Source organism: Atheta coriaria, unplaced genomic scaffold, assembly GCF_025399875.1.
Source record: "Atheta coriaria isolate IRGN ID8LTWV9N9 unplaced genomic scaffold, Caltech_Dcor_3.1 hic_scaffold_4_pilon, whole genome shotgun sequence".
Lineage (NCBI taxonomy): Eukaryota > Metazoa > Arthropoda > Insecta > Coleoptera > Staphylinidae > Dalotia > Dalotia coriaria.
Window position 1 is genome coordinate 6,550,052 of NW_027045446.1, and position 113,801 is coordinate 6,663,852.

Genomic DNA, 113,801 nt, shown 5'->3' on the forward strand with positions numbered 1-113,801 from the left:
TACCGTCCGATGGGACACCTTTTCATATACCTGCGGACCATATACGTATTTATGCTGGGGCAGATGCGTTCCTTCTATTAATACTTTTATCCCTAGCTGGAGGACAATATGACAAAATAAAAAATTCAACGCTAAAGCAAAAAATTTATTATACCTTTTAAAAGTTGATTATCATTACATTTACTATAAAGCAAAATAATTGAAAAATATTGTTACTGAGATCGAGAAGTTTGGTTTTGTCAAACCACAACTTTGCAATAAGCGCACTTCAGACATTGGTAATTGGGCAACTTGTTCGTTTGTTGTTCTTGTCGCATGGCAGGCAATGTTCGTCTTCTGCAGCGCTTGGCGACATTGTTGCGTTTCGCGCGCCCTCCACCCGCTACAGATGTATGTTAATCATGTTGATGCTGCCGCTTCGAGACAAACTTAAACTCACGCTCGCACCTCGCAGCGCAGCTCGTTTAGTCTCACGCTCGGAAAGTGTTTGCAAGCGAAAACTTCATAAATTAACCCTATAGCGGCGCAGTAGGGATGCTGCCGGTAAGGTTGGCACTCTCTTAGCGCATTACTAAAGATATATTATCGCAAACACGTATTATTATTTGTGTGAAACTTTTGGCTAGCGCGACGTAACAACTCCATGACGGCGGCGTCACGCCAGCCGCCACCCGCCGTCGTCCAACATGGCGGCTGAAACTTGCTTTATGTTTAATTGAATCAGCGCCAAATGCTGCCGTTACATTTAACAAGACGCTCAACGCGAACGCGCGTAAACCGAAAACTCAACATTCAAACTTGATTCCATCTTTATTAAAACGTATCCATCATTTCCAGCAGCAAATTATTGCATTATTAATTTTCAAAGATTTAACAATTCAAAATTAAATTAAATCTCATAAAGACAATGCTTTTACAGCCATAATAAACCCGTATTTATACATTTTACAACCAGTAAATCGGAGCAAATTTTAAAATACTTTAAAATTGAATAACGATGCCAGATGATTGATGTTTATGCTTGAAAAAAGCCAAATTTATGTAAACGCACGAATGAAAACGTCAACGCACTCAATATAAACATACGAGTATGCCGTACGCGTGCCACGTCTTTGTTTTGCTCAGTATTTCAACGAAAATAAATCGTAATAAAAGCAAATAAAAACTCAAACTTGACATAATTGTATACGCGTGACTTTCTCGCCCTCGCTTCACTAAAAGAAACGAACGTCAGCCAAGTTTCGCGGGCAGGCGTGCCGTCGCATTTCCATATAGACACATGGCTTTCATTCTTCAACCCTCCACAATTTCACTCGGCGGGTGCGCATACGAAGGACTCGCCGAGACATCAATCATGACAGTTAGAACGTGAAATATATCTGTATGTAAACCAGACTACAGAAAACTGCCAATTCGGCAATTTTAAGAGTCTTCCAAGAAGAATGTTTTTCAAGATAAATCAGACACTTATATATTTTTCTTTATTTCCTCTAATTAATATTGTATTAGCATAAAAATGTAGTTTTTAAATATTTTGCTCTAAGAATTTAACACTTTGTATATTTCCTGTATGACGGACTACCGGTATAAATACGAACATACCATCCGTGTATACATTGTAGGATGTCGACATCGGTGCGACATTCAATGATTGATAGTCGCGCATTTTTCTCAGCGGATAGAAACGTCCATATCGCTTCCTCCGAGAGTCGTTTTTATCTTTTTTAGCCCTATTCGAACGCTTTGAGTTATTTGGAACGCAAGAGGAACGCGCTGACGAGGTCGACTGTTTTCACGTTTCTCATTATTATAATGAAGACTTAAGGCTTAAGATGCTTGTAAAATACATAAGTAAATATTTATACCAATAAAAAAATGTACGCCCACAAATTGATCGTGAATATATTATTTTAAATTTATGAATATAAAATTTTTCTTCACACGTTGCTGTTTTTTATGTCCTAAATGTTTTAGTCGGTTTTGTATAAATTTCTGAGGAAAAATAATGTCACCATAACTCAGGCACGTAGTTCATAATGTGCTAAACTATGTACGCGACGTTGTCACCCCTGCAACGCAATTTCACAAGCCGGTAATAAGTTGACGCGTCAATTTCGCATCGTATTGACACACGCAATGCAAGATGTTCATTAAAAATTCCACAAAAACATTTTTCTTTATATTTTTTTATTAAATTTTTGAGATCACAGCTATAAAAAGTTTTTCTGTAATATTTTAAAGATAAATTATATTATTGTTGATTGCTTTACATATCACATGTTGATTTAATGGAACAAGATCAACAGATCGTGTCTCAATTTCAAAAAAGAGGGTTGTGCTGTACATCTCATTTGTTTTATTGATTTCTTGTATTTAAAATATACTCAGTGTTGTAATTATTAAAATAATATTTTAAATATTGTATAATTCAACAAGTAAATGTTATTACTAAATTTTATTAAAATTATATTCAAGGATATTTCTTGGTACAGTTATACTTTGAATCAATATTACGAGTGGTTGTTGACCGCTTGATGTTTGGTTACTTTGCGCAGTTGACTGTGTGCACCGCGCGAATTTTGTAGACGCAAACGCAATTAATGATGTAATACTGAAAATAACGACCTCGAGCGTCGAAGAAATTGCTCACCGGAGCACATTTTCCTTCAATTAGACGCTGGCCTGTAGCTGACAAAACAAATAATTGCGCCCGACGGCCCATCCCCTTAGACCGTTTGGATTGCACAACGGCACAAATACAAGAAAGCTTTGTATTCGAACAATCATTCACCTCAAACATTGAGTCATCAATTGAAGATACTACTAGTATAATATCAATCGCATTGAAAACAAATAACTGAAAACATCAAAAGCAAAATTTTGGTGGATAAGAGTTTTATAAGTGCTTCATTATTATAATTCCTTGTCATTATTTTATTTTATATGTTGATGTGTAGATGTGAATAACATTTTTTACCAACTTCAATGTATTTTGCCCCATTTTGCACTAATGTGTTGTTGGAGTTTGTTTTTGCCTCATTTTTTATACATTTTTTTTCTTCACACGTGCGTGAACGCGTAAACTTTTTTCTCCCGGTTATTTACTTTGATGTGTATTGATATGAAAAACGGTTGATAGTGGCTGTTGGCGGTGGCGGTTGAGGGTCGTGTGTCGGTACCACAACCGTGCACCTTCGCTCGTCATGCTGGAACGGCTGTGGTGGCGCTGTGTTTTAAACGCGTTCAGCAAAACGCTAATGGATTTTTAATGTGAGATTTCAACCGCTTGCGCGCCTGGCGCCTTCGCCAAGGAAAACTGTGCCACGTTACACATTCTACGATTGGAGCGGGAGGCACGGATGAACCCTCAGGGGTAGAACTTTTTTACACCACAAAATAAATATACAAAAATCACATTACAACAATTTAAAATAAAAAAATCTACGGATGGTTTGTATTTAAATAGGTGGAAAAATATAATCACATTAATAAAAGAATAATTGTAGTTCTTGAAAAAATATTCAACAGACTATGAAAAGCATTAACGGAAAAATTATATTTAAGGAAATCAAGTATATTTAAAGCACAGAATTGTGTTCTACGATATAAAAATTTTCTTATTTATTTTCTTAAATCCAATTGAATCGTACATTGCTCATTTTGCTCGGCATAGATTTATTCTTTTGTTGTGCGCTATCAGTTACAATGTTGCATTATTTTTTCCCGTCCAAAGTTGTTTTGGTTTTCGTTTGTTCTCCATTTCAGTATTTCCAGACGCAAAACGAGCAAGAAACACAAAACTCTGGCGCATAAATAAATCGAGCGCTTCGATCAATCAATAATTCATTCCGACAATTTTTCAGGATTTTTTTGAGGATGCTCAAAACGTCGCAATTTATAAATAATTACTCTGCGCTTATACCCAACAACAGCGAAGGATACTCAATTGGACGCATTGCAGCAAAACAAATATATAAAAAAAGTCAACAAAGATTTTTTTAAAAGTACACAAAACGAACTTCTACTTTTTGTATTTTATTTTATCTATCCATTATCATGCCATCGCAGTATTATTTACCTTCCTGAGTTTTCACGCATGAATTTCAATACATATTTTTATTTCTTCTCATTTTGCCCTGCTATTTCCAAAAGTTTATTTAAAAAAACAGATGAGACAATTGCACAAAACTAAAAAAAATCACAATTTCTGTTTGTGACATTCTTATCTATTTATCAAAATTGATAAAATATTTATTTACTTCACATATCATAAAATATATGTTTGTTGGTCTGGCTATAAAACTAAAATAAATATTTTGATTGATTATAAATTTCCGTAAATACAATAAATATATTACGTTTTATCTAGTGCAAAATAAATAATTAATTATGCAAACAATAAAGAATGTACAGTTTTGCGTATGCTCCACTGTATAACACCAGATATAAACGTGCTTTGTTAATATATATCGTCATTAAACTTTGAACTTTGGTTATTAATTAAAAACCTTATTTGCCACGTTCGCCCAACCACCGATTACACACAGTACCGGCTTAGTCTACACAAAAATTAAAATATTATAACGTTTTCAAAATATACATTGCGAATATTGCACTAAACTAAAATTTTGAGCACAGTGTGCAAATCCATTTCTGTAAATAATTTTAGCAGTTATCCGCATGTAGTGCACATTATTATCCTAGTATCTCTTATTTCAGCCTAACATTTGCAAACATTAACCAGCGGTTTCGTTAGAGCGCGCGCTGCTTTACCCCTTCGAACCTTGTTTTTATTCATATTACCCACAATCCAATAGGGCGGCGGTCGGGAATGGTGTGCAGAAGCTTGAGTTTTAACCGTTGGCGTGGCCAGTCTCAGCACTTAAAAGCATGTGCACGCTCAACCTCGCTCCTCACCCTGAATATTTTATGACTTATTTATAAAATATATGGCGGTGAGACGCGTTTTGTGTTCGGGCAATTTCGGCCGAGATTTAAAATGTAAAAGGGACCGCGATGATGAGGAGAGCTTGCGGATCGGGATGTGTGAGACATCAACTTTGAATATTTTTAATGTTACTCCTGGCAAATTGATTACTAAGGACAAGTAGACGACATGTGTCATAATAAATAATTTTGGAAAGTTTATCATTTCAAATACAGAATATTCACTTATTATTCTGCGGTTTATCGTCTTGGCGACAAGAATATCTCCAAAGATAATTCTCTATTATTTCCAAGGTCACATTCGCAATTAATGACAATATATTTATACTTAATTAATATTACAAACACGATGTCGAGATAGAACTAGAGAATTAAATTTAAACAATAACTATACTAACAAACCAACAAATCAATCATATCTGCTATAACAAACGTGACAAGCAGAATATTGTTTTAGTCGAGCGCCAAGATTGTCAGGTCTTGATTACATTGATTAATATAGCTTGTAATGAATTTTGATTGAGATTGAAATCAGCGGCTTTCTCCGAGCTTAACTCGTGTTTCTCTTTTTACGTTTAAAGCTTACATCCCTGCCTTCACACTGAAGATTCCATTGTTTCCTAGTTTATACCCCGCGAATCTTTGTGATAATAGATCTTCCATGTGGTTGTAAATTGTCTATACTCGTTCATTGTTGCTTGTACGTTAATATCTATATCAGGCATTAGCACTTACTGCAACTACAATGATGTATATCAACAGCGTCTGGAACGTTCGCTGTAATCATTTAAGCTGTACTCGTGACAACCAAACACAATAGCTAATTAGGTGAACAGCGTCTTGGTTGCTGCTGAAGATGCAACAAGCTGGAAGCAAGAACTAAGTGTCCATGACTAGCCAAGTTATAATTTAATAAACTCTAATTTCCAAATGGCAATTTGTAAATATATGTGCGGTGTAAAGACGAAACCCAAGGCCCCAACAGACTTGGTTTAAGGCCCCAGCAACACATTAGTTTGTTGTTGTATAGCTTTATAGTGCTAACTACACGTAGTTACTAGCAAGACGACCGGAGCACCCTTTCACAAAAGGATAGGCTTCGAGTGTAAGGTGTAAGTTTCGGTAATGTTGTCGTTCGTTTGGTGCTCGGGGGTTGGGCAGCGACGACCTCGGCAGAGTTTAATCGAATTATCAAGGCATTATTAACAGACATTACACTATCACTGAATATATACTATATAATTTGGGCGAGGATCTTATATCATCACTTATCCCAAAACTACCTGACTTTAAACAAAAGAAAACATGATATAAACAAGTTATAAATTTTTAGACTATTGAAATTCGACTGAAGGTATATCAGTTGTCTATATTATTATCGTTTATTTCAAGTTTGCTGCAATGATATTTGATATTATTTGTATTTGAGTTTTGGTTTCAGTTTACAAACATACCATTAAAAACTGGCAAACCACAATGAATAATCTGAATGTTTGATCTTAACGCATTAAAATTTCACAATATTTATGTTTTTAATTTAATATAAATAAAACATTTAAATATGCACACGGTTTCATGTAATTTTCATTAACGAATCGATGAGATTAACTCGTTGCTTTTTTATGTTTAATTACACGCTCCGTCCGCACTTCATTCATCCGCTCGAAGTGTTTATAAAGGAAATGTACCGGATGATTAATTGAAGGAAAAAAGAAAAGCGCTCCGGCATACACCTATACATTTGTATGCGTGAAAGTAAACGCAAATAGAAGAAGCATCAGCGGATACTCGCGCTCCGAATATTTTTTGACTGAGTGACAGTATATATCTGGGGCCGAGGGGCGGCTGTCGCAATTTTTTCGCCGTTTTTGCGCGCGCTCAAAAAGAATGCCGGCTAGATGGGAAATCTGAATTTTTCAAGCGTACAAAATGAATCCATTAATTTACATAGCGTGGCAGTTATTTCCACAACGACGATATATGGACGCCAGGGAGTGAGAAACCGACGAAAAGCGCATTCACAACCGCTTTTACTGCAGTGCATGCAAAAAGTGTTTTATTTCAGTTTCGAGTAAGCAAATATTGAGGCAATTGTTTGATTACTTGTTAATCCACTGAAAATCCAATATAGACCATTTCCGAAACAAAACTAGTTTTGAGAAACTTTTTATTGCAATTTTAAAATGCATTTGTAGTTATTTTAAAGTTAATAATTGTTTATGTGTCTAATTAATACCTACCCTGTTGGTTAGAATAAATATTAAACAAGCGGTTTTTATTAAAAAGTCCCAATTCCGGTCGCTCTGTGGAGGCGCCGGGCATCAATGGAACAAACGCGAACGCAAACGCAAACAGAAAATGTAATTATGCGATGGTTGGCTTTCGATGCGTGCGCCGTGTTTACCATGGGATTTCTGTAATTCAATGTCCAGTCACGCCAAGCGGCGGGCGAAAAACCGAGCTAAATTTCCCCTCGGAAAAGATCGAACTGCGTTTTATGTCGTCGACGCGCCGGCCGCAAAAAGCCCACTCTCTAAAGGCCATACATATTCGTTTAAATAGCCGCCGACGACGCCGGCTGCAAAATGCAAAATGGAAAATGCCGTTGTCTCAATTGGTTTTATAAACAAATTATTGCCATGGGACCGCTGGTGTGGACCACTTTTTAATTGTATCAAATGGCTAGCTCTAACGCTAATTTTTTTTATAAAAATATACAAACTATATTATGGTGGATTAAAAAAATATGCAACATTATTTTAAGTTATTTTGTAAACCAAACTACATATGCAATGTTCATTCTCATATATAATGAAAGCATAGAACCTTTTTTTAGGTTTATCGCCACCAAATTAATTTGTTCATCTTTCTTGTTAGTGCTAGTCACTTTCTGGCATTTCTTGTCTTCAGGTAGAAATTGTCCCATGAGCGCCTTGTAATTCTCGGATTCCAGCGCGAAAATGAAGCAATGAAGCTCTCATCCTGGCATTATGACCATCCGAGCGTCCGCCAAGACGGTAATATACGTCTTGCGCCGGTGCCGCAATAAAATCCCGAACGACGACGTTCAGAAGCGAAAGATTAAGTCGCGATAAACTACGTCAAGAATTTTCTGCGCGCCGCTTCGCCTCAACGCTGACAGTCATGTCCTGGGTGAGGGTGGCTATCGTTGCCCTATCGTTTTTGCTTCGTGTTTGAAGACCAACATGACTGGCAGGATGCGAACGGCGCCGAGAGCACTGGCATGTCGTTTAAATTGTCGGCGGCGCTCTGCAGCTCGTCGTCGTTTTGTAAATTACGTTTATTACATTAAAGTGCGTGCTCTGAGCGCTTGATAAGACCGGCTCCTTATCACCCACAGCAACCAACAACCGCCGCCTGGCGCGAAGCGGCTTGCAGTAATTACATTGTTTCAGATAAAATTAACTTAGCCTTAAGGATGCTTACAACGTCGGTGTCGGGATGAAAATATCAGACGTCTTACATCGCATGAGTGCGTGTTTATCTATACAACATTCAAAAAATCGATAAATGTTGTTGATTGCCTGTGAAATTTATGAAATTCAACTCGTTTGTACTCAAATTTCTAATATCTTTAATGGAACGCAGAATATTTGCGATAACAAAGCATGTTCCAGTCGAGATGACCGGGACAACGCAAAACATTTATACACTTGAACTTTTGCCATGCCGTCAACTATTCTCGGCTTTCACGGAAATTAATTAAAAGCCTCGCGGATATCTTATTACTTACAGTGCAAATACCAGCAGCCGGACGTTGAATTTTCAAGTAAATGAATAAACGTGCCGTGTGTAATTACATTACAGTTCATCCACACACTCGTCCCAAAAACGAACACGTCCACGAACGTCTCATATTCGGGTTGTGTTAGTCTTGGCACTCGAGTCATTCGAATTTTTCGTCCTGTTCGCCCGTAGCGAGTTCAACGCGTTAACTCAATAAGCGCCTTTGGATAAATATTTTAAGAACCATTTCGCACTTAAGCGATGAATGGTCTTCGAGAGAGTTGGCACACTCGGTACTACCCTTTTGCTGTTTTGGTATTTTAGTGTTTCTTTAGTGTTTCGTAGTCGCTGAGTGTTTTTTGGAACGAACTTCAGTTTTACAATACGCAGTAAGGGCATTGGGTATGTATAAAAACTGAAGGGTTATGAAGAATGGAAGTCCGAAAAGTCTTTGTTTCATTAGTCCTCGACGATAAGAGAGCCACTCATGTCGAAATGATAAATGTATGTGCCATTTTTCAATAATTATAATTCAATGCAAAGCCAAATCATTTTTCGCAAAAATTAAAATGGCGCATTATAAAAATTGTAGTAATAATTTATAAAAATTTAACTTCTTAACAAAACTTGACATAAAATAAAATTAATCTCAAGAGTGGCGTCTCCTTAGTTAACATCAAGTTGGGCGTCGCGACACGCCAGCTCAAAATTATCCAAGTTCTCAATTCAGATCCTCGAGCGACGCAGTTTTGTGCCTAGTACTAGAACCTCACGAGAGTAATAAATATTTAGCATTTTAAGTGATTGCAAGTCGACTAATTCGTTATATTAAAAACTACGAGCTACGTTTCAAAGCAGGCGAAACTGATGCAGAAATTTCATATTTAACAAAGTAACTGTAAGGCAAAGATGTGAAGCGAATATATTTCATATTTGCATTTTCTCATTGTCTGTAAACGTAACTGTAACGTATTTAAAATTGAAATATTTTAAAAGTTAGACGTTGTGCAAAGTAAGCAGTGTAAATTTTATTTATTCGAAATGCTAAAACTATTTCATAATATGTTGCTGTTGTCTGCAATTCTCTGGACGGTTCGTAGAAATAAACTGGTGGCACAGGAAAGTATTAATTTTAATTACTTTGCTTGTTTAGATTAGTTTCCCGACGACCGCGTTTTATTCGCATGAAATTTGTATTTATAAAATTGCCGGCGTCATTGTCGGCGCGGGAGAGGCAGCAGAAAAAAGCACAAAAAACTTGCGGATAACGGGCACTCATCGGAATACAAGTCGACGCGGAACGCAAGCGTAGCGTACGCAAATGCGGAAATAAAAAGTAGTTAATATGCAAATTATGCAACAACGCCCAACAACAAGCAGCAACGGTAGCGTATAGACTTGTGCACAATGCGCAAACGGACAATGCAGAACTCATATAAAATTTGCTATGATGTGATTCATTAAAAACGAACTAAACAATGGTTTTACATATTTAAGTAGTCCCGATTATTAACTATCTTCCACTCGATCTTATTGTGGACAAGGCAGAAGGCAATACTAGGGATTCCTAGTTTCATTATTGCTGGTAGTTTGGGGCTACATAGGGCAGCGTGCATGATGGTTTCATTCCATAGTTTTCATGTTTTTTTTTATTAACGTAAAGAGTGTATTTGGGAATATCTCACCTTGAGAATAATAAACACAACAATAGCATTGTCAATGTCGATTGATATCGCACATCTTACGGCCAATTTAACACTTTGACATATCTCGTGTTTGACATCAAGTAAGAAAATTGATTCATGCAACAGTTTCGTGGTTGTAACGTATGCATACTCGTATTGTGATAAATCATTATGTTTTGGTGTTGTGACTTGCATCAATGTTCATTGAACGAGAAAGCAGACTGTCGGCAAGCAGTAAGTTTTCTTTTTACGATAATTTGGGGCATGTTTTATGTTACTAAAATAAGTAACCTGTATCATGATACATGAATAGTTTCATGTTGAAGTACTTTTGGTCTCCATCCTTCAGTTGAATATTTATGACCATCGTAAATCAGTGGCGTAGTCAATAACATGCCAAACCTACCCAAACAATTAATATCTAAGCCGTGAAGCTTGAAATGCCCGGACATGAATCAGCAATGAACCGTGCTAGTACTAATATTCTAATGATATGTTGCCCATCACAATAAATAAACGGCCGTCCATAAAACGGTGACGCGCGTTAACGGCGACGTGAAATCGATTATGCATTTGGAGATTTTAGCTTGTTGATACCGACTTGATTCTGGTTCGCAAGCGCAAAAGTTATTACGCAATGTTGCCCGCTGCTCTTCCAATTTGAGATGCTATTTGCCAGCGCGGCGCCTCGTTGCGTTTTGATGTCCGTAATTATACGTTGATAGATTAATGTCGATAGCTTTGCTTTGGTACGACGCGTTTAAATTTGAAGCTTTTGATAGGAAATGCGTTATAATGATGGAGATTAGTGCATTGCATAATTATGTGAAATGTGAGTCATTAATATTAAACCCAGAATTGTAGCACAAAATTCGCAAGTTTTGACTGCTATCCAGCTGGCATTAATTTATTTTCATTCATTAGTGCAAATTCTTCAACAATTTTCATTTATTTCTCTGTATACCTTTATTTGAGTAAAATGAATGAATGTATGTTTAGTAATACATTAATGCAATATACTTTAGTATAAAACTGTTGAAACAGTCAATGAACACAAAATCAAAAACTATATCATCATGTCTATAGCATCGGTTCATCAGTCAATATCTAGCTCTAAATTTAGAACTAGTTGAAAAAGTAAAAGACAAAATATATGTTTTAATAGTCTAAATTAATTCATCGTGGTAATTTCTTCTTCTCATGCAACTTAGCAGCTTTTTTCTTCATGTTCTGAAGCCTTTTATCAGCACTTACAATAGAGCTACTTGTAGTAACTGGTGTGTGCTTTGAAGAACTACTTTTACTTGATGATGAAGATGATTTGCTTCCACTGCTACTACTTGATCCACTCTTAGAACCAGATTTAGATGAGCTTGATGAACTTGATTTGTATCCACTACTTGAACTCCTATCACCTCTTTCACTTCTATCACCCTTGTCACTCGAATGCCTTGGTGAGTTAGAACTGCTTTTAGGTTTAGAAGAAATATGTGTAGATGATGAAGAGGAAGAGTGTGTGGGACTCTTCTTTGCTTTTCTAACTTCCTTACAACTTGCACAAACCCATGCATTATCTGCCTCCTGTTGTGTTACAGAAGGCTGATGGCATTCTTGATGGTAAAGTGCATGACAGTCAGAGCATTCAAGTAATCGATTACGAGCTCCAACATCCATACCTTGGCAAATTACACAAGCCAGGTCTTCTTTCAGTAACAAATCCAATTCCAGTTCATTATCTGAAGTGGAAGTTGCCTTGACATCATCCATTGCCGTATTTAACATCTCTACACCTGATTGTTTCATCAAAGTTTGCACCATAGCTGTAAGGTTGCAGTCTTTGCCTGTTTTGCTTTTAATTGCTTCTTCAAGATACGTTTGCAGCGATGGTTTACTATTGAGTAGGTGGTCTTTGGAGTGTAGTGCATTTATTGATTTTAAATATGAAGCGTCTAGTTCAGAGAGTGTACTCATTTTCGTTATTTTGTAGAAATTTTCACAGATGATGCGCGTTCACTTTGAGAGGTTAGAGATGTTTTGGTTAGCAACTACACACAGCTGTACGAGTATACTGAGGGAATCTTAATACCTACAACTGCAGTAAATAAACACCACATACCCCGTTTCCTTATAAACCTCTGAAACGAATTAAGTACAGGGATAACTGTAAATATAGATATAGTTCTCATGTAATAGTAAAGATATGTTTTCGAATTATACCCAAACTTTTAAGCGTTAAAGATGTTTAAAAGACAGTGATATCCTTATATACCGCAAATATAAAACCAAAACATTTCCCAGTAGTATGCGAGCGAATTTGGAAGATTTAAAATACAAATATTCAAATACTTATACTATTATGTATGTAAAATATATATACACACAAATGTAAAGTTGAGACTACACTGGCTCATTATTGTGCTTAGTAAATCTTAATTATTGAAGAATTCAATGAATGAAGCAACACTTTCACATAAAATTCATGTCCGTAAATATGGAGCTTATGCTGTTAAATAAAAATAATAAATTTCCAATTATTTTTCAGATTGCTGCTTTGATACTAAACAAATTCCTGTAAATTACACCACAAGATTTATGTTTGTTTTTTGTGTTTTGTTACTTTACAACAGTAAATTCGCTTGTATTCCATTTCTTTGGAAATACCAATAATCTTCGACCCTGGGGAGCGCGTGAAATCCGCGTATACATTCCTAACGTTCTTTAACCACCCACCCAACGTCGTTTTCCCAGGGAAGAGCGCATCGCGCAAACAATCGTATTATTATTTATGTCAATAACCGCGCAACGCACATCCAGCAAGACCTAAATAACACCAGCAAAATACAAAAAAAAAAACGCGCTTTTTCATTTTCAACCGCAGCTATAGTGGATCACGTGCGAAAGTAGCATAGATTTCAAGCACTATGGACATTTCAAGAAACAACAAACCCACACAGTAACTTGGAAATAATAGTAGATAGTAAAATACATAAAAGAGAGAAAATAATAGGCGAGAGCTTATTAGTTCTTCACATGATAGAAACATTCGTATATTTCCGTTAATAATTTTCTTATTTCCTGATTTTCTATAACTCCTTGGAGGCTTTTAGATTCTTACATAGGATTTGCTCAAAGCTCAATGTTTGATACTCGAGTCTCAACTTCAGTCAGATCTGAGATACCAGAATGTCACAGTCACAAGACACGAGTCTGAACATCATTAGTATGTAATAAGTGTGACCACATTCGGTCGTCTCTTATGCCAGGGGCTGTGATCGTTGCCGTCATATATGATGATGCCCGGGGACATTATGAGAAAACTTTTTAAAATAATATCACAACGTTCAGAAGCCGCCGCGCGGGTCATAAACATGGTATCAATAAGTCTTGCGGGATTACGCTCGGGCATAATAGATGATCTGAAACGAGATACGTGATCGGTGTAAATAAAATCGGCGCCGGCGGCGTTGCGTGGGATTTCAGACCTCGGAATGCACGCGGCTCGTTTTGTCGGTTAGTTTTAGATTAGCAAAACTTTTCTATCTTGTTAGCGGCGAGTTTTGCGTTGCGCTGGATGTTGGATGTGATTTAACGAGATTTCCTAACCGGCCATAACGGAGAATATTTTTCTCTTAGTTAATCTCGCTGACTATGCTGATGGCCCAAACTAAATTTGACTACAAATTACTTACTAAAATGTGCACGTTTATCACCATATGTAATACTGGGTAGGTCTTAAAAAATTAAATATTCCTGTACATACTCCTCCATCTATATAAAGATGAATAATTATATTAATTTTCATCCATTCAATACAAGTGTTAACGAATCGCGTATCTTGATCGTGTGACGTTTGATGTTTTTAAACGCTCGTTAATGTTCTGCAGGCACGTCCGGCGCACGGAACTCGCAAAGTGTTTAAACTTGCATTATCACATCACGCGCGTGCAGTTGTTGGCTGAGAGGCATATCCTGGTTGCGAATGATTCCCACAAAGTGTAGCGTCAAACATTCTTGATTAAATGAGCTAAATTATCACGAGGCAATGAAAGACATAATACTCAGAAGTGCTCGTAAATATTCTCGTGAGCACTCAGTATAATCTAATCAAGAAGTTATAATCACAATCACCTTTCATTGAATATCCGAACCACGTATTGGAAATTGTTCTCGAAGTGAGCAACATTTATTTCACCCCGAAAACTAATTAGTTAGCAATCATTTAATTAAAATTCACTATTTTGTGAGTATTTTCAGATTTTTTAAAATACAATGGTTTTTTAATTATACATAAAGATGATTAATCGATTAGTATGCAGGAGTACGAAATGATGCAAGTTGTAATTGCAGTAATTACAAACGAGCGCGAGCGCATCACGTATTTCACGTTGCTTGTAAACGTCCGAAATGTCAACGTTCACGTGAGCTTTAGTTTGCAAAATGTGTAATATAGTAATAACAACAACAAACAGAGCGTTTGCATACGCAAATTGTTTCAAACACCCATCATGCATACAATGTGTTTATGTAACAAACCTTGATATTACTAATTGTAATAAAGATAATCAAGAGAAAAGTAATTCAACGTAATTAATATAGGTACAAGAAACAACATATAATATTAGTTATGTTAATATTATGGGTGTAATTAGTGTATTTGGTAATAATTTCGCCAATATTAAAATGGGTACCCTCTAACTCTCTTCGCGTGATATATGCCCGGCATGCAAGCAACGCGTTCATGCAGTCGAATTTCGTAATGCGCATTAATTCAAGCACGCATCTATAATCTCTCTAAACGTCTATGCGTGCCTGCCACCCGCCACCCACTGCCCGTGTGTTTAGCATGCACGTCGGCGAATGGCGGAGGTGCCGGGCGTCGGGCGTTAGACATTTGAACGTTCGACATTGTGTGCCGACGCACACCTGACGGCGAAATATGGCACACATAGCGCGAATTATTGCTTGCCACGGCTGCCAACCACGCATGTTATCAATACTATACAGGGTCATAATTATCAAACAGGTAATTAGTAAACAATTAAATTCATTTTATATCGTTTTGTTTTATGTTGCACAAAATGACTTCATTAATATTATAACTTGTGTTATACCTAACTAATCTAATAGGTGTGTAATTAGGTCATGCTTGTTGATTTGTTTGAACTGTATGGTAATACATGTGTAATCAGCAAATAAGTCAGAAACGCGTCTCGAAATGTTTGCTATTTGATGCTTCGATATTGACCAATCACTATTTTGATTAAATTTGGCAATATGTTATAGCTATGTACATAAATTAAAGGCTTGTCGCTTTTTTTTTTAACTTTTTTACGGTATTAATATCTCGGTATAATTCGGATTTTTAACGCAAACTTTTTTGCCAACTTTTTTGTAAGCGCGTTCGTTTGCAAGTTTGTATAGTTCATCACCGGATGAACGGAAGGCGTTAAAAGTCATTTGCAAAATATGAATAATTCAAAGCGCTGCCGGCATTCGCGTGCAAAAAAAACCGCACGCCCGTACACAAAGCGCACCGCAAACTTTCATCAATTGCGCGTTTGCTGTCCGCTCGCCCGACGTGCGTAATGTTTGAAACAATTTTTCCCTAATGAGCAAGGGACGTCCACCGTTCACTTTCCGCACGTCGCGCAATCCCCATCGCAAGTCCACCTTGCTAAATACCTACCGCCGCAAAGTGTAATTTGAAAGCGGAAAAATTCTAGACGTGCAGATGCGCGACGTCTCCAATTAGACCTCCTTGCCGCCCGCACACACATAAGACTGCCAACCCCTAATTAGAGTCCGTTCCAGCCCTTATCTAATTAATTTAAATTAATCCACTTGTATGCTGAGTTTAGTGCGTGCGCGCTGGCGAACCAACCGCGGGCTCTTTTATTTATCACCCCGCCGGTGGTGGAAGGACGCGAGGACCTTAAAGCTTGAAGGATTAGACCCGAGGTGAATTTATTCACCGCTTCGAGTGTATCGCGTTTATATTGTAATTTTAAACGAAGCCATAGCTCTTTCGCAGCTAGGAAGTGCCCGAGTTCCTGCTTTATTCTCGCCGAATACGCTACCCCATCGGGTGTGTGTCCAATCTTGCCTTTTATTTGCACGCACGCTAACCACATACGTTGGCAAAGACAAAACCCTTTTGAGTTTGAACGTTATAGTGAAGTATTCATTGCTTTGGTGGCACTTTAAAGTCGCGAAAGTACCGTGGATATTCGCACACGCAAATCGTCAAACATTATTTTATAGTTGCCGTTTATATTGTTATTACTTTGTTTTACACGCATCGCGGAGAGATAAATCTATGAACGCGTGTCTTGTTGCACTCGGGAGACCGAGGGATGAGAGAGAATGAAAACCCGAGCCGAGTTATTGCGTTTATATTACTCCAAAGGCGTAGATTTATACAAATTGGCAGGCGGGACATTTCGAACCGGGGAGGTTTTAATGGTTGTTCTATTACATTGCAATTTACATTTTATAGTGAATATAATTTGAAACCACAGACTTCAATATATCAAAGCTATTGGAGTTCCAATAAAAATTGTAGTTTTTATTGCAGAAGTATTTCTCATTGTAATCTGTATAATGTCAAAATGAATCCTTGCTTTATTCTGATATTTGTGCGAATCTAATCTTATCAGTATTTGTCATTGTTTATCGCACTTGATGTCCTCATATTTTAAGACCTCTGTGATTACTTATTCTACCCCTGCGCTAGCGATGATGTATAGGATTAATTTGTAAATGAAGTCCGCGTGCGGAAAATGTCGCCGCAATAAGTCAAGCCGTCGGAGCGGCTTCCGCGAAAATTTAATTAATAACCGCCTAATTTACAAAACGCCAAGCCTATCTTGATCTAAATCTGGCTCTCTGGCTGCACAGTAAAGCTGGACGAAACAATATCGAAAATTTCAACTACGCTCAAACTTTTAACTGAGTTATCATTTAGACTTTTTTTCCAAAATAATTTATTCTTTATCTTTGTTTTGGATTCTTTTTGATTCTACATCGGCACAAAGTGCTCCATCATTTGTTATTCGTTTGGGTAGATTTTAAACTCACAATGCAAATATTTTCGGTTCGACCACGATTTATGAAGACATATCAAGGTAGCAAAAAATATGTCGGTCGTATGTCGTCGGACGGAAAAAAAGAAACGAACAGGAATTGCGCGCATAGCGATTGTAATAGATCGTTTGATGTTCTGATTTCGAATGCCAAGCTTGTTTCTTGCAGACGACAGTTATGGTCATAAGCCGGAGACCACCCGCCTGCAGGAAGCCGGAAAAGTTTGTTTATATCAAGATAAACTTGTCATGCCAACTTTCGTTTGAAATATTCACTACGCGAACGCGCGGTGATTTTATTTTTCGCATTTTTTTATGTAGGGCGCCCCGCTTTTATTTTACTTTTTGAGATTTTTACATCTTGCTGGGTGCAGGGATTTTTATGTCCGCTGCGTTTTGAGCTTGAGTTCGGATGTCGGCGACTGCCGTGAGGACGAAGACGAAGACGATGATGAAAAAATGTAGAAAGAGGAAACTGAAGCTAGGCGGCGTTGTCGGGGCGTCGTCGTCACGACGATTTGTCAGTGTCACGAGAAGAACCCGTAATACTAACATAAAAAATAGTTACAAGAATAAATTCTGTCCAGTTTAACAACAAACAATTATAATTAAATTTAAATATAAAAATAGAAAATACTCCAATTTATAAACAAGTCTTTTAATAAAGTTCTATATGCCTTACTTTTACTTTACACTAAAATGAGTAACACTCTGTATGAAAGGTAGGTTCCTGCGTCTGATGTATAACAAAAAGGAAAAATCAAAAGACGTAAAGCCATTACGTTGTGGAATTTGAGCGTTCGCGCGATCGTTGTTCGTTCTTTGCTCGACGTCGCTCCCACCCCCGCTGTCGGCGGCACGTTTTGCGCCCTCCCAATTCGAGCCGCGGCCGCTAATCTTATTTGCATGTAAATTATGCCACCTGACCTGTGTTTCGATCTGACGTCTCGTGGCGCGTCCGTAAATCTCCGTTTAACGCCGGCAATCAACAAACCCGCGATCGCACTTAAATGTATTGTTTTCCTGAAGATTTAATTCCAATCAAATCCAAAGCTAAACCACAATTCTCGGATTTGGGCCGAGGCCTAGCGCATGACCTAGCAATTCACCTCTGCAACAATTCACCCTAACGCTGTCGCAGAAAACCCGTGGAGGCAAAATTTGCATATTACTTTTCCTTTTGTCTTCTTCCATTGGTTTCTTTCCTAGCTTTTGTTTTTGGAGTTTAGTTAAGTTAGTATTGGAAGGAAAAAGCACTGTTGAGTGCTTGAAAGCACGTCATCTAAGTAAACATGCACTTTCTGAGGACATGTCGAAGGAATTTACTTTTATGCAATATTTTTGGATAAAATAGGAAACGATTTTTGTAAAAATAAAGGTCGAGTTTTTTTTTTGATTTTGCATTCCTGTTTATGTTGAAAGTTAAAGATTTTTATGTTAAAACCGTCTTAATATTAAATTATTTTCTTAATAATAATGAATTTATTACCTACCAACCTTCATTTCATGCTTAATAAGATATATTTCACGGTTCATAATTTTGTATGCCTAATTTGATGTAATAAGACCTAATATAACGTTAATAACTTGTATATTACATCCATCTTCCTATCCTTTTTTTGCAAAGCGCCTGGATATTGAAAATGACAAAAATCCAAATGAAAATTACTTTGCAAGAAAATTACAAAATGCTTACATAGGCAGCACCTTCCCAACGTAGTAATAAACCTTTGATTATCCAGGCGTGACGCATTCTTTCCAAAAATGCTTGTAAGGTCGCGCGCAAAGACAGGGGTAAGGAGGCATAATGAATTCCATCGGCTTTTTGGTCGTTTCGTTTTTCTCATTTCTTGTTTTCTCGTTTGTTTGGATCGTTGGAGGCCATAAGTCGTGCCTTACTGATTTGTATTTTATACATTTGCTTGTTTTTTATATGCACGGGATAAGGTTCTAATTCAGATTTTTTTCTCAATGAGTGTATTTGTATTTGATTTTTGACAAAAGCAAAAACTGAAAAAGCAACATTCGTCGCTAGTAGAGTAAAATTTAAAGTTTTCATAAAACAAATTATATTTATAGTTAGATCTTCAGTGTTGCTTCTTACTAAAGTTTGAATGTAACGGAATCTTAAGAGCATTTCAACTTGTCCTAAAGCTTGTCTGCGCAAATACTTGAAAGATCAAGACAAATGCGCGCTTAAACGATGTCGTCGACGAAAGGTCGCCGCCGCCCGCTCGCCTAAAGACCGTGAGAGTGCACTCGTTGCGGCGCTTGTAATCGATAATGTTATTGTAAGATAATCCGTTTGGCGTTGTCTTTCTTCTCTGCGCCCCTGCCCGCGCCCTTTAAACGACCAGTTGCCGGGGTGCGGATTAAAGGCGCCCCCAGCAAACGTCGAACAAACATGATACCGGCACGGACGCGGCTTCAACCACACCACAAGACTTGAGACGCGCTCAGATTAACCGCTCGGCCAGCCCGCGAAAGGGCGCAGCTCCATCTGAAAACAAACCGCAAGGGTGGTTTCGTCCCTGAGCTCAGATTATATCAGATTGCGACCTGTCGCAACGTCCCTATGACCCGGATAATTTTCCACATACTTGCTCCCACCACACAACAAAACATTATATTTTAAACATCCATTACCATTTCGCCACATCATCTTCAATCAAATTATTAAAAAGTTTTAACTAATTTTAACTGTCAAAAGAGAAAAACGGGATGTTTGTAGATACTTTCATTAGGATTTACTATGTTTCTTAACATACGGTATGAAGAAGATAGTAGAATGACAGAGGCTCGACTGGAAAATTAACTTTGGTACATTGCACCTGATCAGATTTTATATATCCCTTAAGAATAGAGGGACAACAGGGTATTTATAGCATTTATGTGCTTTCCGATCTCTTCAATCATTGTTTCTTCTTGGTTCTCACATGCGTCTTGAAGGGTTGCGCATTGAACCGGATATCAATGAGCTTACATTTATAAAATAGCAACTTTCAGTTTATTCACATTTAATTTTTATTTTTGTTTCGTAAAATAATAATAATTTTGATTTATTTTATATCTTTAATGTGCATGATAAAGATTTATCTAAAATTTTACTTTTTTGACAAATAAAAACCATTTGGATGCTCGATAGCAATTTAAATCAAGAATTCAAGTTTTGCTTTTAAGCATATACTTTAATCATTTACAGTATTTACAGTATTACAGTACAGTATATCTACGAGTACAGTATTTAGATGTTTGGATGTTTTAGTTGTTGGATTCTGGTCACTCGTTTTTTTAACTAGAAACTGTCCTCATAATAGTTTAGTCTTTGCACTTGAGGTTAATAACACACTACGAGTGAATTGAAATTAACTTTCTCACGCAGGTGCCACAAAGATAATAATTATCCCTATAAACGATCCTAGAACGTTTGCTTTCCCAACGAACATTTTTGTTTCGTAAAATAACATTAATTTTGATTTATTTTATATCATTAATGTGCATGATAAAGATTCATCCAAACTTTTTACTTTTTTGACAAATAAAAACCATTTGGATGCTCGATAGCAATTTAAATCAAGAGTTCAAGAATTCAAGTTTTGCTTTTAAGCATATATATTACTTTAATCATCTATTTAAATGTTTAGATGTTTTAGATGTTTGATTCTGGTTACTCGTTTTTTTAACTAGAAACTGTCCTCATAATAGTTTAGTCTTTGCACTTGAGGTTAATAACACACTACGAGTGAACTGAAATTAACTTTCTCACGCAGGTGCCACAAAGATAATAATTATCCCTATAAACGATCCTAGAACGTTTGCTTTCCCAACGGTTGAAATGAACGAAACCGTCGTCGAAATAATGCAGGAGAGCATGCAAACAAGGGTGGTTCCGGTGGCGTTTGGCGGCTTTCATCTAGTCGTCAAAAGCTTAACGGCTCGTTAGACTATTTCGTCGCTTCACCCCATTCACCCCTTTCGCCACGCGGCGTTTGCCACTTGCCGGCGTTTTCCTTCGTTTACGGCCGGCGGCGGCTTGCACAACGCCTTCCCGCCGCGCATCGGCCGTCACCTCCTCCGCCACCAACCTCTCACCGTTTTGTGTTGTGCAAAGCGCCGCCGTTACGTATGATTGTGCACGGCGCGGTGGCGAAACGTCAAACCGCACACGCCGTCATCCATAACTACTGGATTGACTGCGGGGCTGGTGGGTTCTTTGCTGACAGAACGAGCTTAATTAACTTTTGAGTTTATGCTTGAACTGTTCCATGCTTCATTGCACACCGCACGCTCGTAAATCAAACAATTACCTTAAATTTTAGAAAAAAAATCCACAGTTCCTGTGGTTGGTTGTTTATTACCTGTTTTTGAGGGGACAGCACCCAAAAATTGTCTATTATTATAGGCTAGGATGTTAAGGACGCAATTCAAGTCCCTTGAATTAACACTGCACGCAACGAAATGGGCAATTTCACCCCGTGAGTTTCTAATTAAATAGGCATCACTCGAAAACAACCCCTGGCGAGTCAAGCGTCATCATCAACTCACACATAACAATTTATGCTATACTAGGCTTTTGGTTATTATTAATTTACAATATCCACATTTATTTTATACTAAATATCACATCAACTCTTGCATAACGTAAAAATCAACAAATTTGCAAGCATTGATAAGAACTAGTTTTTGTTTTATCATTTCTAACAAAATATATTAAAATTACATTTCATAAATATCAGTGATCTTAATTTCTACTTGAATAGTGATACATGAGTTGGCACACGATCATGTCATTATGATCTTATTGCCCACTTATAATTTAAACATCCGCTCCGTGATTTTTCTCACAAAAATACTTGTGATTATGATCAGATGACAACGAGATTAAATTAAATTGCGAGCATTTCATAATCTCTTATCACTTCACATCAAATACTTTCATTTTCTGTGAACGTTTCAGTGAATAACTTAGTATGAATTCATAACAAAACTATTTAAATTAATGCGATTGAATTAATGATGTCTACTATTATTTCTGTATTTCTATTGTATATACTGGCTTTTCGTCTTTTTCCGTCAGTATTTCTGTACTGCCTGACTTTTTTTGAGGACCCCAATCCCTTGTTGGACGCAACCATTCCATTCCTGACTAAATAAATTTCAAATTTAGTAAATTTTAGTATTTTAATGTGTAATTCTTACGTATTTTCGTTGAAAGAGAGATATTCCGGCCATAATGGGCATAGGTGCAAGAGTGGCTAATCCTACTAACACTCCTAAAATATCAGCCCAATCGGGAAATGCATAACCCTCATATTCTGCAAACTCAAATGTGGACATTTGAAATGCAAACACTCCCTACAATCAAAAATTGTTAAAGATAATTCGTAAAATTTATAAAATATTTCTTACAATTAATGAGGCTGGTGTTAAAATAACCCAACATCCCCACCACCACCACCTCGCTGGTAAAGATAACTTCATTTGCATATCCTCCATGTTATCCAAAAATCTGTTGCATCCATAAGCCCATGATGCAATTACGACCTCTGCTAAACCAATAAGTAAAATTGCCCACGATGCGGTATTCCATTCCAAAATAGTGAATAAGTAGATCCCACCATCAGCACACATTGGCAAAGCCAACAGAAAGCATAATATGCAAATTGTTAACGTGACGTATACTTGGTGCTTCCTTAACTTGGGCCATTTATCCAACAAAGTGGTGTTGATTGCTTCAACACCAGCAAATTGACTTCCTAGGCCAAGCACAAACAACATGAAGAAAAAGATCAATGCCCAGAGGGTAGGCACCGGTAACTGAAGCAAAGCTTCCGGGTATGCCACAAAAGCTAAACCAGGCCCTTGTTCTGCAACTTCTTCAACTGGCAAACCAGTTTTTAAAGCCAGAAAACCCAACATGGCAAAAATTGCAAATCCGGCGTAGATTGATGTGAAGGCATTGGCTGCTGTTACAATCAGTGCATCTTTCAGACAGTTGTTACTGAAGTCACTATAGGATGACAATGTAATCAATGACCCACATCCAATTCCAAAAGAGTAAAACGTTTGAGACGCTGCATTTCCCCAAACTTTAGCTTCCAATAGTTTCTCCCAATTTGGTTTGAGGTATACCAAAATTCCATCTCCTGAACCTTCTAGAGTGAGACCAAACACTACTAAGATTGTAAGAACTACATAAGGAAAGAGTGCTGTAAAATATACGGCTTTTCCTGAGGTTTTAACTCCGCGAACCACACAAAGGTATCCAATGATCCAAGCCAGTAGAAGGCAGAGTACCAGTTGCCACCTTAATCCACCAAATTCTTCCCAAGTAGCATCATGTCTACCCAGAACGTAGTTATTAAAATACTCAGATGTAGCAAGTACTCTATCCGTCAATACTTTTTTTAAGTGAATTTTGCCATCTTCAGTTTTGCAATGGAACTTGTCTTCGTACCCTGTAAAATTTGCCTCTTTGCAGATTTTATCAATTGAACTACAAGTGCGGTTATAAAATGTTTCGCTTGTCTTGCATTTCTCGTCTTGGGCAACACTGTAGCAACCTTAAAAATGAGATTAATATATTGGTACCTTTAAATTCATATTAATTTATTATCGTTACCTTGGGTATTAAATGAATTTGAGCATGACCCAAACGGTAATTCAGACGTGAAAGAGGCAAAGAAGTAGAATAGAGCCCAGGCAATGATGACCATGTAATATATAGTCACGATAGTTATGACCACCAAGGTGCAGTAGCCTAGACCTCGGAAAATTGGAGCCATTCGGGTGAAAGCCTCATCAGGGCCTAATCCGGAATACTGACCAATGACCAATTCCAGAAGAAAAATTGGCATTCCCATAATGATTAACATAATAAAGTATGTTATTAAGAAAGCACCTGGAAACGAAAACATACTTGTTTATATCTAGTTCCTACCCAACTTAAGAATTTATAGTATTACCCAAAGTCTACTGCATTTAATCTTTTCATTTTGCTGGTCTATGTCACCAGTAAAAGCAATAAACTTATCACATATAAAAACTTATCGTTTTATGATCTGTTGTTAAGCCGACCAGGCATTCTACAGCGCCATATATGAGGCTCTCGATTGTATTATTCCACCTCTAGCGTTGTTTATCGTCGCTTGGCGCATCGTCGTAAAGCGCGCTCGCGAGATCTTAATTTCGTTTCGCGCTTTCTGGACTGCATCCAAAGCGACGCTTTTCTGCACGGCGCGAACGTCGTAAATAAGTACGTCTCGCACGTCGCGTCGTCACGCGCGTAATTATTTTATTAAAGAATTTCTAATGCGACCTGATGCCTGCGATAAATCATCCGGCAAACTGGCGAAAATTCAATTTGACGCGAGCACTAACGCCGTTTCGCTTTTGCAATTTAGAAATTAAGAAAACGAGGAATAAGTACAACACAACACAGCACAAAATGTAACAAATCAAAAATGGTTTGTTTCGCAAGCTTTGTAGATCCTCATTCCAGTTTTTCTTTTATGTTTCAACTCATGTAATAAGTTGTTAGCTTTTTGGCTTGTGGGATGTTGAAAAATTTGCGTTATTATTAAAATCATAAATTACAAAGAAAAATAAATCAAGGCATTGCGCAACGTAACAAATTAAATTAAAAGTAAAAATAACTTGCAACATAAATTTCCATTTAGATGTTTTTTTTTTAATTTAGCAAAACGTTTTACGTTTTTTGTCTGCAAAATGATTGCCAAGTGGCCACGTGTTAGCTACTGTGGTGGGTGCACCGGTGTGTTAATTAATTTAATCGCCATATTAATTGAACTTATCGAGCGTATTTATGGTATTATTAATTACCTTAGTTAAATGATAAGCTTCGACGATGTGGCGCGCGCTCGGCGCTTGCGATAGAGACGGCTCGATTAAATCGTAAATCATTGCGGCACCCAAAACGCCAGATTGATTTATTATATTCTAGCTCTTGGCTATACTAATTTACAAAGATATTTGATTTGATATATTTATTTCTTAATTTTTTGTTTAAACTTGAATGCAATATAACATGTTGTTGTATTTTTTTAACTAATTTGTTTATTATTGATTTCTGCTAGGGTAGTTTCTTGAGTGCTCTATTTTTGGTCTTGATTAATTTATCCCGGAAGGAATTTGGCAATTTCTCTACCTGTCGAAAACACCCTCTGACTTTTCCTTGTTGGTTCTCCTCAATTTTCGCCTCGTTTGCGTTGATATACAAAAAGTAATTAATTAAAAACCGCGTGGATCATTTATTCTTGCAGCAACCAACTGTTTCTGACTATATTTTCCTAACTTTAACCGCGTTTTCCATAATTGAAAAAAATATTACTTTTGAAACCAACATTGATATGTGAACCAATTTATAAATTGATGAGCATTTAACTATTCTGACACGGGACGGACATTAAGTTAGTTTTAGGTATTAGTTAATTCACTAAAAAGTATTTGAGGTCTGTTCAACTACCGAGTAGAAAATAAATTGCGTAACAACAAAAATATTGGAAATATCCAAATCTCTATAGAACCTGAATAGAAATTGAAATTATATATTATTACTAACATGGTCATATACTTATGATACCTACGACTCAATTTTCATTGCTTAGTAGTCATTTTAATGGATTCAAATGTTTTTGACTCATTCTTTACTCACATCCTGGCATCTACATTCATATATTGTAGGCTTTTGAATGTATAGTGTCCAGCACACGATCGAAAGTTCCCAAAGTTTTGTACAAATTGGGACCGTGATTAATATTCATGTGCGCGATTTGACACACAGCACGCACCTGTGTTTCAGTTTGCCTATTGCTAATTAGACCTTCAGAACTACCTATATGCTTCTATATTAAAATTTAATTCCTAAGCTTCTCTCTCTATAATATTTTTTTAACAAAATGTATACTTGTATTTTTAAGAAGTAGGCAGCAAAGGTTAAAAGTTGCTTTTGTGTGTATGTGTACAAAAAATAAATAAAACATGCAATCCTACCTCCGCCATTCTGATAGCACAAATAAGGAAACCGCCACACGTTGCCCAAACCTACGGCGTACCCAATGCATGACAGGACAAACTCTAACGGCTTGCTCCAGGCGGCACGTTCGGGTATAATGTTATCCTCCTGCACAGAAAAAAATCACGCACTTACAGAATTTGTTTTAGAAAAGTTTTGCTAAATATGCACACAGTAAAAAAGGTTACATATATTGCATTATATTTATGTTCATAAGAGTAAACATATATTCGCCCCATATGGCAAAAGTTTTTATTTTCAGTACAAGTTTTAATTGATAAATTAAGCCATTGTCATATTTCACGCAAATAATTTTTATTTATGTTGGTATGAAATATAATAAACATTTGAAGCTGCTTATAACAAACTTTGGTTATATTGACAATTATATAAGATGAGGTGATTAAAAGTACCAAAGTGCACTATTTCATTAACAATTATTTCTAGTTAAACATGTTGTAATATAGATAAGATTTATCATATTAAAGGTGTTGTCGATTGGGTTTTACATGGCAATTTAGTGATAACAAAACATTCATTTGTGATTATAAAATAATCGGATAACATGTTAATAAATTGATATAAATAATGTTTACGAACAAAGCATTTTATGCATCAAATCAAAGTAAAATAAATTTGGTTAAATTATTCAACATCGAAGAAAATAAATTATATAACGCTTACTTTTCCAGGATTCCCCATATCAACCACTAATTTTTTATATATTAATTCACTAAATTTATTTAATACGCTTGAAATATACACCAAGCGTTACTTTCACTTGTTTATTGCTTTTAATTAGCTGCTAATAATTCTTGGACACGTTGAATCAAATTGTATGTCACCGCACCGAGCGATGCGGTTAAAGACTGATAAAATCATAGGTGGAATAATTATATATTGCTAGATGTTTGCTATTATCTTATAACCATTTGTTACATGCTTCCATTGTTTGATAACAACGCACTTCTAGTTATCGCATACCGGTCCTAGCAGCCTGCCAAATGCTGATTAATTAAACAACTCACAAAGGAAAATGTTTGAGATAGGCGTTTTTTGTCACCTCACTTTGTTAACGAAAATATTTTAAGAATTTTGCTTGAATTAAAAGGGAAATCAAAAACATTCTAATATTATATTTTTTCTAATTTGTTGTATGCCAAAAAATTATAATTTAAGAACTTTTATTTTGAGAATGCATTGAAATATAGTTCAATTATTTAAATTATGAAAATTTATGTAATCATTATTACCTAAACTTATGAATATTTTCTTGATGACTCAAAAAAAAATCTTATCACGGTTAAGTGGTATAAAATTCCCACAATTTTATATTATTTCGCAATTCTACAAATAATTGCATTTGTCATATAACAATTTGTTTCTACTACCACCTTTAAAACACCAGTTTTTCTACGGTTTTGAGACACAAAAAGTGGTACTTCAAACACAAGGTCGTGACTAACGTACTTTGGTCACGGGGTAGATTCTAGTGATATGATAGATTGGAAAATATTTGCCCGCGACTCTCTCTTTTCACAGTTTGGAAAGATTACTTAACTCTGCCATTGTGAATAAAAATAATAATTTGATATATTTATGATATTATATAATTCATTATAGATATTGGTTGGATCTAAATTATTATATTTCCGAAATTTCTGAAAGTCTTCATTTGCTATTTGTGCCACATCCATTATTATAACTTTACTTAGTTACTCTTTCAATATTGACAAATTCATTTTTATAATTATTGTCACCAAGTGACAATCTGTCAATTTATTATAGGCTTTTTTTAACTTTTGGAAAACACTGGAACTGGAACATTTTCCTGTAAACCGAATTCTGGAATACACACAAAAAAAGTTATCAAAATCGGTCCAGCCGTTTAGAAGGAGTTCAGTGACATTCACACGGAGAGAAGAATTATATTAAGATTTACCCTTAATAATATTAAAGTTACATTGTTTTACGATAATTTTGATTTTGCACTTGATAAAACGTGTGGAGTAGTTCCTAATAGATTGCCATCTTATCAATTTTAAATAATAATACTAATCTATATTATAATACATATCAACGAAGTGGATTTTCCAGTTGAACATTAGTCAAATATTTTTAAATTTTTGATAGGAATTAGTTTGGATAACACCAGCGCAATCTCACGGTGAATTGTATAAATGTTACAGCAATAACAGTTCGTCATTTACTCACAACAGGATTCTTCTATTCCTGCGACATCTAGAAGCAATGAATATAAGTATAGGTATCGTGTAAGTTACATTAAACTGCACGGATTTTTTCCAGTTACGAGTAAATAAATAAGTTGCCTAACAACATTTGAAAATTACTTTAAAGTATCACGAAAATAACTAATGTTAATAGTTATTTACATTTTCCCATTAATTTTTTTTATTTAATAACCGCAGTCATTAAAAAGGCATTAATATAATCATAAATCTAATAAATTTACCACAAAATTAGCAATTGCTTGTTGAAGCATTCGGCAATGAGAATGAAAACCGCAAAGTGTAAAAATCTCTGACGTCTCTAATTTATTAAAAACCCAGTCAATTGTTTTTCGCACGAATTTCGTGACATTCGTAATTTAACACATATCCTTTATTCGACTTTTAGTTTTAAATTTAATACAAAAGATAGACCACTATTCCTACTATTCTATTTTTTTATATTATGTACATTGTACAAAAAAACAAGTGTCAGACATTTTACAGTCTGCTAATTTTGTAATATATAACGACGAATAAGATATGTCCGGGAGGAAAAAATTGCACCGACGTCTGCAACTAATTACACGAATTAGATTTTGTTTACACTTGTGCACAATATAAATTAACATAATGACAACAGTATAACATATAATTATGGGTTGTTTTAGACTAGACTTTGCAACAATGATGTACGTTTCATCAGCGCACCTTAATCAAAATGCAAAAGATTAATAAATAATCCTCTTTCGCAATAATTTTGTTTTTCGAATAAATCGAAAAAAAATTAAATTTTTGCTTGCCCCATGCAAAAAATATTTCCTTTTCTTTGTCTGTGCAATTATCATTTATTACACACATTAACGTTCATATTCTAACAAATTTAGAAACAAACACCTGCGAAAAATTCCACCTATTCAATATCTTCCAATTATACTCTACCTAATTAAGTTTGCAAATAAAATTTTCAGAATTGTTGCATAATTTCATCAAGCTCACCAACTGAACTTAGCAACTGAGTCAGAACTTTATTATTAAACCGCAAAGTTAATTACTTTGCGTAGTTAGTTCGAAACTAATTGGTAATGTTGCTAAAAGTTGCATTTTTCTGTTAATCTCAATAAAAAAACACAAATAAATAAATACAAGGTAATGTAAAGATTTAAAAGAATGTCGAAATATTGACATTGCTTAATAAAATTTTATGAAAAGTTACAAATTTATTGAATGGTATCTTATGTGCATTATCTTTGCATTATTTTTTATTTACTTTTTTGTTTAATTATTACATTTAGCACAATAAATAAACTACCAAAAGTAACCATGATTTAACAGTGATTTACACAAGTAGCCATGATATAAATTTGATATATTAAGTATATTTGTTTTTAATCAATTCATAAACCTGCCAGTGTTTTGCATAACGATCGTGCTAATAAGAAAGCCCCACTTGGAGGTACGAACATGTGTTCAATATGTGCAACATTGAAAATCACTTTGGAATGTGATTTTTAAATTGATGAAATTTTCAGAAGTAGTAAACCTTTATCGTCTCATCGGTTTAGATAAACTTTAAGATTAATAACTATAAAATGGATTTATATTAAATTTAAACTATTTTGGTATATCATCGGCCTGAAAAATTATATATTATATATAATAATCACTTCTACCTCAAAATTTATTACAAAATTGACTTATGTTTATGGTATTTCTTGTTCCTATGATTAAAGATAGCTTAAAATTTAATTTTTGCTACTCTTTTTATACAATATATCAATTGGCAGTTAAATTCTCGATTCCTGCAATTAAATATTAAAAATATCCTACAAAAAGTTTTTTTTATGTAAATTATGCAAATATCTGATTTGATTAGAGTAAAAATTGACATGCACGTAATACATCAATGATGTATCACATAAATTGTAGCAATCGACGTTAACATAAACGATTTGTTTGGCAATTAATCAACAACTTTACTTAACATTTATCAATATATTTCCAAGTACCAAAATGTGAAATGAAAGATCGATACAAGCAAAAATGACTCTCACTAATGCGTGTCCGAATGTCCACGTTTACCTATTTGTCGAGGTTTGTTCGGTTGATATTATTTATTTCTTAAAAATGTTAAAAAGTTGCAAACACTCGGATTGCGCAACGCTACAACGGCCAGAGTGCTGATTTATCATAGAGATAAATCTACATCACATCTACATCATACACAATCATACAAGCAGCCACATATTAATATGCACATGGCTTATATTTAAACCACAGTGTGTGTATGTGGTAAAGTTAAATAATATATTATGCGATATGTGTAAAAGTACGGTTTGTCACACTGAGTGACATATTCGTTGCCCATCCCTTGTTGTGGCTTAGTCATGCACGACCTTACGATGTTATTCTTTCACTTTCTTTAAAATTTAAGAATACTTATATCGGTTGACATAAAATTTAAGATTTATACATTTATAGTTGGGTTAACAGATATTTTATATCTAGGCAATTTGGTATTTATAAATATGCGTTTGTTAGTCAGTTATTTCAGGTTCAGATTAGACTTTAATATTAAAGGTTTATAATCATTTATTATTATGCGTTTTTTAATTAGATTAGTTCAAAATCTTTTTTTTTACTTTTCATAGATGCAGTTTATTGGCTTAAAATGGTTTAATTTATATTAGGACTATATAATTTCTATATTTATTAGTATATTCTATTATAAAATATTTATTAGACAAAGTTTTCTTAATATTCTTGCAAATTTATATCTATCCAGTCCACGATTCTACAATTACGCAATTAAATTTGTTGTTTTTTGTATTTTTTGCATTGAAATGTTGAAACAACAATTACATTATTTTTCACCTATAATTAACATGTACTTCTGGGATTGTTCAAAACAAATTTAGCATGATATCACTACTTACCTATTTATTGCTATACTATTGTTTTATACGATTTAAAACAAACCGCAAACAGCAAATTATTTACGCCAAACAACAATACAGCAATTTTGTCGAATAGTTTTTTTTTATTTAATTCACATTTTATAAGTGCGACGCAAATTCAGTAGGTTGTCTGACATCTGCAGCGGTCAACACATTGACATTGTTTGTCGAACGAATTTCCAGGTAGATTGCCACCGGCGAGATGTGTTCTGATGTCCTTGAAACCAATGCACAATCTGTATCTGAAACAATACGCAGAACTAAATTATGTTTTCGATCATTAATGTGTACATGGGTATTATAAAATTCCAGGACATGAAATTATTCGTGATTAATCACTATCAATCGATTTGTGACTGGAATTGGTTATGCGGAAAATAATTTGCATTAAGTGGAAATAAATCTGAATATAATTATCAATTTTTGTATTTATCACATTCTTAATCTCATTGAATTAATGCTTGAGCTTTGGTTTCATCTTGTGAATTATTATCTTGTTGTGCTGAATATTCATAGGATGAAATTTTACCCGATTTTTTTTTTGTGATTTATGTTGAGCAGTTTTTAAAAACTTGATTATTCTAGGTTATAAATATTACCGTTTTACTGCTAATAATTTTATCTTTTATATTAATTGTGAAATTTGTACGTACATCAAATGTAATAAGTTTAATAGCAATTATAGTTATATTCCTTCATGGCATTCCGCAATAATTTATTGTATATTGAATTTTTTGTCGACAAAACAGTGCAATGTATTCGCATTGAATTCGCCATGGCATCTGAGTCATCTCGAGTATCAATCTAGTCGTGAAACTTTATTGGAATTACTTTTAGAATTTATAGGTGCAATTGTTATTAGCGAACAATAATGTTTTTACATCATTCATTTTTGCGCGCCTTGCTATTACGTTATACGATATTGACTGCGCGCTCATGTCAAGATATCTTCTTTTAAAGAGCGTAATTACTATTATTAGTCAACGAAACAAACACACATAATACCCTGTGAGCATAAGTATTTACGGGCCACGTTTCGAGGATTGTTTGCAGATGTCAGACATTAGACTAATTGAACGTTTAGTTATGTTCAAAAATTATGAATAAAAAATTGCACGACTAAAGCATCATGCATACATCAGCAGTGTACATGTATGGATAAAGTCAACAATATTTCGTGTGGTTTAGTTAAGATGTGTGTAAATGTGTGTATGTGCAAATAGTACATTTAGGTCAGAATAATTAGAAACTTTTTTTGTTTCACTCCAACTGATTTTTTGCGCATGAGTTTAGTTGTGGTTAAATTGGCGCTCTCCTTTTATACTCTTGATTTTTTCAACTCTTGACGTCTTGCTTTTTGCAAGAGCATATAAAAATAAGTCGAGAGGCTTGCGCTTCGGATGCGCGTTGTTTAGCGATCAGTTTTGCAATAATTAAACAAATTTATGAATTTATTTTTTTATTATATTTGAGTCTTACGTATTGTGCTAATGGAACAAGTTGATAGCTAATGGCGATTTAAGTGAAAGAACATACACAAATCAACAAAATATTAATCACGATTTAGTGGTTTTATAAAATTTTATGCTTGTAATATGCTAAATTTTATATTTAAGTCCACAATATTAATGAGTGTTTTATTGAGCAGTAGTGGAAAAATAATTCCATAAATTTTTGTTTTAATTTTCTACCTGCTAACCTCTCCGGCTGCATTAAATATTCTCGGCGCTTGTAATTTGCAATTTTCGATGAGACATTTTCCAGTTCCCATACTGGTGCATGATTACACCTAAACGATTAAATTAATGAATATGCATAGCGCGTTCTGATGTTCCAGTCGCATAAAGAAAACGAGACTGATCGAAACTTTTATGACAACCGCGTTGGCGTTGTCACTTAAATCAGATTGTAAAGCGCCAAATTTATACAAAACGTCAGACAAAACAGTTTGTAAAACTACAAAAACGTGTCATCCAAACGTGCAAAACGTGCTGTTCAATATTGTGGGATAAAAAATTTCCATCGGGCTTCCCTGGATTATTTTTAAAAATAATAGAAGATGATTAATAAAAGTGTACGAAAAAACAAAAAAGGTATGTTTTTATGTATGGAGTAATAAATTATTATGTTTTGAATTGAATAAGTGCAATTTTAAAATGTACTAATTACACCTTGGGAGTTGGAGCTCTAACGAATCGCACTGCTAATCAAAGATGAAAAAGTTCCGCTCGGATTTGCGCTAAAAAGCGAAACGATTTTATAGCGAAAGAGTTAGCACCGAATTAGGCAATTTCGCACGATATCGAAGATTGCGCTCGTGGTGTTCGCTCGCTTTTCAATTAATGCATCAAGCCTATAAAAGTCAATTAAGTACAAGGAAAACTGTTTGGAGCAACTAAACAAACTCAATCTTAAACATAAAATAAAATATCTAACTTTATTTTACGTTTAAGCGTAATTGAAGTTATGAATAAGAATTTACAAAGTGAGTTTACCAAAATCTTCGGTAATTACAACTTAAAAAATGATGGAATTATTTGTTGTTGTGTGTTTGAAAGTGAGTTTGTAATTGCAGTTAAGTCGTTAGCGGAAGATTAATTTATTCATACTTGAAAGCGAAAATCATAGTAATTGGAACGTAAAGACTCTAAAACGACAATAATCCGAAGTTAAATTATTCTTTTTAATGAAAACTACATGTATCTAAGTAAAATACACATTGTTATTGGAATTTATTACTGTTTTTATCAATATAGAAAATTTTTAATCTGTGTTATTCTATGATTAATTAAATTTAACAGCTGTTCACCGCACATTAATCATGTCCTAGTCACCGCATTTTCACACATTTGCAACATTAATGAAAACGAAAGAAAATTTATTAAGAGCATCATTATTTCACGCTTAGAGACTGTCAGTAGAGAGCTGCGAAGTTCATTAACGACATGTGATAAATACACCACTGAGATTTGTTTTATTCCAGTTGTATTTCAACTTTTGTAGAATTTCTTTGCGCTTTGTGCGTTTTCATTTTTTCTGCTTATTACATTAAACTCTGCGCTTAACTCACGATGAGTCTACGAATGTTATGAGTCTTTACGCGCGATACAATTATGCTTTCTAAACATGAAAAGGAAATCTAAATCTCGCCTGCTTGCACGTCGGACGTTCTACATTAAAGAGTAGTCAGTGGTCGGCGTGCAGAGTACTTTTATTGCAATTACAATCTACAATTTCTCCAGCTCATAAAGAGCATCAAGTCTTGAATGCAGAGTGGACGAAGGCGCACTCGAGTTGGAAACTAATTCATTAGAGGCTACCGAGTCATTACGGCTCGTATTGTTGGTGAAAGATTGCTGAGATTAGTCGCAATTAACTGCTGAGATTGTTATTAAAATGTTGGCAAAAATTACCGCTTCTAGCACAACGCAGTGGAGCTTTATGCAGACTGTAATTGTTGTTGTGTAGCTTGCGATTTAACGTACGAGTGAATTGGTAGCGAGAAAACGTGGAAAGTTTTTTTTAAAGTGTAATATTAAATTAGGTAGGAGGAAAAAAATTTAAATACTCTGGTTAGGTCTTTGATATTGTCTTGGCTTTACTTGTGGCAAATACAGGAAATTCGGTTTTAAACGTAATAAAATGTTGGTAAAAAAGCGTGTTTATCTCGCGGTATTGTGTGTTTTAATTTACCACAACTGCTCAGATCACAAACCGCGAAACAAAAATCGATTTTCCTAGAATTGACGTAGTCACTGTTAAAACTGTTGATAATAAGGTACTAAATTGTTCTACATTATGCAAAAACTATTTTTACATTTACATGGATTATAGAATACATATTTATTCAAACCTGTACAGTTGTGATTGCATTATTTCAACTAGATTTGTAAAATTGCACTAAAAAGAAACATTACCGTATTATAGTCTATAACAAGAATCGCAAAATTGCTGTTATTGTTCTCACTGATTCACAATTTGCAATAAATCAGTATTTGCTTGATACTTCTTTATGAAAGGTGTAAACGATGACTACACATGTGCGCACTCGTTTAAATTCTTAAACTATCAGAGAAGCGAAAATATTTGTTTTGATTGTGTCGCGCATCTTATCTACATAATTAATTATTGCATTGCACAGGTATTTATCTATGTTTGTCTTGAGTTCGTAATTTTACTGTGTTTACATTGTGTACACTCTTGTTTATAGAAGACCGAGAATGTATGTTGTGCAAATATGCTTTCGTTGCTGCTACTGCTTCTGCTACTCTTGTTTTGCTGATTATCCAACTTTGTTTCTGCGCGTGTTTATTTTTAATTTGATGTAACTATTAGTAGAAAATATAGATTTTATTGAAATTTTTTTATTATGCTGGCTAAAAAGTGTTATCTCCGAAAAAAATCAAATGTTTTGATGATTTTCAATGTTTTGCTGAACATTGTTTCATTCAATGTTGTTGTCACTTGATAAGAAATATATTTAAAGTATGCGAATTTACATTTTCTAGTTGGTTTCTATATATGAATAATTTTAACAATTAATCATACTAATTGTCATAGCTACAATTTGTCACTTGTTAAAAAGTGATAAAGAAATCATTTTTCGTGTAAAGTCGTTGATTGCACCATATCGGCAACACTTGAAAACATTAACAAATGAACTGTTACTTAACTGTTTCGGTGCCTAACTGAATCGTACATGATTATGGTTATCACGAAAATATTTGCAATTTTTTAAACACATTTTTAGCTAATACTTTAAAAACTTTATTGTATAAGTGTAGAGTTACAGGATGTTTACTCATTTTTAAATTTTAATTATAATGAAAATGTCAATAAATGTATTAAATAATTCGATAAACGCATAAATTTTGATGGAGTTATAGGATATAGTTTCGGCTTTGGCCTTAATCCTTCCACAGGCGCGTGTAATTCGAATGACAAATTGTAACATTCGCAATCGCATTCGAACAAGTGTAATAAATATGTAAATAATGCGCCAACAGACAATCTGCTCTGTTCACCATGTTGACTAATTGATCAATTTTTGTCTAATTTATGATCTTATTAAGACAATCTACTGAACCAAGTCCAATTTAATGCTCTTATATTTTTTGTCAATTAAATTTTCGAAATTGTGCAATAACAAAGTGCAAATCAATTAAAGTAAACCAACTTTAAGGTCAGAAATGAATTTATTATAGACTGCATAATATTTTTTTAAATAAATTACTTTTTATTGCCGAATTGAAAATTAATTTCCTTTCGTATATGCAAAAAAAGAAAGTTTATGCATAGTAAAATTAATTTTAAATTTCCACATACAGATCAATATTTCATTCGAGTTTTTTTATTATGATTTTCTCTGTGTTTATTTTTTATGTTTGTGTAGAATGCAAAATAACCGTTCGTTTGACTCGCGAGTCGCGAGTTTATGAATGAATCGCATCTACTCGTTATGCTCCATACCTGAACCTCAACATTGATTGCTCCGAGTCTACCTTGCATTTACGGTTTGCGATAGCTGCTTCTCCTGCCGCTGACCGACATTCGGACGCGGCTCGACAAAACGCTGAGCGTTGTCGTCGTTGGCCCCAGCCCGTTCGGATTTATTTGACAACACGAACGCGGCAGGGTAACAAGGCCCGAACAAAACGACGCACAACGTACCGACCGCAAGCAGTCATCGGTAGGAGTGCATCCTGGCAGGAACACCAGCGAATATTTTACATCCTAATTAAAACAAATTGTGTGCATTGACGAACATTACTGTGAAATACAAGACAAGTTTACAAGTGATTTTTTGTGGGGAAATATTTTATCATGGCTAAAGAACTCAAAGGTAAATATTTTAGAAAATTAATAAATTTTAAAATCAATCAAAACGTTTTTTTATTACATGAGGATCATCGATAAAAAATCTGACATGTTGTATAACGCTACTAGTTTAAGTGATAACATACATAAAACAATCCACTTAAGTACCTGTCTTGCTACAGTATGATTAAAGTATTATGATAGCCTAGATTACTTTTTACCGAGAGCACTTGATAAAGTAATCGTCAGTAATCTTTTATTGCTCGTCATTACCAAGAAAGATTCATATTTTTTAAACATAAAACTACTTGAAATATTACTGATAATACAATGTGCGAAAATTATTTTAATATAACTACAAATTGACTTATCTAAAACTAGCATTTTATTTTTAGATAATCATTTACTAAATGGAATTAATGATCTAATGATGTTCGATACTTCGAATTATAAAAGATATTTAAAAGGATTAACCATTGACGCTGATAATGATACTCTTGCCTTTTAGCGTCGATTTTATTTGTCTGCATTTTTCACTAATTAAAACGCCAATTAAACTATATTAAATTCTATGCGTACTTATATTCGTTCCACAGGTGTAGTAAATGACTTACGCCTGCTCAAACATTTGTTTTAACTGGGATTCATTTCAATATACTGCCTTTAAATGTTTGTCATTTTTGAGGTGAACATGCAAAGCCGCTTCGATAGTCTATTAAAGGTCTATTAATGGTGCATTATAGCAACGGTGCATTCACCAGTTGCGGCAAGTTGCAATGTCATTACAAGACGAACGCAGTATAAGTCGATCGAGTCGTATCGAACTAACGCTAATAAACAAGTAAATAGTAAAAAAATCAATGAAATAACTCTCAATGGTTTAGTCTCTGCGATGTTGAGTAATCATGCTATTCGCGTTATAGCAGCAATTGATGGCTTTGAGTTGTTTGTTTGGTTGATTTTTCTTTATAAATTTAGTGGAAATTACCGGGTTTTTTTCTTGGCAAATACGATTATAATTGCAGGCAACATTATTAAAATAAATTGTAAACTTTCTATGAATGCAAGTAATTAAATGATTCATTTGTTTCAAATTAAACGCATTTTTTTATGATTACCATCTTAAATCTTATTTTAACCATGTTTAATATATTTTTGAGCAAAACAAATGCTTGTAAAAATAGAGAGGTTTAAGTCATTAAATAAAGCACTTTTCTTTTATTTGTTGGTTCATCAACATAATGGAAATTTCTGTTGTACACTCGATTCTACTTATTCCACTGGGTAATATTTCTAATTGAAAATTTGTCAATTAGTGCAAAGTGTTTGGTATCTTAAAGCTAATATTGGTATAATTGGTTCAACCATAATGTGATAGTGGAAAAATAGTCAAGATTATTATTTACATATAAATTATTTTAATAGAGGTATATTATTTAAACAATTATTTATATAATTTCTAGATGTTATCTAAATGTCAGTCAATTGAAAATTAGATATGCTCGCAGGAGGTAATAAATAAATGAATAAATAACGTAAACAAATCCTTTTAAAAGTAAACATTTGCTAATGAAAGAAATTAATTTTACTGAGATGCTAATAGCGCACTTGGTGTTTTATTATGGTTTCGGATGGCATTCGCACATTAATTATTAAAAGTATTTTTCATCTGTTTAATTGCAATGACCCACAAAGCAAAATTTTACACTTTATTCATCGCTAAACGTAAACATGAATTATTACTTTTTGTGCTGTCCACCAATCACGGTATCAAATTAATCATAATTGTATTCGTCACTCACCATTAGAATATTAACATTTAGTTATTATCACTAAATAAAGAAGATTTAATATTCACACTATGGAATTTATTTTTGAATTTTTAATTTTTATTTTGCTGCACTATTTGTAAATAAATTATTTTTTTATTAATTGTTTTGTTGTTTGTTGCAACCAACAGGAATTAAAAGTTGATTACAATTTTCTAATTAAGAAAAAAAAATTAATTAATAATTTTAATAGTGCAAACACGCGTTTCTACATAATGTTTCATTTTACAACTCATTAACTCATTAACTATATTCAACGAGAAAAAATATTTAAATAATATCCTCTGCATGTAAATGATCGCTTTTTACCACTTTGTGGAATTCAACGCCTCACTGATTAGAAATCAACATACCTCATAATCACCGGAAAATTCTTCATGTGCAATAAACTCAACTTGAACTCTCTTAAAGTTCATGCGTAAAGGATTTTATCTTTGTTGTTTTATTTATTTCCACCATAAACTTAATGTTTGACTTTATGTTAGGTGAATTGAAGCAAATCGGAATTTTAACGTTGATAGGTACATTTTCCAACGGTTCTTTGAGTTGTTCTTGCGAATGTGATGATATTACAAGAACGCATTTCTTTCTGTGCACAGGTGCCGACAGTATGCTTGGTCTCTCCGAGATAACGGAGAACAAGAAGGTATGGCGGATGATCGTCGCGGAGTTTGTTGGAACGCTCCTGCTTGTCTTTCTGGGATGTGCCGCAGTGATTGAGAACGAGTCCCGGACGCAGATATCCCTTGCCTTTGGTTTGATCGTGGCCACTTTGGCTCAGGTGAGTCAAGTCAAGTGCAAAGTGCAAATATTTATTACATACGATATTATTAAACGTGAGAATACTTGTAGAATGCCATTTTTAGTAAATTTGTAGGCGAAGCTAGCGAAAAGTTACATTGCATAAAATAAGATTATTTCCACATTTTCCACATGTCTTTATGAAACAGTAAGCAAATGTGTAGGAATGTAATGTACTAGTCGAATGTTTTAATGCAATAATTCCTAACCGTGAACTTCAAGCACCAGTGATTTTAGAGTTACGACGACTTTGATGCTTTCAAGATCGTGTCAAAGTTCAAGAAGCAACATTCTCCTATTTCCTAATTCTTTTTTGTCTAACTTCTATTCTTGCCTTGTCTTTGTACATATATTTTATTGTTGTGTTAATTTATTATAATAAAATTAGCATATTAACGAAATTTGACACGTTTTTTGTTGAAATATTAATAGTCTGATGATTTAAGAACAAATGATAAGTTGAAGGTTCTTATCGCAATATAGTTTTAATATTATAATAATAACAATATAAAGAAATTGATATGATGTATTAACAATGAATGTCACGTCAAAAAACTTCAAAAATCAACTGTTTAATTATTCAATGTTAGAGTAATGAATCGTCAATAGTAAAATTCACCAAAAAAAGGTTTAGTAATCAATCAATAGACGAATCGATCAGTTTTACATATTGATCGATTAATTACCAGCAAGGAATGGTGTTTTAAATTTAGAAATATTAATCATATGCTTTTTTATATAAAGCTTAATTGTTTAAAATACAACTACGATTGATTTTGAATTAACTGGATTTTATGCAATACTACATTTCTTACACTATTGGTACAATTTCTTTATTTTAATTTTGAAGGTCAGTGCTTGCAGCTCTTTAAAAAAATCGTTAAAAAGTGTTGCGAGTTAAATCAACTTAAATAAGCGATCTTGACCTGCGCTCGTGGCCGCTGGCTGACCGGCTCTTTGCTTGTTCTTTCTCTTCTTTGGACGCCGCAGTCAGACAGTCTCAATTTCTTAACATTAACAAAACTTCAATGGCCAACGCATAATAACGTATGAACATGATCTGCAGAATTAAACTCAATATAAATGTGTTTATTGTTAGCTGTTACAATATGCACTTCTATACCTACATTACATTTTTTAAAGATTTAGTTCAAATAATCTTATAAAAACTTAGACGTATGACTGAATTTGTTTGCGATGTGAGAGATAATTGGCAATTGTTCCAAATTAGAGTAACGTTTTCGCAATAGTCGAGCACTTGCAATGTTGATTTGCGTTAGATCGATTTGATTAGTGCAGAAAATAATGAAGTTGAATAGGTGTTGAAGTATTGTTTGGTTTTGTAAGAATAGCGATAATTTAACACTGCCTGGAGTGTTTTAAACTCGTAAACTCTAGAATGTCATGTTTAACAAACTAAAAAAGTTTGATGTTTTTATCAACATATGCTCTAAAATGTAGATTCAAATACCTTTTTTAAATATTTTATTTCTTGGCCTATATGGTTGATGGTCTGCATTCTAACTTCTCAATTATCTTATTCGTGTTAGAAGGTTAATACTCATGTGGAGATCTTTTCTGTGTCATTAGCTTTTCCTAATTTTAATGTTTTGACGTCGGACATTCGCATTTGACTCGGTAATTTAACAATAAAAAAAAAACGTTAAATTTCACTCCAAAGAAAAGAAAATAGCGCTCAAATAAAACTCTTAATTTATTTTTATGTGCTTTATACTACGTGAAATTGTAGATTTCTACAAGTAATATTTAATAATAAACATTTGTTATAACTGGAATTGAAGTATTGAAAGTTAATACCAGAATGATTTGCGTTTGATTGAAATACTCGTAAGTAGGTAAATGTAGACATATATTTAACGGTCGTTACCTAAATGTGAAGTACTTGTACGTGAACTTATCAAGTGACGCGTAAAATTATTGTTTTATTAATCATGACAATCAACAACTTACTAGACCAAGGAAATCATTCATTCATTCACAATATCGACAACTAATAGATAATATCAACTTGACTTTTTTGTATTTAAAGCATTCGAACGGAAACATAGTTTCGGTTTTATACCTAGATTTTCTTAGTTCCATCATTTTTTGCGACAAAAAGTAGTCAATCTTCTATTTTGATGAATAAGCAATAAAATTGTAAAGTTTCATCAAAATTTGTTTTGTGGTTTTTACGTGAAAGAGTAACAAACAAACATGAATGCTAACCTTTGCGTTTATAATACATGTTCGAATAAAAATTTACGCAATTTTAAAATTATTTATTTGTTTCTTAAATTTAAAATTTAAACCTACTTACGATTAATATTATTGAAACTTTTCAAATTCATTTTTATGAATGAGTTGCACATAATTATTACCTACCGAAACAGGTATGTTCGCATCGAAACTGCGTGTGGCAAATTATTAAACATGATTAAACACTCGAGCCACGCCATTCATGGCGATCGGCTGGCGAAAAAAGCGTCGTAAAATTACAGCGAACAAAAAAAGTCGCAAATAATAAAAAATGATCAATGATCGGCGCACAATCGAAATCTCGATGCTCGATCGATCGGCGCGCTGTTGATATATTATCAATGGATTGATCGAAAGCGGGCGAAAATCGAATCGGTGAATTTACAAATCGTTCGCGTGCTGAATCATACCAAAAATTGTTAATTAAAATGCACGAGAACCGGTTTAGACGCGAGCGACCGAAAGAACAATACTTCGTTAACATATAACATTTACTTCTACTATGCCCAATCATTACTATCATTTTTACAAAGTGTTTACATTAATTGTATTACAATATCATATCAAATTGAATTTCAAAAAGAAATTGAAATATTTTATAACACTTTGTATTTATGAATAAAGATATGTGGATCATCCTGAAGGCCATTACCAAACATTATATAATTATTCGTTTCACTTTGATTTAAACATATTACATATTTGTCAGTTTAAATATTATCTACGGCGATGAAATTTTGACGCTGGTCTCAAACAGAATTAGATCTCGACGATGCGTTTTACTTGATTGTTCATGTTAAAGGAATGGATAAAAATCGTGACATCGACCTCATTAAATATGCTCGTAAATGTCAAGCCGGAGCCAATGTGTTGGGTCGCTCTTTTTTTACCGTCGTCGGTCCTGGAGTATATTCTAATTACGCGCACATTGTAAATAAATATAATCACCGGTGTAGGATAACACTACGAGTATAATGCACCGTGATGTGTAATGAATTTAATGAGTTTTATAATAAATTATAATAAATTGAAATATCGCTAATCGGTAATTTTATGGTTGGCATTCGTGATTTAAATTTTTTCTATAAATATTGAGGTAATTTATTATTATTTTCATTTTATTGCTGACGAGAATTACATATTTGTTCAATGCGTTTAAAACTAGCCATGAAAATGGAAATATTTTTATTCTGGATTAATTCTCACCGATTGTTATGTTGTGGTTGATTGAGTTCGGAAATAATGCAAAAGGTGAAGAAGGTGTCGAAGGTGTGAAAGGATACTGTGATAATTTATCATCCGACCTGTGGGAAATTGCATAACGTCGGTTGAACGTAATTATCGACCGATGCACGACGTGTCGACACGTCCAATCCAACCAATCAATGTAATTAGCTTAATAACAATAGTAACCCATCATAACGGATAAAATATTAAATATACCAACATTATGAACATGAAACAAACAAAAACGAACTTGGAATAAATGATGTACACTGAGTTGTAAATGCTTATCTAATCAATATACAAAACACGCAAAACTATTAATTTTGTAAATCAAAATATTTAAATAAATAAATATAGAAATAGTTTCTTTTTGGCAATTAAGATAATAGTAGCTAATTTGGATGAAATTTTTAATTTTAAACCCACACAGAACCTTTTGCTACAGGTCCTTTTTTATATTAACTCTCGAAATAAGCATTTTGATATACAAAAATGATTAGTTTCAAGTGTCGTTTGTATGTCAAAACGTACACTTTGCGCATAGTTAAAAAATATATAATTATAGTTATTATAGTTGTCTAAGTGCTACTTTTACACGTGTAATTATAGTTTGCAATTTGAAATATTGACGACGTTGTTATCGATTAGTTTTTATTGCATATTGCAATTTACCGTATAGATAGCTAGTACTTGAAATATGCTATGTGTAAATTAAGAAAGTAATAATATTCTCCTTTCAAAAGTTTGTTTAATATTTAGAAATATAAACTTTAAAAATATTTGATTGCTTACTGTATGTAATTAAAATTTTTATAAGTAAGGTGGTTATAAGTGTTGATTAGGTTTGTATTTGCCACACGCTCATATGTCACAACACACTTTGATGCAATTAATTTGCCATTTGATATTCATTGAGTAGTTTTGATAAACCTTCAGTATTAAATTTTTCGTAATCAACTAAATCAAACAAATCAACGCGAAACATTGGAAATATTCACCAGGATTTGCATACAATACGAATCAGTCTAATAAGTTAAAAATTGCGCAACGCCGACCAATTTGCGGCTCGCGTTTTGTATCTTGCAGATTTGAATTTAAATTTCAAACATTTTGTTTTATCGACATAATGACTATGAGATTGAATGAGACACACGTTTTCGCCGTACCCAAATGGGCTATTTGTTTACATTTACAAGATGTGGATGTTGATGTTGTTATATCATTTGGCGACCCACTGGCTTTGTAATTTTATACGATAGTATGCGATTATACAATGCTATGCGGTTCGATATAGCACTGATTTGAACTTTAAGTGTGTTGAATTATTATAGATTAAACAGACTGCCAATTATTTGCGTTTTGTTTAAATTGGGGTAAAACAAAATGCAAATAAACTGATTGTTTATAATCCAAATCCTGTTGAAATGTTGTGCAATCTTTAATGTTTTTCCTTAATGAGTTTTACTTAATGAAAATGCAAAACAAGAGTATAAATCGTACATTTTATTACAACTAAATATGTTTTTAGCGAAAATGAGCAAAGTAAGGACACGCAACGAATGCAAAACAAAAGCAATAATCACTTCCCAGTCAGGAAATGTTTACTTCTAGAAATTTAATTTTACTTAGTGCGTAGTTATCTAAATTTAAATAATATATTATTACCGCGACTATATTGATGAGGAGTATTTTGTTTTCATCGAACATTTCTGCATTATTTTGCATTTTTTAAACACATCAACGCACGTAATGCATTCCACACATACGTAATTAGCATGAGTAATGGATGCACAAGCACAAACAGACAGGAAGATGTGCGACGGATTAAATAAGATTAAATCACACCGGCTAGTCAATTGTTGAGCGTTTTTCCGGATTGCTACCGTCGTGCGCGTAGAAAATGCTAATCAACTTCAGAAATGAACAAATCGACCGACCTTGCTAACATTGTACGTCGTGCGGGCGCACAAAACGTGTAAACAAACAATTTATTTACGACGGATTTATTTATAAAAACGTGTTAAACGAATTATCTAAAATAATTGTTGTTTTCTTCGAGTTTAAAGTTGAATTATTGTTTATATTGGCCATTCTAGGAAATAAAATGTTTTTTTTTAAACAACTAGAAAATGAATTTCAAAACAACGAAAAACATTTTTTAATTACGATAAAACAGAAAAAAAACAAATTAAAATTTGAAATTATAAAATAAATTGCAAAAAGCATCAAATTTAATTGCAAATCATGTTTATAATTTAGAAATTACATGTTATATGTTTGAATTTACTTATTTAACATAAGATAATAACTATGTACTTTAATTATTATCGTTTTATAACCTCAAGAAAAATAATCATAAAAATGTACCTACAATCTAATTATTTTCTTGTGCAAACATAGTACATTATTTTGATGCATCATAGATAGTTGAAACATTGTGCATTACAATTTTCTATGCTTCACGATTCAATAAGTCAATGACTTAATCTTAATAGCATTATAACTTAATTATTTAAAAGCGTATTTGCATGATAATCTCAATATGAGTTATGAAGATAAATTACTATGCACTATCGTTGTAATATTTTAATTATACGTCGAGATATATTGATTTTTGCGAAGGTGTTTTTCAAATTACAATATGTAAGAATTAACTTTTTTCTAGTGGTTTAGCTTTAACACGTAACGAATTGTTTAAAAATCTATTAACATTAAGAAGAATAAGTTGGATTTATTATAAAACAAAACGTTTCTTTGCTATTTTCGATAAATGTCGAAGAAGATATTCAAGTTACGATCTATAAACATTTAATTTTATTTACCTATATGTACATTTTACGCATTTAATGCATCATACATCTATAATAATAATCAAAAATTAATAGCTTTTGATATCGGAGGCTTTATGAAACGCGTTTCAATGCAATGCAGACATCATATATGAGAAATATGAATTTATTGGTAAACTTTTGTGAAGAGCACTGAGCACCTATTAATTAAAGAAAGCGTCAATAATTCACACTGTAATTAATACGCTCGTCGCATTCGCGCGGGCACTATTCATTAATATGCATGCAATTATCATAAATCTACATTTTTACGATGTGGATAAGAGAAGAGCACAGAACGCAGAACAAGTTGAGTGCGTTGGCGTACGCTTTATCTAAAAATGTTCACTTATCTATTTACCAACTATTTAAGCGTATAAACCATAAATTATGAATTATTGTAGTGTGTCTCATCATTAATAATAAGCAATTTTTTGTGTTTCATTAAAAGTCAAGATGTAAACTTTACTTTACTTTAAAAAAGTACTAAACATGTTTAAGTTATTGTTGCTTCGTGATGGTTGCTTGGCAGGTTGCAAACAGATTATTATTTGCAATGTTCTTCACATCGGACGAAGGTATGAACGAGTACTTGAATTGAGTCTCAGCGATAAAATTAAAAATATCGGTTAAGAATTGTGCTATGCAAAGAAATATACATGTACCTTGAGTGCAGCTATGAGAACTTGTACCAATAAGTAAAAATATTGTGGGTGTGCGATGTGCAATCAATTGTTCGTCAATTGATGGTCTCGAAGGCTTGTACCGTTTTGTACTGAACAATTTATTATTGTTTGGAGTCAAGTACCTGTACGAACTACAAACATGTTGGTATTATCCATGTTAAATCGTGTTTGTGTTTTGCTATTACAGGGAGAATTTTTCTGTTTGTACTATTGCATTAGGGATTTCTTGATGCACGAAGTTTGATTTACATTTTTTAATATTATTAGATTCCATTATATTTTACTCTGTGTTTTGTGGGAACGGAAACTAGATTGTGAACGATTTAGGAGTGCACTTGAATTTTATATGTAATAAATTGTAATTGTGAGAGATCCGTTAAATAGTAGGTATGTAACTCAATGTTGCATTCTCTTGAAATGCATCTTTTTCAGACAAAAACGTTTGGAATTTGACCTAAGAAGAAGGTATTGCCACATGATTTGTAACTAAATTTACTTCGAATATTACACTACGCAAAATTTATCATGCGCTTTAATGACATAACTAAGAATTTAAAATTTGCAGTATGCGATTCCAATAAGAACGTTATCGCACGAATATGCAATGTGAAACATGGTGCAGAGCTTATGATTAACGTCATTTGTCAAGATCGCAATCAAATCGCGCGCACACTGTGCGATATTCACGTTCGAACCAATTGTGTTTATAAATCAATCAATGCGTAACCGAACGCATGGCAACACAAGCTGCAAGTGCAGATTAATGAGAATTACCAACGATTCAAGCTTGAACTTAAAACCATTCAGTTTAAGCTAGGACTTAAACTACTTATATTTCTTGTACTCGCTTACACAATACGAACTAAAGTTTGACAGGTGTGTTAATTAAGCGCAAAAATACAATTATGATATGCAATTGGGTCGTTTTATTGAGTATTTATTATTCGAGAATGATGAATGAGCACAAAGCGTATGCAGTACGATTACTATAAATTTACGTTTTTGATTTGTGAACACAACATTAAGCTACATGTGGAACAATAAGAATTATTACTCAAAGATATCTGAATCATAAATAAAGAATGCAAAAGTCGTAACATGATACTTGGTAAGATAGGAACTAATAATTATTATTACACAGTGTTATCACGTTTCTTAATAGAATAATGATTACTATGTTATCACGTTTCTTAATAGAATAATGATTACTATGTTTATATTATTTAATAGTATTCGCATATTGCAATCGATTTCTATACAGCATAATCAATGAGTAAATAGCATTGAAAACCTAAAATTTAAACATACATATGAATATCTTAAATTGATAAAAATCACTCCGGTTTACCTCAACCGCCTTTTCATTTGAATGAATCATAAAGCTTCCAATATGCATAACAATTGGACGCTCATACTTCAAGTGGAAAAAGAGCAATGCTTTTGATAACTTAAGATCTCCATCCCATGGTACAGCATATAATATTTCTAAACGCATTTCTTCATTCTATCAATAATATAAACTGTAAAATTGTGTTGCCAATAAGTTACTTCTGATACTTACATATTGATTCAACTTTTCTCCTAGAAAAGCAAATGCTAAAGTGGCAAACACGTACAAAGAAGCGTGAATCGCCATTCCACTTAATTCAAAGTAGTCAATATGCTAAAATGAGAAACAAATTGTTATTAAAAATTAAAAAAGAATTATTTATTTTTACGCTCATACTGTTAGTGCTGCTATTGCTAAGAAACTGAGAACAACGCATGTAGATAGCAATTGAAAGAAAATTGGCCATTTGCAGATATAATCAATGTCGTACCATAATCTTAAAATAAAGAAGAATGTATAATTGCCATGCAATATTAATACTTTACTTTTCAATATGTAAACTCATATGTATCACATATTTTAACTTTGAATATCGTATTATTCTTTCTGGTATGTGCTTCAAATTACGGAGTTCCTTTGTCATCTCGATGTAATGCAATTGTACAAAGTGAAATGTTTGAGTTAAGATCAAAATGCAATTAAGTGGACAAAAGAAAAGGTATACTATTGTCACCATATAACAAATGTTCATTAAATCTTTATACGGAAAGTAGTATATATCTATCGGAAATACCTGAAAATTAAAGGAAGTCAATAAAGTTTATACAAGAAAATTATTTCACCTACACTTGATATTCCAAGACCACATTTATATTTATCTTTTCCGGTGCAATTTTCCGAAGCTTTCATTAGTAAAAACGTTGCGAAGTTAAGACCCAAGCTTATATGAACAAATTTTGCAAACAAATTATATCTTGTAACATATATTTTCCAAGTCGATTGGGTCGTTAGCAGAAATTTTGTGATATCAAATTGTTCAGATATTGGCCGCATCCTGCGTGAGAAATATAACAAAGTGCACGATAAATAAATTCCATAGGTTGTTGAAACAATATACGACAAGTCAAGTAGAAGCTCAGTATAATTTTCATCATCTAAAATAAATTTAGAAAATTGAAATATGAAACAGAAATGAACTTTATAAATTGTATTATCTTACATAACATATGCAACGCATGATTTGATGGCCACAGAAGAAGTTGACTACATCCAATTGTCTTTAAAATAATCATTATAATATTTAGTTTATAATCGTCGGAAAGCCAGTAGACTTTGTCAAAAACTTGGTATAAATATGATATCTCACTAAATTTCCGTGTACTGGGCTTAACACGTGCCATTGTTTCAATAGCAGGGATCTACATGTAATATGAGAAAAGTTTTCCTAATGATTATTATGTTGGAGTACTAGTAGCAGCGCATAATCATATTATATTTTAATGTAATATCCATTAAAATGTAGTATAGGTAGGATTACATTGTACTGGACTACGCAGCTATTTAAAATTCATGCCTGGAACAAAAAAATCAATAATTAATCATTGACTCGTTAAGTCACAATAATCACTTGCATAATTAAGATTTTACTATTGATCTAAAACAGTAGGTCTTCAAGAGTAAAAGTAATAAGTCAAGTGGGATTAAAAATCGAACAAGAATGAACAAATATGTGTTCGCAAACGATTGCAGTAAACGGCTTCAAATGATTTAGATATAATTAAGATATCACTAAGGCAAACCAATTTGGACGGTGATTAATTAATACCCACAAAATGAGTTTAAACACTAAGCGCAAAGCAGAGCAGAGATTATCTCTGCCATCATGGTTTTTATTGTACATTAAATGAGGCTATACCATTAATTTTTTTTTCAAAATTGAATTCAATCATGTTTTCTTATCTTGCTATTAATAAGAGAAATATAAAACTATAAAAATGACAGAGCGTAGTATAAATAAGATAATTAATTACTTATGATTTAAATTTTTTAATTTCTTTAAAAGTTTTTTTTTGTGTGTGGTCGTTTATTAGACCAAGAGCCAGTGACGGCCAGACTTTCGTCATTTTAGGAAAGATGAAATTTTGTCCATGTGTTTCTCCAGCACAGGTAAGAACGATCCCCAATTATGAAACCTGGATCGTGGTTCCTTTGGCAGTTAACAGCCAACAAAGATGTACACATGATGACCTATGTTTCGTTATTTTAGCAAACTCCATTTTTGCATATTTTGTTCGTCACATTATTATAACATGCGCTGCTCATTGCCAGTCACCTGGTATGGTTCCAACCCTAGCCAGACACCCCTAAAGTATATTTTTTAAACTTTTTTACTTTCGTTATATTAGGAAAGCTGAATTTGATACACATTATACAGAGAGCTATAAAACTGTGTTTTCCAGCACGCCAGACAGTTTGGTCGGTTCTATCATCCTGCCAGACGCATTGAAAGTGTTAAAAGTTGCAAAAGTTAAATTGTTTAAACATGAAATTTTCAGAAAACAGTTATCGACGACAGTGATGATTATTATTAAATATTTGTTCAAATAAAATTACTATTATGCGAAAATTTCATGTATAAACAATTCAATTTTTGCAACTCTTATACACTTTCAATGCGTCTGGCAGGATGATAGAACCGACCAAACTGTCTGGCATGCTGGAAAACACAGTTTCATAGCTCTCTGTATAATGTGTATCAAATTCAGCTTTCTTAATATAACGAAAGTAAAAAAGTTAAAAAAATATACTTTAGGGGTGTCTGGCTAGGGTTGGAACCATACCAGGTGACTGGCAATGAGCAGCGCATGTTATAATAATGTTACGAACAAAATATGCAAAAATGGAGTTTGCTAAAATAACGAAACATAGGTCATCATGTGTACATCTTTGTTGGCTGTTAACTGCCAAAGGAACCACGATCCAGGTTTCATAATTGGGGATCGTTCTTACCTGTGCCGGAGAAACACATGGACAAAATTTCATCTTTCCTAAAATGACGAAAGTCTGGCCGTCACTGGCTCTCGCTCTATATGTATTCATATATAAATTAACTTCTTACTAATTAAATTATTTATTCTTAATTACGCTGCCTTCGCACGTTTCTTCATTTTATTTAGTCAATGGTCTACCGTTGCTAGTCCAAATTCTTTGATTTATATAAGTCGACTAATCATTTTTAGAATTTCAGATTTATCTCGCAAATGTGTAAATCGACGTAAAGTAGGTCGGGCGAGTGCATTAAGTTCGTTATTAAAATTTAATTGGTTTCGAAGTTTTAAGCAACTTTGGTCTAACATTGAAAAAGTTTGAATGTTACCCAAATAAATCAAGAAACACTATTTATCCAGGTTTCATTTAATTTCATTCACGTATATTACAAATGCAAAATCATATTTGGATTTTGATTGCATGCAATTATAGTTCAAATCAAAATTAATAATTCTGACTAGAACAATGGTGCAATTGTAGGTATTTTCATGTTTGGTTATTGTTGAAATTCTTTCGGGTTCGTTTAGTATATGTTATGCTAATGACTTGCCATGTGAATAATGCAAGAGATCCGATATCGTGCGTGCACCTAATAATCTAAACGCTCGAACACGTTGCGCGAGAAATTTGAGTTCTAGTCGATAAAAATCGATTGCCACATTAGTGATTCATATCAATACATCTTCCGCTGACAGATTTATTTCGTGCGTTTTTACGAGTTTGGCGGCGTCAGAACGCGATCAACCGGCTGAGTTATGCAGATTGTTATTGAATTAACATTCGGAGTGTTTTCGATGTTTTGTAATATCTATCACATTAATTCTGCTTTGACTGGGATTTTTATGTATATCGATATGTTTAATATTGCATTATTTTTATAAAGTTTTAAATAAAACCAAACAATCGGCAAAATACTAGTATTTTTTCTGTTACACTATATAAATAACAAAATATTACGACTTTATATTGACATTGATTGTAATCATCCGCAATTAAACTCAAATTAATTATATTTAAAACATTTCAAGAGATAAACATGTTGTTAAGATGGCCTATAACTCCAAAATAAGTTCAAGCTCAAAGAGGCGAACACATATCCATATTGGTCACGATCGACAATTTGTAATTTAATTACGCGTAATAAAGTTTATATCTTATTAAGTGGTCTTAATCGCGGCCGTAAAATTTAATTAAACGTGCTGAGATTAATTGCCGGTACACCTACATCAAGCATGCAGCATAAGAAAAGCAAACACTATACTAGACATGTACGAGTGTGTGTGCGATACAATAAAAACGAAATGTCAGTGGAACTTAAAATTAATGAAAAACAAAAATAAAGATTATAAACACTGAGTCAATAAAATAAAAGATCTTTCTCGCTATGATTATTATTATGACTCAGAATAGTTGTACATACTTTCATTAGTGAATGTCATTTTGAATAGACTTATCTTATAAGTATATTCATTCATTTTTCGATGTAGATGTCCAACAAATAATTATAAAAGTTAATCAAAATAAATACTAATAATCATGCTCGCATCTTCATCATCGTGGCTTGAAACACCTATGCAGATTTATACCTATGAGCACATTTGTTGGTATGAGTGCCTATAATAATAATATGTGACCGAATTAATAAAGTTGAAGGCCATGTGAACCGAGAACTGGCAAACTGAACGGTCTGCTCGTCTATGAAAACTCTTGTATCTGAGTCGGAGTCGAGTTGATTAACGAATTGCACTCGCCCCGCGGGTATAGGTGATGTTACGACATTTTTTTTGTTCAACTGCCGACTGACATAGATGAAAAAAATGTATTGATCGGCCGGATGTGGCGTAAAAACAGTTTTCATGTTGATTAAAACCCGATTTGGTTTTGAGGCGCAAATTATAGCAAATTATTAACTAATATGTTTCAAGAGATGATTCGACCGGATTTTATTTTGTGTGTCAGTGTGAGATTTATGGCCGAGAATTGATTTTTTTAGTACTTATTTAATTTCAAACTTGACCTTTTTGATTTTATTTACTATTTTTATACCCAATAATTATTTTAAGAAATATAAAGTTGGTAATAAATATGTTTTTGTACTTGATCTCTAGTCTTATTCGATTAATTTCATCTCCTTTTCCCCTTGTTAAAATATTATTCTGCAAACAAATTGATTATTTGATGTGCACGCGGGTTGCACGCGTGGCCGAGTGATTTAATCACCTTGAAACCGTAGGTGATACATGCACAGGCGTGATTTCGGCATCGATTCTCTCGCGTTTTGCGGCGCGACAAAGACGAAGACGACGACGCGTTGCCGACGATCGAATTTGAAATAATATAGGTTGAAAACGTTTGAGCGTTGAGTTTCGTTTCGTTTTACGCATTACACATTTTTATTGATATGCGTTCAAGGGCAGGCCGCAAGAATCACTGTCGACGGCCCACTTACATAACGCGAAATTATAGCGCGATTGCGACACGTTTTCACTTCGCCGGCCCGCACAGCAGACATTGAAAACCCGCGAGAACAATTTCGAGCAGAAGAAAAGAAAGATTGGACTATTAAATGCGCAAATGAAAGCAAGAAATTATATATTTGAAACTTTTCTGAGTAAAACATTTTGTGTTTCCTAGAATTACCTATTCAATGCAAATATCTGAATTTTGTTTGGAACTATGTTTGACATTTTAAAAATTGATGATTTATGGAAAAATGTAATTCTTTTTGCGTGTAGAATACTCGTAGGCATCGTAAATGTATGTTAAATTTTTTTGGCGCGTCGTGCGCGACAATTAGCAATAAATCTCAGCGGTAAATCGCGCGGGGATTTCGCATTACATTAGCGTATTCGGAGCGCGCGTGTAGGAAAAAATTGGCGCAATCAGTTGTAAATTATGCGAGTTTAATGACATCACGATTGCGCTCCTTGAATCATACCGAGCGCGTAAAAATCACTTTCGTTTCATAACACACACAAAGATTGACTCGCAGAAACCGCTTAGCTTAGTTTAGCAGAATAGAATTACCATTATGATAGAATGCTAGTTAAATATGGTTTACAAATTAGATAAAACTTTTTTACTTCAAAATTTCACATTTTAAACTAGCTGTATCTTACATTTGAGAATAATATTAATAGATTTTAGTTAGAAGGTAAATGATAGAATCGTAAAATTGTAAAGTTGTAAAATTTATTGAAAAAAACATTAAATTGCATAGTGCGAGCAATAATTTTCAATTACAACCGTTATAATTGCTTTCCCAAAGATTGTAATCTATTCACGTGCAGCCAGAAACATTCATGAACGTCTGGGTTAACTGTCATTTTATAACGAATACAAGCATATGAAATATGGCGTTGAGAAGTTCAGTACAGTTAGTAGAAAATGATATACATTATTGCACAATTTCGGAGCCAATTGTTGACTTTTCAAACCATATAAACACGCAATAAACCAAAAATAACAGCACTTTAAAAATCAGATCAAGAAACATGTAATAATTTCATAAAATATTACTATTCTGTGAGAATCAAACTAAGGCATTACCAAATTAATTTTCAATTTTTGAGTTATTTTGTTAGAAATTATTTTCAATGATTTTGATTTAATTGAAATGCAGTGAACTATAGTTTGGGCTATTAATTCCAAACGAAATCTAGTTCGTGGCTACTTAGTTAACTAAACTACTGTTTGATGTGTGGTTCACGTTGAAAGGTGCGGTGCCTTTCAATTCAACACTGCAACGCGCCAAATTCGTGATAATCGTGATTCGAAAATCATAACTAATGGAAATAATCATTACGATCGCAGCGAGCATAATAATCATAATAAACGTAATTAATTTTGAAGAGTACGAATGTCGGTTAGTGTAAGAAACATGTCTAAATATGGCAACATATAAATGTTAACAATACAACAAAAGATCTAATCAAGAATACTAGGCGCTTTGGTTATGCACATTATCATTCCTTAGTTATTTAAAAATGGCACATATTATGTTTTAAATTGACTGACTGACTTTAAGCTGACTTTATACGCATCTTTAAACGAAGTATATTGTTCAGAAATCTTTTGAGTACACAAATGATATATTAGTATTTTTGTTTTTTTAGTCTTTGGGCCATGTGAGCGGCTGTCACATTAATCCTGCTGTCACATTTGGTTTACTCGTTACCGGCGACATCAAGCTGATCAAGGCGCTCTTTTACATTGCGGCACAATGCATCGGAGCTGCAGCTGGATCAGCTTTACTCAAAGTAAGTATTATAATGTTGATAATAAATTTTATTTTTAATTTTAATTTAAAACACTCCTTAAAATATTAGCATCTCCGTAATCAATAACCTACACTCTCTAATGTGATCGAATTAGTTATTACGTTTTAAAACATTTGATTATTGAGACATTTAACACTTCTTGAACTTGAATCAATGCGGAAATGCATGGTCGTTACGCATCGTCGCCTTCATCGATGTGTAAATCGCGGCGATATTTTCATCGCCCATTGGATGACTGGCAATGCGCTCGGTGATTTACACAAGCAATTATTTATTGCGCGGCGTTGCCCGACAGGTAAATACATGTAAAGCATGCACGCGCGACTGGGTCAGCGGCGCGTGTCCAGATAGGAAACGTCGATACGCACGGCTGGCCATCAAGTTCAACGCTCAATGTCTTCTCTTGTTGCTAACGCAAATCGTGCGGAATGTAAATATCATCCAAGTAATTGCTGTCACCGAAGACGCTCGAGCAGTATAAAAAGACATGCGAGAAGCGCGGACGTAAATTTCACCTGCAATGGCATTCAAGGAATTCTTCTTCAAAAAGTTATTGAAGAAATGTTGCAAGAAGATGAGAGTTTGATGCATGATTGCCATCCGGCGCAAATGTTTGACGGATTAAAGTGGTTAAAGAATTCGACATAAGTTTCTTTGTGGTCAAGAGGAAGAAATTATAGTAAAAAGAAACTTGATGAAAGTATTTCATGCCAAAGAAGAAATTTGTATAAATTTCTAATTATTTATGAGCAAATACAAGATTTTGCACAAATGCAATAAAACTAAATTTAATGTAGAAGTTTTGCGGTTTTGTGTGAATAGTTGAAATTTAATTTAATGCGAAAATTGAATTTATAGAGAAGTTTCTTTAGAAATCACCACATTTTTAAATCAGATATTTACTTAAATCATATATTAATGAAATGATATTATTCCAGTTTGTAACACCAACTAATGTACAAGGAAATTTGGGCAGCACAACCCTTAATCCAGACGTTCTTCCATTCGAAGGATTTGTAGTCGAGGCACTGCTTACTTTCCTTTTGGTTTTCGTAGTCCAAGCTGTCTGTGATCCGCGCCGTAAAGATATCAAAGGATCAGCACCGCTTGCTATTGGCTTGAGCATTACTGCAGGACATTTGGCTGGGGTAATTACAAACGTTAAAGTCTAATAAAAAATAATACTAATATTTACATTTTAAATTAGATGAAATACACGGGATCCAGCATGAATCCGGCAAGAAGTCTTGGACCTGCTGCTATTATGAATCTTTGGGAAAACCACTGGGTAAGTCTATTAAAATGTAAAACATAATTTATTCTAGAGGTTAAAAACTAATTCAAATGTTTTGTATTTTTTAAATTTGAATTTAATGCAATAATTTACGTGTGTAAATATCAGCGCTATAAAATGTTAATCTTTGAGCAAATAACGTCGTGAGAAAGTTAAATAAAAATAAATGCATCCGCGTTTGAATCCGCAATCATGAGTTGACCACAAATTAATTCATATGAAATGTGCTAATTATAAAAAGTACACAACGTGCACAGATTATTTATATTACTATTTAACTTTATTTAAAAGTGAAAAAAGTTTGCGGTATGATCAATTATAGTCTGCGTTAAATATACATCAGTTTAAAAAAAAAAATAGTGTATAACCTTTCTAAAGTTAAATTTAATGCAGCTATTAAAATTTTATTGTTTGAGTTCTTTAGTTGGAATCCTATATGATGAAATTTTAGTTGCAAGTTTTTGAAATCATCTCATCATTTGAAATTTTTTTGGTTTTAATTTTGGGCAATAATAGATTAGTAATTTGAATTTTTTATTTTAGATTTATTGGGCTGGTCCAATTGTTGGTGGAATCCTTGCTGGCCTTATTTACAAGTTTCTCTTCAAAGTGCGAAAATCTGAGGACGATTCGTATGATTTCTAAACATATCGTAGCTCAGCTAGTGGGCAACTCGTCACCAAAAATTCACAATAAAATTTATCATCAATTTCTTTTTTCGTCACGTTTGATCAACAATGATTGTGACGATATTTTTGTTGTTTATCGTAAACGAATTATTTCGGAATAGTGTACGTAGTATCTATTTATGCAATCTTACTTGATAATGGATTATTGTTGACACAAAATAAGAGAAATACCATACGAGCGCAACTGAAAATTGAAGACAAAAATGAAGAATATCAGATATAAAACATCAAACCAAAATTGTATTATATGTATTTATGAAGCGATTTTAGATTATAAATTATATTATCTAGAAATTATATACTTATAACTTTAAGGTTTCCGAAAATTAAAAATATACTTACTGTGTTTTATATAGTTATGTAAAATATTTGTATGTACTTTACAAATAAATTGTATCAAACATGTTTGTTATTTTGAAGTAACTACCAATGGTTACATCATATTTTTGTTCAATCTTTTAACCTATTAGAAGTACCTTAAAGTATCCATCAAACATTTTGGAAACACTTTGTTTAAAACACCCAGTATTTCGTGAACTAATTAAGTTTTTAGAGTTTCTTTCCATATTTTAGTTTTATAGACTCTCTATTCAATGCATGTATTTTCAACACTCAAGATTGTTCAGCAGTGTCCTAAAATGCCGTTTATAAATTAGCATTGCTCTAAAAAATTCGAAACCTGCTGTAAAAAACGCCCTATATCTCGTGATCTAATCCATTTTTGGAGTTTCTTACGATCATGTTTTAGTGTAAGTGGTCCTCTACACGGTGTATATCCTTCTAACCATCTAAACCCTTCGAAAGTGCATTAAAATACCCTTCACAAATCGCAATTTTTTCCACAAAAAAAAATTGTGTTAAAGGATCAAACTTATTCGAAATCCGACTTCACCATAAATAAATGCTTAATTTGCGATTATCTCGCAAACTAAAAGGGCTAAGAAAAAAGGGCTTTATATTCGTGATATATGAAAACTTCTAATAGATGGCATATATATTGCAAAATGAACAATTTTGAATTAAAATAATTAAAGAAAACAGGTGATCCAATAAAATTGTGATTTGGGCCTAAACGATCAGTGCTAGAGTAAAATTATTTGTAAATATTTAACTAATAACTTTATAAGCTATCAGAATACTAAACACTAATTTTTATTTCTTGATAAACAAAATGTTGAGTTTGGCGCCCTTTCACTGGTGGCGCTGCGCAATCTACCCCAAGTAGCTTAGTGGCTTTCCAGCCACCTTGTGTTTTGTTAGTAAGTCAGTTAGGTTTGTGACTTAAAATATTCCACCGTGTCGGGGCCCACTCTCTGTTTTTTAATCCAACTACCACCCCAAAAATCTAGATAAAATTGTAGGAGGATAAACGTTGGTAATCTTTTATGTAAAACTAAGCAACATTGTATTATTAATTTAATGAAACTCTTCTGTAAAAATTCACTTTGCGCAACACAAAAGTAAAATGTACTTTTTTATGACAAAATCTTTCCTTTAATTTTTTTTAAGTAAATTTGGTCGTTTTTCAATAATTATTCCATCTTGTACAGAATTCTTCAATTAGTAACAATATGAAGTCCTTTCTTTCCTGAAGAACATTTCCTTTTGAACAAAAAGGATTTTTTTTAAGGGCATTTAAGAACATTTCCTTTTGAACAAAAAGGATTTTTTTAAGGGCATTTAAGAACATTTCCGTTTAAAGGGTTGAAAGGGCATGTTTTCAAATTCCGGAAAGATACCTTCTTCTAAAGCGCATTTTAGGCTACTTCCGAACAGTTTAGAAAGTTGGAAGCGCATGCAGGGTATAAAGAATCTCTGAAACTATGCTGCGAAAAGCCCCAAGAAAGTGAATTAGTACATGAGGGAATTGGGGGAAAAAAATTGAAAAGCTCATACTTAATTGTAATTTTTTATTAGAAAAACAACTAAATTCATTTAGAGTATTTACATATATTATTTGTTTCGTTTTATACAATATTAATACACAATTTTCAGCATCAAATATAAATGATTTCACATTTTTGTCATTGTTTTCATCCTTCATTAAATTTTCTTTCTTAACTTATTATCATTATTATGTCTGTGTGTCTAATGATACTTGTAATACAAATTCAATTGAACAATTTATTAGCAGTGTTTTCAATGTTCCTCGAAAAACTCCACGGAATTGTAACAATACATTTGTTCGGCGCTTTTTTTTATCTTGGTTTCAAGCGCTAAAATTAATTGAGAATAATATAGCAAACCAGAATTTCATTTGTCACAATCATATATCACAATTGCCTGAAGTTAACAACAATCAATATGTTTTTCGAGAAAAAAATGCTTTTTAGAATTACATAAAATACAAATTCGTCCACAAGTAAAGCAATCAAATGCATGACAACTAAATGTTTATGTTCGTCCGCAAATTTGTTTATTTTACGAGTAGTAGTTCTTATAGTCCTTAGTTGAATATACAAAAATAGCCGTACTTTTCGCACACAATGTATAAATCGATTCATCTCTCCTTTTTAATCGAAATTCAAATCGGTGTTGAGATCGCTTTCGCGTTGCTGCTGCTTATCTACGACACGAGTAACGCTATGATATATCCCGCAAAACGAAAATGCTGGTCGACATTGGTGAACAAAAACGTTCTCATTCGCACTTCACAATCAAATAGAGAGTATTGCTAACTATTAAAATTATGTGGCACAATTTACGAAAAGTCAAACGAAATTAACGCTTTCAAAGCGAAATTATGCCACACGCACAAGAGTTCAGATTGATAACAATGATTGCATAAATTATGTTTAAAAATGTATCCAAGTAAATGCACATGGCGCACATCTAGATAGTGTGCACTATGGTTTGGTTGAAACAACGTTTAAATGCGTTCAAAATCGATAAATAACTAAATTAATTATGGGCTTTATGGTAAAAAATTGATGCTAGCTTAGGTTGGCATCGAGTAAAAATTAGGTTCTCACCGTGAACAGAAATCGCTGAATCATGGCTTAACAACTTATTGCGTAAAAAACAACTTATAAATATATTTGGCATACTTTAATAACTTAAAATCTATAGCAATAATTACAGGAAAATTTGATTTGTCCGCATTTGATCAAAGATTTGTTCGCCATCACTGATAATAATTAAAAGAAAAAACTCAATAGTGTGAAAATGGAAAATCGCAATGGTTTGCCAGGTGAGAACCATATGAATCGCCAATGAGCAAAAAGTAAACTTAACTTAACGGTATTTAAAAATCGCTAAACAATGTGTAATAAATCAGCCTTTTTCATCATCAATTATAAAACTACGATAGGAAGCTAAACAACGAACGAATCATGTTTGTTCCTATGCTCATTCGTCACTCCTAATACAAATAGTTGGTTTTCTCTTGAAGTAATAATAATTATTATAAAAATTAGTTATTTTGTTTGAATTACCTAACTAAAAAATCCATCCGCCTACGACATTCCCCACCACGTGCCGCATCATCGCTTGAAACGAAATAATAACGTGACTACGCTTCGAATCAAAAAATGCACCCGTTTGTTCAACCGTTTAGGTTTACTACACGCACTGTCGCACCGTCCCGCCATCATCAAGCGTCCATCGTCCAAGTTTTCGTGTAGCAATCACAGATAGCTGCATCCGCCTAAGTGCCGGACGAGCCAGGCGCCGCGTAGGGCGGCCCTTGAAAGTGGAGGTTGGCCATGGGAGCGCCGGGGTATTCATACTCGGGCGGCGGCGAGACGCGAGGCTCCCTGGCCTGCCCCTCGTGTCAGACCTTGTTCATCTCGAAGTTCCGATACGCGTTGGCGTAGCCGTCCTGCATTCGACCTCCTCCGGCTTGTGGCGCTGTCGCTAATGGATAATAATCTGCGTGTAGTTGGTAAACAGGAAGGAAAAAAACAGAAAGAAGAGCCCAAGTTAGTTGTGTTCGTGTTATCATGAGATACCCATTAATTATTTGATCAAATGACGATCAATGAATGAAAACTGAAAATAATAAATGAAAGGAATAAAATGATAAATGTGCTTTTGAAGTGATCAAATTTGAATCAAACAAGTTCTTCGTTTGCGTGAATGTGTAGAGGGTTTTAAGCGATTGAAAACAAATTTAAAACAAGGACGGAAATAATGAATATGATTTGTATTGTTACCTTTCGGTGCACTATGATGCTGACCGCGACCATCGCCGAAGCCTCGTCGTGGTCCGTGATTGGCAGTGGATCGACCTGAGCGACCTGGGCGCCCGCCACCTTCGGGATGATGCCCGTGATGACCGCCTCCGGTGGCACCTGCGTGATGTGTGCCGGCGTGTGGATGCCGCATTCGTCGCAGCGTATTCATCGGCCGACGTAATGTTTCACTGAATCTTCTTGCGGGTGGTTTTTCGGGTTGGACGAGGGCGTATGCACTGCACAGCACTTGATAAACAAGCCCATAAAAATGATGAACCCAATTCCCATCAGCACCACCGCCCACCAGTATTCCGTCACCCACCCCGCAACGTTCAGCAACGTTTCCTTGTTCAGCAGGAGATTCATTAGTCGCACTAAGGGCCCATCAGCATCAACCGCGCGACATTTAAGGAACACATCACAGTAACCCTGCAAGCAAAATTTAAAGAAGTGAATACCTCCGAAAACAAAGTTAAAGTTATAAGCATACCTGAAAATTGTCACATGGTGATCCAGGTCTTAAACTAATCCCACCCGCTGGCAACCCAACAAGATGTGCAAATTCGCTGGTGCTTCGACACTTATCCGTGCCGTTTTGACATGCCAGCTCACAAAGTTTCCGTTTGTCGATGTTAGGCACATCTTGAGAAGTCAACGAACATGCCTGCAGGTTCCATTCCAGACAAATTGAACCCCTGCACTCGCCGTTAATGCAAACTTGAGTACCATTATTGCAGCGCGTCATGTTCGCGCGGTGCTCCGGTTCAGGACAATCTGCTGAGAATCCATTGCATTTTGAAGAACGGTAGCAGTCGGATTCAATCTTGCACACCTCGTGCTGCCACGGGGAAATGAACTGGCATGTATCGCCATTACAACACGGTCCTTGAGACGGACTGCACTGTGTTTTCGCACGGCGATGGCATCCACGAGCGCTGGCATTGCGGCGATCTTCGACACTCAACAACCGAGGGTAGCAACACTTGTCATTGCACTCGGCGTCGTCGTACCCACAATCGCACTCCTCCCCAGCCTCCACAATTTTATTACCACAGAAAGCGCCCGCTGAAGCGGTGAAACAATTGCGCTTTTTACTGTCGTTGATGGCATCGAGCACGTTAGAAATATTTCCGATACTACAAGAGGAAAACTTGCTGTTGTTTGGACGGTCACCACTAGTCGCCGAGGCAAACATAATATAATTCCCACCAATTCCGCCTGGACGACATTCAGGTGGATAATCATGCTAAAATAATCACGTTTAATTTATCGCACGAACTCTAAATTTAAAATAATTTCAATTAGATTCAGGACTTACAGGTGATCCAAAATTATGTCCAATTTCGTGAGCCAGAGTGAGTTGACTAACTTTAGGCGGCACGCGACTATTATAGTTGACAAAAGTGATAATCCCTGTGTTGAGGGAGCGCTTGGTACTCTGATACATCCCTTGGACAGTTTCCGTGTAAGTCTTAAACTTTTCGCATATGCCACCCGACGCACCGGAAGCACTAGCCACCCACGCGAGACCAAGGGTTCCGCCTGTGAAGTCCCGATAGGTAAAGACGTACGCCAAACAAAAGTCCTCGTGGTTTCCGAGCGAATGGATGTTCAAAAAGTTGCTCACATCGATGTTCTCCATGCAGAATTGATTCACTTCGCAATTGTTCGTGCACCGACATGACGAATCATCATCAATCTGCAACGAGATATAAATATCAAAATCAATTTAGAAGAATGGCTGCGGAAATGTTACCTTTATCCTTTGCACTTCGAATTTTATGTCGCGATGTTCGACTTTCCCGTCGAATTTCGTATCGCGATAGATGTAGTTTACGGCAGTGACGTGTTGGGCAATAAGGGAAAGTATTTCCTCCCGTGTTTTGTCGTTTACTTCGCTTTCCTTCTTTGGATCCAAGTGCTACAACATAAATCAATCTATTCATCGTCATCCTTTAAGGTTCCGCATCTATTACACCAAGTTTTTGCAAATATGGAAACATTCTGCTTGGCATAAACGCACTTTAAAAATTTGTTTAAATAAATGACAAACCTCTGGAAAACTCTCTCTAATATGCCTCCATATCAGAGGATCCGTTTGAATGTAAAGCGAGCAAGTCTTTTTGTTTTCGTCGCCACGGCGCGTCGCACGCCTGGCGCGATGATGCTCGTCGTTGGCGAGCCTCGAATACTTGTTAAGGCCATTTTCGTAATTGGCGGAATTAATCTCAGTGGGATACGTCGGATTCGCCTTCTTGTGCTTCTTTTTTGTTGGCGGAGGCGCCGGAGACTCGTCCTCCACCGCTGAGTTTTGCACGTTCGTCATCCATTGTTCGACGTCGTCGGAAACGCCGCATCCACTCGAATGACCTAAATACCGCACGAAATAAACAATGTACCATATTAGAGAATCTTTACATATTGATTAGACTCACCCGTCCTATTATTTTGATATGCATCAATCACGTGATCATCATGATAAATAACCGAATGGAATGTCTGATTTGGATGCGTATGATGCGGGAAGTAGTGATGAGCCTTCTCGACAAAATAGTCGCCCTTTGGTGACAGAATGCGCCCTTCGAAGACGCCATCAATGAGCGAACCGAACACAGTCGAGTTGGCTTCACCTGTAGCAAGAAGATAAAGAATCAATAAACACAAAGCAGTTAATTAAAATAAATCATTCTTGAATGGATCCGCGATAAATCCGATACTTTTAATTCTTCTTCAATTAAGCTACTTCACTGTGCTTTCATCCACTCAATGAACCTGAATCACTTTTTGTGATTTATTACCGATTAGTTTGTATATCTCAGGAAGAAGAAAATAGCAAGTGACTTGAAAGAGGAAGCGCGTCATCAATCATACTTAACGCGAGATAAATCTACGACGCCGCCGGAAAAACGGAAGCAGGAAAGCACGGAAAAAGTGTCCAACCAGCCTAGAAGCGCAAAACTCGCCTGTTTGTCCCATATTTTTATTTCTATATCTCTAAAGTTTCAGACTCCATTAGGTAAGGAATCTACCATTGCATTCAAACCAATTTGGAATGTCACAATGAATCGCAAAATTTAATTCGCAAAAATTTTGATAGAATTTCAAAGAAGCAATCACGTATATTGCTTTTCAAGATATAAGGAATTAATTTCTGTTGCCTGTTACACAATTCGCTGCTCAATATGTGTAAATCGATTACAAGGTTATTGTTATAATAGCGACTTGTGTAGGTAGTTACGTGTATTGTTAAAACGTTTCATATGCTCTTGGGTTTCAATTAAAAAATGAGATATATTCATGCGCCAGTAAGCATTATAACAAATTGCATTGCCCTGTTGTCAGTATCAAGTAATGAGACTTAAGTAGTTACGCATCGGTGCGCTCACCGCGTGTTGTTTGGAATTTAATCGGAGTCGAAATGTAATCGCCAAAACAAAAACAATCGGAAGAAACATTGAAACCTTGAAATATCGCAATCAGCAAGAAATAAAATAATTAACTTGTTCAAAATGTAAATTCCCAAACAAAAAAAAAAACTTATTATTATTTTAATCAGATTAAAAAATTCATAATTATTTACCTATAAGATGACCGTGGTAGATGTGTGACGCATCAACATGGATGGGCTTTCCATGAGTGTCGTGCACCTCGAGGACGTCGGCGAAGACGCCTAGGTCGCGTCGTAGCCGCATGTGAAAGTGGCGGCCGTAGGCGCGAAAAGCCACGTGTACTTGGTGATCGCGCGTCACGGAGCGGCGGGCACGCAAATGCGCCCTGTGCACGTCCGCCCTATCGTAGGACAGCGGCTCGTAGTGCGTGATGTACTCATTGAGACGATTCGCTGCAACAAACAAAAAAATAAACATTAATTACATACTTCTGCATCCAGCCAAGTAATGCAACTACCGGTGCAACTTGCAATATAAATCAATTTAGAAACATTCCCGGAGAAATTCCGATATTAAACACAGAACAAGGTCATGAAGAGGATGAAACATGAGCGCAGAAGAGGGATGCGCTGCTGAGAATTAAATAGTTTCCCAACAAGTTTGCACAATTTTAATGATTTAAGGCCGAATTTGCGTGCGATACAAAGTAGCGATAATGATGATGAAAGGGATTACCGCCGTGTGCGGAATTACGGATGTTCGAAACGTTGTTTGTAACCATGTCGCGACCAAATTTCAGCACGCACAATGAGCAATAATGATTAAGCCCACAAATACAAGGCAATTTATTGTCGATTTAATATTTGCTCAAATCAAATCACTAATAATATTTCGATATTTTAACATTTGATTGCAATCCCGCATGTAATCAACATTCAACGGTAAACTCATGAGAATTGTTCTTAAAAATAAAAAATAAAACATTGCTTCAAGTCGTAAATTTTCCGCGAAATTATTACAATTAAGTCGTGCAACCGATTATTCTGGATTTCCACTAATTCAATTACTGCATTCCTTGGAACAGCAACATCATACTTGTTCAAACTTCAGCTATCATTCTTGCTACGTACCAGGTAATATACTAACGCAAATTCGTAATAACCTTGCTAGTTCTTGTTTATTTTCTGAGTAATACGGGCAAGGTTTCTAGTAATAAGCTTATGCATGGATATATATTATTCTCTGAATTATATATGAATTTATAATGAAATTATTTTAACGTAAAACATACTGCACACTAGAAAAACAATACAGTGAAATATAGTATAAAGTTAAACAAAAAGACTAAAAAAATATTAAAAATTTAACACATTGTAAAAAATTACATTTTTATATTCTCTCGCACTTTATATTTATATTTACTTATACTGTTAACGTTGACAATATGTTAGTACTCCAAAAAACGTTTTGGTGTCAAAATCAGGCCAACAGGACAAGAGGGCAATGAAATGAAGTGAATCGGCGGAAATCTCTCGAGGATAAACCGAGTAGCTCACTTACAAGATGCACATTTACTCCTACGCGACGCCGGCAAACACAAACAGAAGTATTTTGAATCCGAAACGAAGATGTTCCGTTGTGTGCTTAAAAGTTAATGAAACTATAAGTACCTCTAATAAGGTCACAGCCACTCGACTCGAATGTTCAATTTATAATTCACTTCAATCCATAATCCGGCACAAGTTAACTCTGAGCACAATTTAGCGAGTGTAGAAGTTGAAATTAACCTAAATATCATTAAATGTTAGTTCAATTAGTGAAGAACGTAATGATTATAATTATATACAATCATAGCTTATAATTGATTAGTTGAAAAAAACCTTTTAGTATCCAATTGGAATTTTACAAAATTCCAAGATTATAAGTAACAAAATAAAATTGTTACTTACATTATTGGTGATTGAATAATTAATTAACGAACGTAACTATTGTCCTGCGGCTAGTAACGGCGCAAGTACTTTTTATTCATTGTTTCCCGTTTAAAAACATCTCCTTGTCCTTTATTCAATTTCCAGTAATTTTCTTATTTCGCTTAATTTACTTCCTTCGAGCTGGTAACGGGCATACTCCACGTGCGTGGAAGAGCGAAAATACGCTAGCATACTACAATGAAAGAACTCCCGCGCCTCTCGCGCCTGATTGAAATTTATTTCCGCGGAGCATCCCGAAAATGCCATTTATTCATTAAGCGTCTTAATTAGAAGCAGCAGCAGCGGGCGAATAACTCGAGATTCGCACCGAACTCTTGCCAAGCGTCCAAAAAAAGAAGAAGAAAAAGCGAATGCATTAGTCCGAACTCGTTATCATCGCAAAGACAAGAAACGGCGAGGTGACGGGGACAAGGACCAGGAAGACGAGTAATCAGTACAACCGCCGTTTTAATGAGTCGATAAAGCGCGCCTAAGTTAATGCAATTTCCCAATGCAATTAGACACCTTAAACGCAATTATATATTTAAAACTTTCAAATAATCCAATGGATTATAACTAAATGAATGCCAATAGGAATTTAAATTATAAATGAAGGTACAATGCGCACGGACAATAAAAACCAATAGATTGTCGTTTTATAACTCGTTTTATAGGCATTGCAAATGTAAATTATTTATGCAAATCCACAAATGACGCCGGGACAAGCGGCCGAAGCACGTGCGCACATCCATTACGCGCGTTTTTAGCTTTATTTATATTTTTATATATTTTCCGGTGCCATTACCGCAATGACAGCGACACAATATCCGCCGAGAGTACTCCAATCGAAAGAGTTATTTAATTCGCATTTTTGCATCGAATTTAAATATTTACAGCGCTGTTTTTGCAATTTTTATTAAACTCGTGCAAACACACGTAAATATAAACAAATAATCCACAGGTATAATTTATTTATTATATACTTATTATAGAACTACTTCGGTGTAAAAATAGTTATAAAATGTGCATCACTTCTTTAAATCGGAGTAAATTCAGAGAAAATATATCGATATTAAGCGAAAATGAAAATATTTGATGTTTGCACATAAACCAGAGAGCTTTACTGCATTCAACACGTGCTTGATTACATAAATTGCATTATGAGTCATACGTTGCACACTTCAAGTCTCATTAAGTGCATAGTATTTTCTTTTATTACAAACATTGCAAAAAAAAAACACAGTGCCCATAACATTGCACAATTTACGCAAGCAGCGTAATATAACAGCACGCAATTATTGCTAAATCGCCGACAATAAATGATACACTTTCACCGTTGCGAGCATCGTCGAGTTATTGCCGTTGCTAAATTGTTAACGACTTTGAAAAATTAGTCAACTCGCTTTTTACGTTTTTTACTCAGTCCGAACTAAGTAAAAAACTCTGTCAACCAGTAAATTCAATTGTTGTTGATTCGCGGAATAGACGCACAGAATACTTTCGATAGAAGTGAAATTTTTTGCACTAGACATGAAATGAAATCTTAACGTTCGCGTGGTTTCAGTGAAAACCATAGAAAATTGAAACCCGTCTCGAATAAAGTGAAACCCCAGCCATTTTCCAACGCAATTGAGCGCGTAGAAATCGCAAATCGAGTTTTGTGTGCATCGCTGCGATTTATCCGCTAATTGGACACTTGAAAAAAGCCATTAAAACACGTCCACTAATTAAACCGGCGCGTTTTTAATTATATTTAGCACGTTTTTTTGTCGTACTGGTGTCGCCGCGTTCATCGTTGCACTATTGCTTTCATCCAGTAATTAAAAGGCGTGCATCAGAGCTTTAGCGCATGTTTTTGATGAATTTAGAAATGTCCACCAAACTGCGTTTATATTTTAAATATAAACTCACAAATAATACAAAGAGGTCACAACGAATATGAAAAACATGCGGACAAAGTTGACAACCACCCATTTTTCATCAAGAGAATATTTGTTTTCGACGTAGGTATAATTTTGTAATTTGGTTGAACGCAATCGAGAATGATGAGAATACCGGTCGGTGGAATGTATGAAGTTTTCGAGTTTTATTAATTATATTTATCGAGCGATCAGCGCGCGTTGTGGTCGCGTTGCATGCGGTTGGCCGTTAATTACGAATAAACAGTACAATTTCCAATCCGGCCCATTCATAGCGTTAATTACGGTTCAATAATATGGATAATTGAATAAATAGGATTGTGGGGACACCGCTCCAGTTTCCACCGTCACAAACCAACATGAATATAAATATTTATAATTATAAAATTAAAACCCAAACCACAAAAGTTACAAGTTATAATTTGTAATAAATCATAGGAATAAAAATGAAATAATTCCAAAACAACAATCAAAAAATAAATACAAAAATTCCAAATTATTGATCCAATATAGTTCAGAAATTGAACCAGCAGTATGTGTTCAATTATAGCTAAATAAATAGGCCTACGAGTTGCAGAGTGTGTGCAATCGATGGAATCGGCAAAGTAACGCCGATACGTAAATCGATTGGCTTCGGCTCGTTCATCGCAAATGAGAGAGCTGGAAGTTATTGCTTCGACGGCTCCATGTGCAATAGTACACGCCGACCGGTAATAACAAATTGAAGGAAATAATGCAAACTCGATGAAAACGCGCGACGCGCCGACCCAGATATTCAATCAGACGATTAATGCGCCTTTTTACGGCTTGGGAAGCACTACAGCAAGTTACAGCATGTTTTATATATCCATTTAACCAAAAATGAAGAAAAAAAATCGATAATGATAATAAGTCTTTAAAAAGCGAGATTTACTTTTCATCACCCCTTTATCAATCAATAAAGATCTAATATGAGTGCAACAGGTCAGTGGATCACTTGATTATGAATGATTGAGGTGTAAGTAATTGAATGACGTTTTGCGTCTCTACTTGCAGATCGCGTGTTGCAAGAATAAACGAAACTGCACCTGAGAACCGAGACTTTGAGACCATTTTCACTTCGCGCATACGGGCCGCGAGTGTTCCTAACACGCACGCCTCTAGACGTGTTCATTACGTGTTCTTACTTAATCTCTATTTTCAAGTCATGAACTTTGAATTTCTAGAACTTTCCGCTGAACACAATGACTCAAACACGAAGCAAACTCGGCTTTACAATGATAACTATCTGGTATTGCATATGAATTCAGCTAACACTATATATAAACCAGTTGGATAAATATCTGCACACTCTGTATACTATTTCCGTTTTGTTGATGATGCCTGTGATGAGGTTAAAGTCGATTCGATGTTGACGTGTCGAGTGTGAAATTTCGGTAAATACACGACAGAAATTCGGAATCGTCGCCATGGGATTATTGCCGTGCCGATGTCTCGGAGACTCAAGGCAATCGTTCGGTTCGTTGGAGGTTAATGAAGTTTTAATTGCACCGGTTTTCGGCATCGCGCGCGCGCTCGTGTTTAATTGTTAAATTTTACAACCGCGTCGCGCTGTGCGACGATTAGGCAAATATTGCGCCCGTTCGCAAACAGTAACGCAATTTTTATGCTTCACGAGGCTGATGTTTTGCGATGATAATAAATTAACCGTTTTATTCGACATCGACATCGATTTTTTGCAGGCGAACTCACGCGCGACCGAGTTGGAAAAATACTGCGAGCAATATATGATTGATGCGAGTTTAGGAAAGTAAATTTTAAATTGAATTAATACATTTATTAAAATAAATCATGTTTTTACAGCAATATTTTTCAATTGCAACAATATCAAATATGTAATATCAAAAATATATATGCACTAATAAAACTTGAATCAAATTTCAATGGAAATAAAATATGTAAAATAATAAAAATACATATTTTTACATATTAATATTTTTATAAAATAAAAAAAGTTAATTTGACGGTTGCAATGACAATAACTAAATATTATATATAGGTGTCAAAATTGATTGTTTGAAAACAGCTGGTTTTAATTTTGGTCACATAACTTTGGTGAAATAATAATAATTTTCGAAATCTAACAAAAGTTACCGCCGCCGGAAATGATTCTAATATATAGAGAAACTACGTTTGTTACCTATTGCACCAAGAACAAAGCTTTCTATTATAATACTCCATGCGGTAATAACAGCACACAACCCTTCCGGCACACGCACTTTAAAAGGATTCTATTTTATTTAAAGACTATTTTTTAGTTTGATTTATTTTGGAATTAAAATTCAGCTTAACATATAGTAAACACTCGAGGACCGTGCCTCTAAAACCATCTCGACAGCCGATAACAAAGTGTTATTTATGTTCGAACGAAAAGCCTGTGCGCCTCCTCCCCATCGCATTTGCGGGAAGAAAGCTTTTAACCCCGAAATGAAACGAAACAACGCTGTGTGCCCCCCGACGAGGCGCAAGCGCGCCCGCTTGCCTTGTGCTGGTCCCACTTACGAATTTTCCGCATTTCCACGTTTGAACATAAATTCTTATTTGCACCCACCACCAACGGGTAATAACGAACGGCGCGATTGCACGAAGTCTAGGCCAAATTTCGCTATTTCGGAAGCAATTTTCTAATTGATATTAATTTTCAAACGGCTCAAACATTTCTTAAGGTAAATAAACATTTGGTATAGTTTTTCATTCTTTACTCGTAATACTATTTGTTGTTTATAAGCTATAATGGAAAATAATGATATGACGATAACATTGTTCCCGGTATCGACTCTTGTTTCATATTTATATTAATTACAAAAGCTTAAGATAATATTTACCGCATAAACACGTATCAATTATACAAAATTACAATTTTTACCTCTAGGATATGACCTGATCATCGATTTATATTGTGTAGATTACTTAAAATTCAGAAATACTGAATGCTAGCTATCCTATGCAAAACGGCCCATTGTTTGTCTGGTTATCGCCGACCAACCGTGAAGGGGTGCAGACGCATGGAAGAATAAAACAGAATACAACACGCGACAACGAAAAAGGGAGACGAAAGTGGGCGGCTGTTTATTTTTTCTAGCACGCTGAGATAAAACGTTTGTCTTCTGGCGCATGCAAAACGATAAGAAGGAAAGCAGATCCAGCGACAGTGGCGGACAAAACAAAGCAAGACAAGCGACAAACTACCAAAGCAAACATAACCAACACCTTCAAGAAGCGCCGAGTTTATTTTCCTGTTCAATGAATTTTAAATATTAAATATAAAGATTTTCTTTGCACAAAACCTGTTAAAAAGTGAATTTATTTTCGTGCCATTACTTGATAGATGACTTGGTAAATACGAAAATACTGGGTTTTAATGTTTAAATCAAACATTATTTGCCATAGCCATAGCTATTCGCGGAAAGTAGGCCACCCATCGTTCACTCCTCACTCTCGTTTTTTCCCACGTCGGGTGAGCAACCGGTCTCAAAGGACTCTTCGTTGAACCGTGTCAGTATGCCCCCTAGATACTCTCCCACGCAGCGTATTATATTTCCATCATGCCCTACATCCCGCGGAAAGAAAAACTTTAAGAAACCGGCACAAACACCAAATCAAACTGACCTAAAAAACAATTTTCATCTAATATTTTATTCAGTTTGAACCAGTTTTTTTTTACGCGCTTAATTTTATTCGTTGCAGCCATTATCATGATTATGCTGATGACACGATAAATAACTTTGTATAATATTCGTTCTTGTGGGCTTCTGTCGAGTTTTCAGTTTTCTGTTCGCAGTTTGTGTTACTTCGGATACTTTAGTTGTGGGTTTTTGGCGCTATTCGTATGCGCGGCATTTAGCCGAAGAACTCGGCGCGGATTCACAAGTGGGTATTGATAAAACCGGCGGCGGCGGCGTAATAAAAACCAAGTGCCGGAACAAGTGCCGAGGCACACACTAGACGCGTCCGCCGCCTCCACACGCCACAGCAGACGGGACCGGGTGCGTCTTGCCAGTTGAAGCCAACCAAACGACTCTTTGTTTCCTGACCTGCACATAACACTTAAAAAGATCTCGTCTGTTTTTCACGCGCGCATCTTTATTTTATATTCGAGCTTTTCACATTTTTACATACTCGTAATTCTTTTTGCAAACTTTGTCGAGTAAATAATGTTTGAAACAAAAAAGATAATATGATTTATTGTCATACTATCAAATCCTTGTATTTATTGTCTAATTTAACGCTATTTTGAGTACAATGCAACATTACCTGTCGGAATATGAGGTCATTGAGCAGGTTCAAGATTATTATAACAATTAGTGATTCCTTTGCCTTCCATTTTGCATTTTTGCAACTTATTAGCGAGAAGAAACTAAAAATTTAAATAAACCAGCAAAATAAATAATTTGCTTGCAATAGTAAACCTTTTTTTGGGGGAGAAATTCGTGTTGTTTTTTAATATTTTTCAAAAGATATTGAAGCAATTTTGAAATAGTTGGTTAGCTGTTTGTGCAGCTGTTCATATTCGACTCTACTCCTCCACCGCTGCTCTTTCTGCGGATCGTGAAAGCGGGGAATGTTTCCTTTTTTGAAAACAACGTCTGAATATTTTATGCGAATACCATCCGTGCCATTCTCGCTCACTCGCTATATTTCCGCCCCGGCTGCCGCCTCCGCCAGTGCCGTCGTCGCAACGACCGGCAGCCAGACAATTCTTTGTTCCCCAATCGTCTGCTATCGCCGACTGTTGCGACAAGGAGACAACGGCTTTATACCGATTCGATTCTAACAATCCCACAGCACAACATACTAAAATGAAAGAAAAACAATAAAGCGCAAGAAACTCTAAATTAAAAACAATAAAATGTTTATTTCGAGCAAATAACAACTGCTTTATAAATAAATTAAATTTGCATTCACCGTATTAGTTTGGTTCTAAATTAATACATGTTTTATCGACATGTTTATGCATGTATGATTATATGCATACATGTTTAATATTAAACACTACAGCCATGTCACCATGTAAATTAACCATCAAGGGAGCTGCGGCCTTAATCGCAGACAGTGTAACACGTCCAGATGTGTCATGCAGCTGAGTCTGATGACATTTCAATAAGGGTAGACAAACCGTTACTGCATAACACCTCACATAGAATGTTTATGAACAAATAATTTATTATATTTATTACGAACATAAAATTGGCTACTGCTCGCTCGTAACTTATATTTACGTAGCGGGAAAATGTTTTACTTTATTACCCACCTGCGAGAATTAATTAAATATGTTGTAAACCAACCAAAAAACGCGACGTTTTTTTGTGTATTTTGGTGTTATAACAATATTTAAAAATGATTTCCAATTTAATTGTTCGTACTTTACAATTTTCTGTGCCATTGAATATGTTATTAAACGCCTCATAATTTCCTCCATTATGCAATGTTTAGTCGGCGAAATTTTCGGGCGCATTTTAAACTTTTAGCATTTCGCATTCATCCGGCTCGCCACGAGCATCTTGACGAGTTTCGACAAAACGCGCATAAAGCGACCAACGCTCTCGTCATCCGCCCCAAAAGATGCGGCAGAGGCGCGTTTATTTATATACTTGGCCGGAAAGTTTGTGCGGCGAACAAGCAGGAAGACTTACAAGAAAACGGACCGCCCTCACACCGCAAAATTCCGATGCTCGACTTGTACATTGTTACATGTTAATGTTATGTACGAGCAAAAGGACAACAAGAACGAGAGTTTCTCGAAGAGTTGACATGTAAATTGTGCGTTGAACTTTAGAATTTAAATTTTCCAGTTTTAGTTATGATTTTGTTAAAAATTGTGTCGGGAAACACGCCTATAAAGGGAGGAATAAAATAATATCGCACAGCGAGGTGAAATTTATAATACACGTATTTATCACTGCAAACCAAGTACACATTTGTGTTAACACTGTCATAAAGCTTGCAGATATTATTATTAATAGCAGTGAAGCGATTGTAAATCAAGGTAAACACTGGAAACAGTATACCCTGAGGTAATTATGTAAATTTAATGATGAATGCAGGAAAAATGCGAAAACAAATTATGACATCACACAATAATGCTTTTAATAAAATTCATAAACCTCACAAGATTGAATTATACATGTTTTAATATGTTTCTTTATAAAGTTGAAGCTAAAAACAGAAAATATTTATACTCCTTCCAAGCCATAATTTATTCCCTATTCTCAAGTCAGTTCAAGAAGGCGAGCAAAATTAACAAAAAGCGGAAATTATAATAAGTAGAAAAAGTGCAGAGAAAATAAAACCTACACGTCAAATGAAATACACTTTCCTCAGAACGCACGCAATCTTCCAACACAACACAATCGACGCCGAGACCAAGAATGGGAATGAAACCGGGAACCACTACAAGAAGTAGCTAACTCCAGGTCCTAGTCCTAGGAAGGAGAAAAATCGTGCTTATATGCGTGTATTGCAACGGCGCTTTTTAAGTTTTAAAGCTCGCTCGCTGCAACTTTTCTACTTTTGCGCATTTATGTGCTCCAATTTTCGCTCACTTTTCCGCGGCGGGTGGCGAGTGAGAATTGATGTTGGCCGCGTGCGGAAACACGCTCGCTCTACTTTCTTTACGCCGCACGCTTTTATTCGACTTGCACTTTTCACGATATTGCTCCTAACACACTCCAAGAAGTGGGAAATTACGTTCAAGATTAATTTATTTCGCTAGCGGTAAATATTAGGTACATTCGATAGTTAAGAATTACCCAAAGCAACTAAAATTTAATTTTATTAAATAAAAATCATTTACTGTTTTTTGAGGAAATATATAGGATATTAAGAATTTTATTACTGACAAAGTGGATGTCACACGTGGTTACATCCACGAAACAATGACGTGAGCGATTGCACAGCATAAAAGGCAGAAATTGAATTCAAACTTTGGATAATGCTGGAAGCGCTCAAACATTAGCAGCGTGCGGGACAAGAGAAACTAGAAACACGAGACCACAAGGGAATGCACAACGCAATTATTCGACCACATACTAATTGTTTGAAGTGTACGCAACGTCGTCGGGTCATTCTCGCGTACTCACAACATAAAAGCACAAAAGAAATACAGGGCAAGCCAAAATATACAAAACAACCAAAAACATTCAAAAATTAATTTTTGAAAATATCATCTCGTGTAAATTATTGGTTGAGTTTTCATTGACTTTCACAGAGGATTATCTGCACGTAAACATTCAATTGAGTCATTTTCGTTTCGTTTGAAGTTGATTATTCGGTGTGTCTATGAGTAAGCGCCTCAATTATGAAAATGGCACCAATAATGAGAAAAATGGAAATGTGTTTCCTCTCGCAAAGGGGTTGCCCCATTTACGAAACACCAGCATGGCGCATAAGCCAAGTCATTACTTCTGGGAGCTGATTAAGCGGCATATCGATCCGATTCCCTGCTTCCGCTCGTCCCCATCCCCCAAAATCCGCCCGCCGCTTGAAACTGTTCAGCAGCGACCATCACCACCGACCACCGGTGCGTCAGCCCTCGAGTGAATCATCTTTGTTGCAAGCGAGAATATGTTGTATGAACAATGAATTTACTTGGAGTTCACGAAGCAAGCAACACGTTCCGGCGATTAGCAGCTAATAATTTATTTAGTCTGCCGCTGAAATTCGATGGATGACTAAACATTTGATTCTATCAGGAACAGATTGATTACTGGTATTACCTGAATGATAAATTATTAGAAATATAGAGAAATACTTTGAAGTATGTTATTTCGAGTGCATTTTTTTATTATATATTTGTTGACCACGGTTGAAAAATCAATATTAGTCACGCTGTTCGTTGAATATGACTGACTTGCATACTCTGCCCGGAATGGTGCAATCTGGCCCGAGTAATGTGCCGACCTGTGACCCAATTCAACCGAAATTCAACGAATTGCATGTCAACTTTCTATGGGCCAAAAATACGAAACACAATAATAGTATATATTTGAAATTGTTACATGACGCACACTGCAAATGATAGGTCTATACCAAATTTGGTTACAATATCAAATCAAACAGGAAGCCTCGTGCAATTTCATTAAATATATTTCACAAACACGTTTATATTGATTTCTACCTATCTCACAGCTTTTCCAATGTGTAACTCGTTTAAAATATTCTATTTTATTATAGTGACTATATTTAACTTTCTAATTTAACCTATTTCCAAAGATTTAAGATAAAAGTATTTTGAACAATTTTATTTTTGATTTCAGATTCGAGGACATATTTTGTCCAATATGTGAACAAAATGTGAATTCGGAGTATTTGCTGAACTAGTGTGTACTCCCGACAAAAACTCAACAGAATCTTTATTTTTGAAAACTGAAACAGCGCGAGTGCCTCGAGCGGAAACAGTTTTATTCGCAATCCCTGAAGCACTAGGACAACAAAACAATTTAATAATGCCTAATACAACGGAAAAGTAAATAAAGACAACATAAAACATTAGCAATAACGACGATTGAGGAAAAATCATTTATGATCAATTTGATTTATAAATTTCTAATAAAAATAAAAATATTCAAGATTCTTCGAAATCGTTTTCCAGTTTATAAAGTTATGGTCAAATCAATATTGATTGGCAACACAAAATACAAATTGTATTTCATGGAATATTAGTTGTTCCTTGCTCCAAATTGCATAAATGAAAGTAATTATTTGCAATAAATTGCAAAATAAAGAAGATTACTACTAATTTGCTAAGAATAATAAGTAGGTACCTTATGACAAACATCTCAAGTTAAAGTGGGTTCGGTTTCTTCATTCTAGAGATCAAGGTTGTACATTAGTTACTCATACCTCCGTAGCATCAACAGTTGCAAGAACTATGTTGCGAGGACAAATAATCCAAAGCAACTTCCTATCAAAAGTGCATCCATCCAAATAAACTAGTATTTATCAATAATATAGTTTTAAAGAAACGAAAGATTATTCGACCAGAAATTGTAGTAAAAGTCCACGTCTATATCACTGCAATATCCTTAAAAAATAGCATTTGTTCAAATTAAAGCTTCCCCGTCTTCATTTTCGAAGATAAATATTTGCTTTCGCAAAATTCCTGATAATTTGTGGTGTTTTTAATTAAAAACATTTTTCTTTCACTTTTAACGCCTTTTGCAATTTATTTGGTCGAAGCTTTTGATGTGTTTCGTATTGTTTTATGTTATTTTAAAAGTTGTCGTCCGCAGCCACGTGTGCAGTGTTTATTTTCTCGCTTTTGTGTGCCTTTAAAACAGCAACGATGCCGTCCTCATGTTGTGTACAGGTGAATAAACACGAAATAATAATCTCTTTGTCCGCCGCCACTGCCTCCACTGACACACGCTGCGGAACAATGAACCGCGCTTGGACCACACCAAGCTCATGTTGCACGTGTGCATGTGTCCGATGCGTACAGAGGGATGATCATCACCAAAGTCACACGAGCACATTGCACCTACATACAGAACTTCAAGCTGAAACTCGAACAGAAGCGAGAAGAGACGAAAACGTTGGTTGAATTTCGTGATTGTACAAGACGAAAGACGAAAGTTTGCGAGAGTTGGCGAACGTTTGTGACCCTTTGTGCGTGGCGCGCTCAGCTGAGCGCCGTATCGATTGCGGCAGGACGCACACGTGCACGACGCTGTGGTGGAGGCAGAGAAGAGAAAGGGGCGGCAGCGACACCCAAACATGACGCGCTGCAGCGCTGCGAGCGCTCGACCTCTTTGTGTCGCCGCTTGCGTCTTTCAGGAATCCACGAACCCAAACAGAATGAAATAGCAAAAGGACAACACGGGCAGAAACTTCACTTTTAAGTTACAGTTTCGAATGATTGCATTTCAGACTAAGTGATAGAAAAAAACCGTTTTCTTCTTTTTATATAAACCCTACAACAAACTCAAAACAAATGTTTTGTTCAATTCTCATTTTCCTAGTTGAATATTCTTTCCAACAATGAGCTTAAGAAAACAAAGGTAGTTAAAACTTTTCGATGTTTTTGTTCCCTGTCTACTCAATTTTTTACTCTGATAGCTTTTCCTCGATCATTAAATTAAACACAAAGAGTACTTGCACTCCACCTGCAGCAACCACAAAAAACCTTGCTTCAGAATTCATGAAAAACTATTAAACACGCCCTGGTCTGTTTTTTGCACGCTGCAAAGGTTACTAACCGTACATTTTTCTCCGAAACCCGCAACCGCTTTTCCAGACTTGCGGCGGGCGCTTGGAAATCCTGAATTCTCGCACCTACGCCCGAGGTCGTAGATCTTGTTGAATCCGCGACGAGTATTTCGTATATTTCGAGCATTAGACACTCGCGAGCGCTAATATTGATGTCGTTACGCCGCTAGACTCAGCTTAAGAGTACAAGTAATGCACAAAAGCACAAACGGTACGTAGGTACAGCGAGCAGTAAAAGCAGATGAGCTAGCAGGGTCTTAGGACCGTCTAGACTGAACCTGGCAGTTTCTTTAGCGTTGTCTTTAAGTTTACCTTTAGTTCTACTTCCACCTTTTATGAGTTGTCGGCGGGAAAAGAAACAAAATGGTGCAACGCGGGTGGTACAAATGTCTGGATGCGTCTTGTGCCAATGTGTATACTATTTTGTTGTAGCTTTTATATTTAATATCGTTTATTTTCGTGTTTTATCCTCCTGGCGCAAATAACAGCAGAAAATAGTGAAGACTTAGTTGAATTTAACTCGCAATTCCTAAAAGTTTACAATACAAAGCCATATAATATTTATATCGACTAGTTACAACTCATATTTTCATATTTCCCTCGGGCAATGTGCGAAAAACGCGAAATATCACAAGAACCGCATGTTTATTTGGGTTAAATAACAGCTGTACCTGTTAAAACTTTGTGAAAATAATATGTGCATGTACAATGAAAAGCAAGTGAAAATATAATTAGAAACAGAGAATGAGTTATTTTTTGAAAAACAAGAATTAAATAAATTTTTAATTGCATTTCGTACGTTTTCCCGTTTTGCTGCGTCGCCCCAGTGTAATTGCATCAACATTCAACTGGCAGTGATGCACCCGTAGGCGAAAATAAAATGTAAAATGTAATATAATTTAATTCAGAAATTCGAGTTTCACAGTTTCAGCTATGTGGTAAAAATGAACCATTAGCAGATAACTCTAAATTAATATAATATATATAATTAATTGTAATAACTATGGCCTGGTCAAAAAATTATAATATTAATTTACATATGTTTTATTTGGAAATAAACAAAGGGATGTTTATTATTTATCGAAAATTGCACTTTAATACACGCTGATGTAATTTACAATCGGTTTAAATCCGATGATAAGCTCTAGCGTGGTCCTTTGTAAATCTGTTCCGAAAGCCGAGCTCGCCCGTTGAACTATAAATGTGATGAAAAATGGCACTTTTACAATTTCCTTTTGGAACGCATCGCTGCATCCGGCCGCGAATAAATGCGCGAATTGCAGAAAATGCACGAAATACGAGCGCCGCCGGCCCGAGTGTAAAAACTAAACAAACAGCAAAACAAAAAACATAAAAACTCAAAGCACAAAGCGCCTAGGAAAAAAATGAGAAGTAAAATGGCAATACGCGGTTGGGTAGTGTGCTACCATCAGAAAAACTTGGCCGCCGCTCATTTGCAGACCGAATGTTGAAACAATGAGCAGAAATAAAAAATATGTCACAACATGTTACCTCTAATAGCAATAGAAGGCAATAAAATATAAAAATCATTTCAAGCACAATTAAAATCCATTTTACGACAATAAAAATTCAATACAATGCTTTGTGCCTGTCGTTATTATCAACACTCAGTGTTTTACGCAAATGTTTCATTTTCAATATAATCCCGAGTGCACGAGCAGTATTTCATTCCGAAATTGTTATACAAACATAGACGAAGCGGCGCACATTCTACCACTGAAACTACCCAGAAGCTGGAAATACAGAGTGCAATGCTTTTATGCAATTGGCAATTTACGTGCTAACCACGAGCCCATTCAGTATCCAGTGTTGTCATAAACATATCAAAATCAACTAAAGATCAGCAAAACCAAAAGATTATACCAAAAACCAACGAGGTTGAAAACAAAACAAAAAATTGCACCTAATAGAAATTACTGATTTTCAATGAACACCTTTTATACCACCAACATGAGCAGTACATATGTAGGTTATATTTTTAGTTGAACAAATCCTCCTGTGAATGAAAGTATAAAAACTATAATGAAAAACGCACTGACACGAAAAGAAAATACACAGTAGGGTGGAAAGGATAATCTCTGGCTTGGACCCTGCAGGAGGAAAAAAAGGTTTTAACTCCCGATTTCGCAGCCGGCTTCCGAACTGCTGGGTACGGATAAAAACAACACATCGGAAGGATCGACACAATTATACGTTTATAAGCATTCAAAAATAACAAACCGGCAGTAAATGAAAAACTGCAAACTGCAAAAACATTATTCTAGATTAAATTAATGTTTGTTAACCAAAAAAAAATCTAAAATAAACATTATCACCACCACAAAACAGAATTTCTTTGAATTTAAGCCTGTACGAAACACTGAGGTCAAAATATGAAAAGAAAAAGTCGCAAATGTAATTGAAGCTGTAAATGAAAGTAAACAGAATGATTTAAAGCGCCCTGATTACGACGATTGACTAACGTCCGAGCACAAACGAAGAGAAATGCCCGAGCAGTTTGCAAACGCAGGATAACGCCGCGGAAAACGACGTGAAAATAGAAAAAAGCGCTGCAATCACCAAGAAACGCCAGAAAAGCCTGGCGCGCGTATGAAAAACGCGAGAAAATAAAAAAGGAGGGGGCTCATTTGATGAAAAGTGAGACGGGTTGAGTAAAGAGCAAGCGCACAGTGTATGCAAACTGGATAACAGGATAATGAAACTGAGCGCGACGAAGCCAGCAGGCGCAAAAAAAGACACGGGCCGGAGCGCCGAGTACATGTAATTTAAGTTGCAACAACTTTAATTTAAAAATAAATTACGCCTGACGGCAGGGGCGGTAGAGGGGGAGTGACGATACAGATTTTCTTAAAATTATCATACCAGCAAGCAGCAATATAAAAACAAAATCAATGTGGGGTTTTCCTTTGATGTTTGAAGGTCGCTTCGCCAATCAAATTAAAAAGATTCAATTTTAAAAACTTGCAAGTTTTCTTTTTGATTTCCTGTCTGCACAAAATGGCAACGAATAAAAATTTGATAGAAATTGTCCCCCTCCATGTTGTAGGTACTCATATCCAACTCTAAATGTGTGTGGGTGTTTTCCTGTGTAGGGCGTAATTTTATTAGAAAAGTTCAGCCCCGATGCATGTCACGGCTAAATGCAACTTCCTGCATTTGCATGTTCGACACGAACGCAAGCATCGTGTGCCGCAGGACGAAGCGTACAGAATGTATGCCAATGTGTAGGTGCGGCTGGCGCGGTAATATAACGAAGAGAATGAAGAGGAGGCGCGAACGGGAGCGAATGAACAAACTGAACAAACATGGCGATGTTGTCCTCGTGCTCGTCCTCGTCCTCAAACCGACACACACACACATTTAGCGTAGTGTGAGAGGAATGCAAGTGCGAGGACGAGTACATTATGCCCATGGGCATGCAACGTGCAGTATGCACACCGCAACTCGATTCGAATCGATTACGAGAATGAAATCAACATACTATTCCGCTTTCGAACGCGATACAACAAAAAGTGTACAGTCGCCATGAGAATGCAGAAAATTTATTATAAGCAGACCAACGATATAGAAAAATAACACAAAAAATTTGTGCGTGCTTATCTTCATGACCACTTCATCATATTGTAGTAATGACTCATTCTATTTAGTGAGGCTTAGTGAAGAGCGTGTTTGAAAATACACAGAAAAAAAAACGACTAATTAATATTAATACCAACTTCCTTCCCTGCAGCACTTGGACGCCATGCGTCAGCTGCATGCAGTTATGATGTAGTAATCGTACTGGTGTTACCAGAGCATACAAAAGTTCAGGATGATTCAAAACGCACACATTTCAATTGCTCGCCTGCTGTTTCTGTTTGCCCTCTACTCGTTGTATGACCCTAAACTAACTTTTGCATATTCAATACAACATGTGATACTAGCTTTGCCTCCATCATGTCCACGGAATTTTTTTAAAAAAGTATTTTTTTCTTTCTTGTGAAAAACTAATATGTGTCGACTTTATCAATAGGATTAGCAATTTTATTTTAAAGAAATGAAAAATGCTAATAACGCACTTTAGCGCCTTCTCTTATTCAATTATTTAGTTATAACTATAATTGAATTTTTTGATATTGTAATAATTATACTGCAATTAGTGGTGAAGACAAATCTAACAAATCATAAATGATCAAAATATGTCTAGTCCAATAATACATGTGTCAACAACATTACCTAAATTGAAATATAGTACATCCCTCTAATTCTTCCTGCCTATAATACTCTACTTACCGCCCTAGATAGCTTCATATCATTGCTATATATTTATAAATAATCCTTTCTCCTAATGTGCCTCCTATACAACATGCGTTTCTGCTTCTGCCTGTGGACATATTGACCACATGCGTGCTCAAGCAACATATGAAACACAATATACCAGATAATATTCTTGCAACATGTGTGTGGCTCCGAAAGAAAGACACCACAAAAGCTCTAGCAAGATACGAAAGTAACACAACATGCTATAACTAAAGATAAACACGAAACAAAGAAAATAAGCGAGTGCGCTGCGAGTGCCTCACAATTTCGTTATTAAGCTATTAACTATTTCTGTCTCCGGTTCTGTAAATATCTGTATTAGGATTGAAATTACATACTGCTTCTTTATAGCCCACAGGAAACTTACGGCGCAGACATTGTTATATTACCCACTGCTTCTGTGAATATTGAATATGAACATCGCAGCACAAATAAAATGATTCTAATAAATAAAATACTAACCATTCGGAGAAAAGTTGAGTCATCATTACTTATCTAATACATGCAGATAAAGAAAATAAATCTACAATCATATAACAAAATGACTGTAAACAAATAATTTATTAAGTTAGGTATATAAGTTATAATTCAACTTATTTCACCTGAAACTACAATTAATTTCGTCTACAAATTTTCATCCCCTACTTTACCACCCTTAAAATATTTATTTCGCTATCAAAAGTACCCTATGTTCAATTCCAAAGTCCAATCTATTTCTATGCAAAATTTCGTCCAAATTCGTTGGGTGGTTAGGGCGTGAATGAGCAACAAACATCAATTTTCACCACTTTTTCCATTTATACATAATATAGAATCATTTGTACGCTTGATCCGTAAATGGATTCTACACATTATAAACTCGTTATTTATGCAATTACTCTCCGTATTCAGAGAATATTTGTAAATATTTTATTTTATTTACTTTATTTATGCATTTATTTTTCCGTTTGACGACTTGTTTTAATAAAACTTTGCATAAACTCAACGCTACAGTGTAGTTACTGGTAGTCGCTTACCTGAAAAATAACATTCGTTCTCGTTACACAATGCTTGTTTATTGTTTCGCGCGAGAAACGAATAAACGCTCCCATTGTTTCCATTTTCGAGCATTATCGTCGCGTCCGGCGTCTTTCTCCGCCACGCCAAAATTTCGCAATTAACAATATCAGCGCGTTGCTTTGTGCTACTCCACAGCCGCCGGTTGTTGTCATTTCGGTCGTTAGCGAATCCGCCAAACAAACGCAACGCTCGAAATGAGCGACGAATAATTGCTATCTGACCACGACGCGAAACCGCAATAAGACGTGCTTACAATTGTACATACAACCTTACACGCCCAAAACTTGAGCGAAACTCGACCAAAAACGTTGATGGGTAATAAAATGTTTAGAATTTGTTTGCGCCAAACAAAAGCATAAACGGTATCAGGCAAAAACAAAATAACACAACTTAAGCATGGAAGGATAGTAGTCGTTAATGATAGTAATTAACGCCGACAGACGTAATTACAATTTCAGTTTTCAGGCTTCAGTGTGAGTCAACAAACAAAAAATCATGTCAAAATAATTTCACCGGAACGAAAATTAAGGCGTAAAATGACGAATTAAGGCACAAAAGAAATTCAGTTGTTTTGTAGCTAATTTGTTTCATCAAAGGGCCATCAAAAAAATGACACAAATGATTGTATCAAAAATTCTATTCATAAATTCATAAAATAAAAACTAGAAAGTCATAAACTCTCCTTTATAGTTCACCTTGATTATTGTTTATTAGCAAACAATCAGTTAAATTGTTGTTAAACTGTGCTGCAGGTAATTCTAATGGAAAGTCGTGCTTACCTGTAACAATAAAGAAACATATTAGTACAATTACGCGCATTAAACAGTTCAACAACTCATAAAACAATCAGAAATAAATTTACCCTATATACTCGTAGAACCAATTTAAGGCCAAAACGGCAATTTTTTAAACGCAGAAAATGTAATTATACGCGTAGCTCAAGATATATAATATTATAAGACCTAATTAAAGCAACATTAATTAAGTTACTCAACATATCATATCATGGCACGATATTCATTCACCTAATAACTAGCTACATGTAATTACGATGTAAGTAAGTCACTCTCACTTGGTTAGAAAAGCGAAAACAACGAATTGTTATTCTCCGGCCGACCTCTTTTGCATGTTTTACTCAATGTTCACTGTTTTATGCAATCGCGGATGATAATAATTAGTAGAACATTGAAACAGAAGTATGGCACACGTAATAACAGAGAGAACAATTAAATCTGAATACTAAGTTTTTGATTTTTGGTATTTTTGAGCACAATGCTCACATAAATATATAAACAAGAAAATTTCGCATTGTAAATCCCATTGGGTGATGCGACGAGTCAAATGGCTATCGTTAAAGTTATTGCTTTAATTCTTAGTTTAATCCGAGCTTGTTTTATTGCAGCCGCGAATCCTCCGGGTCCGAATTGCCGGAACGCCAGAGCACGTTGCTATTGCATATTCTATGGCGGTGAACTTCTGCGCTATATAGGCCACTAGGTTAATCGCTATTCCGCACTTGCCAACTGGGAAAAATAAAACAAATACGAAAAACACAGCAACAGCCACCAGCAGAAACGAAAAGTGCATTGCATGCGCATTTCTTAAAGTTTAATTAATAAACTCCTTAAACAAAAATCGTATTTTATTCGGTTATGTTAAACTGTGATTAAAAATTGAATCGTTTAGTGTTGAAATATTTAACAATTTGTATTTTGAAATTAAATTTCAAGCGTTTTAAATAGAGATAATGGAAGCTTTAATTTAATCCAGTAATGAAATGTTCTCTCAAAAAACTGATTCAGATATAATATTTTCCGAATTCTAAAATGTACTTATTTTGACATTTTCCAGTCGTTGCCTTACAAGTTCACAAAACTCATAAAATGAATCAAAGGCGTAAAATTCTAATTCACGTTCACAAATTAAATCGCCCACGAAACGTAGAAATCCAACCAACCAACAAAATCAACATTGAAAACAAAATACCGAACGCACAAAAATACTCGAGTTAATAACGTCTAGTTAGAAGTAATAACAATACGTTAATTTATTCAGCACGAAGACATGAAAACAATCAAATACGTCGACGAACGGCACAATTTCATTATAAAAACTCCCGATTCACAAGCAGCACGACGAGATAGTCGAGATTAAATCGCACGAATCCTTATAATGAATAATAATGAAGTCGACGTCGAAGTGGAAGATATGGCATGGAACACTGCGCGCTCAAATAATTCCTCATCCTCAACGCGGTTGTAGAAGAAAGAATACTCGCAACGCGAGAAGTTGGAACCGGATTTGTTGGATGTCGGATATCAAAATGAAATGAAATTGAATGTCAGCAATCTATCTCGAAACTCATCCGAAAGGTGTGCGTTATTCTTCCGGGGCGATAGTTTGCGTTCCGGAGTTTAACAAACTTTCAACGTTTCCACATTTCAAACTTAAAGGAAGCGGTTTGACAATCTTGATATTCCATTGTGCTAGGCTAGAGCCCAGGCGTAGAATGACTCATAAGATGTGAAATTTTAGCGCTAATAAATCCGAGCGTTGCGGTGCCACTCTCAAGATGGAAACAAAGAAATAGATTGTAAGAATTGCAGGAATCAAGACACGAAAGACAAAATCAGAGTCTGTGCTGAATTCGGAACAGTGGAAGCGTGTAGATATTAATAAAATATTCAAATAAGCATCACAGAGAAATGTGTAATGATAAAATACGTAAATTGTGAATGAATGTGTAGATATTGCCTAGAAGCCGGTGTTTTCTTATACTTCATCAGAATATTTCAAATTCCGAATGTTTCGTTTCACTAACTTCGCTGGCATTGAAGCGAATTTTGTGATGATTAGTCGTACGAGTTTAATTAGATTTGTTTTTATTGTTCAGACGCAGTAACACGTTTAATGTGAGCTCATGTTGAAAATTGACTCACGTCGAGATGGCTTATCGTAGGTAATAACATAAGCAAATATTTCAACACCAAAAAAGGAGATTTTTTGCGTGAACATTGCAAAAAAAACCGTCATTGATTCCTGGCGTAAATTTCAACACCATTTGTAAAGACTTATTCAATTGAATTTGGTAGCCACAAAAATATTTCTAGTCCGCTAATATTAAATGACATTGTGCTAACAGTGATTCAAGCGAATTAAAGTGATTAAAAACACGCATTACAATGCATATGAACGGTGTGGCCGGTTGAATGTCCCGACTTCCAGCGGAAATCCATAATTTCCAGCGCACAGTGAGCACGCCATCATGCACGATAACGCATCGCTGAAATACTGTAAAAAAGCACCACAATACGCAAGCATTGAAACGTGTCGAAGCCGTGCGGTGCGCGCAATAAAATAAAAATGCGATTGAAATCATCGCCGTCGCCAGCACCCGCGCGGCGTTACTCTTTGCGAGTCAGAGTTCAGCTGGGCGGCATTCAACGTAACCATCATCGAATGTCGATCTCGATATTGATGTCTGATGGTTACGAGTGCCAGAAATTTTGGAATGTGAAAATATAGCAAAGGAAAAACCGTGCGGGGCACATTTTTAATACCAGACACATCTGTCGTAGCGTGTCGTGCTCGGAATCAGGGTGAAATGCCCACATCACAACGACCTGGCGGGTGTACAGAATGCCAGATTTTTCAGACACCACTGGCCCATTTTTGCCTGCCACTGAAATGACGCTGTATGTATTGATTATTGAAAAGGCAAAGCCAGTTTCAATAGACCCATGCATGTCTTCTTCACTTTGGCTTGGCGTTTTACGTCGGGGCTGAGGTTGGAGCTTGGAGCAGCTGTGCGGAAAGGCAGAGTAGGAATACCTAGAAGTGTGACCTCAAAAAACCGGAGCCAGGTAGCAAAAAAATCGTTGCGAAATTTATAAAACGTTTGACCTGTACTCGTAAATGCACCTCAATGTCTTCAAAAGATTATATTTCGTTTTCATACACGATAAAGCATGATGTGACGTGTCGTATACATAAAATGGTAATGTTTTAATAGGTAGATAAAGTAAAATATACAATTTATTGTCAATAATCAACCAGTCAGATAAGCAAAGTAAATAAAATGCAAGATAGATATAAGTGACTTATTCACAACTTAAATAAGTGTACGTATTTCACCATTGAATATATAACCATATATTAGTATTAATTTTTTTATTTCTCGAAAACGCAATCAATCTATATAAGAATGAATTGTTGTTCGTTAGTTACGCTAAAATTCGAGAACTTCTGAATGGATTTAGCTAATTATGGTACTGAAATATTTGTAAATGTCTAGGGAAGGTTTAAAAGATAAGAAAATATGGAGATATAGCAAGGAGAATACTAGAAAGGACAATTTTATTTTCCCGTACAAACTCCGTACGGGTCAGCTAGTATTTAATGTACCTTGAAATTCCGTCTGTATTCTCTGATGAGCCCGAACCTACGTGTATATGATGATACGCAAAACATATGTAAATATCACCTAATTTTACAACGTCATCGTCGTGTTTAATTTGTCGCGTTTTCCGCGCTCGCAACACTTTCAAAGCACTCGGCGCTCTTGTGCAGCTGCAGGAAGCGTTCGAGTTTATTTCTGTAACGTGCACGAAGTGGCATGAAACATTATCTGATGAGTGCATAGTTATTATATGCTAATTTAATTACGCCACGACACGGCGAAAGAGTTAAATATGGGCAGACAAAGACTTCGGCCGAGGAAGGTCACGAAACATAAAAACTTTAAGTTTTGCGTTAACATAATAAACTAAAAGAAGAAAAAAAATCTAAACATAGCTAATTACAAAAAACATTAATAATCTAAGTTTAATGGAGTTCTTTTAGAGCAAATTTAAAATCGAAACTGTGTCCCACATTTGATATATACAGGTATTTTTGTAATAAAAAGAAAGTGCGTCTAAGTAGGCAAACTTTTCCAATCTGTTAATTGCCGACTAGGTAAGGCGTAAAGCAAGAGTAGGACTAAACGAGGTGATTAAAACATCTTGCGATCGTACTTGCAATTGTAATTGCACATACATTAACATACAGAGAACATACAGAGTGTAACGGAAGCATAAAAAATAATTTAGCATTATATGTTACATTATTACCTATATTTAGCTGTACTGAATTACAGAAAATCATCCGGGGAAAAAAGTGGAAAAAGTGGAGTGGAACAATCTACGAGATCTTGAAGGCGAAGGTGCTGAGAGTGAGTGCTTCATCGAGGGCAAGATCACGCTGATGATGGCAATGAAACGCACGCATCACACGCGGACGCGCGGAAGCGAATATGAATAGTGTGGTCAGCGTAAGTGCAACTAGTGCAACTAGTTCTCGAAGGTCATAAATATTAATCTGGCTTGCAGGCGACTCGCACGCATATTCATCGGTAAAACCGAAGATAACGTGGAAGCCAAACAGAAAGAAAACAAAACTATCAAAGGCAGAAAGTAGTAACCAGTTAAAACTGCAACCAGAACGTTTATAAAGTTGAATATCAACAAAGGAAATTTAATATAAACTTTGTAATATTAATATTGTGATTTTCTACGGATATTTCTTGTTGTTTTATTAATAAAAATGTAAAATATTTGTTCTGATGTTGAAATTTTTATCAGCAGATACATTAGTCTGTTTTATCTTGAGATCGATGAAAGTCAAGATTTATTTTTATATTAAACATTGTTATGTTGTTAGAACTTCCACACATTCAACTATTCTTTATTAATTCTGAAATTTTAAAGATTGCTTTTCGCAGAAAAACTGGATCCAATCAATATAAAAACTTGCCAGTAATCAATTTGCGATTTAACATTGCAATTGATATTTTTAAAACGCTAAATTGCCGCTCAATCCGACTAAATGAACCGCCACACATCAATCATCATCAGTTCCCTCAATAAATTCATTTTTTTGTCAGAGTTTCCGGTCCATCTATAATTTTCTAAATAAAGCTCTAATTTAAAGTGTTCCACGCGTCATGAAATTAATTTCAACTAAAACGTAGCCCGAATGTAATCCGGCGAAATGTTTGTAATGTTTTGTAATGTAAATTACATATCGCAGTCGTTTGACTGTACCATCATACTTTTTTAGTACTTCTGTTGCCGATGGTGCCGGAATACAAATGAAACGCTTGCTGCGAACAGGACGTTGACACGCAGCTTGCAAGAGATATGAAAAACGTGATTCATGAATTGGCCTTGGTCAGGATTATTACTTGTGCTAGCTATGATGTGTTCTCGCATGTTGTGCGTACAGAACGCACAAAACAACGCACAAGCGAGTAATTTCATATCCAGCCGACAATAAACTACAAACGAACATTGGAAATCACTCAACGCGTGTAAAAATATGCGAAATAAAGCAAACATACAGAATATAAATGAAGGGCACTCAATTTTCAACAACAAAATAAATATTTGAATTAATATCAATCACACACTATAGATATACCAAGTTCAATCTGCGTAAACAAAGCTGTGCACCTTTGAATCATCTCCTCGAGTGGAATAAAAAACAACATTGAGTCTGTTCAGTGTTTACACAAACAATGAAATAAAAGCAACGGAGACAAAAGAATCGGAGAGCAAATTGAATGAAATTATAGCCAGTCGAAAATCTTATTTCGCTGAGTGTGCGCTCGACAGGTCGGGCACGTTCAGGCCAGGCGTGTAATAAAATTATGAATAATTTACTATACGAGAAGACAATGCCACACAACACGTAGAGTAAAGCGCAGATAATATTAGAGATAAACGTGCAGTTTGAAAATTCCGTTGACGCATTATTTGTTCAATATTTAATAGTATACAATGTGCAATGTTGATAGATAAACAAATGTTGATAAGAAGATTTTTTTGTTTACCGCTTTCGATGTACGGAACCAAAAATATGACGAGACCGATGAATCCACAGCGAATAACCATTTTCTATAATCCGTTTGCGTGCACAGTGTTGTTGCTGTTGCCGTTGGCGACGAAGATGCCTTCATGTAACGCAGCACGGCCACCACACGGCGGACAGCGAGGGCGCCGCGACCACAAACATAAAACAATCGCGCCCTCCTGCAAACACGCACCACAACGAAGCAAAGACCCGCAGCGCTACACCATCGCCAACGCGCACTGTGTCGATGGTGTTGATCTGATCCAGCTGACTGCTGTGCCTTCAGCGAACGCGCTCCGCTCGAAGAACCTTTGTCTGGCGCTCTGGCGGATGGAAGGCGGGCGCATGCGTTTGTTATGTGTTGTGTTCCGTGCGTTAATCACGTCTTCAATTCTAACGCGGTGATTCAATCGCGTGCACTATTCACACATCTCCTTAACACTCGCGGCGCAACCCCGTGAATTGATGGACGAATGCCTCGCGATTGTTGCTGACCGCCGGCTGGTAATGTCTGCGACGAGCGACGTTGACGCACGCACACCGCACGTTGAACACAACAGCGGCGAATGTGCGGCTGTGCGCGCCGCGTAACGATCAACGCGAGCAAGAACGAGCGCATCGACTCGTGGTCGGCGACGCATCGGCACAAAGCGCACAAAGCGAAGAATCTTCTCGCAACACTCGCAATTTTATTCACTCTCTACGCAGTGTGGAGCCATCTTGCGTCGAAATTCATAACTTACAATAATTCGATTATAAACAATTGCGGTAACACTTTGTATGAAATAAGATTATGATGTCTCATTAAATAAACAAACACTCATTTTATGTTTGATACTTGACGATAAAAATGATTCCTATGCAAAACTATTTAGTTTGGTTTAGTATGGGTTAGAATTATGAATGTTATGTTAAACATAACATAACAATTTAAATTTTTACTGTTATTTAAGTTATGCATAGTAATTTTACTCATTTCACACAATGTAAGGTGAGTTTATTATTGCCTGTGTCATTACTAAAATTTATGACTATTTTACTGCAGGAATATTAATGAGGAGTACAAATCAATATATACATACTTTGAATGTTTTTGTATATGTATAACAAAATATAATTATGCGTTTTAAATGATTGAAAAACGTAATATAATTTAAACCTACATTGCACATTAAATGCACAAATTATAATTAACTTACTTCTTGACAATTGGGACAGGAATTCTGGTGCCAATCAAAGTGCAAATATTATTTCTTATAGGCTTGACATGTTCAATTGATTCCTCCCAGTTTGTGGTGCTGAGACAGTTCTGAACTTCGTCTAAATTCTCCGGCGGAATCACGCTGTTGTCTCCATAGATCAAAATAGCTTCAAATAGCTTATTAGCTGTAGATTTTCGCACATACGGTTGTCGATGACAAAGCAAAATACTTAATTGGACCAAAGCTATTTTGCTTACTTCAGAATTAATCTGAAATGATAGATTTTTACAAAATTAGATATAAATTACCAGTTTTGCATGTTAATTCTTACTTGAATGTATTGACAGAAGAAATTAATTGCATCAATCAACTTGTAGATGTCTTTACAACCAGAAATTTCCAATTGAGACAACTTTAGAACCTTTTTAGCAAATTCAGAGCTTTCATCCTCAATTACACTGCTGATCTTTCCAGACGCAAACAGTTTTTCCAGAAATTTCAACATCGGTACGGAAATCCGATCTACTCTTTGGTGATCGATGAAGATCTGCTCGATTACATCGCATATTCGCACTAGTTCATTTACATTAGATGCATTCTTCTCCAAGTAGTTGAAAAATGAGTGCGACGAGCTTTTAACCTGAAATTTTCATAATTAAACATTAGAAAAACGATTTATTCCTTTGATAAAAACATACCAATGTCTCAGTCATCCCTCCAATACTACAAACAAGACCCAGAAGAATCTTGTAACTATATTTTGGGAATTTTACCAATTCAACAAACAATGGAAATGTTACAGTCGCTGAATTCCAGTTTAGATTCTCGCAAGTTTTAGTCGTGAAGATTTCCAACACTTCTTTGTGATCCGGAATATTTGGAATGTTTTTACTAATATTTAAAACATAGGTAAATGAGCGATTGTTATTGATTACATAATAAATATACTATTTACTCACCTGTGCATTATTTTATAAAATGATTTTCCGGCCAGAGACCTAGTACGATCGATCTTTTCTACGGTTTGCTGAGAAATGTTCACCACAATCTTCTCAACAAGATCTTCAGTAAGTAAATGAACTCGACTCTCTGACAATTTCATTGTCAAAGTCTGCAAACCAATCATAGCCGCTTCTCGCACCCAAGCTCCAATATCACCTCGATTATCTTGAGTATACTCCTTCATGCATATTAACAACGCCTCGAAGATTTGTAAAATGTGTTCATCCGTGTACCCAATATTTGAATGATTTATAATTCCAGTCAATGCACGAATTATATCTCTCCTTGCTTCAGCCCACTTCAATGTACTCGGTGTGATTTTCAACGACTTTAACAACACAGTTATAATTCTCTCATAATGTTTCTCCAGGATATAAATAGGTAAAGCACCTAACGCTAAAGCGTGACCCATCCGTACAATTTCCAAACTTTCAGCGCTTAATTTCTGAATATACAAATCAACAAGACTGCTTTGTCTTTCATAATCTTCAATGTAATACTCTTTCAATAAAAATGGCAATGCTTGAACCGCCGCCAACCGGATGTTCGACGAATCATAAGAAAGGCAGTCGTTCAACATATCCAACCACTCTTCTCTTACAGGTGCATCATGATAAGGCATATGTGCTTGCGAGCATTTCTCAATAAAACTGCAGCATGCAAGTCGCATCAACTCACCGCCCATTCCACGAAAATATAACCTTTCTTTGTAACTAGCAATGAGAGTCCTTGCAACTTCAATTGCACGCGAATTCATGGTGGAAACTTCTTTGTTGATACTAGCAAGACCAAGAAATATCTCCCCAATAGAGAGAATAGCACCATGCCGAGCATTTAGATCAATACTGAGAGTTTTTATTAGCAAGTTATCCAGCACGGTAGTCGCAATGTAATCAGCAGCTAAAGGTGTAAGATGGTTTAGAGCTTTACTAGAAAGTTCACGAATTGTCATGTCCCAATGTGGGACTTTGCGCTCAACCAAATGATTAATTAATTTAACAGTGTATTCTTCATATTTAGCGATGAAAACACTGATTGAGTGATAGGCATTTGTTCGTACACTGACCGCAAAGAAGTCAGCAGCTGTAAGAATATCAATACCATGCGGAAACGTGCCTTGCCGACCGACATTTTCTTGAAACGCGGCAGACGCAGCACGTCTGCAGTTTATCTCTCGGTCAAAACATGTGACTATCAGTAGTTGTGCAGCAATATCATTCACAAACGGTTCTAAATCACTCGTTTCGTATGCTCTTGCAAACGACCAGCAGACGTAACAAGCTGCGTCTCTTATATGACTGCCAACTGATGCGTATCCTTTTGGTTCATCATAAACCAACGCTTGCATGACCACAGGCACTACTTCTGGTAATCTAGAAGGTAATAGTAAGCCTCTTCTTCCTAGTTCTGCAAGCGCCAAACATCCGCCATGCCAAGCTCCGTCACCTTCCCTAGGACTAAACAATTCCAAAACAGATCCGACTACATCATCAGCGAATTCTTTCGGTAACCTGCCTGTTACTCTACCAATACCTTTCGCAGCAGACCAACGCACCACACTATCACCACTTCGTAATCCTTGAATGAGTTGATCGATGATTTCTTCGATTTCTTCCGGTACATCCACATTTACTTCTGTTATATCTGCATCTACCTCGTTGGTGTTTATGACTTTTTTGCTGAGATCGCCTTCACCAGAATTTAAATTCGCTGTTAAAGATCGATTACCCCGCTGGTAACGCCATTTGGTAATCTTAGGAGGCAAGAAAATCAGACCAATACGTTGAATTATCTTATAAACCAGTTTTTGTATATTGCTACCGGGGTGGTTCTTGATTTCGTCGTTGATTATCCACGCAAGTAGTTTTTGTGCATGCGGTAGAACATCTTCACGTTTGCCGTGTTTTAAAATCATTGCAATTGAAGATAATGTGCCGTATTTCACAAAAGAACTGCTTGATTTTGATACACTCAAGTTGCATGCCCAAGAGATGAATTCATCGAGATATTTTTCTTTTACATCAGTTCTAAAATTAATAATATGCTGTACCAATGTCATTCATATGACATTATTATTAAGATTATACTCTTACCTTGTTAGGAACTTTGATATTAAAAAGGCAGCTGCATCGCGGCATTTATCAGGCTGCACCGTGTAAGTTTCGCAAACGTCTAAGACACGTTGCATCACAGTTTTCTTACCGCTAGCGTCCGTATCACCTGTCGCATCTGGTTCAAAACCATCTAATCTAGACATGTGAAATGGTATCATAACAATGATAGACATCCACAGAAGTAAAATATATCTGGTTGTCCATGTATTTGAATCATTTGGGTTTTGTTGTTCTAATAATTGTAAAACTGGTTCAAAATCTGCAACCTGATTAATAAAAAAATATAAATTTTAAGCTTAAAAAAATAAACTTGCATTGCACAAACCAAAGAACAAACTTTTAACTTTGCATCAAAGAAGTTACAATGCATCAATTAAAATAGTAAAAAAATGGTATTAACATTAAATAAATATCTTCTACATAATTATTACATACATAAACATTTATATTCTTACCTCATGAGGAAGTTGCCTCACAATAACTTTGTATCCCCGCACATTTGTAACAACATACATATATTTGAATACAGCATGTTTTAGGTCCATAGAACTATCTGAATTGCGAATGATTCCAATCATTTTATCCAAGATGCGCTCCAAATGCGTGTCCAGCAAGTGCGGTTGCTCGTGATACTGTTTCAAAATATCAACGAATCTTTCATATGCGCGTTCAATTTGTGAATTGCCTTTCTGCAGCACGGTTTCGAGGTTATCTATCATTTCGAGCACTTCCTGGTGATCAGAGAAATACTCCATCGCACAGCCCAGCCCGTAGGCTTCAGTTTCGGTTTTAACATCCATATCCATAATTGATATCATTTACTAAAGGACGTTATATATTCAATATAAGTTTAAATATTATTGTAAATGTAAATGCTTTGCTGATGACTAACCGAAGGCAATTGTCAGACACATGACAATTCCGAAACAAAACGCAACCAGTAATACACATTCAAATTAAGTTTAAAAACTGTATTGTTGGTTGCATATAACAAATTGGCAAATTTAAATATTTTTCAATTTTTGTTAAATTCTGTAATATTCTGAATATATTACTTAAATTACACTTATTTGTTAATACATTAAAGCTGTTATAATTATAATTATTATTAAATTATTAAAACATCATTTTATAATGTTTAAAACTAGTATAATGATCTAAGCATAAAACATTAACGTTAGTGTTATTTTAAATATTTTTTGCAATAAATTATTAATACGTTTAAAACGAATAATGCTTACTCATTCTGCTCGTGTTATTATTCCGCCGTACGACATAGGTTTAACACCTTAGCAGCATTAACATGAATTAAAATGTAATTACAGTGATGTGTGGTGAGATCAGTATCGTGTGTTTCTAATTAGTAACAATTGTAATAATTGCTACATAAATATTGATGAAATTCTTGCACACTATCCAATAACATTACACATTTACAACGGTCAACGCTGACAATACAAACAAACACCAGTCACACCATTCTAATGATTTCAATCGCAAATTTAAGTCGGGAAATACGATGAAAAATGTTTTGACGCGTCTATTTGCATTAAGCGCTCTTTAACACCTTGATTATTGTAACAATCCCGATCAATTACATCATGTACCAGCCGAAACGGTGCAAAACTTATTTTTGTCGTTTTCTTCAGTGTACGATGTAATTCGATCACTTTATTCATCATAATATTGAATCATGCATGGACGTTTTCTTAGCTTACATAAAATTTAAACAATATTTAGATATGTACAGTGTGTCAGTAAATTAATTTATATCTTCCTGGGTGCTGGCGTGAGTGTTTCTTGTAGTGTAACACAACGTGTGCGTATAAAAAGTTCATTTAAATGTTTAAAACTTAAATATGCAAATGAAAGAAATATCAATTAGACATTCAAAGCGTTTGATTGTCTGTGGAGTAACGTGGAGCGCGACAAACACAACAAGAGTTAATGTGTAAACTTGAATGCGAATTAATGAATTAATGTCATTTTTCCATTTATTTATATACTACTCATATGTGCCGTGATCAGTTTCAGCGTACCCATAAATAATAAAAGGTAATTTTTATTTTTTATCTCGTTCAACGTCAATATTTTTTAAAAGTTTCATAAACTTCTAGAATTTGTATTAAATATTAACAGAAATTAAAGATTTACGTTATACTTGACAATTTTCTTACTTATTTTGTGTTCTAGATTAATAAACTAATGAATTATAATTAAAATTTATACTTTAATTTATTGTTGTACGTTGTATAAAGCTAATTATGAGAAAAGTTAATTTAACTTAAAGTAGACGTAAACTTTATGGCTAGAAACTACAATAATAAACTTAAATTACCCTATAAATGAAGATTATTACTAATATTACTTTTAATTTGTGATAAATAATAAGAAAAAGGAGATAACTTTATAATATTCCATGATGCACTCGTGCATAGTGCACTTTGTCAAGCGTGGCCTAAATTAAAATGACACTCGCTGACGAGTTCAATAAAGTTTCAATCAACTCGATATATGACAACTCAAACATTATCCCAGTAAATACTAGTGTAACTTTGTACTTAAACCAAAACCAACATTCACCACAAACACATGTTTATGCATTTCAATTGAAATTGAAACATGCTGCTTAGTTTGTCAATCAATCATTCAATCCAACTTTCAACTTTTCGACTCTCAATCTCAAGATGATAAATCCTTGATACAAAAAATTAATATGTTGTTCATGTTTTCAAGATGTTGACCTAATTTTAGATTATGATTTACATAAGTTTATTTTTTATAGATAGTTCCGACAGGTCTCTCGAAAACTTTTATCACTTCGATGAAAAAAGTAAAGTCAAGATTTTTCTTCAGAACTCGTCCAAGGTATTTCCTGTCTAAGTGTGTGCAATCGCTAGTGAACTTGAACTATTAACGCGTATTTAACGGAATTTATGAAATAATACATCATGTAATGTGTTAGATTCATGGTCATGAAGAAAGTAGTCAACACTTAACAGTATTTTTATAATACTTTAACTAGATCTCTCACTTTCCCACTTAACTGTTACGTTGTTGTAAAATAATTGTAGATATGATAAGATAAGATAATTAAATGATTTTTGTGTTACTGGTGTTATTATCATATGAATTGTTTCTGATAGCTTGGCAGCGTTGTTTTTTGCTGCTTTATCAGTTGTCAATTTTTTTCCAGTCGTTAAAGTGTTAATTTACTCGCATTGCAGTGTCGGAGTGCCATTGTTTGCATACAACTGATAACTGACACCTGTTAAGGTTTATAAACACCAGCTCGTACGAGGGAGTTGCTAAGTTTATACCAGCAGTAAAAGTCCATAAAAGTGCACTGAAAGTGTTTTTTACTTCTGGTTTTAAAGTGACCGAGATTGATTTCAAAAGGTGCAAAGTACAATAATGGAATACTGGTTTTCCTTATTGTCATAAATGTGGTAAAAGGTATAATTTTGTATAAATATTAACAGATTAAGAAAACACCTGATTTTTTATTAGGAATGTATTACGATGTATTGTAAATTGCGTCTTTTTTCATCAAATTTATAGATTAATTGAAGTTGAGAGTGTTTATTAACTTTTCCAAAGCCTTTCCAGGGCAAATACTTGTAGTTTACAAAATTCAAAATTTGAGACATTAATTTTTACAGATTTCTGTTAAGTAAAGAGAATATTATGAGAATAAACACAATTAACATCTTATAAAAGTTAAGATTTTATATAAAAATTGACAAATCATGAAAACACTTGATTTTTTATTAAGAGCCTTGTAAATTACGCCTTGTAAAGTAGAAAATATTTATTAACTTTTTTAATGCTTCTCCAAATAAATAGTTAACAAAATAGTAACCCTGCAGTTCTATCACGTTTTATTTATGATAGTGTTTTGTTAGACATAAATTGCCCTTGCTAACTCTTATCAGTAATAAAAACTGCATAAATTAAACCAAAACGACAAATATGTTCATATTCCTAGAAACGTAGAAACCCCGAGGCTATAAAATATTATGATAATATGACAAATAATTCGAGATTAAGATATAAGTCTTGTTTGTGTTGTAATCATTACAATTTATCCGGTGCAATGCAATGCTATGCATATAATTGAAAGTTGACAAATATTCTCAACTCGCAACAGTTGACACATCGCTATAAACCTGCGAGATCGAATAACAAGTGGCAATTAAATGCAAAGGAACTGAAATTAGTTTAGAAAATGCGACCGACAATTTCTTGCCAGTCTCTTGCCAAATCTCACCGGTTTAATGTTTGCAAAACGGCCTGCTTGCAAAATTTATCACTAGTACTTACTGGTATTAGCTAGAATTAAAAACAAAACACCTCAAGGCTATAAAAATGTGAATATAATTGTGTTTTAATTGAAAGTAAAGTAAAAAAGAAAGTAACTTTCCCAAAAATACATTTTTTTTGTATTATTGAATAACAGTTTCAAAAGTTTTGATTTATTAATTTAAACTTTAAACGAAATTCTATAGGATTATATGACATCCAAGATTGTTAGCTTATTTGAACATTTTTATATCTTATACACTAAAATGTGTGATTAATTTATTCATTTTATAAATTTAAATATTATGACTTAATATTCGTGTTAAACAGGATTTATTTTTACTTCTGGTGTTCTATAAATAAACAATGAATGATTTTGTACGATAAAAACACACAACATAAAAATATCACAAATTTGTATCGTTTTGCACCCTTCAAAATACAAGTTTAGCGAAAATATAAGAAATTTAGAAAAGCAACATATTTTTTTCAAGCTAAAAAACAAAACTCCTGGAATAACTCTTAGAAACTTTTTTTTTTCGGTTTATAACGTTTGACGACGCTTTCCGGCCAGTGTTCTCCATATTTCTCTTTTTTTAGTGTATAATAAGTTTTCCCAAACTAAAATCACAATTTTTATGCTTTTTTCTGTTAAATAATACAAAATATAATATATTCTTAAAATCCATAAAAAACATATAATTTAAAATGTAAAGGCAGGTGTTAAGTAATAGTTCAGTGAAAAGATTGCATTTCTAAAAAAATAATAATCCACCTTTAATAAACGATCATAAAAGTCTCATCAATGTTCAGAAAAACTAGAATCACGATTATTATTAACGTTTTAAGACTCACAAATTGAAAGGATATCTAAAAATAACGCCAGACAGAATTGTACTCATTGTTCAACCGTCGATGAGATGAAAGCGCTATCGATCAGTTCAATAAATATGCGATTTGTTCAAAATTGTTTACCTCACGTGTGCACAAGGCGTTCGCGGAAACGCTTTAATTTTCTTTTGTTCATGCGTGTTTGTTAAGCGTATTTGCGATGTGTTCTAAGATCGGTTTTTAATTGAAATCAACTTGGCATGTGTAAATTCACTCATCAATACATTACCCGCATGAATATTCATGGATCAAAATGATTGTTTTGATGTAACAGCATACGAATTTTCTTACACCCGACGCGTGTTTACAAACATTCCGCGCTGTCGACGAACTGTACTTTAATAATCGATTGTTTACTTTTTATCGTCACCCGATGCGTAATTTACATATATCTACCGTGATAATGATAAAGTAAATTAAATTTTGGTAGTTTTTAATTAAGGATAGTATTTTGTTATTACCTGTTAGCACTTACGATCGATAGTCTACATTAGTTCACTGTCAGCGCATTGTTGATTGATTGTTGAACGAAGTCGAAAGCATACGGTGCAAATTGATCTTGAAATAATGTAAACATAAACACCGGCAATCAGCCGTGATCGTTAAACGCCGGCGCTGTGAAAATGCGTGTGCAGAGCAAATCAACACTGCGCAAATACGATAAACAATATAATAACCTTTCTAAATCGTTTGTGTTGTGCGTGGAGAATATACTAATGTACGTGACTTGGATCACACAAGAATAACTTATTTGTCAATAGAATTAATTCATAGATACTTGGAAAAATACTGGAATTGACAAACAAAACAATCATTAAATTAAATTAAATCACACGTAAGCAAAAATAAAAGAAAAAAATATAGAAAACAACGCATATTTAGGATAATTCAGGAAAATACTAAAATTCATTCAATTTCATGTTTTAAATTTTATAATATTTTTCTGACGATAGCCTAAAGGCGAAAGATGTTAAAAGTCAAACAAATCGTAATTCAATTTTCGTAAAAATAAAATATAATAAAATTCATTAAAAACATGAAAATATGATCTATTTAAATATATTATGCCGTTTGAAAAGTTTAGCGTATGTAGCTAAAACTGTTTTAGCGTGAATTTCAAATCAGAAGCTGAGTAAGTAAGTAACTCAGTAGCGTAAACACAAATAGCAATCGCTCACCCCCACTTGACTGAACTGCGTACTAGTGCTACTTGTCCGCAGCGCCGACCGATAAGCACGTCTATAAATAAATTCGTGCGCGTCGTGCCAATCTGTACAATTGCCAAAGTAATCTTAGACCGCGCGACACGCGTCCCGCGACTTAACAACACTCACTCGGCATTCAGTGATCATTGATCAACCAACCAAACACTAGTTATTACCAGCAGCAGTCAGTCAGTCAATTGCATCCACTGCGGTGCCCTTTTTGACCAAAATTTTCACGCCGTGAAAGAGTTGAAAGTCTCTCTCGGTTTGAATCCAACCCAGCGTCAATGTTACTCATTTGCACGCAGAACAAGCTGGTATTCGTTAAAGAGCAAGCGAAGGGCAAGGGCAAAGGGAAGCCATTTTGGCCACTGGTACAACGATGAGCGCGGCCATCTTCGAGCAGCACGCCGCCGGTGCGGCGATGACAGGCAACAACAATTGGTCCAGTGGTTTCACCGCTGTTGTTTTGGAGTTGGAAAGAAATGCTACTCTTGCTTCCGGTTCTGCAACCCCCGAATGGTTCTCGGGGACATTATTTTCGAGCATTTTGCAAGATGTCGGGCGGATGTTCTATATCATCAAGCCTTCAGAGACTACGTTTGAGCATCCTCATGAAGTTCCAAAGTATTTTACTCAGGTAAGCAAAATTTTTATTTACAAAATTTAAAAAAAATATATTAAAATTAGTTTTATTTAAGTTCGTTAGTTATTTAAACAAAAATATTTATTTTACCATATAATTAATTAGGTCTACTAAGTAATGATACATATTTATTTTTAAAATTATTACCGTTTTCAATTTTTATGTTTTGTATTAAATTAAAGATTATAATTTATATTTTGATAGCATATTGGTTTTTAGGTTATCTTTCTCCACTATAAATTGGTGTTGAATCGTCTGATATACATTTTATACTAATTATTGATGTATAATTTTCGTAAAAACAAATTGCTTTCTATTTATTTACAAAATTTATAAAAATAAAACAGTAAATAATTCTTATATCAAAAATTTAAAGGATAAATGATCAATGCTAACCAGAAACAAAAATAATAAACAAATCGTTTATGAAATTATAAATTTAATAATTTAATAATTGTCACATCTTTATTGCGATAATGAGACTGAGATAGACTTGCAATCGAGCGAAACAAAATTAATCGTTCTAAACCTTTAAGCGTTAAGGTCAAGGATGCTCTACTGCACTAATTAGACAAAACGATCTCTTACTTTAACAAATCCAATCAATTATTTCATATTATTTACCGCTAAAAATTGAGACGCACATAAATACACCTCAGGGCTATCCATACCTTCGCAAACAACAAAAAAGCGGTCATTTTATAACTGCGAAGTTATCTTAATTAAATCAATTAGAAACCTTTAAGTTCAAAACTTGTTTTGATCTCCGGCCAAACCTTTTATGTTTTAATAACTTATCGGATTATAATTTATGCAGGACACCGTTGGGCGATGAATTTTTAACAAGCCGGTTCGGCGTGTTTTTTTTTCTGTTCTCTTTAGGCATGGCCCTACTTTCTAGTCTTCATGATCTTGGAGAACTTCTTGCTGTGGTTGGAGCGCAAACCTACGCATCGACTCAACGACAGCATCACTAGCATCAGTCAGGGATTAGTGCAAGAATGTGGCAGGTAATTAAATATGTTAATTTTTTGCCTTTCAAAGGTCGATTGAGACCTTGATACCTTGATAAACATAATTAACAAACCTACCAATTTGTATTTATTAGAATGGTATGTTTAGCATAAACCAGTTTTTATTCTTCGCGAAGGTAGATGTGTACTTTAAGGTTCGAGGTCGAATGTTTTTTACCGTTTAAATTGCCAAGGGATTGCGCAATCTCAATTTTAATTTATTATTAGTTATGATGAAATAATTCTTCCGGGTTTAGTAATTTTTTAAATTATTTGGTTCATAACAATTTTTTTTTGATAATTTTTTTCTTTTTATTTATAGATTATTGGTGCGTGGCGCGGAAAGTTATTCCTATATGTACATCTACGAGCACTTCCGGCTTGTGGAGATGTCCTGGAACGAGCCCTACGTTTGGTATCTGACCGCAATCGGCGTCGACTTTTGCTATTATTGGGTCCATCGAGCATGTCACGGTACGAAATTCTCATCTCTTTGATTTATTTTTTTACCAATATTTCCGCAATGCGGAAAGTTTATGTGATTTTTTTTCGAGAATATCCCAAAAGTAATCACAATAATCCGCTACTGATATAAAAAAATAATAATTTCCGGAATAAGCTTATTTTATTTTTGTTTTAAATTTAGAAATTCATATATTATGGGCCCAACATCAAGTCCATCACTCATCGGAAGAATTCAACCTGGCTGTTGGCTTACGCCAATCAGCTTTACAAGGCTGGTGCGGTTTTGTCTTCTATCTGCCACTTGCGGTGTGTATTCCGCCCTCGCTTTTCATCACACACCAACAATTCAATCTACTCTACCAATTCTGGATCCACACGCAAGCAGTGAAAACCCTCGGTCCTCTAGAATATATCTTTAATACACCGAAGCACCATCGTGTGCATCATGGTTCCAATATTTACTGCCTTGATAAGAACTATGGAGGAGTCCTTATTATCTGGGACAGAATGTTTGGTACTTTCGCCGATGAGGCTCAAGATGAAGAAATTATCTATGGCTTGGTTTATAATCAACCTTCGTTTAATCCAGCTCATTTACAAGTAGGAAATTGTTTTTTTTTGTTTTGAAGTTTTAATTTATTTATTTTTTGTTTTGTTTAAAGACTTTTTATACTCATTATGTGATTGAAAAATTCCTGAGTATGTCAACGTGGAGTGACAGATTTGCGTCGATATTCTACGGTCCCAGTTGGCAGCCGGGAAAACCGCGCCTTGGGCTGGACGAAGACAAAGTTAAGGTGAGCACTACGCAATTTTCGTTTCTTTCGTTTGTAACTTTCCTTAGTTGCTCGAGTTGTTTTTACATCGTTTTTTATGTTCGTGTTCGACGTTCTTTTACTTTCTTTTGTTTTATCACGGTGATATCTTACAGGAGCTAGCATTAGGTAGAATTCTATAGAGACATGTTAACACGTTCGCCGCTTTTCAAACTGTATTGATTTGGGTTACGAGAATAATTTTGCCTGAATTTTATAGTATTGAATGCAAAACTTTAAAAAAAATTTATAGCAATTTTATACTTTTCTGTTTTTTGTTTGTTATTAATGAACAAAGTGTCGTTTATAAACTCTCATTATGTTTTGTTCACTTTTGTAAGAATGAAACAAAGTGGCGAGAAATGAAACGCGCAAAACTCTTGCGGGTATAAATTCATATCATGAAGAGCAATACTTTGCACCCATTTTATGACCACACTTCTTCCCTTTTATTTCGGGCTATAAACGCAGGATTCTTTGAGTAAATTCGTTCCCACTAATGCAACTTTCACATTCATTGCGAATGTTATTGGACACTAACAATTCCAACTTATACTTTTTCATAAATTCAGAATTTTATTCCCGAAGTACAGATTTACTATAATTTAATCTCGGATTTGTTCGCTTTAAACTTGAACACTGAGAATCCGTACCGATTACAAGCCCCAACTAGAATTTTATTCAAACTGTCGGAAAGTATTGATAAAGTTAACACGCCTTGCATTTATATTCAGAAATTGAAGCAGCGCATTTTCACAGCGGATGCTTTGCGGTTGTGCTACCAAAGTCGAGTTGGGAAAACTTCGACAAAAAATATAAACTTTTCTGGTTTAAAAACTTGCTTGCAATCAGAGAAATTCAGTCCTACGCGAAAAATAATTTATAAATAAAATAAAAAGTTTTAATTATTTTTATTTATTTGAAATAATTTAATTAAAAGTTAAATTTTGACAAAAATAATCTATGATTGCACGCATGCGCAATATCATCACTTGTTCTGTATTAATTTTTTTTTTCAATTCAGGTGGTGGCAAGGGAAAAATACGATGTGAAACTACCCCTTTGGTGTAACGCCTACATCCTAGTGCACTTTTGCGTGGTGGTTTACGGATTCCACGAACTTGCTGCTCGACATGTGGTGAGTGTCCTTTTTATGCGTAATTTGCATATCGTACATATATTTTTTCCATTTTCATACTCAGAGTGAATTCCATTAGCTAAAATTAGAATTTAATATAAATTCAATATTTTTACAAACTCTATAAATCATATAAAATTAATATTACTTCGTCCTTTTTTACGTGGCAACAAAGCTAACCTTGAGAGGTTTGTAGTGGTTGAAGGTAGAATGCCCGAAAATGCTAAAACGGAACGAATTTCGCGCACTCCCGTTGAATAATTCACACTCGGTGCATAGCTCAAGCGTGTCGAGCGTGCCGAAACGTTTTCAAACGTTTGAAATGGTAATGTCCTACGTTCCAGAACTCCCAGGACTATCAGAAAATTCGTCGGAAACCCGACGTCCGGTTACGCATATTATCGGCTTTTAGCAGCACTTAAAATGTTAAAACATCACTTATTGAATATTCTACCACAAAAAAACTAAAACTCATATCTATGGATAATAATTTTAGAATATTAATAGTATCAAGTTTAAGTAATTACTTAGAATTTATATCAATAATTTATTCTGTTTTCTATTCGTGTTTTGTGCTGTTGGAAGATAAATACATGATGAAAAAATGTAGAAACTGTAATTTATCATTTTCCTCAAAGGACTTTGAAATAGTTTTTAAACCGTTTACATATAAATTACTTTATCTGACAAGTATTTGCGGGGAAATGAGCGCGCACGCAAAAACAAGGAAATGCGAAAATGGTGGAAATGCGCGGAAACATGAAAAACACAACGAATGTTCCGGAAGCGTTGAGTGACCTCATTTACTATAAATTATTTTTGGGGCTTTTTAATTGTAAACCTAAACTATAACATTAACATTAACTTTAAATCAAATTTATATTAATTTATTAAAATATTGATTTAGATGAATTAATATTATATCACACAAACGGATATTTATTTTGTGTGAAGTTAATTAATATTTATAAAGTATTCATATGAATATTCGAGAAATATAATTAATTTTCATAAGCTCAGGATATTACACGTTCAATCAATAAAGATGTTTTGCAAATATTTACTTAGATTACTTAAATTTTGTTTCTGCTAAATAAATTATAAATTTGTTAGGCAATTTAATTTCGGAAACATTGTTGGAAAATTGCTGAAACTAAAGCGAACCTTTGATGCTAAAACAACAGTTTGATAGGGGGTTTAATTTGCGATAACACAAGAGGACAGCAAACACAACACAATAGTGCAATGGAGTTTCATTAGGTTAATTATTTACGGTGTGTGCTCTGCGCAATTAACGGATGTGCCATGTAAGCATGACACTGACATTTGTAATCTAGCAAGTCATACCAAATGTTTCCCAAAATATAAAAGAGTTTTCAAATGTCATTTGTTTGTTTCAAATGACATTTTGACAACGTTTGAGTATAATTTTAGTATAACAACAAAATCGCAATGGCTATTGTGGTTTTTGTGCATTTAAAGTTTGTAAATGTAACTCATGTATCTCATTTGGGATTTGGTTTCCTCTTGATGTGATTATTAATTTATAAATTTAATCTTTTTGCCGACCATTAGGGAATTTGATAGTTTACAATTTCAATCAAATGCATCACACAATCAAATAGATTAAAGTATTAATTCAATATCAATTTAGTTCTATATTGAAATTATTAATACAAATAATTTACAAAACATTTATTTAATTAACACATATTTTCATATTTTATATAAACAATTTGCTTTGGGCAATTTTCATTGTGATTTATATTTTCTGCTTTGTTAGCTGATCCTTTCTGAAGCCAGAATATTGTGTCTTTTTGTATAAAACATCTAAATCCATTGCAATGTTTTCATCTTCAACGTTTAAAATTCTTGCTTTGTATTTTTTGCTTGAAGCTTTCTTTTGTTTCGGGTTTTCGGTTAGCTCGCCTCATCATCATCTCTCGTTGCAGCGCAACATTTCTTCATTTTCCTATTCATTCGCCCGGTTATTTCATTCGTGGACTTGGGAAACATTTACATAATTTAATTCAAAGTCTCTTGTGTTTTGACTCGCCTGGAAAGTCTCTCGAAACACAACGTTGGCGCAAGGCGCAATTTAATATTGAAATATCTTCCTGTCTGCACTCATTACTTGTACTTCCTAGTAAGAATTAAAAAAAAAAGTTGTTTTAAAGAATGAAACTGTGCAGATTTTTTATACGGAAGTGAATTCTCATGTTATGCTAGATTTTCTAAAGTGCAAAATGTGTTTTATTTTATTTTTTGTTTGTTTTTCTTGTTGCAGACGATGAATCCTTTCGCTGTGCTGACATTCGTCCTGTATATCATCGGTTCATTGACCACAATCGGCATGCTCTTCGAAAACAAGCCACATGCTTGCGTTTTCGAACTACTTCGTTGTATGATTTTGGTCACAGCAGTGCAACGCTTGGAATTTCCGGATGTCGACGCGAATATCCTGCTTGCTGTCGAGGTGTTTTTCCTGACGTCCGGTCTGTTTTGGTTGTTGCAGTGCATGAAGGTTTTACAGATCACTAAGCAAAAAACCCATTAAATACAAACTGCACAAAAACACACCCAAATAATCCACGTTGATATACTGGCTAAAATTTATATTGAAATTAAAATTTTTACCTGAAGAGGCAGAAAATCTAAAAAGAGGCAAATGTTAAAGTTTAGATATTGTGATAATTTTAATTGTGATGTATTATTATAATGATAACAGAATATACGTACGCAAAAAGTCATGATTAGAAATAATTATGAATTATGAATAGTTAAAGGTGATTGGAAGTTAGTTCTATAATTAGATACAAATTGAACTGTTTTAAATATTTCTCAAAATGTTGTTAAATGTTTAAGTAATTAGTATTAAGCATTTTGTATTAAATATTGCTGAATAACATGATAAAAATAAATTTTATGAAATACACAACATTTTTATTTATTTTTTCTCAAGTATGATGCAGTTTTATGTCCTGCTTACATCTCTCGCAAATATAAGCTTTTAAATATGTTATGTTAAATATGTTTTTCATGTAGTTTATTTTAGTCTGAAGCAAAGTACCAAGAGCAAAACTACAACTAAAACCATCTCATTCATTTCCTTAAGATAAAAAAATCATGAGCTAAACAGAGTTGGATCTAAACATTACAAATGTCAAAAATATTTACTTTTGTTTTATGAGTCTGTCGAGTAAATCTTAATGCGACACGTGCAGTGACTAGAATACTTGTCTAACGTCTAAGTATCATATTTTTGCTTGCACTGGTCCTGTACATGAAACATGTCGGAGGAATAGCACAAGTCCTTGTTGTACTTCATTTTAAGTGCACATCACTTGGTGGAATGGAAACATCGTTCAAGGGCCATAACCTTTATGCGTTACGCTTTATGTACCAGCTTTATCGCATTACGGCCATTTCTGTGTACATCATCGGATATCCTGCAGCCGTAATCGATACAATTCTGCGGTGCGTTTCCCACATGACAACATAATTCCCTTAGAGGATTTATTTACAACTTCATTTATATCATAGGAAATTCAATATGAATCAAATTGTAAATAAATATATTTAAAAATATATATTTTGATGTTTTTGTAACAGCCTATATAAACACCTGCATGAATCCGTTCTCGGTAGTACCTACAGGTTTGCGTTAAGTTAGTTTGTTCTGGTTGCGGTTTGCAGAAAGCCACAGCTTTTAACAGCACCAGGTTGAGTTTGCGTTTACATTAGAAACCGACGTTTGCCAAGGGAAGTTCCATCGAATATTTCATTTCGTAGTTACACACTAGCTAAAAGACAATCATAACCAACAAACGAAGCCATTAACTTGATTAAAACCAACATAACCTTACTTGTGTTTGACATACAATTATAACCTTAAACTGTCAATAAAAAAGTAAAAAAGAAACGTAAAATTTTTAACATAAATGCAGCTAATGGATGTACATACAAAAAAACACATTAGTATTTTCAATTTTTTATTTTTATTAGGTTTTTTATAAAGAATATTTACTATTTAAACAAACACTGAGATGCATTGCTTTAACAAAAGTTACAAAATCTTCTGCAAAATGTTTCTTCGAGTTTATATTATATTGTTTTGTGCCTCAATGATTGTATCATCAAATGGTCAACTTTTACCTTTACATTACTGTGACATTTCATCTCAAGCGCAGGAGGAAATCGATATCATAAAAGAATTCCACCTCAGTAAATTCGACTCCATCCGGTTTATCAGCGTCCAGAGTTACGAAACGGTCAATTATATAGAATGCGCCAGGTACAGAAGTTTTCTTATGCGTAGAAGCGAAGATATTCCTGTAGTCATTGAAAACATCAACAAAAACAACACAAAACTTAAAAAATTATCCAACTTACACCAGGTTTACATTTTAATAAAGAATATTAATGTCCTGCATTATATGATAAAAACTGTATTTACTCAGGATATATTCTTTCATCCGCTGAAGGTATTCTACATAGTAGTAGCTGAGGCTATTAATAACGAAGAACAAATAAAAACACATCTATTGAAAGAATTAAAATTTTTTGAAACATACCAAAATGCAGGAATAATTATTACAATCAATGGAAAATTAATGATTTATTGTGTTGATCCATACAAAAAAATAATTTCAAAGTTATCTAATACCTTCAAAACTCCAGACAATTATTTTAATGTCAATGGAGACGTTTTAAAAGTTGCTGTTTTTGGAAAAAATAATGTGGATACAAAAATAAACGCAACAGAGACAGTACTGAGTAATCTCCTGGCATATTATATAAATGCAACTTTAGAGATAAAGCCGTACAGATACAGTGAGTATAGAAAATTGTCAGATGATATTATTAATGAACGATTGAATGTTTCATTGGCGCGAATGCACTATAACAATTTGCAACCAAGCAATAAAAAATCTTTCGTCCCGATTCGAATTGATTCGTATATAGTTGTAATAGTAAACCCTGAAATTATAATGAGTTTCAGGTATGTAGGCAGTGTTTTTGATTGGAAATTATTTCTAGTTTTTGATATTTATATGATAGTTACCTTTTTAATTCTGCAATGTTCAACTTCTCAACGTTTGCTCCTAAAAATCATCCTGATTTTAAGAAAAGTAACGCAGTATCAGAATTAGTCCTGATTGGTATATGTTTAAATGTTTCTCAACCTAATCTGCATAAATACAGATTTTTAACACGTATCATTTTGTACACATGGATCAGTTTTACTTCATATTTCACAATGGCTGTAACAGCTAATATGAAAACAGATGTAATTGACAGTCAACCAAAATACGTCATTGAAGATCTTCCTGATTTGCTTAATAGCTCATTGGATATTTTTATTTGGAATGTTGATAGAACGATGACTCAAAATCTCTACCAAGATACAAGTTTGCCATTCGGAGGACGTATAAGAGGTGTTTATAATATTGTGGAACATATCTTGCAAAATAATGATACAAAAGCGTATATACTATCAAAACAATTGGCTTATAACGTTATGCGCGCAACATACAAACAGCGTACCTATCAAAGGTTGAAAAAGAAACTAATGTGGGGATATGCAGGATATGAGTTTCCCAAATTGTCACCGTACGGATACTTATTGTGGAAATTTTCGAATATAATCGACGAACATGGTTTGTCTAATTATGGTAGAGAGACGCTCAATCATTGGAAATTTTACAGAACATGGAACAGCAATCTGGAAATTTTAAACCTATGACAATTGAAAATGTGATGGGAGCTTTGGTAATTTTATGTTTGGGATTTGTAGTTGCGTTTGGTGTTCTCATCATAGAGAATGTTGTCTTTTATATAAAAAAGAAATATCTACGTGGAAACTGGAAGTGCTAAACGTCAGAAACAAATAGTAAATTTTATTTTTTTACATCCACCTTTAAAGCACCACTTTTTTCACGGTTTTAAGACACAAAAGGTAGCATTTTAATCACGGACAATCAATACCGTGACTAAAATACTTTTGTCACGAGTTTTAGTAACAGGGGGAAGCTGGCGCCTGCGCATTTGTCTACGGTGCAGCCCAAGGCCATTTGAAATGCCGTGCGTTATCAGTCAAACAAAGCAGCGAAGCATTCGAACAAAATTGAGAGTTTTAAAATACAAAAGTTCAAATACAAAAACCTTTACGTTAAAATATAGTAGAAGAAAATAGCGTAAGCATCACGTCTCTAAACGTTGTTAAAAACTCGATTGATAAAACTCGTTATTAAAGTGCCACATAGCGCATGTAATACTTAAAATATTATTTTGATATTTTTAAATGTTTGTGAGTGTGTGTGTGTTTTAGAAAATGCAAAATATAATTTGATACATTATTCAATTAAATGTGATAATTCATTTTGTGGTCGTTTATTCCCCTAAATTTATTACGGAGCCATCAAGTGAAAAAGCCATGCATGTACAGGCAGATAATGGCAAATTGTACATTGTTCAATTAAGCTTCGCCTCGTGCGCGTCGTGAAAATGTGTCCTGACGTTTTCACGAGCAAACCATCGTTTTGTTTGTTTATACGACGCACTGTGCGCTCTCGTCCGTGTTTAATTAGCAATTTCGCCAAACGCGACGGGACGCGGCGCCCTCGTTAAATTAATAACAGACCTATACATCGTCATGCGCCAAAAAAAAGACAATTCAAATTGATCACAATAAAAATTACATCTTGAAATTAATCACATTAATACCAAAAAAACATTTTTAACAATGTAAAATTCAAAATAAAATCATTGTATATTATCACACGAGATTAATTTACAAAGAGTGTGGTGATGAGTAGGAGGCGTTGGTAAAAAGTTGATGCAATCTCTTAACGTTTCGCTCGCCCGCGCTAATTCGATATCATCCTCTGCATCCCCACATCCAACGTGAGCAGACGTAGATGATCACAGGAATATACGACATACAGATGCGAGATTACGGGATCTCGAGTCCTTTCGCTTTCGGCTCCCGACTCCAATCTGTTCGAAGGACGCACAATGTCACTAACTCTCAGTGACGTCGTCATCAGAGTGCGCTGATTGTATTACACCCACAACTTTAATGTTACACACGATTTTAACCTTTCGTGAACTTTTATTACAAGAAAAAGAAGTATAAAACAGGATCCAGCTTAAATTTATTAAATCCGCGTAGGTTTTAGAATATTTTAAGGGCAAAAGTTTAAGATGATACAGAATAATAGAGAATTATGATTGTTGAAATTATTTTTTAGAAATAAACTATCAAGTTTC

General features: G+C 34.6%; 6 protein-coding genes and 1 long non-coding RNA gene across 8 annotated transcripts; 2 read left to right on the forward strand and 5 right to left on the reverse strand.

Moving 5' to 3' along the window:
- Nucleotides 1-11,309: 11,309 nt before the first annotated feature.
- LOC135791098 (integrator complex subunit 12-like) lies at nucleotides 11,310-12,467 on the reverse strand. Its single transcript, XM_065301417.1, has one exon. It carries the CDS (start codon nucleotides 12,348-12,350, stop codon nucleotides 11,556-11,558), a length of 795 nt encoding a protein of 264 aa, XP_065157489.1. The 5' UTR covers nucleotides 12,351-12,467; the 3' UTR covers nucleotides 11,310-11,555.
- Nucleotides 12,468-22,127: 9,660 nt separating this feature from the next.
- On the reverse strand, nucleotides 22,128-27,369 carry LOC135791129 (sodium- and chloride-dependent glycine transporter 2-like). The gene is made up of 6 exons (XM_065301443.1): nucleotides 27,180-27,369; nucleotides 26,474-26,603; nucleotides 24,084-24,362; nucleotides 22,871-24,024; nucleotides 22,661-22,816; nucleotides 22,128-22,607 (listed from the first exon to the last, which is right to left on the reverse strand). Exons 1-6 carry the CDS (start codon nucleotides 27,195-27,197, stop codon nucleotides 22,488-22,490), a joined length of 1,857 nt encoding a protein of 618 aa, XP_065157515.1. The 5' UTR covers nucleotides 27,198-27,369; the 3' UTR covers nucleotides 22,128-22,487.
- A 6,183-nt stretch (nucleotides 27,370-33,552) lies between these two features.
- Drip (aquaporin homolog protein drip) lies at nucleotides 33,553-58,173 on the forward strand. Of its 2 annotated transcripts, none has more exons than XM_065300651.1 (6): nucleotides 33,553-33,773; nucleotides 39,926-40,107; nucleotides 55,621-55,764; nucleotides 56,724-56,933; nucleotides 56,993-57,073; nucleotides 57,623-58,173. In XM_065300651.1, exons 1-6 carry the CDS (start codon nucleotides 33,740-33,742, stop codon nucleotides 57,722-57,724), a joined length of 753 nt encoding a protein of 250 aa, XP_065156723.1. In that variant the 5' UTR covers nucleotides 33,553-33,739; the 3' UTR covers nucleotides 57,725-58,173. The 2 variants fall into 2 exon arrangements, with proteins under 2 accessions (XP_065156723.1, XP_065156724.1); XM_065300652.1 differs by lacking the exon at nucleotides 33,553-33,773 and adding an exon at nucleotides 37,273-37,522.
- Nucleotides 58,174-59,663: 1,490 nt separating this feature from the next.
- kuz (zinc-dependent metalloprotease kuz) lies at nucleotides 59,664-92,347 on the reverse strand. Its single transcript, XM_065300266.1, is given in 10 exon segments — nucleotides 59,664-61,638; nucleotides 61,923-62,153; nucleotides 62,156-62,372; nucleotides 62,434-63,189; nucleotides 63,262-63,642; nucleotides 63,700-63,864; nucleotides 63,997-64,313; nucleotides 64,379-64,573; nucleotides 65,524-65,784; nucleotides 91,717-92,347. Coding segments are annotated over 10 exon segments (2,682 nt in total). The 5' UTR covers nucleotides 91,778-92,347; the 3' UTR covers nucleotides 59,664-61,540.
- A 468-nt stretch (nucleotides 92,348-92,815) lies between these two features.
- On the reverse strand, nucleotides 92,816-96,979 carry Tbcd (tubulin folding cofactor D). The gene is made up of 6 exons (XM_065300265.1): nucleotides 96,510-96,979; nucleotides 96,034-96,320; nucleotides 93,898-95,967; nucleotides 93,637-93,829; nucleotides 93,270-93,578; nucleotides 92,816-93,207 (listed from the first exon to the last, which is right to left on the reverse strand). The coding sequence occupies exons 1-6, from the start codon at nucleotides 96,870-96,872 to the stop codon at nucleotides 92,932-92,934; spliced, it is 3,498 nt and encodes a 1,165-aa protein (XP_065156337.1). The 5' UTR covers nucleotides 96,873-96,979; the 3' UTR covers nucleotides 92,816-92,931.
- Nucleotides 96,980-99,311: 2,332 nt separating this feature from the next.
- Nucleotides 99,312-109,467, forward strand: LOC135790356 (alkylglycerol monooxygenase-like). The gene is made up of 8 exons (XM_065300561.1): nucleotides 99,312-99,510; nucleotides 102,761-103,092; nucleotides 103,981-104,108; nucleotides 104,434-104,585; nucleotides 104,758-105,176; nucleotides 105,239-105,373; nucleotides 106,416-106,529; nucleotides 108,817-109,467. Exons 2-8 carry the CDS (start codon nucleotides 102,835-102,837, stop codon nucleotides 109,084-109,086), a joined length of 1,476 nt encoding a protein of 491 aa, XP_065156633.1. The 5' UTR covers nucleotides 99,312-99,510; nucleotides 102,761-102,834; the 3' UTR covers nucleotides 109,087-109,467.
- Nucleotides 106,470-106,916, reverse strand: LOC135790357 (uncharacterized). The gene is made up of 2 exons (XR_010547736.1): nucleotides 106,678-106,916; nucleotides 106,470-106,608 (listed from the first exon to the last, which is right to left on the reverse strand). It is a non-coding gene; the product is annotated as an uncharacterized lncRNA (long non-coding RNA).
- Nucleotides 109,468-113,801: the final 4,334 nt, after the last annotated feature.

Coding starts and splice junctions, on each gene's coding strand:
- LOC135791098 (XM_065301417.1), bottom strand. CDS start 12,350: ATGAGTACACTCTCTGAACTAGACGCTTCATATTTAAAATCAATAAAT.
- LOC135791129 (XM_065301443.1), bottom strand. Junction 24,363..26,473: donor GTGCTATCAGAATGGCGGAG/GTAGGATTGCAT, acceptor TTTCGTTTCCAG/GTGCTTTCTTAATAACATAC. Junction 24,025..24,083: donor AAATTCATTTAATACCCAAG/GTAACGATAATA, acceptor CTCATTTTTAAG/GTTGCTACAGTGTTGCCCAA.
- Drip (XM_065300651.1), top strand. CDS start 33,740: ATGATTAATAAAAGTGTACGAAAAAACAAAAAAG. Junction 33,774..39,925: donor TGTACGAAAAAACAAAAAAG/GTATGTTTTTAT, acceptor TTCTGTGCACAG/GTGCCGACAGTATGCTTGGT. Junction 56,934..56,992: donor CTGCAGGACATTTGGCTGGG/GTAATTACAAAC, acceptor ATTTTAAATTAG/ATGAAATACACGGGATCCAG.
- Tbcd (XM_065300265.1), bottom strand. CDS start 96,872: ATGATATCAATTATGGATATGGATGTTAAAACCGAAACTGAAGCCTAC. Junction 93,830..93,897: donor TTTTATAAAATAATGCACAG/GTGAGTAAATAG, acceptor TTTAAATATTAG/TAAAAACATTCCAAATATTC. Junction 93,579..93,636: donor GAGGGATGACTGAGACATTG/GTATGTTTTTAT, acceptor TGAAAATTTCAG/GTTAAAAGCTCGTCGCACTC.
- LOC135790356 (XM_065300561.1), top strand. CDS start 102,835: ATGAGCGCGGCCATCTTCGAGCAGCACGCCGCCGGTGCGGCGATGACA. Junction 105,177..105,238: donor TTAATCCAGCTCATTTACAA/GTAGGAAATTGT, acceptor TTTTGTTTAAAG/ACTTTTTATACTCATTATGT. Junction 106,530..108,816: donor AACTTGCTGCTCGACATGTG/GTGAGTGTCCTT, acceptor TTCTTGTTGCAG/ACGATGAATCCTTTCGCTGT.